At 34.4% G+C, this 144,179-nt stretch overlaps 4 protein-coding genes across 6 annotated transcripts; all 4 read right to left on the bottom strand.

The window, feature by feature from the left end:
• Positions 1 to 21,804: 21,804 nt before the first annotated feature.
• Positions 21,805 to 24,239, bottom strand: LOC148302100 (protein DENND6A-like). The gene has a single exon (XM_088272166.1). The coding sequence runs from the start codon at positions 24,054 to 24,056 to the stop codon at positions 22,371 to 22,373; it is 1,686 nt and encodes a 561-aa protein (XP_088128292.1). The 5' UTR covers positions 24,057 to 24,239; the 3' UTR covers positions 21,805 to 22,370.
• Positions 24,240 to 32,270: 8,031 nt separating this feature from the next.
• Positions 32,271 to 51,533, bottom strand: LOC148302099 (MTOR-associated protein MEAK7-like). Its single transcript, XM_088272161.1, has 11 exons — positions 51,327 to 51,533; positions 48,993 to 49,121; positions 41,575 to 41,707; positions 40,261 to 40,352; positions 39,889 to 40,079; positions 39,093 to 39,226; positions 37,826 to 37,972; positions 36,607 to 36,714; positions 35,272 to 35,390; positions 33,979 to 34,161; positions 32,271 to 32,963 (listed from the first exon to the last, which is right to left on the bottom strand). Exons 2-11 carry the CDS (start codon positions 49,119 to 49,121, stop codon positions 32,853 to 32,855), a joined length of 1,347 nt encoding a protein of 448 aa, XP_088128287.1. The 5' UTR covers positions 51,327 to 51,533; the 3' UTR covers positions 32,271 to 32,852.
• Positions 51,534 to 54,219: 2,686 nt separating this feature from the next.
• Positions 54,220 to 93,544, bottom strand: LOC148302098 (vitellogenin receptor Yl-like). Of its 2 annotated transcripts, XM_088272156.1 has the most exons (33): positions 93,394 to 93,544; positions 92,155 to 92,366; positions 91,529 to 91,651; positions 90,350 to 90,504; positions 86,983 to 87,085; positions 86,068 to 86,211; positions 85,281 to 85,514; positions 83,766 to 83,965; positions 82,248 to 82,435; positions 81,137 to 81,338; positions 80,509 to 80,659; positions 77,994 to 78,149; positions 76,585 to 76,728; positions 75,184 to 75,309; positions 74,349 to 74,493; positions 73,470 to 73,573; positions 70,982 to 71,074; positions 70,456 to 70,611; positions 68,300 to 68,662; positions 66,199 to 66,324; positions 65,007 to 65,157; positions 64,146 to 64,234; positions 63,347 to 63,492; positions 62,754 to 62,824; positions 61,950 to 62,170; positions 61,265 to 61,429; positions 59,678 to 59,894; positions 58,966 to 59,347; positions 58,144 to 58,719; positions 57,155 to 57,342; positions 56,929 to 57,018; positions 56,162 to 56,255; positions 54,220 to 54,572 (listed from the first exon to the last, which is right to left on the bottom strand). In XM_088272156.1, the coding sequence occupies exons 1-33, from the start codon at positions 93,399 to 93,401 to the stop codon at positions 54,456 to 54,458; spliced, it is 5,640 nt and encodes a 1,879-aa protein (XP_088128282.1). In that variant the 5' UTR covers positions 93,402 to 93,544; the 3' UTR covers positions 54,220 to 54,455. The 2 variants fall into 2 exon arrangements, 1 of the variants encoding a protein (XP_088128282.1); XR_015838705.1 differs by lacking the exon at positions 54,220 to 54,572 and having other exon boundaries at positions 57,189 to 57,342.
• Positions 93,545 to 99,506: 5,962 nt separating this feature from the next.
• LOC148302097 (uncharacterized) lies at positions 99,507 to 128,609 on the bottom strand. Of its 2 annotated transcripts, none has more exons than XM_088272157.1 (12): positions 126,668 to 128,609; positions 124,665 to 124,701; positions 119,844 to 119,966; positions 117,796 to 118,444; positions 116,977 to 117,099; positions 116,326 to 116,451; positions 114,800 to 114,937; positions 112,738 to 112,996; positions 111,765 to 111,907; positions 110,305 to 110,371; positions 109,901 to 110,073; positions 99,507 to 108,471 (listed from the first exon to the last, which is right to left on the bottom strand). In XM_088272157.1, exons 1-12 carry the CDS (start codon positions 127,892 to 127,894, stop codon positions 107,952 to 107,954), a joined length of 3,585 nt encoding a protein of 1,194 aa, XP_088128283.1. In that variant the 5' UTR covers positions 127,895 to 128,609; the 3' UTR covers positions 99,507 to 107,951. The 2 variants fall into 2 exon arrangements, with proteins under 2 accessions (XP_088128283.1, XP_088128284.1); XM_088272158.1 differs by having other exon boundaries at positions 99,507 to 108,468.
• Positions 128,610 to 144,179: the final 15,570 nt, after the last annotated feature.

Here is a 144,179-nt window from a genome sequence, read left to right as displayed (position 1 = left end):
CTCTCGAGAGTTAACAGCTGGTACTAGTTACTATTAGATTAATATCACCGGGTGTAATTATTTGTGATCATGAAGTATGTAATAATCGTTAGTATGATCATCGGGTTCGATTCCCAGGGGGGGTAAGAATAAATATGAGTGATTTTTCCACTGTAATATTTATTCAATATTACCCTGGACTGGTACTTGAAGCGGAGGGCTGATCACCTTTCCTTCATGTGTAAACGATCAAGATAACACTGCATCAAGAAACACGTGTCACAGTAGATTTTAAGAAATGGTGGTATTTACTAAGTAAAACGTTAATCAAAAATGGATAGATTTTACCACAGAGTGACTGCTGAATCCATTAATGAAATTAATTTCAACAGTATTATTGTCCGCCTCCGTAGTGTAATGGTCAGCACGCTCAGCTACCGTTCTGGAGGTCCCGGGTTCGATTCTCAAGGGGGGTAAAATAAATATAAGTGATTTTTCCACTGTAATATTTATTCAATATTACCCTGGACTGGTACTTGAAGCGGAGGGCTGGTCACCTTTCCTTCATGTGTAAACGATCAAGATAACACTGCGTTTATATGACGCAGTGCCCTATGCACCATTGGGGTGCGGATAATGGTTTTATTATTATTATTATTATGATGATCATTGTACAGTTGAACCTCGATAAATGGACTTAATGGGGGGTGGGTGTGCATTAAAGCTAATAGTCCGATATATAAAAATGAGTTAAAAATAAATCAATAACTTTTTTTAAATGTTTAGATATTAAAAGTTGTCCCACCGCATTCCCAGATCTGATACAGAAGCATCTAGGCTTCCTGACAGACCTTCTCTTGCTAAGCAATTTGTTTAAAAACTCTTTTGCGAAACTTGCTGAAAATAATAATAATAAGTAATAATAAAACTCTTATCCGCACCCCAATGGTGCATAGGGCACTGCGTCATATAAACGCAGTGTTATCTTGATCGTTTACACATGAAGGAAAGGTGATCAGCCCTCCGCTTCAGGTACCAGTCCGGGGTAATATTGAATAAATATGACAGTGAAAAAATCACTTATATTTATTTTACCCCCCTTAGAAATCGAACCCGGGACCTCCAGAACGGTAGCCGAGCGTGCTGACCATTACACTACGGAGGCGGACCATAATACTGTTGAAATTAATTTCATTAATGGATTCTGCAGTCACTTTGTGGTAAAATCTGTCCATTTTTTACTAACGTTTTACTTAGTAAATACCACTATTTCTTAAAATCTACTGTGACACGTGTTTCGATGCATTCCGCATCATTTTCAAACACCGTATGCGAAGCTAATTCTAAATTTTAGAGTTGGGTCCTTGTGACGTTGAAGGTTGAAGAGTATAGTGGATATAGTGTATAGTGGTTTAGTGTATAGAGTTTAGTGGTATTTACTAAGTAATACATTAATTAAGTAATAATAATTAAAAATTGTTGAAAATATTTAGATAAGTAAACAATACAAAACACAAACAAAATTGTATTTATTGTCTTCGGATACTCGTCTTGAAAAGGAATCAAGTTTGGTTGGCACTTTTAAATTTTGCTGTTTTTTTATTGTTGTTTTTTTGCTGTCAACTCTCTAAAATTACGTAAATGCGTATAATATAGTCAATATTTTTTTTACCGAATGTTTGTCCGTTATATTCGAAGTTCGTTAAATAGAGGTCTTAATAAAAGCTTATTTCATCTCACCATACATATCTCAAGTGAAAATCTAGCAATTCAAGCACTTTGTTTTGAATTTGAACACACAGAACTTGATACACAGAAGTTCCAAGAATTTCAGTAGTGTGGTCGTCTATCATGGATACAATTGGTGAATGTTACACGTGTGTAAAGTGATACACTTAAACCAGCCTATGACAGCCCCGTAAATGCCCAGACTTCCATATTCTTCTTCATCTTTGAGGTTTTACTTACTATTACGCATTGTTAAATGAATTACACCGTGTTTATTTGAAATCGCATAAAAGGGGCGTTAAGTGTACTTTAATGTAGTTAAGGACTTCGTCGCCACCGAAAATTGTGTCGTATATAAACCGGATAGTCTGTCATTCGTTCGCCCGGGTCAACTAGTAAAAATAATACATAAATACATAAATACGAATACATATTTTTTTACGATTTGAACTTATTTATTATTCATGAGTGTATAAATGTACCCAAAATAATAAGATACTTTTCACCTCCAAAGTTCAAACAAGAAGTATTCCGGGTCATTATTTTTATCTTAAGAAAATTCACTTGTCTTTTGACCGAGGTCAGATAATGTTATTCAATATTTTAAAAGTGATTTTATAAAATGAAACTGAATAACAGTCTACAGTGTATTCGAATTTCTGATACATTTCACCTGTCAAATTACTTCTTAAATTCCACGATTACATTTAAATTTCATCTTTGTTTATGAATCGTAAACTAGATAAACTATGCTAAACTAGATGAGTTATAAGTATATCATAAACTAGATGAAGTATACTGAACTAGATTGATTATAAATAATAAACTAGATTAACTATACTAAACTAGATTAATTATAAATCATAAACGAGATCAACCATACTAAACTAGATTAGTTATAAATAATAAACTAGATTAAGTATTCTAAACTTGATTGATTATTAAATCATAAACTAATTAAGTATACTAAACTAGATTGATTATAAATCATAAACTAGATTAAGTATACCAAACTAGATTAAAAATAAATCATAAACTAGATTAACTATACTAAGTTTAATTAATTATAAATCATAAACTAGATTAACTATACTTAACTAGATTAACTATAAATCATAAACTAGATTAACATAGTCCGCCTCCAATGGTTAGCGTGTTTAGTGTGGTTAGCTGGAGCTCCCGGGTTCGATTTCCGTGGGGAGGTTGAAAAAAAATTTTGGTGATTTTACAATCGAATATTTGTTTAACATTACCTTGGACTGGCCCCTGAAGCGTAGAAGTGATCACATTGCCTTTACGTAATAAATATCAAGATAACACTGCGTCAATACGATGCAGTTCCCTATGCACCATTGGGTGTGGTTAAGTATTAGAAGAAAATAATATTAGCATAGAAACTTTTTAAAAATATAACCTGCTGATTTTTTTCATATACAATAATAAGAACAACTTTTTAAAATAATAATAAATCACTCGTATAAAACCACTTTGGAGTTTATTGATGTAAACATTACTAGTTTCGGAAACTTCAGGTGTTTTCATCGACAGATGAAATTGCAATCTGATGATGATAACATCAGTAGTTCTCAAAACTTATCGTGTTTTCATTTGAGTGATCACTTAATACTTTTGTGCAACATTCACCATTCTACCAATGAATGACAACTACATAACTCAGTTTTCGAATAGTTGTATGTGTGTCGCATGTGACAACATACAACGTTTTATGCAGAATAAACTTCAAAGCCGACATCTGTGGTTGAATTTTTTTATTTTTTTTAATAAGTTAGCAAAGACCTTAATGGATGCATGTGAGATTTATTTCGAATTATTTCACATACTAGGAAACCCCTAAAATGGCCATGTCCATTTTATTGTACTTACTGTCCGCCACCATATTGTAGTGGTTAACACATTTGGCTACCATGCCGGTGGTCCTGAGTTCGATTCCCACGCGGGGGAAATAAGTACAAGTGTTTTTTTTATATATTATTTATTTAATATTACCCTGGACTGGTACCTGAGCACAAGTCTGATCACCTTGCTTTCATATAATAAATTATCAAATTCACATTTCTTGAATGCAGTGCCTTATGCACCATTGGGTACGGATAACAGTCAGTAGTATTATTTCCACCATTTACTTTTAGTTAGTCAGCAATTACAGGTTATTAGGTCGTCAATCATGAGGTGAATGTTACACAATGAATAAAGAATCACTTCAACCGGCCAATAACAGGTCGTTAACCTACGAATATCGAGATGTCCATATTTCCATCTCTATATGTTGATCCATCAATACAAATCCTGATATAAAAATTATTTAAAAATAAAACATTTAAAAATTTAACACACCCATATTGTCAAGAACATATGATTTATAAAATAAATTTCTTATGCAATAAAAAAAATCATACACGTTAAAGAACGTGCTCTAAAATTGACAATTTAATAAAATAAATTTCTTATGCAATAAAAACTCATACCTGTAAAAGATCGTGCTCTAAAATTGACAATTTAAATTTTGTAGGCGAAACTGGTCATTATCGATGTTACACACAAACCAGTTTTTTTAAATATAATCGATTAGAAACAGTAAGAGCTAAATTTGAATGCGGTACCTGTACAACTTTTACAGAATCATGCAGTTTTCACTTTCACTGTTATTTTGGCGGCAAACTCCGTTGGCGTGTTCACTTTTCAAATTCTAACTCCGAAATGAAGTGTTTTGACGTTTGTCTGATTTATCTATGGAACTTCGAATAGAGATGTCCCGTCACCGCAAGTGCTCCCAAAAAGTGACAGTTTAAACTAAATACGCTCGCTCTGGTGTCGTATTTCTCTCTCTCTCGACCAACATATGTTTTTACGCCATCTGAATTGAGATAACGTTGCATTTTTACTTTTTATCTTAAATAACAACTCGCATAATTACGACATGTAAATAATCTTTAAATTTAATGAGTCCGATATCTTATGTTTTATATTTCAATCTGAACTTTAGTGTCACTAAAATAAAATATAATAAATACAAACAATATTTCAGGGTTTCGATTTATTGCTGTTTGGATTTATCGATCATTTTATGGCGACCTTATTGCATTTCCATGACCTACTGCATTTTAAAAAAATAAATAATAAATACAATTTGACGATTTATAATTGTATAATTTATGCTTGTGTAATTAATCATTAAAAATATAATTTTCAAAATAAACCGTAAGAAAAACTTGAATTAAATTTTTTTTTAATGAAATCTACCTTTAAATTATTGAAATTATATACTTACCAAATCATAATTTTTTACCTCTTCTTTTCAAATCTAAAAACAAAGTTGTAGAAAATTAAATTAAATTTTAACTAACGCGTAGCTAATATGAGCGATTTACTTTAATATTTATTTAATATCATCTTGGAGCGTAGGACTGATCACCTTACTTTCATGTCATCAACGATCAAGATAACACTGCGTCGATTAGTTGACGTACCCTATGGACCACTGAGTGCGGATAAAGAATAGAAGATGATTCAATCAATGTACTTGTACCTACCCAGTGACTTTTCTTAGGAAATACGCTAACCGGTATAAAGAATAAATTTTACTTACAATATTTCCTAAACAGCAGCAGAGGAAGAGCGAGAAAAACTTGGCATGATCAAGTATTTCAAATACTTGAAATACTTGATCATGCCAAGAAAGTGGTAAGGTCAATGGTAAGGAAAGTGGTGAGGAGATGTATGAAAGAGGCAAGGATTGTTTACAAATACAGATTAGTATGGCGTTCTGTTCTCTCTGCTTACCTCTGTGGAGTAGCGGCGTGATGGTAAGTTAGTTTTTTTATATCACCGTAAAGTTTTCTTAAATACAGGTTGAAATATTTCAATAACTTATGAATTTTAAATATAACTCAGTTCTTTATTCAATTTTTAACTTTTATTTGCAACATGTTTTAAATTAAACATGATTAAGTTCGAAGAATTCTCGGAATAGTAACCGTACAATATAATTTAAAAGAACCTTTCATCTTTTATTGGATTTGGGTCTTGGGTAGCTACCCATTATGTGTAATTTTTTCCCCAACCTTTTGGAAGGAATCGCCTTCCTACCTTAAAAACAGGTAAGAATGTAAAATTAAAAATTTGCAAGTCGTCACGCATAAAGCAATAATGGCAACGTTGAATATTTTACAATATTCTTCATGAAATTGAATAAGGTAGGTACCTAGTAAATAATAAAATGTCTTTTTTCAACGTCACCTAAGCATAAAAATGATATTCTATAATTCTATAATGATATTATATAAAAGTATTGTAACATTTTGAGTGTGTCCAAATACTTGCTCAAAAAATCTGGATTATCTCCAATTACAGGAGTTATTTTCATATTATTTTTTAACATCTCATCAAAGATGAAAATGTCACCAATAGATGTCTCTAGTGAAGTTCTAGTAATTCAAGAACAAGGTTTCTAAATTAATTCATACATATAGAACTTCCAAAAATTTGAGTAGTGTGGTTGTCAATAATGGGTAGAATTGGTGAATGTTACACGTGTGTAAAGTGATCACTCAAACCAGCCTATGACGGTCGTCAGCCCCGTAAATGCCCAGACTTGCATATTCTTATTCATCTTTGATGAGATGTTAAAAAATAAAAGTATTGTAGTAACTTCACACATATTTGAAATTCTAATATATTCACTGTCTATTTTATAGCTTATTTGTTCCATATATTTTTTGTTCGTTTGTTTGAATATTTATAGTTAGAACTATAAAAAATACTCCTTGCCGATTATGTACGAGGATTTATAGAATGTTTAGTTTATATGTCTTAAAATTGTAGTGGACGTATGTTCACAATAAATTAATAAGGTTGATCCCTAAAAACAATACAATATATACAACAATACAAAAAACAATGGATTCAATCAACATCTTATATCAATCAAGATTTGTCACAAAGCTTATTTATTTGTCTTATTAGTCTCATCTTATTTTTTTAATAAGACACTACTATATCTTATAGATCGTTATCTTTAAAAAAAATTGACATCTCATCAAAGATGTGTGTAAAGTGATTTTGATGTTTGAGTTTAAACGAGCCTATGACGGTCGTCAGCCCCGTAAATGCCCAGACTTCCATACTCTTCTTCATCTTTGATGAGATGTCAAAAAATAATATGAATATAACTCCTGTAATTGGAGATAATCCAGATTTTGTGAACAAGCATTTGGACACACTCAAAATGTTGTAAAGATCATTATCTTATTTATTGTAACTGCAGACAGTTGGTAGAATTCCGTTTTGTATTGTTGGGTAATATAATAATATTAAATGATAATGTGTGATGCGTTTCGTGTTATTAATACATTATCAAACGGACTATCTGTATATATTTAAATAAAAGTAGAATTCAATCCAATAACCGTGTTTAATTTTTGGTATATTACCCAACAACACATCTTTATCTCCCAGTCTCATAATTTTTTTTTCAACTGAATACCCTCTTTTGCACATTCTGTTTCCAATTTAAATCACATTCACAAGTAGAATTTTGTCTAATTTTCAAACGGAAGATGTATTTTTAAATAAAATATGCTTCATAATTATAATTTTAAATGCATTTTAAAACTAAAATACGAACTATTAATAAAAGCCAAACAGATATTATTATCTCGGCTTGAGAGTAAATATTTTTTGCTTAAAAATGCGTTAAAAATAGCGAAAATCTCATTGCAAACGAATAACCTTGTTTTTCTTAATATTTAATTTATTATTCGATTTTCGACGCCTACCTGCACCCAATGATGCATAAGGCACCGCTTTGGGGTTTTTTTTCAGATGGGAGTTGCATTAATTATTTAGAGCTTACTATGCAGACGGTTTATAGTTTAAATAGTGAATTTTCGTTTATTCCCGGGTTTGATCCCCGCCAAGTGCAAAATAAATTCAAGCAAGATTTATTTTCAAGTGGTCTGGGTGTTAATGATGTATTTTTCACATTTACCATCTGAATCCTTACCATCCTACCTGCAGACAAGCCTCTAAATGTAAAGGCTTTGTGGGTTATTCATTAAAAAAAAATAGAAAGAAAAAAATAGATTGGTTGGTTATTACATTCAGACTTGGTAGAAACATCAACTCCAATATCGCTCACTCCTTTCAAGAACGTCATAAATCAAAAAACTTGATTTTTCAGGAGAACGTATTTAAATACGTTAAAAACTTTAAAGTTTAAAAATATAATACAATGTTTTAAAAATAAATATCAAGCTACTTACCGAACGTTTTACTGTCCAACAGACCTTTTTAGGTAAAACATAAATGTTTTTTCTCCATTTGAAAAATATTTAGTATATTTAAAAAAAATAATTAAACAATAACTTTTTTTCAAAATGCAAAAACAACACTTTCTGCCCAGTAGCGGGTAAATATTACGTTTAAATATGCTTTTGCTGGGATATAGTACATTTTCTGGGCATTCCGAAAACATGGACAACTGAAAATTGACGATTTTTGATATATGACGTTGTGGAAAGGAGTGAACGATATGGTACTCAGGTGTTTATTTGTATTGTTTATCAATATAACACATAACATTTACATTACACGATACCAACACACGTTGTACGTTTTACAATGGATCAATGGATCATTCTCATGATGTGTTATTATTGGCTAATAAATTAATATGAAAAATCACAAGACTTTCGGTAATATTCTTATTGAAATCTGTAGAGAAGTGAGATATTAAGGTTTAAACTTTAGATATTTGAATAAAACGAAAAACAAACACCGCTATACGTCATTAAATTTTACGTCATCGGGTGTGTTATATCCCTTTACGTATCTGCTTTATAGAGCTGTAATAGTAGTAGTGTGGATTCGTTTCTGTGACGTCATTCGTTACCAACTTACGAAAACAACGTTTTTACGACGGCGAATTTTGCTTAAGAAAATGGTGACTGAAAATATTGATTATATCGGCTTTATAAACACAAAACGAGTCTTACACAATCCTTTATAGGTTGAGTTTGATAAATTAGATATTCCTCCAGAGTGATAATACCCTATTCATATACATATACGTTTGTGTTTAAACTCTAATGGATACACCTGTACCTACTCACAGAATGAATCTTAAAAAAATGGCGAGATTGTGGCCTTTATTAGAGTGTATTTTAATAGATAATCAAATTGATTTGTTGACAATAAAGAATTGCTTTAATGATTCTTTTATAGATAAAAAAAATACCGCCGATTTCATGCAATTTGTTACGTAATAGCAAATGATATGTCCCTTTTTCTTAGGACATGTGTCCTCTTTTTATAGGCCTTGGAAATATGTCAAAATGACAGGTCGTAAGCCGAGTAATGACCCAGGCTTCCATATTCTTCGTATACTCTTATTTTGAGATATCCAGTAAAATTGAAAATTTGTTTTCATTTACAACATTTTGAGTGTGTCCAAATACTTGTTCACAATTCTGGATTATCTTCAATTGGGAGTTATTTTTTTACATTATTTTTGACTATCATCATAGATGAATAGGTATTTGGACACACTCAAAATATTATAAATAGACTGGTCAAAAAAATAAGCTTAAATAAAAAACGCCCTAAGGGCGCTTGTGCACTACCCGGAATTCCATGTAATTTTACCGTCCAGCACGTCAGTTAGCGTTTTAAAACGACGATTGGCTTGGATTGGCTTGTGCTTTTATCCATCTTTCTTCGGATCGGAGCTTTAGATCGGTGCGTGAACACGTTGCGCGTAAATTCGATCACGCTAAACTGTCTAGTCGCTTTCATTTTTCAAAACCGGACTGCCGGATGGTCAAATTCCGGGTAGTGGACAATCGCCCTAAGAGCGCTTGTGCACTACACGGAATTTTACTGTCCGGCATTCCGGTTAGCATGAAAAAACGGATGATGGGCTAATGCACTTGTCCATCTTTCTGCGGATCGGTGCGCTCGATCGGTGCGCGATCACAGTGCGCGATCACGGTGCGCGTGAGCTCGATCACGCTAAACTGTCGTAGTCGCTTTTATTACAAAAAACAGTAAAATTCCAAGTGAATGACCGCTTTTAAGGGGAGACCAATCTAGAATGATCGCTTGCCAGACTACGTGGTTATTCACACGGTTTCGGGTTATTATTGTTACCACTGACACCAACATACCTACATTCCTTACATAACACAACCAAGCGTCTTCAGCAAAATAATGGTGTGATCATTTATATTTAGAATAATCTATCCTTATTTTAACCCTTATCCGCACTCAATGGTGCATAGGGCACTGCATCGTATTGACACAGTGGTGTCTTGATCGTTACTTACATGAAGGCAAAGTGATCACTCTTGCTTTACTATTTAGCGGATAGGTGTCACTAATTATCGGTTCTTTTCTGTCATCATTCGTTCGATGCGATCTTATTATATTAATTCCCGCCAAAATTACGTATGTTTCTTTGGCAAACTTCACCCTAATTACAGTGTTAATTTGATCTCTGTTTTTAATGGATTTTCCTTAAACTGATCAAGCTCTTAATATGTTTACAGAATAAGCGCATATGTACGCATATTGTTTTAATTTGTTTTTAAGAAACAACGAGATAAACCTCAATTATTCCAAATAATCTGAGCCCCTGCCATCTTTGGTCGCTTTTGCGAACCTTTTATCGGTGACAGAACTAATCGAATGACTATATGATCGAAATAATGATCGAATAAAATTTATCTATGTGCACTATTACTTGAATAAATGTTTTTTTTTGTATTATTTGTGTCGGAAAATTTCATACATTTATTTATTTCAAAACAACGTTGAACACTGAACCTTAATTGGAAAAATAAAACATGATTTTTTCAAATTCAAGACAAAGGTATTTATTTATACATTGGTGCACAAAATGAACCATTAAAAACAAAGAACTTAACCATAATAACATGATTTTCACATAAAAATGAAAACAAAATAATGCACATTTCGAAATGACGACACATTAAGGTGGAGACTGACTGGAGCATTTCGTTGTAACGTAACACGTAACGATGTGAGCATTCAGGCAGTCAGTACAGCGAGCCGAGCGCTCCATAGTTTCGGATGCTCGGTGATGCTCGCCGCGAGTGATGTTACGACGTTATCTTATGACAAAATGCTCTGGTCAGTCTCCACCTTTGTGACAATAGATCTAGTACATTTGTTATGACTTATATGAAGTCCCATCACAGTAAAAAAAAAAGTACAACGTGGAATAGGTGCATTATTTTAGTATCTGAGCTCTTGTATTATTTTTATTGCTGGATTGATATATTCTTTTAAAATAATATACTAGATCTATAATATTATATTGGGAGGGTGAATGGATTGCATGGATTACGGTGCGCTCACAAACCTCCACATATTGCTCCTCAGAAGATGCGTTTATAAAGGGATGGTAATTAAATATGATAATCTTGATGCACATTTTTATTCGGCAATATTTAACAATGATTTAAAATACTTATTGCTACGTTATTTTAATATAAAAGAATAAGTCGGGTGTGTGTCTTAACCTCCACCGAACCCGGAAGACTGACTCACCGAACCCCTGGGGTTCGATCGAACCCAGGTTAATAACCACTGATCTAGAATCATCTTCTTAAAAAAATATATCAATGATATACGAGTTGTTTGTTTGTTTGTTATTTATCTCAATGCGTATGTGTGCGTAAGAAATCTTGCAGATTTTGCAAAAACTTGTCTGGCTCCCGGGTCAAATCTTACGAAGATAACTCGCAGACTTCTGAGTGTTAATATCTGCCAACTTGCAAATTTTATTACCGTTACGTAATAAATTTATTATAGTGTTGTTATGTGTTTGTTGAAGATGATAAACAGAGTTATAAAACAGTGAAGTGAACTTGACAATAACATCTTATCTTTATTATGTTTGAACTAATATTTACCACAAATTATCATTGTTAATTTACATTGTTTTTCTTTTCATAAACGGTTTCTTTTAATCTATATAAATACAAATGTTTCTAATTTTGTTTTCAATTCACTTTATTTTGAGTGTGTCAAAATTTTTGTTAACTAATTCTGGATTTTGTTTCTCTTAGGAGTTAATAACACATTGTTGTCGGGCGGTTTTGTTCATCAACCCGTACCCTAATTATACTCGGACAGTCTACCTCCCGACCCTCAGTTAACTAATCACAAGTAGCCGCAACACTCAATTCCATGGGAATGTTTTTTGGTGTCTCTCCCGCTCCACCAAAAGTAAGCAAATAGAAAGCTTACTAGCGTCTCCCGCTGTAAAAATTCTTTTAACCCATTGCAACACAAGGCAGGCAAATCGCCATCCAAGGTCAATTTGTCACTGACTCACAAAGCCAGCGATTTGCCAGCATTGTGTTGCAATGCGGGCAAAACGCTGGCTTTGTGAATCAGTGACAAATTGACCTTGGCTGGCGATTCACCTGCTTTGTGTTGCAATGGGTTAAAAGGGTCTTTTACATACTGTTGGTAGAGAGCTAGAGACGCTTATAAGCGTTCTATTTCCTTACTTTTAGTAAAGTGCGAGAGATGCCAAAAAACATTGTATAGATGGGAATTGGGTTTGCGGTTACTTGTAATTAGTATACTGAGGGTCGGGCGGCACACTGAGTATAATTAGGGTCAGGGTTGATGAAAACTTCCCGACAACAATAATACCAATATCTTCTCATTGATATCTCAACATAGATGATGAATTTGAGCATTTACAGTTACATGTGTAATGTTATCTTGATCGTTAACACATGAAGGAAAGGTGATTAGCCCTCCGCTACAGGTACCAGTCCAGGGTAATATTAAATAAATATTAAAGTGATAGAATCACTTGTATTTATTTGACCCCCCCTGGGAATCGAACCCGGGACCTACAGTACGGTAGCCAAGCGTGCTGACCATTACACTTTGGAGGCAGAGGAGGTGTATAAATTAATCACTTAAAACAACCCAAGACAAGGTCATTCGCCCTGTGAAATGCCTATATCCTTATTTATGTTGAGATAACAATAAGAAAATCCTTCATAAAAAGGTAAATATTAATTTCTTGAAAATCTTATACCTCGCAAGTTATTCACCGATTGGTTTGAAATTTTGATATGTCGGATTTGAATATACTCGTGTTCTTATCTATTTATAATATCAATAAATTTTTATTACTTAGTGTATATTTATTATTTATATTTATAAATGTTTGTTTATTCAAAATCTTAAGGTGGAGACTGACCGGAGCATTTTGTCGTAACGTAACACGTTACGATGCGAGCATTCAGGCAGTCAGTGCACCGAGCCGAGCGCTCCATCCATAGTTTCGGATGCTCGGTGATGCTCGCCACAAGCGATGTTACGACATTAAGTTACGACGAAATGCTCCGGTCAGTTTTAAATATCCTAATGTTGTCCACTTATTCCTTTGAATTTTCAACACAATGTTGAATTCAAATATGCACACGTTTTCAATATGTATAAGCAAAAGGATGTTTTAAAAAAAAAACAATGTTTTTGACCGCGAAGGCAGTGCCACCTCTTGAAGGTTACAGCAACACACGCAATACTAAACATTGCTTGCCCCGAAAAATGTGCTTCTTGATAGATGTTGTTAATTCTCTTCTTCTTCATCTTGTTGTAGGCCTTGTGGCCTGTTTTTAATAGGGATTAATCTCCTGCGATGTCGATTCCCAGCTATATCAACCCATGTTGTTAATTGCAATATTGTAAGTAACTTAGAAATTTGTGATTTCTCTTTGTTTTTTTATTAAAGGATAAGCCAATAAGCCAAGGAAAAGCGGGTGCAAAGCCTCTCTTTAAGAGGCTTGTCTGCAGGTAGGAGAGTTAGGAAAGGGAAGGTATATGTGAAAAATACATTACAAACACTTAGACCAATTGAAAATGAGTATTTCTTAAATTCATTTTGCAATCGAAGGGAATCGAACCCGCAATGCCAGTTTCGCAGTCGAACTGACTACCTGACTACGCCACGGCGCCTGTCAGTTCTTTTCCATTTAACCAAACGGAGTCGCAGCAACGCGTGGCCGGGTACAGCTAGTAAATAAATAAATAAAATAAAACATCCGTTGAAATAATTCATCTTTGTATATTTGAATTTCACAATCTTAAAAATAGAACATAACAATATAATATCAACAAAATCTTGATTTCCTTTTTCTCTTTTTCATAAAAAATACACGTCGTCGTATAAACCTTATTTGATGGATTCGTAAATCCACCGTAGTTGGCATCTTTTACAATTAATTTGGTGTGATGTATTATTAGCTATATCTATGTGGCAATGTGATAAAAATTATTATGCAAATCCTTACATTAAAGCGTTATAAAATAATAATAACAAAATTCTCTATAATTTGGCATGAATTAATTTTACAAATGGCTTTTAATACATGTGTGTGTGTGTGTTTTTTTAATTACCCGTTTATTTTATGCAATGGAATTATGTACATACCTACTTATTCTTAAAGTTTCTATTTCAATACACAATAGTTTATTTTGCAAGTACAGTGAAACCTCTATCATTTTTAAAGGGACCTATTGAAATAAACTATGAAAGCGGGATTAAGAAGTCAATACACAAGGATCGTAACACGATCGAGTAAAGACACCGTCCTCCCAATCTGCATAACCATTGGTATGTTAAAATTCTAAGAAGAGTACAAGGTTTAGATGTAAATAAATGTATTTATTAATTATAAATACATTAATTTACATCTAAAATTCATTCATTTGGCCATCCTCCAGCCCATGGGGATCAAGAGGAAGGCGTTTTAATTTGTCGGCTCATCTTTTCCCCGCTCCAGACTCGACGGCCCGAGACCGATTGACGACATTTTAATCTATTTTTTGTATATCATTATCATCATCATCCTATTATTATTATTATTATTATCCATGTCTTTATAAGCGCCCTTGAGGTAGTATTTTACGAAAATGGCGCTATACAAATTATTATTATTTTTATAGTTTCTATCCCACAAGTTGGAATATTGTCGTTGAATGTAACAAAATTTTAAAAAATCGAGAAGAATGTAAAAAGCACACAAAATATATCAAATAATTCTTAATTGAAACTATGAATGCGGTGATAGAAAAACGATTGATGCGATCTATTTTTGTATGAAATAAAGATTCGGGGTAAGAAAAAAAAACAACATATCCGGAAAAACGATTATTCATAGACCGATAGATAGAGGTTTCACTGTATATAAAAAATATATATACATTTTGAAAATGCGGCCAAAATCTTAGTCATAATTACCACAGTAAAAAAGTTTATTCAAAAGTAAAGTAATCAATTGAGTCTTATAAGACAAACCGCCCTTGATACGATATTGCAATTAACATCTCAAGGGCGATATGATAATTAAAAATAATGCTATACAAATATTATTATTATTAAAAGAGCATCAGTGACATATCGCTCACTCCTTTCAAGAATGTCATAAATAAAAAATTGTCAATTTTCAGTTTTGCATGTTTTCGGAATGCCCAGAAAATGTACTATATCCCTGCAAAAGTGGTATATTTTTAACTTAATATTTACCCGCTACAGGGCAGAAAGTGTTGTTTTTGCATTTTGAAGAAAAGGAATTGTTTAATTATATTTTGAAATATGCTAATTATTTTTCAAATGGAGAAAAAACCCTCAGGTTTTACCTAAACAGATATGTTGCACAGTAAAGATCTGTTGCAAAGTATTTAAACATTTAATTGAAGTTATATTAACACATTGTTGTCGGGCGGTTTTTCAATCAACCCCAACCCTTATTATACTCAGACAGTCTGCTGCCCGACCCCCAGTATACCAATCACAAGAAACCGCAAACCCAATTCCCATCTGTACAATATTTTTGGGCATCTCTCACGCTCTACCAAAAGTAAGCAAATAGAATGCTTATAAGCGTCACCCGCTCTGTACCAACAGTATGTAAAATACGCTTTTAACCACCCTACCTTCGGGTAATTTTCAGGCATATTTTTTATAAACAAACAAAAAAATCACAACATTTGTTGTCACAAAATATTGTCAGGTATGAAACCTGACAAAAATTTGTCAGTGTATCTAGTACGCATTAAATATTTTTGGAACAGGTATCTTTTCTCGTGCGCGTAGGTCATACGGGTTAGCGCAGAATGGTGACGAAAAACCGCGCGCAAAGTACATTCGTATGTGTAGGGCGGTTAAGCGATTCCCGCAAACAATGTGTTAAAATTACATAAAATGACTCTGTTAGTTTACAAAGTATGCTCATTTTACATCATGGAAAATTTTTTATTATTATTATGCACCCATTAAGACTTCTTATGATAATTCATAATATCCCATTGTTTTATGTATTAATTTTAAATCAAACACAGATTTTTTGAGTCTACTAAGTTGTATTTTATTAACAAAAACACATAAAAATTATATTGTGACAATTGTTTCGCCTTGTTAGGGCACTATCAAACGAATGTCATTCGTTTGATAGTGCCCTAACAAGGCGAAACAATTGTCACAATATAATTTTTATGTGTTTTTGTTAATAAAATACAACTAGACTCAAAAAATCTGTGTTTGATTTAAAATTAATACATAAATTAATATGGAGTTCTAAAAATTAAACGCCAAATCAATAAATATCCCATTGTACTCTGTGATAATTTTTTATAATATTCCACATGATAAACAGCATCTTTTTCCACAATCTCATCATTTGGAAGAATCAGTGCAGTTTTTATACACATTTAACAATTGAACTCGCAAAAACAGCAACTTATCTTAAAACAATATTATATATATATATATATTTTAGGCAACTACATTGGCAGAGTTGTTTTTCAACAATTATCATAGTCTATCACAAGAGTTTTAATTCAACTCGGGAAAGATTATGAAATAAACTAAGACTGGAATCCAAATCGGTCTAAATTTTGGGCCGGGTGGCTCAAAATTAATCACTCTATAGATAATAATATATATAATAAAAACCCTTATCCGCACCCCAATGGTGTTTAGGGCACTGCGTCAAATAAACACAGTGTTATCTTGATCGTTTACACATGAAGGAAAGGTGATCAACCCTCCGCTTTAGGTACCAGTCCAGGGTAATATTGAATAAATATTACAGTGAAAAAAATCACTTATATTTATTTGACCTCCCCTGGGAATCGAACCTGGGACCTCCAGAACGGTAGCCGAACGTGCTGACCATTACACTACGGAGGCGGACAAATTATAATGTTATAATTTTTACGAATGGCATACTACGTCAATAATATTTGACATTTGTGAACTAGACAGCTGGCGCAAAATTAATAATACAATTTCGTTTTTAAATAACTTTTTTACTACACTAAATTTATTTTTTTTGATTAGTGGAAATCTTTAATTGGACCTTTACAATTTTTCTGTCAAATGGAAAATATGATATCCGTCAAGTGGCTGCCGCCTGTGCTGATACACATTTGTGCCCGTTTTATCAATCTGTTTGTATGCTGCAGCTGTCTAGTTCACAAATGTCAAATATGAATGACTTACATCGCCATTTGCAAAAATTATAACATCTTCTTTTTTAAATTTTGCGCCACCCTGTATAAACCAACTCAATTTTAATTTGTTTAACAGAATATTTGCAATTAGATATTAAATTATATAATATTAAAGTAAAATATTTGTCTTTTGTAACATTAATTGCTTGTTTTAAAAATAATATTATACAAAATATACATTAATAAAATTTACTGTATGTGGCACGGAAAAGAAAATGTATTTATTGTAACTGCAGACAGTTGGTAGAATTCCATATTGAATTGTTGGATAATATGTCCAAAATTAAACACGGTTATTGGATTGAATTCTACTTTTATTTACTTATATATGATAATATGTGACGTGTTTCGTCTTATTAGGACATTATCTATATGTGTTTGATAATAAGACGAAATGCGTAACATATCATATATGTAAATAAAAGTAGAATTCAATCTTATAACCGTGTTTAATTTTGGATATATTACCCAACAAGAAAATGTATATTTAAAAAAAAAAGGTTAATTTTAGACAAATTAAAAATTATTATACATACATTCATTCATTTTGATGTTATGATAAATATTGATATGTGAAAATTGTAAAATTTTAGATATATCAATCTATGTTTTTTAAAAAAAGCATTTGAGGAATTGAAAAAAAACTTCTAACCCTTTTTAACGCAAAATGGTGCATAGATTATTGCTTTGCTTCATTGCAGTACTACATTGATCGTTAATTTCGTGAAGGTAGGATGATCAGTACTGAGTTCCTGGTAACAGTCCTGGATGATCAAATAAATATAAGAGTGAAAAAACACATTTATTTTGACTCCCTGGGAATCGAACCCGGGACCTCCAGCATTGCAGCCAAATACGCTAACGACCACACTAGAGACTATTTTGTAAATAGGCAATCGTTTAAAAAAATATTTAATCCTTTGACGTTGATATTAATCAATGTAATAATATAATATAAATTGCATCGCAATTAATAAAATTTTCAGAGGAAAGTGTGTTGTGACCAACACAGATAAATTTAATGAATACATATTTAATAATTTATCAACCTGCACTTATTTACAAATGGAAGATGAAATTTTATTTTTATAATTTTACTAATTTTAAGCCTATTAAATTATATTCGTAACTTATTTAAATATAAAATGTCATTTATTCAAGTGCAAAGGTGGAACGATAGGGAATTAATGCCTTTATTTGAGAATATTTTTTGTATTTCATAAAATATTGAGATGATAAAATCATATAAGATAATTTTGCAACTTTTTTGTCTAAAGTGTGCACAATTTTCCATATTTTGAATCCCGTAAAAGGTAACATCGGAATGAGATCAGATGTGACATTGTAATTGTAGCTTGCGATTTATACGGGTTAAACTATCTTATATTGTGTCATTTATTATCTGCGTTAATTAGTGTTGAGTGACTGAATCCGAAAACTGAATAAAAAGAGTCCTTCACTGAATCCCGATTAAATTTTTGGATTTCATCACTCAAAAGTGCTAAAATCTGGTTGGGTATTTCCATTTCCCAATATCAGATAATTTGATATCAAAAACTTAAGTTGGAAACTGATATATACTATAGCATTGATGGAGTCCAGTACTTAGAACAAAAATAAACTAGCTTTAGTGGCATTGATACCAACTTTCTGAAAATAAGAAATCATACTAAAATACTGATTTTCAATAGGCAAATTTTGCAAATGAAAGTTTGAATACAATTATTGACTTTTATAATAAATACAAGCAGAATTGTAGAAAATCATATTTTATATAAAATGATACTCTGTATGAATATCTCAAATTTGTTATTCTATACTACTTGGAAAAATTCGTACTATTGTATATTAGAGAAATGAGTTCATAAGATAACAAGTTTTACAACAAAAAATAAAATTAATTAACACGTTCTTTGCGTCAAACACAAACACAAACACGGGTCCCGTGTCCATACAAATATTGACAGGCGTTGTGTTGAATAAAGTCAAGGATTCGTAGCCGGTTTTATGCGTTTTGAAAACACAAAGAAACACTCTTATTTGTGGTGTTTAACCTTTCCCTCCCGGTGATATGTATTTACTACAACTCGACTTTAAAAATGACAATATCAATATAAAATACAATAGATACGGGCTCAGAATTTTAGTATTCCTGCGTAATATAATTACGTATTACATAAAAGTATTATAATATAAAGTTAGTAATTTGTAATAAAGTTAATCAGGGATAAAATCACCAATACACAAATATTTCTCAGTGTGTGCGTGCGTGTGTGCCGTGCTTTACGTACACGCGCACATCGTAGCATGTTTACTAATGCGCAGATTGTCCTATACGACGGTCGTGACGCTACGCTAGCTATTGTGGCTACTTGCGATGTATTTTTTTCTCGTTTTCAGATACTTACCAGAACTAACATCACAAAATTGTTACATTTAAACTTTAACTATGGTCAATACAAGCAACATTTATGAATATTCACATTTTCCCGTTTTTAAATAATATTTTTATATGGTGTACAAAATACATATAACCGTTGCACGTAGAAATTTTTTAGCACCGTAAGGGAAAGGTTAAATAGAAAGTAGAGTTTGATTTTGAACAAAGTAATGGGTTTTCAAAAATTTGTGAATTTTTACATTATTTCAAACGCATTGAATGTGTTAAGTAATTAAAATTAACTATAAAAATTATTTTCTAAATATTATTCGAAGAGCAGTAATCTTACACCACTTCATATCACTCATCAGAGAGTAGAAAAAGTCATAAAATATATTTTCTTTTGGTTTCAGTGAAGAATAATGAGAAAATTGTAAAATTATATATAGAACAACTCCAAAATCTTATATGTAAATTCATTCTACTAGAACTAAAATCTAATACAAAAAAAAAGAAATAATATAAAAATATATATATTTTAATAATATTTTAACATAAATATAAAAGAATAAAATGTCAAATAAAAATACACATTTGATGGGGTCTGGAAAAAACACTATTTTCCACCATTATCTATAAAATATTTATAAATTAATTTGATGTAAGAATAATATATATTCTTGTACTCAAAGTATATTAATAACTTAAAAGAAAAACATACAAACTATAAGTTTATTAATTTTCCTAAAATGGCAGTGCACAACGGAGTTCTGGTACCAACCCCTTAAACATGGGAGTAAAGCATGGAGTTGGCAAAAGAAAAAGTGAAACAAATATATGAAGCAAACGCAGTTTAAGTTAGAAGTAGAGGAAGATCGAAAGAAACTTAACATGGTCAAGTAATTCAAATACTTGAAAGTGGTCAGGTCAGGAGTCAGGCATGAGGAGATTCATGAATGTGGAAGAGGTGGAGAATGTTTGCTAAGACAGAGATATGGGGTTGTATTGTCTATACCTACTCTTGCGGTGAAGTGGTGTGATATTTTGTATATGAAAAGCATTGTTAACTTTGTGGTATGGTAATATAACAATCCTTATCATTCATCATTCACTTTGTGTAATACCACTTTAAAGTGGTATTACACAAAACGAATGATGAATGATAAGGAGATTTTAAGTGGTGTGATGGTTAGTTAGTTAGTAATTTAGTTGTGAATATATCTTAGGGTGAGAATTAATACTGCCGATATAACTTTTATGGGTTATTAAATGTATCACTCATTCTTCAAAACCTTATCAGCACCCCGATGGTGCATAGGGCACTGCATCATATAAACACAGTGTTATCTTGATCGTTAACACATGAAGGTAGGTGATCAGCCCTCTGCCTCAGGCACCAGTCCAGGGTAATATTGAATAAATATTAGAGTGAAAAAATCACTTTTATTTATTTGAGGCGGACAAAACTACTCTTATATTGTCTATCATTTATATAACACTTAATGCTGATCAAAATGTCAGCAAAAAGCGCACAAAAATCACATTATAATAATCCAGAAAATTTTTACCAGTATCTGAATGGCCGTGAAAAATCTAACTAATAATTTATGTTAATTTTCATTTCTTTAACATTAAATGATCCACTATGTATGACTTATACTATGAAAAAGTTCTCAATATTTTATTGTAATCATGCTAATATAGTGGACATAGCATTCAAACTGTCTGCTTTTGACAAAATAAGGCAAGAGACTGTACACGTATATTTACAGATAATAAAATAAAATAAAACATTTAGAGTATAAAACATAATTAACCTGTTAACCGGGCTGGACGTATAAATACGTCAAACGTAAACAATAATAGGTACAGATAGAACATATCGCTCACTCCTTTCAACAATGTCACATATCAAAAATTGTCAATTTTCAGTTGTGCATGTTTTCCGAATGCCCAGAAAATGTACTAAGTCCCAGTAAAAGTGGCATATTTTTAACTTAATATTTACCCGCTACAGGGCAAAAAGTTTTGTTATGCATTTTGAAGAAAAAGTATTGTTTAATTATTTTATTAAATATACTTAGTATTTTTCAATTGGAGAAAAAAAAAATAAAGGTTTTACCTAAAAAGATCTGTTGCTCAGTAAAAAGTTTAATAAGTGGTTTGATATTTATTTTTAATACATTTTATTATACTCTTGAACTTTAAAAACGATCTCCTGAAAAATCAAGTTTTTTTTATATATGACGTTGTTGAAAGGAGTGAGCGATATGAATACGTTCTTGAAATATATGTTGCACCTTGGAATGGACGTGACCTATATTTTCGAACAACAAATGTAATTATCCATACATATCTCGACATGAATTATTTTCTTTGTAATTCTGTATTTTCCTTAGTGATTTATATATAAATAAATGGTAATATACATATTTCATAATCTTTTCATTTATTTTAAGCATAAATAAAGTCCACCGGGCGTGATGTGTTGACACGTCCTAGTGAAAGAGTTGGCGCCCATTGTATGTTGCGGAATTAAAAAGTGTACTCCCCAGTTAACAGGTTAAAAACGTTTTATATAGTGAAAATTAAGTTAAAATATTCACATATTTTGATATTATTAACATCGGAGATTTGGAAATCATAGATATAATAGAATTGGCTTAATTTGGCTCCAATTAACGGAGCTTAAAATCAGACGTCACGTAGCGCTTTGCAATATAGACTTCAAATCGTCGGGAAGGACCCTAGTTATGTCTTCTAGCCGTTCGGCTAACAGCGTTCTCGTGTTGTCCTTCAGAGGCAAGTGAAGATCGGCCGAAATCCTCATCGTGTTTCTTAACTTGAGCACCATGTCTACCAACTCGACCTCTTGCCTGCCCGCCGCCCAGTTCGCGAGATCGCTGCAGGCCAGGGCTTCCAGCTGGAGGGCCTGCAGCGTGCGAGCCAATTCGCTGTACTTTCTCTGGAACCATCCGTTGAAGTTTGGCGTCTTGAAAAAGGCGCGGTATAGCCCGGCCCAGTCTCCCTTGACGCCGGTCGTCAGCTGCGGTCCCGTCTGCTGCAGCATGCTTATAAAATCGTCCGGGTTGAAAGGATTTGGCAAAGGTGCTGTTCTGAAGGCGGAAATGTTTTTTTGCAAGGGCATTAGGGATGCCATGTACCTCTCTAAAGGAATCATGAAATCGTGGGTCAGTTGGAACATGTGGCGGCGAACTAACGCCGTCTGAACTTCGGCGGGTCTTTCTGAACGATTACTAACGGCCAGTCTCTTCAAAATAGTCTTGTCCTTGATAAGATAAGGTTTGTATTGCGTATATACTCCAGGGGGCAGCTCTGAAGTTTTCACGCCGACTTTACGCAGCTTAGACTTCAAAGACGACCCTTCGTTCAGTCTCACCGTGTGCGGCCAGTGGTGCAGGGTCTTGGCGAAGAACGGATTGGTGACTCCGAGAATGACGTTGGGCGGATTGTACTGCTTTTTAGTGAACTCTTTGAACTCGCTGTCGTGGATGGTGAAGTAAGGCCGGTAGTCGGCGCAAAACTGGAGGGGCTGGATCAAGTCTACGAGGGCTTGTACCATGGAGGAGCAAGCTGTTGGAGAGGACCCCATCACGACGATGGGCTCCGCAGTCAGGACCAGCTCCCAGAGAAGGTGCAAGTGCGGGAGAACGCTAGATAAAGAGCGGTAGGAATGAACGTCGCGCGGAGAAGCCGGGAGCGTCCCTCGAGGATGCGCCGTTCCGTGCGTGACAGCATCAGGAGTCCCTTCAGCCGGCAGAAAGCAATGCAAGACCGTACCTAGTAGAGGAAGCATCACGCCGCCTCCCGCTGCTAAATGGTGCCAGCGGTCGATGTCGTGACACGCCGCCTCCAAATTCGGAATCCCGCCGTCGAAAAAACTCGGCGCGATGCACCCGCACACTTTGTACATTAAATTGACGAACGGAAGCCGCGTCAGGATGACGACGCTCTTCTGGAAGTAACCTCTGGGAAGAGACGGGTCTCTCACTTGGCGGAAGTAAACGAAGCCCCAAAAGTGAGTCGAATCGGCCTGAAGAGTCACGGGACACTTGTTGTTGTAATCCGCGTGGCTTTTAGAAAGAATCGCCCGAGAGCGAAGCCTCACGTGGAACTGCGTATCTCCCATACAGCCGGAATTAGAGTCCGGGAAGGCCAAGTAACAAATATTAGATTTCTCTTGATCCGTCAGTTTGACGTGCGGCGGATACACGTCCTCCAGGGCCTGTCCGAGCTCCAGATCGAAGGTGACGACGCACACGCAGTGTATCCACTCTGAAAAGCGCTCCCATTTCTTCAGCTCGAAAGGTTCCTTGTCGCTTAACCCAAATTCACTCTCGTCGAACTTCCGCGATTCCTCGGCCATGTTCCGATCACTTTCGCGGCCGTATCCGGGTTAAAAGATCGCGCTTAGCGGGCCGTCGGGCGAGATCGCGAAATGTTCCATCTATATGGCTTCGAAATAATTGACATTTGTATAATCCAGAATAAAAAATTAAATAACTGTCGGAAAATACACTGTATATTTATTTACACAGCTGCTACATGTCTATTAGCTAATTTATTTGTCTATGATTTATGCACAATGCTACCAACAAAAACAACAACAAAAAATGGTCATTAGTCTCATTCCAAGTAAGTACCGTTAGCAGTGTGAACGCAAAATTTATATTTTACAGGTAATTAGAAAAACGTGGTATGTTTCATAAAAAGCATCCGTCATTATTTATTAGCGTTTGAAATTAGTAATATAACCATTTTTAGAATAACTTATCAGTTTGAAAGTCACATTTATTTATATTTTTTTTATTTATTGGTTTCTTTTTTTTGTAACTTTTATAATTCATTTTGATGAACATAATAAGTACTTATATTATTTTATTTTGCGTACGACGATAAAGAATGAAAAGGGATTAAAAAGATAAAATACCTGTCATTGTTATTATTACATATTTACACAATAATATATTTTTTTGGATCAATCATTCCTTTATTAAACTTTTTTTCATTTTGTAAAATTCATTAAATAAATTTAGTAGTTTAAAAGCGATACAATTATCGATATAATTGTTGGTTTATTAGGTTTTTATAAATTCAAAGCGAATTCAAGGTACACTACATATCATAAAAGAGACAAAGCATCTTTTCATCCAAAGAAACGTCAATGTTCGGGTATCCATAAAAGATACGACTTGATATTGGCCAGCTTAGGTGCATACTTTATACTGCCTGTAACCATTCTGCCCATTATTAAATATCCACATTGCCTAAATTCATTGAAGTTGTATATAGGAGTATTCCAACAACGGCTGTTATGTCTCTTTGAATTTTCCTCATTTAAAAAGTTACTTTGTTTTTGTTGAGAATCTAATGTAGTTGGATGTATGCCTCTAGGGGCTATTTTCAAAACTTAAGTTTAATCTCCAATCAAATAAAATATTTTTAAAGGTTCATTAGCTGTACTATATGTATGCATTTAATCAATATCTGCTTCTTATGTAGAGCATATCGCTCACTCCTTTCAACAACGTCATATATCAAAAAACTTGATTTTTCAGGAGATCGTTTTTAAAGTTTAAGAATATAATAAAATATATAAAAAATATCAAGCCACTTATTGAACATTTTACTATGCCTAAACCTTAAGGTTTTTTCTCCATTTGAAAAATATTTGGTACATTTAAAAAAATATTTAAAAACAATACCTTTTCTTCAAAATGCAAAAACAACACTTTCTACCTAGTAGCGAGTAAATGTTAAGTTAAAAATATACCGCCTTTACTGAGATATAGTACATTTTCTGGACATTCCAAAAACATGCACAACTGAAAATTGACAATTTTTTATTTATGACATTGTTGAAAGGAGTGAGCAATATGTAGTGCACAAACTGCCTCCAAGCTCTCTGTCATCCACCAGCTCCTTTCAAGTCGAGTTTGTGTCGCAAAATTCAGACAAGAATTGCAGACAAATTATCAGCAGTATGTTAGGGCTCAGTATTTGTTAAGTCACGGTTTAAAAAATATATATATTTTTTTTTGTATGCATATTCTAAAAAAACAAAAAAATATCCAATATACATTCTTTAATAAAATAGGGCGTTAAAATATGTCATGACCTCTTTTTTTTTTTAATTACCTAACGTTCAAGTGAAATCTAGCTACGGCTTATGCAACACCGCTACTCAGGCTTCAACTTTTTAAGTTTCATAGCCTATGCCGTGAGTGGATTTACTCTTTATGTTTGAAGTTACTATAATGTCATGTAATTCATGAGTGAAAATTCTAGGCAAAAACGCTCGCTTGTTATGCCCTCTCCGGTGGTCGGTCCTTATTGAATTTTGTCTTTGCAAAAATCCCCTTAAATCTGATACTACTTTTGAGTATTAATACACTATTTTGAGTGATGATGAGGAACAAAAACACATAAGGTCAAATAAAAAACTATTTACACTATTAAAAAACTATTTACAAAATGTTGTAAATAAATTTTCTGATCAAATTATAAGCTTAATAATAAAAATGAAAATGGTATTTTCTGGCGTTTCTCATGTGTGTGAATATAATCCAGGATTCGGATCTCACATACTAATATAAGAGTTTCTGCTTAATAAAAAAGCTTCTTTACATCTCACCAATAGATGTCTCTAGTGAAGTTCTAGTGATTCAAGAACAAGGTTTCTAAATTGGTTCATATATATAGAACTTCCAAGAATTTGAGTAGTGTGGTTGTCAATAATGGGTAGAATTGGTGAATGTTACACGTGTGTAAAGTGATCACTTAAACCAGCCTATGACGGTCGTCAGCCCCGTAAATGCCCAGACTTCCATATTCTTCTTCATCTTTGATGATATGTCGAAAAATAATTAAAAAAAACTATTTTATAAATAAAGTGTATATTTTAATTACATTTGTTTAGCATTTAAATAGAAATATACATTTTGAACAGCTGCATAGTGTTAAATTCACAATAAAATGTGCAATGAATGCATGAACACATAAATATTTACAGAATATCAAGTTATAAATACGTATGATTAAACACAACATTAAGAGTTAAAAAACAATTTGGATAAATATGTTCAAATTTATATAATACATATATATATAATTAAAATGTAACTTTATCTTAAAATCACTATAAATATTTTATCATAACTTAATTATAATGTCTACCAGTTAGCTTCGAAACCGGTAGACATTATAATTAAGTTATAATAAAATATTTATAGCGATTTTAAAACAAAGTTATATTTTAATTATAAAATGGAAAATCACAAAGTTAATGCTTCAAATATAAATTATATTATATAATACAGTTTATTTGGTCACAATAATTTCAAAACATCGTAAGCGATATTTAATTCTAATCCTAATTGGTAATAGATAATATCATGACCATACTGCAAAAACCGATTTTTGAGTAATTTTATTATAGACATGACACTTAGTATAATTCTAAAGAAAGTAAGAATATCGTAATCAATTAGTAGAATAAAATAAAAACTATGTAGTTTTTTCCATATTAATTTTATTTGACCAGTAACCGGGTTTCGTCGTAACTGACATCATCATACTGGTGTGAGGCTAGACAAAAAATATTATTTACACAACAAGGCAGGGGTTGAAAAACATGATTTTATATATTTTTTTTCTGACAAAATGAATTTAAATTGAATGAGTTTAAGTATTGTATTATAATAATAATTGCATGTAAGTTATGGTAAAGGATTTTTAAGTATGATTTGAAATAATTTTATAAAAAATGAAATTATTCAGTTTTTGCAGTATGATCACAATAATATCATTATATTGTCGGGTAATAACTACATTTAAGTAACCATTAAATAAACTTTGTTGGAAAAATGAAATTTAAGAAAGTGAGCAGTTGACGAATTAGTTTTTATATTTTTATAATAAAAAAAACACTTCATCTCACCAATAGATATCCCTAGTGAATTTCTAGTGATTCAAGAATAATGTTTCAAAATTGGTTCATATCTATAGAACTTCCAAGAATTTGAGTAGTGTGGTTGTCAATCAAGGGTAGAATTAGTGAATGTTATACATACGTGTTACACATGTAAAGTGATCACTTAAATCAGACAGTCATCAGCCCCGTAAATGCCCAGACTTCCATATTCTTCTTCATCTTTGATGAAACGTCAAAAAATAATATAAAAATAACTCCTGTAATTGGAGATAATCCAGATATTGTGAACAAGTATTTGGGCACACTCAAAATGTAGTAAAAAAAACATTATGAAAATTCTTGATGGTTTTAATGCATTTTGATATATATAATATTTGACATAAATACAAAGTACTATATGTAATGGCTAACTCGAATAGGTTGATTTAAAGGTGATAAAAATAATATGAAAATAACTAGTAAAAAAAAAATTATGAAAATTCTTGATGATTTTAATGCATTTTGATATATATAATATTTGACATAAATACAAAGTACTATATGTAATGGCTAACTCGAATAGGTTGATTTAAAGGTGATATATATATATATATATATATATATATATATATATATATATATATATATATATATATATATATATATATATATATATATATATATATATATATATATATATATATATATATATATATATATATATATATATATATATATATATATATATATATATATATATATATATATATATATATATATATATATATATATATATATATATATATATATATATATATATATATATATATATATATATGTATATATATATGTATATATATATATATATGTATATATATATATATATATATATATATATATATATATATATATATATATATATATATATATATATATATATATATATATATGTATATATATATATATGTATATATATATATATATATGTATATATATATATATATATATATATATATATATATATATATGTATATATATATATATATATATATATATATATATATATATATATATATATATATATATATATATATATATATATAAATATGTAAATATATATATATAAATGTATGTATATAAAATTCATCTATGTACATAATATACTAAATTCATTAAAATCAACATTTTTAGATGTCGTAAAATCAAACTAACTTGGGAAAGGAACTAAATACAGACATTTTACCAAGAAATTCGTAAGCAAACATAACGAAATATTTTACTAAATGGTTTTAATATCCCTATGTCAACTTCTAATCCTGATGATAAAAATAAAAACAATTAACATTATCCTTGAACTTCTTAACTTTGAGTATAATTCTTTTTAGTAAATAGCTTGACATGAAGTGAGTTCCGGGACCTTTTTTGTTTTAAAAAAAAAACCCTGAAATAATCTATAAAAACCTCTATATTAATATAATAAGTCAGATACAATGAATGTTAAGATGTTGTTAATTGAATGCCTATAATAAATGTTCCATAGATTAAGTATGCCTACGAAAAAAACAAATAAATAAATAATATAATTAAAATATAACTTTGTTTTAAAATCACTATAAATATTTTATTATAACTTAATTATAATGTCTACCGGTTTAAAAGCTAACCGCTTCTTTATCAAGACTGATTAATCAGTATCAGTTGTAATAAAGAAGCGGTTAGCTTGGAAACCGGTAGACATAATAATTAAGTTAAAATAAAATGTTTAAAGTGATTTCAAAACAAAGTTACATTTTAATTATAAAATGGAAAATCACAAAGTTAGTGCTTCAAATATAAATTATAAATAAATAAATAAAAACTAAAATAAATAATGTTTAACATAAAATATTAAAATTAAGTAATGTACAGTAAATTTTCATTACATTCAAAAAATTTGGCATGTGCAATATTGCTACTAAGCCGACATGAATTTAAAATAAAATAAATAAAATGATTTACACTTTAAAAAAACTGAGACGGGGTTTTTGTGAAAAAAATACAATTTGATAATTTGTAAATTTAAAATAATAAATCTTCTTCTTCTTCTAACTCTTATACGCACCCAATGGTGCATAGGGCACTACATCATATCGACATAGTGTTATGCTGATTGTTAGTTGCACGAAGGCAAGGTGATCAACCCTTGGCTTCTGGTACCAGTCCAGGGTAATATCAAATAAATATGACAGTGAAAATTATCCATGTTTATTTTGACCTTCTGGGAATCGAACCCGGGACCTCCAGCACGGTAGCCAGATGCGCTAACCACTACTTACAGAGGCGGAAAAAATAATAAATAGTTTAAAATAAACTACATTGATATGATGGTTTGTTTAAAATTGATATTGACTCAACCAATTAACTTAAAGAATAAATACCTTGATACTTCCAGGGTCTTTATTATATATTATTTTGATAATTATACTAATTTCGTATTTTAAAAGCATTATTAAATTTTTGGTATGGTAATATAACACTGTCTTTATCATTCATCTTTTACCTTATGTAATACCACCTAAAAACTCTACTTCATTACTACCGGTTTCAGTATAATCACCCTTATCAGGTCAACTATAGGCTATAGACCTGGAGGAGTGTATAGTTGGCCTGATGAGGGAATGGTTATTCCAAAACCGGTAGACGTGAAGTAGTTTTTAACCTTTTAAACGCGTTAACTTTGTTCCTAAGAGACGCTCGTGCGCGGCTGTATTTCGCCGTTTTTTAAATGATTACTTTTATCATGTATTTAGTTATGAAACGATTTATTTTCCTAAACAAAAACGTTCAATGGGATTCATTGTGCCTTTTTGGTACTCTATAATACACGTGTGTAACATTATTCTTGAAATATATCGTAATATAAACAAATTAGATCGTAACATAAATAAATCAAAGCACGCATCGTGTGTCACTCTTACCCACTGGCGATGCGTAGCGTCGAGAGTGAGACAGATATAGGGCATGATTATGGCGCGGACTAATTACCGACCGCAAGAAAAATCAGGGATCTGTTGTTTTATTTATCCTTGTGATGTTACAAATTATTAGTCAGATATTTCAACAGATGTCATAAGGCCGAGGATTGACGTATTATTTTATCCCAAGTTCCACACCATGAAAAAATCCCTCCAAGTTGAACTGAGGTTCGAAACTTGGAGCAAAGTGAAAACACAAACGCTTATGTCAGCCGCGTATGGGGCATGTCTTGTAAAAACACATACGCTTATGCGAGCCGCGTGGATCCGGTTAAGTAGTATTACATAGTGAACAATTAATGAAAACGAGAGTGTTTGATTTATACTTGTGATAATACATAATTTTTGTTTTCCCCTTTTTTTACATAAAATATGTTTTAATTTGAACACATAAATTCATGTGTAAATTTTAATCATTATAAAAATTATAAATCAATTTTTATTAAAACAAAACATGACGTTAAATATTAAATAAATAAATATATTATAAAATTGGAAATGTTTGAAATGAAGGAATTATTTAGTATCTAAAATTAATATTAATAAAACTTTAATATTTTTTGCAATTATGTTACAGAAATTTGTGCATATTAAAAAAAAAACATGTGCGATTGTTATTTTTTAAACGTCCCAGTCAATTGATAGTATTCCAATCTCTATATGTCACATTTTTATACAACATGACCTTGGAGATTTATAACCTAAATGTCGAACTATGTATAGTCTGATAAAATCCATAGAAATTATAGTATTAATAGATACTTCAGTGTGTCAATATGCAAAAAATAACCCGGTTTTATGTGAAAGTGATGGCAACACTATTAGACTGCTGTATATAAAAAAAGCCCTTCCATTAATTGTAAACTGGTGTAGGTACTAGTATAATAATGTATTTGAATATACGCTGGCATTTCGTTTTAATAGCAACCACCATCTTGTATAAGATACAAAGTAAAAATGTTTTTTTTTTGCAGTAATTAATTATTTCATATTTTTGGAAGATTGAATGAATAATTATTACCTAAATGATTTATAACTTACTTACATATCTGTTATTGTAGTAAAAAATGATAATTTTATTCCTGCTTGATAAAGCTTGGTAGGTGATGAACTTATATTATTTATACTTATAGATCATATTTTGTTTACAACTATATAAAAGTATGATAAATTGATTCGGCACTCACTTTGGGGTAGTATCCATCCATTTTTAAATTAAGTTTTAATTTAAATACCACTATTATACTGGTACCAAGTAAAACTTAAATTATAAATATATAAAAGTAATTAAAAGACATCATAATTGCAATACATACATGGTGATAATGTCACAACATGGTGATTGGGATAGCAAAAACACACTATTGTTTTTCATATTAACATAACAAATATTTAAGTATCTTCTATATTGAAACAATTTCTATGGATTTTAGCATACATTGGAGTCCAAATTAGTGACTTTTATTTTATACAAAAATGTTCAAATAAGGATATTGGAAATGGCACAATGATTGACGATGCAGATCAAGATTTATCAGTTAAAATATAGATTGCATATTTACATATATATAAGAGCACTTTTATAAATTATTTTGAACAAACTTTTTACAACATCGAAAACACGAGATGTATTTTAACACAGATAAACTAAGCATTTTTTTTAAGAAACTGCAAAACAAGACACCTTTTACAAAAAATAATTTGAGATAATTAAGGTAGGATTTTTTAATATGGTTTGTTTAAATTTTACAATAATTTTATTTGATTTGTTATAAGTATTTTAAGCATATACGCATTTAAACAATTATTGTTGGACAAATTTGATATTCAATTAAAAAATTTATTTAAAAAGTTCTAAAATTCATAATTTGTATGTTAACACACTGTGGACAGGAAAGGTATTTCTTCCCGGCCGGTCGATTGATGCTGAAGGACGGGAAGGGTATATTTACCTTCTGCGCCGGCCTCATTTCAAAGTCAGAAAAGAAGGAATTAAATATTTAATGCTTTTATATCTATATTATGAACCAATCTCTTTGTTAAGGACTTAACTATATGTACAAAATTATCAAATCCCATCGCCGGCGGTCCACAGGCCTAAAAAACACCCGTCCGAAATGTGTTTGAACTCAGTTTATCACAATAACTGTTTCAAAATATAGATGTATTTTGTTTTTGTTGTCCCTGAACGCATTTATCTAGTGGTTTGATCCTAGTCTGTGTCATGAAGAGCGGCTTATAAAGGCGGTGCTTCCCGAAGACCCTCGCTGTGTTGTTCTTTCCCAGCCATTCGAAGCATGGCTTTAGATTCGTAATTTCCATCCAGAACGCTGGCATTTCTTTCTCCCTGTTGACAGAAAAAAATATATTATGTAAGGGATAAGAGAAATATGTGAGATCGAAGATGTCGTTAGGTGGGAAGGCAACGAAGGAGACAATGGTATGCACATGTGAGGAGAATGGAACTATCCAGACTCCCTCACATTCCACTGCACGGGTAACTTCAAGGTAGACGACTCTCGGGCAGACTACCAAAGAGATGGATTGGCAGCTGGGACTCGATACTCGACTCGGCTGATCCTTCTTAAAAACAGGCCACAAGGCCTACACCAAGAAGAAGACGTGTATACATAGGTTATTTGGATTGGATATTGTACTAATAATTTCTAAATGACTTTGTTTGATCAAAGGTCGTAAATCATATCAATGTACATATCGCTCCCTCCTTTCAAGAACGTCATAAATCAAAAAACTTGATTTTTCAGAACGTTTTTAATGTTTAAAAATGTAACATAATGTATTAAAAATAAATATCAAGCCACTTATTGAAATTTTTTCTGTGCAACAGATCTTTTTGGGTAAAACCTGAAGGTTTTTTCTCCATTTGAAAAATATTTAGTATATTTAAAAAAAACAATAAAACAATACCTTTTTTTCAAAATGCAAAAACAGCACTTTTTGCCATGTGGCGGGTAAATATTTAGTTAAAAATATGCCTCTTTAGCTGGGATATAGTACATTTTCTGGGCATTCCGAAAACATGCACAACTGAAAATTGACGTTTTTTGATTTATGACGTTCTTGAAAGGAGTGAGCGATATGTCATATTGGTATCAGTGTACGAATTCACTGATGCGGATCTTCTAAATGATTGGATCTTGTTCACCTCTAATACAAACAACTTTGTGGTCTAATCCAAAGATACTTTTAAAAAAAAACAAGTGCAAAATATCATGCATTTACATTTTTTTCATGTTTTCGAATGAACCAGGAAATCGATTATCCATGATTTTTTCCACCATCCATCTTGGAAAATCGGGAGCGTACTGTATCAGTATCAGAACTGACGAGGTTTCACTGACCTTTTCCTCTTCCGTTAGAGGTTTTTCTCCGACGCCCCAAACTTCCAGGTTCTTGATGTGGAAGTTCTTGTCCCTGGACAGCTGCGCGTAGCGCTTGTACGAGGTGCAGCTCTCTGAAGAATGGCCGAGTCCGTACTCAGAGTCCAGCCAGAGCCCGCAGTACCCAAACTGCCCCCCCATCATCTGAGACAAATGCATTTATTAACCACTTAACCTTTAAACCGCGTTAACTTTGTTCCTGAGAGACGCCCGTGCGCGGCGGTATTTTGCCGTTTTTTAAATGATTACTTTTATCATGTATTTAGTTAAGAAATGATTTATTTTTCTAAACAAAAACGTTCAATGGGATTCATTGTGCCTTTTTGGTACTCTATAATACACTTGTGTCACATTGTTCTTGAAATATATCGTAATATAAACAAATAAGATCGTAACATAAATAAATCAAAGCACGCATCATGTGTCACTCTTACCCACTGGCAATGCGTAGCGTCGAGAGTAAGACAGATATAAGGCATGATTATGGTGCGACTAATTATCGACCTCAAGAAAAATCAGGGATCTGTACTTTTATTTATCCTTGTGATGTTACAAATTATTAGTCAGATATTTCAACAGATGTCATAAGGCCAAGGATTGACGTATTATTTTATCCAAAAATGCACACCATGAAAAAATCCCTCCAATTTGAACTGAGGTTCGAAACTTGGAGCAAAGTAAAAACACATACGCTTATGTCAGCCGCGTATGGGGCATGTTTTGTTAAAACACATACGGTTATGCGAGCCGCGTGAATCCGGTTAACAGTCACTTAACCGCCTTCGTAGTGTAATGGTCAGCACGCTGGGCTACCGTACTGGAGGTCCCGGGTTCGATTCCCCGGGGGTTTCAAAACATTATAAGTGATTTTTTCACTATAATATTCGTTCAATATCACCCTGGACTGGTACCTGAAGCGGAGGGCTGATCACCTTTCCTTCATGTGTTAACGATCAAGATAACACTGCGTTTATGTGATGCAGTGCCCTATGCACCATTGGGTGCAGATAAGGGTTTGAAGAAGAAAATTCATCGGTGCAGAAAATCATCACCAAACAACTGGAAACAGGACTACCCTAACACTGCTCAGGTTAGTCAATAAAAACAAATAGGTACATAAATATATTTTGCTCGGGCAAATCAATACCACCAAGTTGGAATATAATTTGCCCGAGCAGCACTCGGACTCATCAATGCAACACAAACTCTTTGCCCGAGTCACGTGCAAATTGGTATAGAAAATGAAGTAACTACCAGTCCATTGGGCATAGTTTGCTGGTGAAGGTTGAGATATTGGTAGTGGTCATTGTATCCCGTCGCCGGGAATATCCTCATCTTGGGTGCGAGGGTGAACAGGAACGATGTGTCATCCCCTAAAACAAAGAGGTTTACTATATATCAACCCTTCCTTAACGGTGCTAAAAACTTCCGCATTGGTGATTTTTGTATGTATTTTGTATACCATATGAAAATCTGGTTTATAAAAGGGTATAATGTAAATGGCTTGGCTTGACTCTGGCCAATATCTGTACCCGACGGATTCTCCAGTTCTTTGGACACGTTGCGCGTGGCAACGAGGATAGCCTGGAACGACTAGTTGTGATCGGTAGCCTGGAGGGAAAGAGAGGGAGAGGAAGATCCCCACACGATGGACCGATCAAATTAAGGCAGCAGCAGGCACCTCAGTGGTTGGAGCGCTACGTGCAGCGCAGTCAAGGGATAACTGGAGAAGAGTCATTGCTTCTGCAAGGGTCACAACCCTCAGCAATGAGGAATAAGACGGAGAAGAAGAATAATGTAAATATTTCTAAATGTTGCTTTTATTGACCATAGTTGAAGCTGAAATATAACTACTACTACTACTACTACCATCACGCCGTTTCTCCGTAGGGGTAGGCAGAGAGGATGGAACGCCACACTCTTCTGTCCTGACATATACTCCTCGCCTCCTTGACATCCATACATCCAGTCATACATGCCCTCCGATTACGCAGACTTTTGACACCGCCAGATTTTAGGTTCTGATTGATCTGATCGTGCCAAGTCTTTTTCGGTCGTCCACGTTCTTGAAATGTAACATTTTTTAAAATATTTTGCTCTAGTAAGTACCGTAGAACAGGGCTACTTGAACTTTGATGTGTTACTTGAGCCCAGTACAAAAAAAAATTTAGATCTGTATTTGGTCTTCTTCTCCGTCTTATTCCTCATTGCTGAGGGTTGTGACCCTTGCAGAAGCAGTGACTCTTCTCCAGTTATCAACTTCTTTGGTCTACAATAATGAATATTTCGACATGATTCATTGTTTCCCTGACAGGCGACATTTATTGACTCAATACGTTCATTATTGTAGACCAAATACAGATTTAAATCTCTTTTTTGTACTGGGCTCAAGTAACACATCAAAGTTCAAGTAGCCTCGTTCTACGGTATCTAAAAAACGGGAAAAAAATACATCGCATGTACCGCAATAGCTAGCGTAGCGACACGACTGCCGCATCTCTACGCACTACTAACACTGTCAACACGTTACGACATGCGCGTATAGGTATACAAAGCACGCCACGCGCACTCAAACAAATAAGGACTCACCTGTGAAATTGGGGCTCAAAGCCCAACTGTGCGTAGCGAACCCACCAAATATGTGGCCATTTGAATCCTCCACTATAAGAACGGAAGGTCCTTGGTCCATAATTCTCCCTTGAAAAATAAAAAAACAATTCAATTTACACAGTAATAAACGGATCAATGAAAGAAGTATAAGAAAGTAAAAATTAATGCAGTATGGATGTATGTCCGCCTCCATAGTGTAATGGTCAGCACGCTCGACTATCATTCTGGAAGTCCCGGGTTCGATTCCCAGGGGGGGGTCAAATAAATATAAGTGATTTTTTTACTCTAATATTTATTCAATATCACCCTGAACTGGTATCTGAAGCGGAGGGCTGATCACCTTTCCTTCGTGTGTTAACGATCAAGATAACACTGCGTTTATATGCAGTGCCCTATGCACCATTGGGGTGCGGATAAGGGTTTGAAGAAGAAGATGGATGTTCAATAACAGGCAGAATGGCTAATGCTACACAAGTGTATAAATGCCAGGTCATAAGCCCTGGGTTGCATACTCACTCATGAATTACATGAAATTATAGTAACTTTAAACATAAAGAGTAAATCCACTCACGAGCAGGCATAGGCTATGAAACTTATAAAGTTGAAGCCTGAGTAGGGACATGATAAGCGGTGTTGCATAAGCCGAAGCTAGATTTCAGAGTCACTTGGACGTTAGGTAATTTTAAAAAAAAACTAGGTTGCGTAGCTTCCATTTTCTTTCATATAGAGAAAAAAGAAAATTTCAGTTACGAAAATAGTCTTTATTTTACATTTTTATTTAGTTATCGAATGAATAATAAAATAAATTAACTATTTTATTTAGCTTGAAAAATTCAGATATTTTTCTCATGAATCAGCAAACCTAACTGTTCAAGTGCTAAATCACGCATTCGTCTTAAAACCATCAATTCTTCAGTGTTCTGGACGACTTCTTCAGCCCCGTTCAGCTGTCCAAACTCAAAACACAGTAAGGGACATTTTTTTATAGTACGTTTTTTTTGCATTTTTGGACCAAGTAGATTCTACTTGATGGCTATGTAGAAAGCTTGCACGGCTTAAGAAGGTCGAATTTTTTAATTTGCCATCAGCTGAGCCGGATAATCGTTTGAATTACAGCGCATTTCGGATTACGGAGCATTCAGATTAGCGAGCTGGCAGTGAACATTGACCTTTTATTAAAATAGAATAAATCCCTTACCGAGTAATGTTGAGAAGGATTCTCCGTGGATGTTGCTGGAGAAGAGGAATCTCCACTCCTTCTGCATCTCTGTGGGCAGGTGGCCCGCGATGTAGGCCAGCTGGCTGAGGTCTATGATGGCTGGATAGTCCGGCATATATGTCAATCCTGGTTCAATCATTTTTATATAATTTCTATAAATCTATTAATTTCAACGTTCTCAGTTCAAATTTCAACTTGATTTATTCACTAATTAAAATATAACTTTGTTTTAAAATACAACATTTTGAGTGTGTTCAAATACTTGTTCACAAAATCTGGATTATCTTCAATTACAGGAGTTATTTTTATATATTTTTTTTTGACATCTCATCAAAGATGAAGAAGAATATGGGAGTCTGGGCATTTACAGGGCTGACGACCGTCATAGGCTGGTTTAGGTGATCACTTTACACACGTGTAACATTCACCAATTCTAACCATTATTGACAATCACACTACTCAAATTCTTGGAAGTTCTATATATATGAACCAATTTTCAAACATTGTTCTTGAATCACTAGAACTTCACTAGATTCATCTATTGGTGAGATGGTCGTCAGCCCCGTAAATGCCCAGACTTCCATATTCTTCTTCATTTTTGATGAGATGTCAAAAAAATAAAAATAAATTGATTTAAAATCACTATAAATATTTTATCGTAACCTAATTATAATGTATTAATCAGTCTTGAATAAGAAGCGGTAGCTTCGAAACCGGTAGAGATAGGTACATATAGTTCAGACCTTAACAAAGAGATTAGTACATAATATATATTCATATAAAAACATTAAATAATTCCTTCTTTTTTGACTTTGAGATTAGGTCAGCGTAGAAGGTAAAAATACCCTTCCTGTCCTTAAGCATCAATCGACCGAAAGGGTAGAAATACCTATTCCATCCTTAGTGTGTTAATGTAATCAATCATTAACACACTAAGGATGTTAATGTAATCACAACTAGTTTCGTGAAAAACATACTGATGAGAACATCTATAGTTCTTGAAACTAGTCGTGTTTACATTAATGAACTCAATAAGTGGTCTTTTATTTTTATATTTTCATACATTCACGTATATACATACATAAATACACATGAATATAAACGAAAAATAAAAACAGAAAGCAGCAATTTGAAATTTGAAATGAAAAAAATCAGCAAATCAGCTAAGAAATTGTTATTCCGCTGTAAAATATTTTTAACATACATTCCATCTCTGTCTGAAAGTAAAGTACAAAAAGGGACTTACCAACTGGCATGGGGATAAGACTGCATTGTATAGTATGATCTTCCTCGTGTGCCGGGCGGGTCACTTTTACCGGATGATAAAGGCTTTTGAATACATGCTCTATCAATCTCTTAAGGAGGACACTGTGTTGTAACCTTTAAGAAAATTAAACATTTTAATATTTTATGAGAATATTATCCTCAATCTGAAACTTTGGCAAATAATAGTTAGATGTTATGTTTGGTTAGTACTTCTTTGTGGAGTTGAATCGTGGACCCTCAAGATCAGTTCTATGAACTAATTAGAGGCATTTCAAATTTGGCTACATCGTAGAATGCTAAGCATTCCATGGACTGATGTAGTCAGCAATGTGAATGTACTCCAAAGAGCAAGAGCAGGGAGACAGTTGCTGACTGATATCAAGGTCCAGAAAGTGTCCTATCTGGGGCACGTGCTTAGAAGAGAGAAGTACGAGCTATTGCACCTAATCATAAAAGGCAAAATAGAAGATCAACGAGGCGTGGGCAGAAGACGGATCTATTGGTGAGATGAAAAGAAGCTTTTTATTGAGCAGAAACTCATATTATAAACATATATATCAAACACAAATTATATTAGTATGTGAGGTCCGATTCCTGGATTATAATCACACACATATAATACATATAAGAGTGTCTGCTTAGTAAAAAGCTTCTTTACATCTATCAATAGATGTCTCTAGTAACTGATAAATAATTTAATTTTGTTGTGTCCATCAATAGGTGGTGTTGGTAGTCCAAATCCTTGCCGAACGCTCAGTATAGAAGGTGACGCTCACCAGGTGACGATGAGCTTGTAGCCGACGTTGACGGTGGAAGGCTGAGCGCACAGCTCGGCCGACAGTCCCTCGGCCAGCGCCTGGACTTGCTCCTTCTGCACTGTGAACCCCTTGGCTGCCCACCCGGTGAACTGAGCGCACCCGCTCTGCTTCTGGATCTTCATGTACGTGGAGACGATGCTCTCGCAGAACTGGGTATGTAAAAAATCAATCATTTGGTTAGGTTAGGTAAAAGAATCAATCATTTGGTTAGGTTAGGTTAGGTAAAAAATCAATCATTTGGTTAGGTTAGGTTAGATAAAAAAATCAATCATTTGGTTAGGTTAAGTTTCTATTTGAGAGAAACAGGTTATGATGGTGATGGATCCTTACCTCTTTTATGAGTTGATAGGGAATTTCGGTGTTCTCGTCAGCATCGCTGCCTAGAGAATTGTAAAGAGCTGTTACTCTTTCATCAAGTGTCCCTTGAATCAATTACATAAAATATTAGTTATTGTATTTTTTTTTAATATTTGTTTTTATATTAAAAGATAATTATTTCTATTTTTATTATAACTAAAAAACTAACAATCACGCCGCTTCCGCACAGGTGAAGGCAAAGAGAATCGAACGCAACACCACTCTGTCTTTGCTATTCTTCGCCTCTTTTACATTCATGCATCTCCTCAAACATACCCGACGTTTATTACGACTCCTGAGTGAGTTTTTTTTTTGTAAGAAAAAAAGAGAAGTATTTGCGTTTTTATTATTTACAAAAATACTTCAATTTCATACTATTTCTGTGAGCCTAAGCGGATCATTATTAGAAATAGGTATCAAATTGTGGTAGAGTGGGTTCGAACAGAGAAACTCTGACTTAAGTGTCCGCGACACTAACCCTGGGACCACAACCCGACACATAATATTGTATATAATTAACATTTACTAACAAGTACTATTTATAAGTGGATAATGGAAGTGAGCAGATGTGAAATAGATCGCATCATTCAGCCACGTCGTATTTGATTGCTTAAAAAAATTTCCCACATTATAATTTTTTAATAAATTTTGTAAAATGTGCCCTTGGCACGGGAAAACACAGTGAGGGCATATTATCAAAAAAATTATATTTGTGTTTATAATAAAATAAATACATACAATAAAAAAATCTCCAACTAGTCTCCAAAGTTCAATAATGTATATATGTAGTAAAGCATATAATGTAATATGGTAAAGCACTTGAAAAAATATATAACAAAAATATATTTTAGTATTAAAGATCATTAAAAAGTTAGCCCCGCATGTCCGCCTCCGTAGTGTAATGGTCAGCACGCTCGGCTACCGTTCTGGAGGTCCTGGGTTCGATTCCCAGAGGGGGGTCTAATAAATATAAGTGATATTTTCACTATAATATTTATTCAATATCACCCTGGACTGGTACCTGAAGCGGAGGGCTGATCACCTTTCCTTCATGTGTTAACGATCAAGATAACACTGTGTATATATGATACAGTGCCTTATACACCATTGGGGTGCGGATAAGGGTTCGAATGAATGAAAAAAGTTTTAATTTACATAGGTATGTTGAGATGTCGAAAATGTAAATAAACTCCTAAGTAGAGAAACTCAGATTTGTGAACAAGTATTTGAACACACTCGAAATGTGGTGAGATGGAGATATATTTAATCTGATTGCCGTAAGCTTACCTCGGACGCAGAAGACGTAGAGTTCGGCAAATCTCTGAAATTCCACTATATTCTTCTTGCTGGCGCCGTAGCCAAACAAAAAGTTGGAGAGGAACTGAGCCAGCCGGGGATCCATGTGACTTCCCCATAGTTTCTGGAAAAAATACAGCCAGAATGAGCGACTACCATATTGCCAAACCAATCCACAAACCAATCAACTCTGTCTTACTTTACTGGAGATTATTAACCCTATATTACAGGACATTTGTCAAATTTATGATGGACTGCAGACAGTTGGTAGAATTCCATATTGAATTGTTGGGTAGTATATCCAAAATTAAATGTCTTAATAAGACGAAACGGGTCACATATTATCATATTATCATACATCATATTTTATATGTTAATAAAAGTAGAATTGAATCCATAACCGTGTTTAATTTTGGATATCGCTCACTCCTTTTAAGAACATCATAAATAAAAAAATCGTCAGTTTTCAGTTGTGCATGTTTTCGGAATGCCCAGAAAATGTACTATATCCCAGCAAAAGTGGCATATTTTTAACTTAATATTTACCCGCTACAGGGCAGAAAGTGCTGTTTTGGCATTTTGAAGAAAAAGTATTGTTTAATAATTTTTTTAAATATACTAAATATTTTTCGAATGGAGAAAAAACCTTCAGGTTTTACCTAAAAAGATCTGTTGCACAGTAAAAGGTTCAGTAAGTAGCTTGATATTTATTTCTAATACATTGTATTATATTTTTAAACTTTAAAAACGATCTCCTGAAAAATCAAGTTTTTTTTATTTATGACGTTCTTGAAAGGAGTGAGCGATATATTACCAACATATCTAGTAAAGGTAGGAATTAAAATATGTTAGAAATCCTCAAATAAATAATTTTGAAATTACTACAATAAAGAGATATTAAATAACCAAGTCACATACATCCATTCACCTTTACTATACCCATTAGAATACAAACAATAGATACTTAAATGTCATGTCGATAAGAAATAACTGCCAGAATTTTATATCTCAAAGAACACAGGACTTATTTATTTATTTTATTTATTTCATAGATACATATATATTTTTCTATATCGGTCACTCCTTTCAAGAATACGAAAACGATATGTTAGACATTAATTACGTTAGTTTGTTTCAATTTAAAATTTGCTTAAATTATTATTTATTAAAAAAAATTGACCAGTAAATTTATTTAACATTTTGAGTGTGTCCAAATACTTGTTGACAAATCTGGATTAAATCTGGATGGTTATTTTATACATTTTTGACATCTCAACAAAGATGAAGAATATCCAACATAGATGGCGGTGGTGAACTGTGTTTGATCAATATATCTAGGGGTTCCGAAAATTGAGTAGTCAATAGTAGTTACACATGTCGCTCACTCCTTTCAACAACGTCATTTATCAAAAATCGTCAATTTTCAGTTGTGCATGTTTTCGGAATGCCCAGAAAATGTACTATATCCCAGCAAAAGTGGCATATTTTTAACTCAATATTTACCCGCTACAGGGCAGAAAGTGTTATTTTTGCATTTTGAAGAAAAGGTATTGTATAATTTTTTTTTTAAATATACATAATATTTTTCAAATGGAGAAAAAACCTTCAGGTTTCACCTAAAAAGATCTGTTGCACAGTAAAAAGTTCAATACGTGGCTTGATATATATTTTTAATAAATTGTATTATATTTTTAAACTTTAAAAACGATCTCCTGGAAAACCAAGTTTTTTGATTGATGACGTTGTTGAAAGGAGTGAGCGATATGTATTACGACTTTTTAGGCATGGCCTGTGTTGAGCCGAAATACTTACATGTTAATATATATTTTTTTATTATATTTTAATTTTTATTATTAATTTATATACAATAGATAGATACGATAAAAATTTACAATATAAAGGTTTTACAATAAAATAATTACACCTGGACTTTAATTAATTCACTTTCTACCTTGTCCCTTCCAAAGAGAAGCAACCATCGACGGACACTGTTCTTAAAGACATGATCACTACTGGAATTCTTAATGGTTACTTATTACAGAAACGCTTCAAAACATCATTTTAGATTTTTATTTAAGCCTTTAATTTGCCAGTTAATTTATTCACAACAATTTGAGTGTATTCAAATACTTTATTTATTTTATTATTTATTTTTATTATTTAATATGGTTACAAAAGTTTTTTTAAATTTTAATTAATTTTCTCAACATTTCTACTTACAATCTCAAAATTAAAAACGCAGTTCTCTCGTGGAGAACAAATAGAGTAACATGTTCACAAATTTAGATTATCTCCATTTAGGGGTTATTTTTTACATAATTTTTGACTTCTCAACATAAACGAAGAAGAATGTAAAAGTCTGGGCATTTACAATAATATGTAAAAAATAACTCACTGGAGATAATCCAGATTTGTGAACAAGTATTTGGACACATTCAAAATGCTGTAAATACTTTATAATTTGGTATTTCAGATTCATTTATTTTTGTCCGCCTCCTTAGTGTAATGGTCAGCACGCTCGGCTACTGTTTTGGAGGTCCTGGGTTCGATTCCCAGGGGGGGTCAAATAAATATGAGTGATTTTTTCACTCTACTATTTATTCAATATTACCCTGGACTGGTATCTGAAGCGGAGGGCTGATCACCTTTCTTTCATGTGTTTACGATCAAGATAACACTGTGTTTATATGATGCAGTGCCCTATGCACCATTGGGATGCGGATAAGGGTTAAATTATTATTTAAACTTTATTTACACAATATCGTGTGAATGTATCTATATTGGTACATCAGGGCACAGAAATGCGTGTCCATAGTTCTAACAATGCATGGATAAAAAGCGTGTCAAATTTATAAATAGATCCAAGAATTTGGTTTGTTAATATTATCGGTGAACTGTTTATGAAAACAAATGGTTGAGTTTATGATCTGGGCGCCACAAGATATAGGCCAGACCCCCGCACACGATGTTATTGTTCACCACTTTCCACCCACAAAATAATTTTATTTCACGTAAACTGTTTACGCTGCGAATATTGCACACTACGCACTTCATAAATGCTAATGTGAACAAATATTTGACAGAGATTTCTATTTTGATCTCTCCAGTAGTGAGATAGTAATGAAATGGTTGTATTTTCATTAATTGATTGGGCAGTCGCTTTGTGGTAAAATCTATCCATTTTTAATTAAAATTTAACTTAGTAAATATCACTGTTTTTTACAATCTACTGTTACACGTGTTTCGATGCATTCCGCATCATACGGTGTTTGAAAATGATGCGGAATGCATCGAAACACGTGTCACAGTAGATTTTAAGAAAAAGTGGTATTTACTGAGTAAAACATCAATTAGAAATTTACATTTCAGAGAACTTCGGACTCCCCCCGGACAACCACAGCTTAGTGGAAGGAGCCGTCAACCAGCATTTCCTGATACCTCGTTACATAATTTAAATTCATTTACAAAAAATGCAAATCTATTATAACTTTATATAAAATCGTGCTTTCAATACAAAAAAACCTTTATAAAAAATATTTTAAATATCATACAATACTTAAATTCACTCAAATTAAATTAATTTCTCATAAAATTATATCAAATCATGGTTATCAACTCCTGCCTTCTTTTATATATAACATAACAATTTGTATAGCCTCTCACCAGTCTGATGATGTCGGTAACGACGAAACCCGGTCGCTGGTCAAATAAAAAAGTGGAAAAGCTAAAAATATTGGTTTTAATCTAATAATAAATTTAAAATGCAATTCCATCACGAAGTGTCAGTGGATAATATAAATCTATCAATTAGAAATGGTTGTACCCTACAGAGTGAGTTTTTAAAAATAAAAAAAAAGTTATTTGTGTTTTATTATTTACAAAAACAATTATTTCTGTGAGCCTTAGCAGCTCATTATTAGAAATAGGTATCAAATTGAACTAAAACTATGACTCAAGAGTCCGCAACACTAACCACAGGACCACAACCCGACACGTTAAATACCCCACTGAATAATTTTTTTGTTAGTATGAATTTATAATTCAAAAACTAAGTTTTTAATTTTATCAATAGATTCGGCAGCCACATTGTGGTAAAATCTATCCATTTTTAATTCAAGTTTTACTCAGTAAATACCGCTATTTCTTAAAATCTACTGTGACATGTGTTTCGATGGATTCCGTGAGAAGGATTTCTGGAGAGAACATGTAGGAAGAGCAAGTTCGGATTGAGTGGTGAGGATAGCAGCAGACAGCAGCATAAGAGGTAACAGGCCCCCGGGAAGACCACCTAAACCAGGCCTGGCCAACCCAAATTGCACGCTGGGCCACATCGATGACCTAAAATTTACCTAGGGGCCACATACAGAGAGTAATAATTAAAAGAATGTATTACAACAAATTTCATAAAAATAATAATAAAATCCTTATCCGCACCCCAATGGTGCATAGGGCACTGCGTCATATAAACGCAGTGTTATCTTGATCGTTTACACATGAAGGAAAGGTGATCAGCCCTCCGCTTCAGGTACCAGTCCAGGCTAATATTGAATAAATATGACAGTGAAAAAATCACTAATATTTATTTTACCCCCCTTGGGAATCGAACCCGGGACCTCCAGAACGGTAGCCGAGCGTGCTGACCATTACACCACGGAGGCGGACTGATTTTTTTGTAAGTATTATAAATAATTTGAATGCAGAAGTAATCAAAATACATGTGTAAAAAAACATTACTATAACCAGATGTGAGAAGAAAACACACATTAAAAATGTAGTAATACACATTTTTATCAATTTTAACAATCAAAATCAGGACACAAAAATCAAACAATATTATAAATTATATTTATTTAAACCATTTTATCAATATTCCATCATGACGTATGGAATCAAAAGTAGAGCGGACACTGTTGCCACAAAAAACGCGCTTAGACTGTCCGAAATGAAGACTCTAAGAAGCATATCAAGCAAGAGTCTTCGAGATAGAATAAGAAACGCCAGGATCAGGGAAATTTGCGAGATGGATGATGTCGTTGGGTGGGAAAGGCAGTGAAGAAGACAATGGTATGCGCATGTGAGGAGAATGGAACCATCCAGACTCCCCCACATCACACTTTACGGTGAACACCATGGTAGACGACTCCCGGACAGACCACCAAAGAGATGGATCGATAGCTGGGAATCGACATTGCAGGAGGCTAATCCCTAAAATAGGTCACAAGGCCTACAACAAGATGAATAAGAAGAAGAAGAAGAAGAATTTATCAATAGCTACTCAGTGCGAGATTTGAGTTTCCTTTCACCAGAATATATGAGTATCCACTGCATGTAAATACAGAATCCTGATTGGTTTTAATAACTTAAATATGAGTTTAAATATATTTTAAAATACAATTTTTTTTTCTAATTTTCATACATGACCGCGGGCCGCACGTAATAGCGCCGCGGGTTGGCCACCCATGACCTAAACCATGGGTCGGCAACCTGCGGCCCGCGTGAGACATTTTGGTGCGGCCCGCGAGATTCTCGCCGCAACGCACATGACGGACGATATTATACACAATCGAGTGAAAGGAAGCGAGAAAGGGAGCGAAGGGAATCTCATTGATTTTATTAAATACAATAAATGTCGTTAAAATATACACTTAGCGTTTTATTTTTAAAACTAAAATATTTGTACATAAATATTGTATGTAAACCTACTGCAAGTGCGGCCCGCACTGATCTCCATGAAAAATATTAGGCACTTTTACAACAAAAGGTTGCCGACCCATGACCTAAACGATGGAAAGATAGCTGGTCTTCCACCTCCCAGGAGCGGACTCCGAGATTAACAGGACACAGTCCTAACTAAAGAAGAAGTTTTATGTCTAAATAATATTTTTAATATCCATTAATGGATGCTGCAATAATTGATTTCTCCATATTGATTATGTGTTATCTTATCTCATATATTCTAATACACCTGTTTTTCCAATAAAGCTTTTAACCCAAGTGTTTATTTATGAAAATAGTAACCCTTAATATGGTAGTACAAGTACACAATTAGTTTTATCTGGTAGTAACTGTATTTATATTACACGTTGTGCAAACAATGATAAAATATTGATCATAATATCATGTTTTGGACAGTCACGATATGACTGTATATCACTCGAAAAAACACATATATATATATATATATATATATATATATATATATATATATATATATATATATATATATATATATATATATATATATATATATATATATATATATATATATATATATATATATATATATATGTATATATATATATATATATATATATATATATATATATATATATATATATATATGTAATAAAATACCTAGGTACCTACCTATACATTTTATTAAGTACTTACAAATAGTACCTACATAAAACAGTTCTACCACCACATGTCACATGCGTCGCACAGAATAAAACAAAAGACATCCGATAGAAAAAATATAATATTCTGAACTGTCAGAATCAGATAGATAGATAGAAAAATATTATAAAGATAAATTAAGAATAAACTTCAATTATAAACTTAAATTACAAAGCAACACATATACACCCACTTTACATATTATTTACACCCAATTTACAAAGAAAAATATTACCACGTTATATATATATATAACATAACTAACTTACCATCACGGCGCTATGCCGTCGGAGTGGGCAGAGAGAATAGAATGCCACACCAATCTGTGTTTACACACAATCTTCGCCTCTTCCACATTCAGGCATCTTCTTCAAACACTCATCCGCACCCGTGCATAGGACAATGCATATTATAAACGCAGTGTTATCTTGATAACAAACATACCCGCTGATTATTCCGACTCCTGACCTGAGCAATTTCGAGTATTTGACATACCTGATTATGCCAAGTCCTCCTCAGTCTTCTTCTGCTCCTATTACCAATCACATTCACATCATAAATTTATTTTACTATTCATTATTTACATGCCCAAACCATCTTAACACGCCTTTCATGAAATATTATTTCTTGGCTAAAAATTGCTTCCACCTCCGTAGCGCAGTGGTCAGCGCGTTTGGCTACCGTGCTGGAGGTCCCGGGTTCGATTCCCAGGAGGGTCAAAATAAATATGGCCGATTCTCACTCTCATAGTTATTTAATATCACCCTGGACTGGTACAAGAAGCGCAGGGCTGATCACCTTGCCTTCATGCAATTTACGATCAAGATAACACTGCATCCCTACGATGCAGTGCCCTATGCACCATCGGGTGCGGATAAGGGTAAGAAGAAGAAGAAGAAGAAAAATTGCTTAGGAACTAAAAATGTTGCTAGTACAATGAACGCCTTAGTGTTCAAAGGGTCGAGAATGAGCAGTGATTCAATGGGGGTTTTAACATAACGGATGTTACTTACAATGAGATCATCCTCCCGTATCCTGTCAGAATTTTTACTGGCGGTTTTGAAGGAATTCGCCACTATCGGCTGCTCATCTCTTGATAAAATTGTGCATTTTTCTGCCAATTTCTTGCTGGCATTTCCCATCTGAAATTATAAAAATAATCAATTAATAATATTAATATCAAAAATAGCATTAATCAGTCTTGATAAAGAAGCGGTTAGCATTATAATTATGTTATAATAAAATATTTATAGTTATTTTAAAACAAAGTTACATTTTAATTATAGTTTACTTTTTTATTTAAATAAAAGATAGATGAACTAATAAACATTCATAAATATAAATAAAATAAAATAAAATATTTTTTTGTTATACAGTCAAATAAAAAGTAACGAAGTAAATTTTCATTTTTTATTTGTTAAATTGTCCGCCTCCATAATGGTCAGCACGCTCAGCTACCATTCTGAGGATCAAATAAATATAAGTGATTTTTTCACTGTAATATTTATTCAATATTACCCTGGTCTGGTACCTGAAGCGGAGGGCTGATCACCTTTCTTTCATATGTAAACGATCAAGATAACACTGCGTTTATATGACGAAGTGCCCTATGCACCATTGGGGTGCGGATAAGGGTTTTCTCTTTCTCTCTAATATGCTTGTCAAAAGAAATAAGAAGCCATTGTGTCTACAATTCTGTTGTAAGTTTTGTACAGGCAATACAGTAAAACCACTATCTATCGTTCCTCGAATAATCGTTTTCCTGGATGTATCGTTTATTTCTTCTATCCCGAATTCATTTAATACAAAAATAGATCCCATTGATCGTTTCCCTATCACCATTTTAACATATTAATTGTTTGAATTATGCTGCATATACGTGAGATATTTTGACGGCTAGACAAAGGAGCTTGGGTAGATTTCAAGTGGCTTTATTTTTTTTTGTGTGGATTGGCAGTCACAGTCAAAAGGGATCAGAGATGATGAGTGATTGGAAACATATTTAATAACAGACTTTTAGAAAAATCATTTACTTGTGTATTTATTACTTGTAAATTATTATTAATTGCCATTTTAATTTCTAATATTTGTAAGTCTAATTTAAGTCCTCAATTGCATAAAATATTTTTAATTTTGTTAAGTAGATAGTTTTTATTGTAGTATCAATCAGTCTTGATAAAGAAGCGGTTAGCTTCAAAACCGGTAGACATTATAATTAAGTTATAATAAAATATTTATAGCGATTTTAAAACAAACTTACATTTTGATTATATATGTATGTTTATTATTATATATATAAATTTGAACATATTTATCCAAATTGTTTTTAAATGTTGTGTTTAAAATGAATCATACATATTTATACCTAAATATTTTTTAATATTCATTTGTTCATGCATTCATTGCACATTTTATTGTGAATTGAACACCATGCAGCTATTTAAAATGTATATTTCTATTTAAATACTACACAAATGAAATTAAAATAAACAAATTATGTATTAAATTGTCTTTTATTTGACCTAATGTTTTTTTGTTCCACATCGTCACTCAAAATAGTGTATTATAATACTCAAAAGTAGTATTAGATTGAAGGGGATATTTGCAAACACGAAATTCAATAACGACAGACCACCGGAGAGGGCATAACATTTTTATTTTGGTTGTGTACAGCTTTTTTTTATATCAATACATTTATTTACATCTAAAACCTGTATTCTTAGAATTTTACCTACCAATGGTTGGTTATACAGATTGGGAGGAGGGTATCTTTACTCGATAGTACCTTCTTGGGTATTTACTTCTTAATAGGTACCGTATTCATAGTTTATTTTAATAGGTCCCTTTAAAAACGATAGATAGAGGTTTCACCGTATATAGTGATAGTTTTGCTTATTCTGTAAAAGCCGATATTTAGGCTCAAGGGTTTTAAAGGGGTTAAAATAGTACCTTATATTTTATTAAATTCATTAAAATTTAAGAATATTCTTCCTTCTATATTGATTATTACCAAATAAGTTGAAATTTTGAAGTTCTGTGCTTTTTATTTAAGGCATTTCAAAATTCCAGATCCTACAGTGTTAAGTTTACTGTAGTAAATGAAAAAAAAAATTTGTAAAATGAACTTCAACTTCAAATTTAACTTTTTGCTTTACAATTTCACAACGATTTAAAACATAAATTATATTTTATAATTACAGTATACTCTAAGACCTGCGGCAATTATTATTTTAAAATTCAATACTCCAGGCGGTGATTGTCAATATGTTTTTTCTTATTCAATTTACATTTTGACATTGACAGTAAAATTAGGTTACGTTATTTACAAAAAAGGGTGAATTGCCTACCTTCAAAACGTCAGACGTTACTCCGTTTCGCTCGATGGTAATATTCAAAATGAAATCGACAGATTTTCACATGAGATTTGTTTAGAATACACGAAAAATGACTAGATAATCGCGACTAGAAATAACACGAGAAAATGTAAACATTATCGGAAAAACGAGTAAAGAAAATATCCGACCACCTATCAAGAACACATGATTACTCCCGCCATAGACTGTTGAATAGATCGCAAGCTTAGAACATTGTAATCTCATCAAAAGAGAAAGATAGCGCGCTACAAAAATTTCTCTACTTCTTTTTATCGTGATAACACACTTTTGTCGTTGTCTCTGTCTTTTGTCTTTAGTTTACACTTGAGAAATAAAGTCAGAAATATATTTATAGATTTTTTTAAATAAACTTGTAGTACTTGGATTCGCTTCGTTCGTTTTCGCTACCCTCCCTCATGATTGGTCAATAAATCTGTCACACTTGACATTAAATCGTTTATCTCGCTTTCGCAAGTGATTTGAGGATATGTCTGTTTCTCTATTGATAAGAGGGACATTGTGATCAGCAATACGAAGATAGCGATTTGAAAATTTGGCGGGAGGTTATATACAGCCACCACCCAAATCAGAAAAAAAATCTTTTAAAGTTTATATTTAATTTTTACTATTATATTCACATAAATATAAGGCTTTGAGGCTCACACATCGGCACTTATATTGTACAAATTAGAAGTGGACATGTTACATACGGGTTTGGGTATGCAATTTCGAGTGCCTTAGCCATTTCTAGTATTTTCCATTTTCCTACTTACTGGGTCTTCCTTACTTCCTTTGCCATAAAGCAGTAATGTCCTTCACCTTGAACTCCTTCACTCACGTCATCTGTGCCCTCCACTTCAAGAATCTGGAGCACAGAATTGACCATCGAGTTGATATTATTTGATCCAACGCGGTGCCTTGTGCCTTTGAGTGATATAGGTAAAAAAAAATTGATTGAACTTTATTTAAATCATATGTTTATTGAATTACATGCAGGAAAAACAAAAATATAAAATAAATTTGCATAAATTATTATAATAATGAAATTGAAATCATTTTCAGCACTATTTTATTTCATAAATAAATTATTATATCTTCATTTCAATAAATACGAATAAATTCAGTCTAAAATACACAAAAAATACAATAAATTTTATTCCATTATTAAAACTCATATTATCCAGTCCATGCGATTTTTTATTATCATTTCTTATAAGTATTAAATAAAACAACTATGTACATGTATAGTAAGGCTTGCCAGACGTCCCGGTTTACAGACAAATCCCGGTTTTCAGACAAATCCCCGGTATCCAGACCAATTTGCTGCACGCCCCAGTAAAAATTTAATTATATTATGGATGAAAAATAAAATTTAAAGTAAATAACTGTGAAAGATTATTCAGGATAATACCATTTATTTCACACAGTGGTGTTTTATTCACCCCAATATTTATTCAATATTACCCTGGACTGGTACCTCAAGCGGAGGGCTTATCACCCTTCCTTCGTGTGCTAACAATCAAGATAACACTGTGTTTATATTATGCAGTGCCCAATGCACCATCGGGTGCGGATAAGGGTTTAAAGAAGTAGAAAAAATACGGTAAGGGACATTCCAGTGTCCCGGTTGAACATTTCAGAAATCTGGCAAGCATATATATATATATATATATATATATATATATATATATATATATATATATATATATATATATATATATATATATATATATATATATATATATATATATATATATATATATATATATATACATATACATATACATATACATATACATATACATATATATATATGTATATGTATATGTATATGTATATGTACATATACATATACATATACATATACATGTATATATATATATATATATATATATATATATATATATATATATATATATATATATATATATATATATATATATATATATATATATATATATATATATATATATATATATATATATATATATATATATGTATATATATGTATGTATATATATATATATATATATATATATATATATGTATATATATGTATGTATATATATATATATATATATATATATATATATATATATATATATATGAACTTAATAAATGTCTTAATGTCTTGTAATTATTTATTTTAAAAGCAGTGTCTTCAAAATGAAATTGTTAATTTTTGTGAAGTGCTATAGATAAAATACGATATGTCACATTTTGGTTAGTGAGCATGCAAAGTCACAAGTAACTAAATCATTTTCTAAACTGCCGGTTATAATATTTATTTCAAATATACTGTAGTCAAATATACAGGAGATAGTGACCAAGTGCATTTTTTACAAAAACGTGATCATTGACTATTTGATATCTTACTAGCTTAATATCGCCCTGAAAAAATTGCCTAAGGATTTTAATCTTGGAAGTATAATATATTGACTTGTTAAAAATGACTAACTGCATTGATGTTTATTTTCTTGCCAAGCAAAAGTGACTTAAATGGCCCTCCTGAACATTTTACGTTTTGTTAGATGGTCACTTTCTCCTGTGCGACTATGATGTATTCATAAATAATCCATCAAATTATGAATTACCTTAAAAGATCAAAATTTATATTTGAAGCACTAACTTTGTAACTTTCTATTTTATAATTAAAATGTAACTTTGTTTTAAACTCACCATAAATATTTTATTATAACTTAATTATAATGTCTACCGGTTTCGAAGCTAACTGCTTCTTTATCAAGACTGATTAATACTTAATCAATTAATACTTAATATTAATACAATAAATTAATACTTAATAATTAATTAGTCTTGATAAAGAAGCGGTTAGCTTCGAAACCGGTAGACATTATAATTAAGTTATAATAAAATATTTATAATGATTTTAAAACAAAGTTACATATTAATTATACCTAATAATACTTTATATATTAATCACACATATGTATAAAGTAGAATAAATCATTCTACATTGTTCATAAGCACCAGAAAATATAAATAATGTAAAAATTCAATTATTATATTATTATAAATAATAAAGATGATTAAATGAATGTAACATGAAGAAATGTTTTTTCCACTTGATTTTTTAAAATATTATATTAAAAGCTTAGTTTCTTCTTTATAGTCCCCTTCGTGAATATCTCTGTCAGACTCAACATCGGAATCCGAGTCAATCAACAGATTGGGAACTTGGAGTTGTGCACCTGGAATCTAAGTATATATATTTTCATTAACTGCTTTGACAGTCAACAATTATAATATCATTTATATTATTTATTGATTTGGCATTAACTTTGTGGAATGACATGATTATTTTATTAAAATTAAACACTTGAATAATCCACTTTATCGAGTTTTATTTTTATTTACGACTAGTTTCGAAAAGTCTAAGAATTAGAATTAGAGAACATCGTCGTGGACTAAAAAGTAATTATTTTTCGGAATTTGCAAATCATATAATGGAAACTAACCACTCATTTGACTCTCATACACTTAAATTATTACACTCTGTTACAAATAAAGGTCAAGTCATGAATAATTTAGAAAATTTAGAAATACATAAAAATTTTAATTCAGATAAAACAATAATTAATAATATACTGTTTCAAAATACGTCACCATTATTATCAATGTTTCCTTTTACAAAAAACGTTGTTCCTTAACCCCCCTACCTATATTTATTAACCTATATCGCTCACTCCTTTCAAGAACGTCATAAATCAAAAAACTTGATTTTTCAGGAGAACGTTTTTAAAGTTTAAAAATGTAATACAATGTATTAAAAAAAATATCAAGCCACTTATTGAACTTTTTACTGAGGAACTGATCTTTTTAGGCAAAACCTGAAAGTTCTTTCTCCATTTGAAAAATATTAAGTATATTTAAAAAAATAATTAAACAATACTTTTTCTTCAAAATGCAAAAACAAATCTTTCTGCCCTGTAGCGGGTAAATATTAAGTTGAAAATATGCCTCTTTTGCTGGGATATAGTACATTTTCTGGGCATTCGGAAAACATGCACAACTAAAAATTGTCGATTTTTGATTTATGACGTTCTTGAAAGGAGTGAGCGATATATACACCTAAATATATTTTTATTCGTTAGTTTTAATTTGTATCAAAAGATGAAAACAATTGTCGTTTTCGAAACTAGTCGTAAATAAAAATAAAACTCGATAAAGTGGATTATTCAAGTGTTTAATTAATTTTACTTGTTAAATATCACTTTATATTAAACCTATTTAGATATGTTTCGATGCATTCTGCATCATTTTCAAACATAGTATGTGAAGCTTAGTATAAATTTTAGAGTGGTGCCCTTGGGATGTTGAAGCTGTTTCTTTTATCTTTTAAATGGTAACTCCCATGAGCACAACTCTAAAATATAAACTTAGCTTCACATGTCACAATGGATTTTAAGAAAAAGTAGTATTTACAAATCAAAAATTGAATTGAAAATATATTTTATTTCATAATCAACAAGGTATTGTCAGATTTATTATGAGCAAATAAAGTAATCTAAAATAATAACAAAATAATCAGTACTTTTCCTTATTTAATATGTAAATAAATAAGGAAGATGTCTCATGTAACTTTACTGGTTATGGTTAGTAGCTGATATGGTCACAGATCACTGAAAACATACTTTGTGACTATATAAGACACCAAAGTACCCAGAAATGTCACTTGGGATGAAGGATTACATTCTAAACATTGAAATTTCACGCAAGAATATTGCATTTGTGACAAAATTGGACCTGCACGTTAAAGCATATTTTTTTTGTAAACATGAACTTACTTTTTGTTTCATGTGGACAATTTTTGGATCCAAGTTGTTTGGCCAATCCCCGGGATTCATCGGATTTTCAAATTCACTCGGATTGGTGGCTGGTCTAAAATATTGAATACATAATTTACTACTACTATACTACTACCATCACACCGTTTCCCCGCAGGTGTAGGCAGAAAGGATGGACTTCCACACTCTTCTGTCCTGATATACACTCCTCGCCTCATTCACATCCATACATCTAGTCAAACATGCCCTCTGATTATGCAGACTTTTGACACCACCAGATTTTAGGTTCTGATTGATCTGATCGTACCAAGTCTTCTTCGGCCGTCCTCGTTCTCTTTTCCCACTCATATTCGCCACCTATATTTTCATAGTCATTCTCTCACTATCCATTAGCTCCACATGTCCATACCACCTTAAAGGACTCTTAAGAACACGTGTGACATTCACCAATTTTACCCATGAATTGGTGAATGTTACACGTGTATAAAGTGATCACTTAAACCAGCCAATAACAGTTGTAGGCCCCGTAAATGCCTACAAATTCATATTCTTCTTCATCTATAAAAATAACTCCTATAATTGGAGACAATCCAGATTTGTGAACAAGTATTTGGACACGCTCAAATGACATGTCAAAAAATAGTATTAACACAATTAATGAAATAAGTTACAAAAATCACTTAAACTGCGATACAACCTTTGCTGCGATCATCTCTAAAAACGTACTGATGCCAGGATTCAAACATTCTACCTTCTGCCATACATACCTTTTGATAATTGGCAGCTTAGTTACAATGTTCCCCAAGGTGGCAAATGGGGAACTCATCCCAGAGAATGTCGGATTTTGGAAATGCACCCTAGAAGAACAAGGATGAATTTTGATTTTTTTAAATATAATTTTACACTCCGGTGTTGCCTGATGTAGAATAAGCAGGCACCACAATATGGTATTATACTTTTATATTTAGGTAAAAAGCAGGGAAATTGACTCACTGGAAATTGGTGCCGGAAAATCCTTTTTTAATACCTTTTCTTTTCTTGATGAAAAAGAATGCACCCAGCATGATGAATGCGATGCTGAAAAGGACAATTACAAGAGCAGCGTTTCTTCCAGCGTTACTTTTTCCTGCAGAAGTGGTGGAATTGAGAATCTTTAAATTGGTGACTTCAGGCTTCTTACCCTGAAAAAAATAAGAAAATTGATTTTAAAGTAGTAAATCAAATTCCGTAATTCTTAAACATTTAGCTACATGAACACATTTTTAGTGGGATTTTTTTTCATCAAATGGTACATTTCTTTATGATTAACCTTTTCCGTACTGATCATCTAAAAATTACTTGATCCGAAGCGCAAATGACCCCAGTTTATATTTGTATGGAAATTATATTACGCAGCTCGCAGCAAGAACCAATTCGCCGCCAGCTGAGTTATAGATGAGCTGACCGCTCCAACTCACATTTAAGCGCCGACTGAGTGAGACCATACATCGTTTTGCAGCACTGAGAAATCACATTTCAAATGCATTCAGTCACCTTTTATCCTTCTTTTGCCAACTCCATGCATTAGGGTTGATATCAGGACTCTGTTGTGTACTGCCAGTTTAGATTTTACTGACAGGTTTTTATTCGCCATACTTAACTGATTTCAGGGCACAAATCACCCTGTTCCCAGTATTTACTATCCTTTCTATATATTTATAAATCTTCCCATCCCTAGAAAATATACTTCCCAAATATACGAAATTACTCACTTGATCCGTAATTTCCCCATTTACTATTATTTTACACCCAGATATACATTCATCTCTTTCAAAAACCATGACTTAGGATTTGCCGACAAATCCCTTTCCGTGCACACCTTTGTCACCAATGCATGGAGGTCTTCTTATTCAGTCTACTTTCATCATTATTTAGCTAACTCCATGCTTCACTTCTATATATAAATATTTCAATGCTGAAATTATTTTTGATAATTAACTCACTTGATTATTGCTGTCACAAGCAACATTTTTAGCTACAGTGTTTCCATTCGGGCATAAACATTTTGGACCCAATGGCGCCATCACACAAACATTGGTACAACCGTAATTCAAGCATTCATCGCTCCCATTTTTCTGCTTGTTGCTTTGGTCCAACTTGAACATCTGAGCCCCGTACGAATGCAAACTAAAGGGCAGACAACTCTTCTCAGGGAAAATTGTACACTTTGTCATCCGTTTATTGCCGTCAGACATGAAGTATATCATGTCCTCGAATATGTCCAGCTGCAGAGGCTTGACGATGTACGTGTTGTCCTTTAGGACCACTCGCCGGTGGGTCGCCTCGTAGTTTATGGTTTCTATCTTGTTGGCCTCCTTGTCCGAGAAGTAGAGGAGTTTCTTCTCGTAGTCTATGGCCAGGCCGGTGCAGTGAATGAGCTCCGTACCGACCATTTCAGTCACATGGGAACCGTCCAAAAAGGCTTTGTATATTGTAGACTTAGACTGGTCGAATGAACCCCATTTTGTCACAGTGAAGAACATCACTCGGTTAATTGGATCCACTTTTAGAGCTGTAATCTAGAAAAAGAAAAAACAATATCACTATAAGAAATTACAATACAAGTGTGTCCAACTCTTTGTATACAAATCTGGGTATGTCCACTTTGTAGTTATCCTTCTCAGTGCGACAAAATGATATATGATATAAGTGATGGTTAATTAGTTAGTTTTTTTAGTTAGGGCTTTATGGAATACGGACCACTGATTATAAGGTATTAGAACTGGTGAGAAATATTGAATGAAAGGCTATACACCATTACTTACAAAATCATTGTACGTCAGCAGAATGGAACATTTCATCTTGTCTATATGACAAACTACAATATTTTTAGCATCTGCATTGTCCACATAGTAGATGTTCTCGGTGATCCAGTCCAAAGAGATAAGAGTGGGTTTCCCAAGACCTCTGACGAGCACTTCAGTTTGTTTGGTCATGTCTACGTGATGGATTTGTCCCATTCCCTCCACGGAGTAATAGAGCGATCGCTTGACCGTGTGGAGATCCAATCCAGAAATCATCGGAGAGCTCTCTCGGTGCAGGGGGCGCATGGACATATTGTGCGTGTACATTCGCTTCAAGTCTCCTCCCGCTACAAACACAATGGACAAGGGCTCACCAATCGCCTTGCATGATTTCTTGTCTGCCCTGAAATTGCGAGAAATTAACATCAAAATTCTGGCTTGACATAAGATAAAATGACTAGGTTAGGTCAGGTTAGAAAATTAACATCAAAGTCCTGGGTTGAGTTAGGTCAGGAAAGGTTTCTTAAGATGTTACAAATGATGAAGTAAGCCAGTTGCCTGAGCATGTAGCCGGAGAAGCAGGAGCAGTGCTGGGAGATGCATTCCTTGCATGATTTCTTGTTCAACATATGGTGGTTTAACTTAAGATAGTAAAGCTTGATCAGGTTGGTTATGCAGGTTGAGTTAGGACAGGTCCAATGTAATGTTACAAATGATTAAGTAAGCCACTTGCCTGAGCATGTAGCCGGGGAAGCAGGAGCAGTGGTGCGAGCGGTGTGCGGAGTGGCAGAGCTGCGCGCAGGGGGCGGGGTCCCCCTGGCAGGGGGGCGGGGGCTCCGCGCAGGAGCGCCCGTCGGCCGCCAGCACGCGCCCGTCCTTGCAGCCGCAGATGGCCCCCCGGGGGCTGGGGATGCACAACTCGTCGCAGAAGGTCTGCTTGCAGGAGGTGTCTAGAATAAGTACAGTAAAACTTAATTGACCTCTCAGTGTGTACCGCCCCAAAAAATGACATAAAATACCAGGTCAGATAGCGTGGTGATTATTTAACGAATATTTCCATATTATGTCAGTATTTGGACTACCAACGCCATATCGCTCACTCCTTTCAAGAACGTCGTAAATCAAAAAATCGACAATTTTCAGCTGTCCATGTTTCCTGAATGCCCAGAAAATGTACTATATCCCAGCAAAACCGGCATATTTTTAACTTAATATTTACCCGCTACTCCTGAAAAATCTAGTTTTTTTTATTTATGGCGTTCTTGAAAAGAGTGAGCGATATGTATTCCTGATACAACACAATTAAATTATTTATCGGCCAGTTATATGTTTTACTGACTGAACAAACCATGTTTTAAAATGTCATTATAATCTTACTACTCTAGAATTTAAATGTGAGATATTAAAAAAAAAAGTTTATTGTATTAGATTTAAGTTTTCTACATCTGATATTTCTTGGTGGAACTGTATTTTATATAGAATAAAATAACAAATATGTAGTTTTTTCCATGTGAATTTTATTTAACCAGCAACTGGATTTCATCCTAACCGACATCATCAGACTAGTGTGAGGTTAGACAAAATTTAGACCATTACTTTTAACCTTTACCATAACGTCAGAAAAATTATACATCATGGTTTTTAATCCCTGCCTTGTTGTGTATATAACATAGAATTTTGTCCAGCCTCACATTAGTCTGATGATGTCGGTTACGACGAAACCTGGTTGCTAGTCAAATAATATTGATGTAGAAAAAACTACATAGTTGTTATTCTATTCTAGTTTATTGTATTTCGAGGAGCTGTTTTGGACTGTCAAAAATAGGGACACATTCTCACAAATGATACGTAAAGAAGAATAAATTAATTTAACACATTTTATACAAACTTTCATGTGTAATTGTCGTAACACTGTTGAGTTGTCGCGCTGACGTAAACAGTATGGAGGCGATACGAACTAAACCGAAGATTTCCGAGCGGACCCGACTCAGAAGCGAGAGAGCTGAAAGGCCGCGAGAACTGCTTGGGTCGTTGACGCGAACAGACGTTTTATTTAGATCTTAACTTTACTTCTTTAACTCCATATATTGTAAATTATTTGTCATTATTTGATTCCAGTATTAAGTATAAAATCGCATTTATTTCAATAAAGGAACCAACTGTAAACATCATTTTGTTTTCATTCTGTGCACTACTCCCTTACATTAACAAATACGATCACCAACACGTGATCACAAAATGCGGCAAAACGACGCCCCAAAAATAGCTGTTCCCGAAACCAATAGCTATAAAAGTTGACCAAACAGCTATATAATCTCACCGCATAGTCCGTGTTCATCAGTGCCATCGAAACAGTTGTGGTAGCCATCGCACACTTGTCTATACTCGATGCACTGTCCCGAGCCGCACATGTAGCTCCCTTCACACTTCTTCTTGTTGAGTTCCAGGAAAACGTGATCCAAAAAGGTCTGTTGATTTGGTTGTTCTGAAAGAAGATCATATATCGAGATGTTCACATGTTTTAATTAACACAATTTGTGCGGGAAGGGTATTACTACCCAAGCGCCCGGCTGGTATTTTAACTGTGGGACGGGTAGCTCTGACTTTTACGTCAGATGCACTTTAAACCCCGTAGTTTAGTGGTCAGCGTGTTTGGCTACCGTATTGGAGGCCTCGGGTTCGATTCCCACGGGGGTCAAAATAAATGTGTGATTTTGACTCACCTATTAATTTAATATCATCCTGGACTGTTACAAGAAGCGCAGGGCTGATCATCTTTCCTTCATGTGTAAACGATCAAGATAACACTGCGTTTATATGATGCAGTGCTCTATACACCATTGGGGTACAGATAAGGGTTTGAATGAAGGTAAAGCCAGTACGAAATGTGTTAACTTGCAATAAAAATTCTAAATCACTAAATACTCAACAGGTGGCAGTCTTTCAGTGTTGCCGTGTACTTTCAAACAAAAGTATAATTTATTTTGTTTTCATTTTTTAGGTACCTTTGATTTTTTCACACATGGCTTTGTCCTCGTCAGACCCGTCGGTGCAGTCCTTGGTGCCGTCACAGCGCCAGGCGTCCTGTATGCACAGGTAGTTCTTGTGGGGGTCTATGGGCCCCGTGTGCCCATCCAGGCCGGACCCGCACAGCCACTCGTAGGGGAGGCAGGGAGAGCACTGGGTCTCGTCCTCACCATTCGGGCAATCTCTTTCCCCATTGCATCTATAGACATTAATCTTTTTTTTAATTTGGTATCAACTAATCCAAAAAATATAGAAATACATTGTTTGCGGGAAATGCTTAAAAGCGTCTTATACATAATGTTGGTAGACAGCGGAAGACACTTAAAACCGTTCTATTTTTGTTGTTGTTGACATTTTAGCTAAAGAAGTAGATAACAAAGTAATGTATTAAAAAAATATTCTACAATTAAATATCATTAGATGGTCCAAAACGTTAAAAACAAGTGTTTACTTATTTCATTTTAAAATTGGTGAGAATTCTACATATATTTTACATAGAGAATTCTACTGGTTTTTTTCAAATTACCTTTAGTCCAGTAAAGAGATTCTAGCTACAGTTTATGGAACATCGCTTATCATGACCCTAAGACTTCAGTTTTGAAACCTTTTTCATGCATACTAATGAGTTTACTCTTTATGTTCAAGTCACTATAATTTCAATTCTTGAGTGTAAAATTCCAGGCAAAAACGAGATAAGTTCTTTGAAGTAGCTATTTTTATACTGGTCGAGTAGGTATCTACTTCATTTTGATGAAGTTTGAAAAATGGAATTGAGTACTTACTTGGCAGATAAAGGTAGACAGATACTGGGATCGGAATCACAAGCATATTCCATGTTATTGCACTCAGTAATCTGAAAATTTTTATAACAATATATAATCGGTCCCTAATATACAGTCTGTTTTGTCCACGTTACGAAGTTCAGACAAGAGCTACCGCCAAACTGTCAGCAGTGGTCGTCCTGGGCGGCGCAAACCTGATGCTTTGTAAAAAAAGCAAGCTTGATGGTGGCTCTCGGGAGGAATGCGCAGTACATGGCCAAGCCAACTGAATCGCCCTTTCGTGACAACAGTTGTGACCAAGATTTGCTGTTTTCTACGCCTTCTCTTCATTCCATACAAAGTCAAACTACCACATGCATAAAATTCTTCACAGACACCTATTCTCAAAGCTATGTACACGGCTGCTCTGGGCCATTTTTACTCAGGCTTCAACTTTTAAGTTTCATGGCCTATGCCTACTCGTGAGTGGATTTACTTTTTATGTTTAAAGTTACTATAATTTCATGTAATTCATGAGTGAAAATTCTAGGCAAAAACACTCGCGCAATTAATCCACTTTATGTAGATTTACTGTATGATATTTAGGTAGGTACCTCTTTTAATTTTTGTTCTGGAGTGATACAGTTAAGTTCGTCCGATCCGTCTCCACAGTCGTCGGCGTTATTGCACATGAGGCCGGAGTCAATGCACCCTCCGGATCTGCAGTGGAAGAGGCCCGGAGCGCACGCCTTGTTGTATTCTGAAACATTTGAATCCAAGTTCACTATAAATTCGCCTATAAAGATCTAACATATTATTTATCAATTTTGCATTAACTTTTTGGAATAACATGATGATTTCAATAACAAAATAAAACACTTGTATAAGACCACTTTTGAGTTTATTATCACATCAACTGCAATGGAAATTTTCGGAATTTCGGTCTACAAAATCAATTTCATTTAATCGTATTCAATAAAAATATTATTTTACTTCTTGATTTTTAATTTTTTTTAATAATTATATTTTCTAATTTATTATTAGATTAAAACCAATATTTTTAGCTTTTCCACTTTTTTTCCAAAAAAAAAAAAAAAAAAAAAAAAAAAAAAAAAAAAAAAAAAAAAAAAAAAGCGGAAAAGCTAAAAATATTGGTTTTAATCTAATAATAAATTAAAAATGCAATTCCATCACGAAGTGTCAGTGGATAATATAAATCTATTATATTTTCTGTTCATTTATTAATAAATTTTCTGTTCATGTAAACCAGCATCGATTTTTTCTTCTCTACCCAGAAGCCATATTAGCACTGATATTTGTACTAGGAATTTTATCATAGCTGCACGATATGGCAAGTAAACACAGTACAAAGAACGCAATCTACCAGTTAGTAAGCAAGCACAAGGTACAAACCACATTTGTTGGGTTCATCTGATCCATCGTGACAGTCCACTTGGCCGTCACACACCCACCACTGCGGCACACATTGAGATGACTTACATCTGGGGAAAAAGATGCTTTGAAATAGAAAATGTCACACAATGAGTATTGTCTAAAGGTACTAGTAATTTTGCACAGTAAATGATCTTATACGTAGACGTTATGGCAAAAGAAACATAGGTCCTTACTTATATAAAATTAGAATAAAATTATATACACTTGGGCCTCGTATAACACGGTTCTGTATAACACGGATGTATAAATTATGGCATAGTTTTTTAATACACATGTATTGTACACGCTTTTTATATATCCTCTGACATATCGCTCACTACTTTCAAGAACGTCATAAATAAAAAAACTTGATTTTTCAATGTTTTTAAAGTCTAATAATATAATACAATGTATTAAAAATAAATATCAAACCACTTATTGAAGTTTTTACTCTGCAACAGATATTTTTAGGTAAAACCTGAATGTTTTTTCTCCATTTAAAAAATATTTAGTACATTTAAAAAAATAATTAAACAATACCTTTTCATCATAATGTAAAAACAACACTTTGTGCCCTGTAGCGGGTATATATTAAGTTAAAAATATGCTTCTTTTGCTGGGATATAGTACATTTTCTAGGCATTTCGAAAACATGCACAACTGAAAATTGCCGATTTTTTATTTATGACATTCTTAAAAGGAGTGAGCGATATGTGCCACATGACCTGCCCAGTTCTACTTTTGTTGATTTTGATGAGCAATTCTTTGAGCCGCATCTGTTACCTTCATTTCTTGACTTCTACTGCTATAAATGAGAGTTATTATTTTATAATCACTTACTTAAACTCATGCGGTTGGCAAACATGCTCAGGACAGCCGGCTTCATCATCTCCATCAAAGCAGTCAGCCTCCCCATCGCATCTTGCAGATTCGTCCAAGCATATTCCAGATTTACATTCAAATTGGTTCCCTTCACACCATTGCTGAGGATCTATTAGCCATAAGAACAAATATCATTTTTACTATAACACAATTATGTTAAAATACGAATTTGAGATGTGGATTTTTTTAAAAAGGAATAACGCATGTGTTGAGATGGTTTGGACATGTAGAACGAATGAGCAGGGAAAGAACGGTAAAACAAATTTATGAGGCGAATGTAATTGGAAAAAGTAGCAGAGGAAGACCGAGAAAAACATGGCACGATCAGGTATGCCAAATACTTGAAAGTGGTCAGGTTAGGAGTCGTTATAATCGGCGAGTATGTATGAGGAGATGCATGAACGTGGAAGAGGCGAAGAATGTTTGCAAAGACAGAGTGGTGTGGCGTTCTATTCTCTCTGCCTACCCTTGCGGTGAAGCGGCGTGATGGTTAGTTAGTTAGTTAGTTAGCCTCTATTTTTAGAAGCTTGTCTGCAGGTAGGATAGTAAGGATAAGATAGGTAAATGTGAAAATACATCTCAAACACCCAGACCAATTGAAAATAAATTTTTCTTGAATTTATTTTGCAAATTGGCAGGAATTGAAACCGCAACGCCAGTTTTGCAGTCGAGCATCTACCCAACTAAGCTTCTGCGCCTGTCGCATTCAATGTGACAGGCCTGATGTATCGAAGAATGCTTTGGATACCCTAGAAGGACATGGTCAGCAATGCAAGAGTTCTCCAAAGACACAATGTGAATAAGGAACTTATATCAAAAATCAAAACCCGGAAAGTGACCTATTTGGGACATGTGCTCGGAGGAGAAAAGTACAAGCTACTGCAACTGATCATCAAGCGTAAGATCGAGGGTCGAAGAGGTGTCGGAAGAAAACGGATCTCCTGGCTTCATATTATATACAAGTAGACAGGAGTACAGAGTGTCTAGGAACTGTTTCGGACTGTCCAAAATAGGGACACATTCTCACAAGTGACAGTCAACGTTGAGGGGACCCAAAACAACACGTGATTTGGAATGAAGCTAGGAAGAAAAACAAGATATACATTTTTTAAATAAGTTGTAAGTAATGAAATTATTTAAAATAATTTACCATAGTCATCACATTCCTTCTCATCAGATTTGTCGGCGCAATCATTGTTTTTATCGCAGCGAAGGGATTTCAAAATGCACTCTCCGTTGTCGCATATAAATTCGTCATTGTTACACACAGTTTGAGCTGAAATTACAAAATAGAGTGGCATTGTAAATAAAGCTGTTATTCTGAACTATTCCTTTAGATTTAGATTAACCTACATGAGTCGTGTAGCTCATGACTTGTCTTGGTGGTAGGAGCTTCACCTTCTTGAAGTCCAGTAGTGGTTTTCCAAGGATGTGACTTCGTTTGCGAGCGAGTGCGTCACAATTATAGAGAATGTGGATTGGTGTTTCGTTATCCTCCATACAAAATCTGCACACAGGGAGTCATGTAGTCCAATTTTTGTCATGTGTTTCCTCAGTCTGCAGTGTCCTGGGGGAGGGTTGCTGAGCACCTCTCATCTCTCCGTGGGCTCCTGTTGCACTACTTTCTTCTGATTTTCCTCAGATGAAGGTTGTACCTGCTTCTGCCTAAGCAGGGTCGGCGTTCCTTTCTTGGGAGCCGCCGTCCCTACCGGCACAGGTTCTTCATGGGTTGGGGTGGCTGATGTAGCACCTTCGCTTGGGCCAGGCAGGGTCTCGGTTTCTACTGCTTGGGCGGGGCAGCTAGGTCCTCCCAGATCCTAAGGCTGCTCCGCAGCGGAGATTCTGATCCCACATCCTGGGGTTCTCTCTTTGCCAGTTTGTGCCTTAAGACGTATGTGTATGGCCCCAAACCCAAAGATGGGTCTAAACTGGATCTTTGCTAGTCCATCGAGGGCGGCTTTGTCAAAGGTGAATGTCACCATTTGACCCTTTCCCTCGTGGATACTCCTATAGAGAATTCTTCATCCTAGGCAGTTTAGGCCCATGTTCTGAACATCTAATCGGTTCAGCAGGATTCTTGTCTCTAAAAGAGAACCCAGAACCCACGCTGTTCCGATTAACGGTTTGAGCATGTCTCGCTCATCAATTGCTCGAAGGCATGCCCCCTCGTAAGATTTCAGACTCTCGACGCAGCTGACTAGCCATGATCTGCTGCGATCATCGCCACAGATCACGACCAGCTCCGCTGCCCGAAAGTGAGTCCCTAGAAGTCTTGGGCCCTTTCCACTGCCCGAGATTTCATCCACCTTTTTGAAGATTGAGTCTGCAATCAGCCTCATGTCTTCTTCATTCAGGTTCTTTTTGGAATCCTGAATGCCCACTTTTATTGAGCAGGCCATGTCTCTGAAGCTGGGACCTGGGTTATCGCCTTGCTTCATGACTTTGTTTGCCTTCGGAGACTCCTCCATAGAGCGGGGCCTTTTGCAAGCCCTCTTCTCCTTAGGAAGATTCTCCGAAGCGGACACAACAGGCTTTCTGCAGAGAGTCAGTGCCTCTTCTCGGCTCCAGTCCTGTCCTGCAAGAAGCCTGTTGAGTCGTCGTTTTGCTACTCCCGTTAGATAGGGCCTGGTGTGCCTCTTACCTTCCGGTTGTAGCGAGTGGACAGGTGACTGAAGGTCCCTTGTAACTACGGATGCGGAGGTACCAGGCGTATTCTCCGTGTTCATTTGTTTTGGTGCAGAGTTGCCATGTGCATCCTCTACATCTGTTTTCTTCTCTGTTTTCTTCTTTAGTTTTTTATATTGCCCTACCCATACAAACATACGTAATACGTCCAAATGCAACAAGCGTCCTGTACAAAAAAGTCCAGGTACAAAAAAGCATACCCGCAACCAGAGAAACGTTTGTGATACGTCAAATGGCTCTTACTCGCCTTACGCATACGAAAAAGCCATATGGCGTGTTGAGCATTTTGAGGTAAATATCACTGGCTACCTATTTTTGGAATGTTTGCAGAATATGTCGAGGTTATGTTGATTAATATATTACATTCAATACAAAATACATTTGTAAAAATATTCACTAGAATCTTATGTTGAGAACCTCTGACTTGCAATAGGCATATTGTTTAAAAAATTGCCTGGTACATTGTAAATAAGTATTGTTATTGAGAAATAAAAAAAACTCGATGATTTTTCACCTACTTTTTGGATAAAAACCCAAAGGTAGGGCGGTTAAAAATCATTTACAACCTTTGCAGGATTCTTCATCTTCGCCGTAAACGCAGTCCACCTTGCCGTCGCATCTCCGGTCTCTGTTGACGCAGAGATTGCTCTTCCCGCACGTGAACTGGTCCTCGCTGCACCTCACCACCTTCTCGCACGTGGCCATATCTCTCCCCAGGACCAGGGGGCCGGGGCACAGGCACGAGTGCGCCGGGGGGGGGCGGGTCAAGTCACCGGTGGAGGCCTTCCGCGTGAAATCGCTCTGCACGCAGATGTGGGAGCAGGGATTCTTGCCGACCGCGTTGACGGAGCACTCGTGCAGGGAGGTTATTCTGGGCGAGGTGGTGGGGATGGCTGTCATGTGCATCGTGATCACCTTGTAAGGCAAATCTGTAATCATGATTTATTGTAACTGCAGACAGTTGGTAGAATTCTATATTTAACTGTTGGGTAATATATCCAAAATAAAACAAGGTTTGTTGGATTGAATTCTACATTTATTTATGTATATGTTAATACATGACGCGTTTCGTCTTCTTAGGTGTTTGATAATGTCCTAAGAAGGCAAAGCGCGTCACGTATTAACATATCGCTCACTCCTTTCAAGAACGTCATTAATAAAAAATCATCAATTTTCAGTTGTGCATGTTTTCGAAATGCCCAGAAAATGTACTATATCCCAGCAAAAGCGGCATATTTTTAACTTAATATTTACCCGCTACAGGGCAGAAAATGTTGTTTTTGCATTTTGAAAAAAATGTATTGTTTAATTATTTTTTTAAATATACTAAATATTTTTCAAATGGAGAAAAAACCTTCAGGTTTCACCTAAAAAGATCTGTTGCATAGTAAAAAGTTCAGTAATTGGCTTGATATTATTTTTAATACATTGTATTATATTTTTAAACTTTAAAAACGTTTTCCTGAAAAATCAAGTTTTTTGATTTATGACGTTCTTGAAAGGAGTGATCGATATACATAACACTCGAGTGTTTGATAATGTCCTAGGAAGATGAAAATCGTCACGTATTAACATATACATAAATAAATGTAGAATTCAATCCAACAAACCTTGTTTTATTTTGGATATATTGCTCAACAATGTAATCACAATATTCAATTTATGAAGAAAAAAAAGTACTAATTTCAGTTATTCTGTTATTTTTTAGGTTATTCTGGACGAGGTAGTAGTGTGAATTGTGATCACCTTATAGGACAAATCTGTAATAATAATATTTAATCCAAAGAAATACATTACTTTATTTTTTTAGTTAAAAAGTGTTTAGCCGATAAAGCAGTGTGCGGCAGAGAAAAACCAAGATGGCAACAACGTTACATCAGTTTTGAGAATGTCTTAAAAAACTAAATAGTCATTACTTTGTTTTACAGATCAACATGAGTATTTTGAGTATAATATTATTTAATATTTTTAATTAATTTTTTTTAACATGTTACTTGAGAATAATGTAAAACTTCAATATTAACGAGTGACTAAATTTATGAACATGTGGTTTAGAAAAATAATTTATAATTAAGTCACTTAAAATAACAATTTATAAATAACTTATGACATAGTACTGAATCTATGTGAGTTTATAATGGAAGTATTTGTTTGTTTATTTTTATTGCAATACTTTACAAAACAGTAACAAACAAATATGTACCGTAGAACGGGGCTACTTGAAGTTTGATGTGTTACTTGAGCCCAGTACAAAAAAAATATTTAGATCTGTATTTGGTCTACAATAATGTATGTATAGACATGATTCATTGTTTCCCTGACAGGTGACACTTATTGTCACGATACGTTGATTATTGTAGACCAAATACAGATATAAATCTCTTTTTTGTACTGGGCTCAAGTAACACATCAAAGTTCAAGAAGCCCCATTCCACGGTATATGTTTTCATGTTTATATTTATAATTTTTTACCATTATCTTGTTTTTCCACTAATTTTACAGATAAGCTTAATACTAGACATGGACCGCCTTTGTAGCATAGTGATCAGCAAGTTTGGCTACTGCGCTGGTAGTACCAGGTTCAATTCCCAGAGGGGTCAAAGTAAATCATAAATGATTTTTCAGATGAACCAAGCACCAACAGGGCAGAGACGCCTTGTAGTGGCCATAATCTCCACTTAGGGAATGACATGGATGAAGATGTCAATATAGTATAGCTTACCAATATTGATTTTCCTGTTGACTTTTCTCTCCGTGTCACTAATTTGAGTCCAGTACAACTTGGTGGAGAAATAATTGCTCCAGAAGACAACATTACCGAGAACTGCCAGAGAAGACGGTTTGGTTTTGAGCTCTCTGAAGCCCCTCCTCCCAAGGCCTGAAAAAACAAATCCAGATATATCTATGGAAAGAGTCATCAAGAGTTTTACATTCTGAATTCAAATGATAATCTTTCTATGTCATATATTTAAAGAATTTGAATATTAATCATTATTGTGTGAGAGTCAAATATTCGACTTTGTAATCCTGTTTCAAAATCGCGGAGAGTCCAATTTTTGTCATTTTAAAGTTTTGAAAAAAAAACAACATTATTTTGAGATTGGCTTTGCTACATTGCATTTTTGTTCAGTACATTTAATATGCAATTCCGGGGACGAATTGCAGATTCATTATACTGGAAATTTCGTTAATTCGGTATTTGCTACAAAGAGATTTGACCTGTATGTAGTTACAATGACAAAGCGTACCATCAATGTGGACCATTTCAATTTTTTCAGTTCCATAATCAGATATGAAAATGTGCGAGGTGGTGTGGTCGTAACACAATTTTACACTAGGGCCTGAAAACAAAAACAAAAATATGTAAGCCTTATTTATTTCTTCTTCTTCTTCAAACCTTTATCTGCACCCCAATGGTGCATAGGGCACTGCATCATATAAACACAGTGTTATCTTGATCGTTAACACATGAAGGAAAGGTGATCAGCCCTCCGCTTCAGGAACCAGTCCAGGGTAATATTGAATAAGTGGAGCGAATAAATATTGAATATATATTGGAGCGAAAAAATTACTTATATTATTTGACCCTCCCAGGGAATCGAACCCGGGACCTCCAGTACGGTAGCAGGTATTACACTACGGAGGCGGACTAAATTCCTTATTTATTTATTCAATGTAAAGCCCTGGAATGCTTAAAATTTTATATTTTTTTCGTATAAAATAATATATATTTTATCGATTGAAACACCTATAATATAGGAGGCTTGTCTCCAAAGTAAGGTCTCCAAGGTGGTGCAGTTGCGAGGAACGATTTTACGAGCAATCTGGCAACACTGGTGTGTAGCCCGGTTAGCCCCTACTCCAAATTCCCACCGAGCTGCACTCTCTGTGACGCTTAATCTCGGTTAGGCTCCACTATATCACGACTTCTAGTTATAAGAAGTATGTGTAATGATATGTGTAGTTAACAATATAAGTGTTGGGTAAGATAGTTTATTAACAATATAAATATAATTTATTATATCAGCAGTGTCCGCCTCCGTAGTGTAATAGTCACCGCGCTCGGCTACCATTCTGGAGGTCCCGGGTTCGATTCCCAAGGGGGGTAAAATAAATATAAGTAATTTTTTTCACTGTAATATTTATTCAATACTACCCTGGACTGGTACCTGAAGCGGAGGACTGATCATCTTTCCTTCATGTGTAAACAATCAAGATAACACTGCGTTTATATGACGCAGTGCCCTATGCACCATTGGGGTGCGGATAAGGGTTTTATTATTATTATTATTATATCAGACACTGGATTATTCACCCTACTGATGAGATGTCAATTTTAAAAAGATGCCTCAACTTGATATGAAACATGTATCGTTCTTCTTTGGTGAACCTACACAAGTCGCTCACTCCTTTCAAGAACGTCATAAATCAAAAATTGACAATTTACAGTGGTGCATGTTTTCGGAATGCCCAGAAAATGTACTTTTTCCCAGCAAAAAAGGCATATTTTTAACTTAATATTTACCCGCTACAGGGCAGAAAGTGTTGTTTTTGCATTTTGAAGAAAAAGTATTCTTTTATTTTTTTTTAATATGCTAAATATTTTTCCCGGGACCTGCAGAACGGTAGCCAAGCGTGCTGACCATTACACTACGGAGGCGGACAGGGGTCGATTCCCAGGGGGGGGTCAAATAAATATAAGTGATTTTTTCACTGCAATATTTATTCAATGTTACCCCGGACTGGTACCTGAAGCGGAGGGCTGATCACCTTTCCTTCATGTGTAAACGATCAAGATAACACTGCGTTTCTATGAAGCAGTGCCCTATGCACCATTGGGGTGCGGATAAGGGTTTTATAATAATAAAATATTTTTCAAATGGAAAAAAACCTTTAGTTTTTACCTAAAAAGTTCAAAAAGTGGCTTGATATTTATTTTTAAACTTTTAAAACATTCTCTTGAAAAATCCAATTTTTTGATTTATGTCGTTCTTGTAAGGAGTGAGCGAAGTGTATAAAGTGATTAATTTAGCCAGGTCATAACCCCTGGGTTGCACAGACTTCCATCTTCTTTCATATAAAGAGGAACAATAAATGTAAAAACTAACTAACTAACTAACCATCACGCCGCTTCCCGCAGGGGTGGGCAGAGAGAATAGAGCACCACACCACTCTGTCCTTGCAAACATTCTTCGCCTCTTCCACGTTCATGCATCTCCTCATACATACCCGCCGATTGTTACGACTCCTAACCTGACCACTTTCAAGTATTTGGCATACCTGATCGTGCCATGTTTTTTTCGGTCTTCCTCTGCTTCTTTTCCCACTAACATTCGCCTCATAAATTTGTTTTACCGTTCTTTCCTCACTCATTCGTTCTACATGTCCAAACCATCTCAACACACCTTTCTTAATTTTATCGATAATGCTTATCTCAGCTTTGCATTCCTTCCTTATTTCACTATTCGCACATCTATCATACATCGTTTTGTCACACATTCTTCTGAGAGATCGGATTTAAATGTTAAACAATAAATATTTTATATCAAATTGAGACACCTATAAGATCTAGGTTATAAAACTTATAATGTTGGAGCCTAAGTAGGAGCATGATAAGCAGTGTTGCATAAGCTAGATTTCAGAGTCACTTGGGTATTCTAAAAAAATCTTGGTGTAGCAGCAATAGAGCTTCCACTCACTGCATTGGCCAGATGTGATTTTCGGGCAATTTCTCACCTTTGTATCCATGTTCAATAATGACAGAGCGATCTTTTCCGTCCATACCCATTCGGTCTATGTGAATTACGCCTTTGATGGTTCGAAATGCGACAAACATGAACCTGAAACGTAATATTTATTATTTTAAATAATCAAAAACAAACTCAACCCATTTTTTACAAATAAATGTAAACAAAAACACACACCATGAAAGCATATTGTTTAAAAGACACATCGGTGGAGAATACTTTGTTAATATGACTAAAGAAAAATAATGCATATAATTTATATTTGAAGCACTAACTTTGTGATTTTCCATTTCATAATTGTGTAACTTTGTTTTAAAATCACTATGAATATTTTATTATAACTTAATCATAATGTCTACCGGTTTCGAAGCTAACCGCTTTTTTATCAAGTATTAATCAGTCTTAATACTTGTTCATAAAAGCTTCTTTTCATCTCAGCAATAGATGTCTCTAATGAAGTTCTAGAGATTCAAGAACAATGTTTCAAAATTGGTTCATATATATAGAACTTTCAAGAATTTGAGTAGTGTGGTTGTCAATAATGGGCAGAATTGGTGAATGTTACACATGTGTAAAGTGATCACTTAAACCAGCCTATGACGGTCGTCAGCCCTGTAAATGCCCAGACTTCCATATTCTTCTTCATCTTTGATGAGATGTCAAAAAATAATATGATAATAAGACAATGAATGCAAGAACTGTTGCCAAGAAAGGTCGTCATCTAGTTAGCTTGGCCATGCCTCCCGAGGCATCTACTGCTAACAATCCGTCGACTGCTGATGACGCTAAGCAGCTAGCAGCTTACAAAAAACCCTGGCGATGGTTTGTGGATACTGGATATTACCGAAAAAAAAAGAATAATACTAACCCGTATTCTGGTACCAGCGCCAAGTCAATAGGAGCATCGCCATTCAGTTTGTCAAGAATGACAGCTCTTTCTCTAGTTGTCACTGAGTAAACTTCAATGGTATTTCGGAATACATCGCCCCAGTATAGAAGATTGGTTATGTAATCTATGAGGTAGAAAAATTCATATAGTAATTCAATATCAAATAATATAATTTTATTTTTATGTTAAAATCAAAAACTGATTTTTTGAGTCTACTAAGTTTTGTTTTATTGTTAAAAAAACACAATAAAAGTCAATTTCGTGACAATTTTTTCGTCTAGTTATTGTATTTTCAAACTACATAAGGACCATCAGTCCATTTAATCATCATATTCATCTAAAAATGCCATAACTGGGCGATTGATTTTAACATTTTATATATAAAATATGATGAAGTTGTACAAATTAAACGCCAAATCTGTAATGTAATGTAATGTTTATTATTGTTAATGTAACTCTTTTTTATATACTTTTTTAAATGTAAAGCTGTACAATTCCTGAACAAATAAAATAAATAAATCATTAATTAAAAATGAATGAAAAATATAATTTCATGTTATTTAATGTTTCGGCATTCACTTTGTAATAAAACACAATTAAATTATAAATAAAACACTACTGATTTGTATATAAACTTTAGTTAATATTCAAACCCGTAGATGGGAAACATCTGTAGCTTCAAGTTATAAAAAAACAACATTGACCTCATTGTCAGAGTATATTGACCGGTCAAGCTTTTGGCAAAGTTTACCAGAGTCGATATATTGATTCTCAGCAGTCAAACGGCTAATGAATAATCTGAAATTTTTCTTACCAAAATCCATCCCTTCTACGTGCATAATATCGGAATCAATCAAGTTGAGGGCTAGTTCATTATCCTGACCCAGATTTGCTACTGAGAATATCTTATTACTTCCTCCGTCGTATAAAATCACTCGATCTAAAAGCAGAAGTTACAAACCTTTTTTACTATTTTTATTTTGATGTAAACAACAGCCAACAACAAACAAAAAATACAATATTTCCATATAAAACAAAAATTATGGGATCATTATAGTTTTCTGGATATAACTAAGTGCAATGCCAAAAATATTTAATAACAGAAAATATATCGCTCACTCCTTTCAAGAACGTCATAAATCAAAAATCATCAATTTTCAGTTATGCATGTTTTCGGTATGCCCAAAAAATGTACTATATCCCAGCAAAAGAGGCATATTTTTAACTTAATATTTACCCGCTACAGGGCGGAAAATGTTGTTTTTGCATTTTGAAGAAAAGGTAATGTGTAATTATTTTTTGAAATATACTCAATATTTTTCAAATGGAGAAAAAACCTTCAGGTTTTACCTAAAAAGATCTGTTGTACAGTAAAAAGATCAATAAGTGGCTTGATACTTATTTTTAATATATTGTGTTATATTTTTAAACTTTAAAAACGTTCTCCTGAAAAATCAAGCTTTTTGATTTATGACGTTCTTGAAAGGAGTGAGCGATATGTAAAAACATGAAACAAAAACAAAAAATGTAAAGTTTGTTTCCATATAAAAAATAGCATACGTAAAGATTGTTAAATAAAAACTAGCAAATTAACCATCGCGCCGCTTCCAAGCATGGGTAGGCAGATAGAGAATAATACTACACCATTCTGTCTTTGCTAACATTCTTCGCCTCTTCCACATTCATGCATCTCCCCATAAATCTTCTTCTTTTCCATGTTCGCTCCCTAGGTGGAGCATGTGCCCAACAAGCCCAGTCACTCTGTCACGCGCCACCTTTTTCGCTTACTCCCAGGTCAGTCCGGCATCCTGAAGTTCCGCTGTTCCAATGAGTATCTTTTTCAAACCCTTATCCGCACCTGATGGTGCATAGGGCACTGGATAATATAAACGGAGTGTCAGCTTGATTGTTAACACATGGAGGAAAGGTGACCGCTTCAGGCACCAGTCCAGGGTCATTTTAAATAAATATTAGACTGAAAAATAACTAATATTTATTTTGACCCTCTTGAGAATGGAATCCGGAACCTTCAGTACTGTAGTCGAGCGTGCTGACCATTACACTACGGAGGCGGACATACATACCCACTGATTATTCCTACTCCCGGCCTGACCAATTTCAAGTATTTGAAATACTTGACCATGCCAGTTCCACCAAAAAATATCAGAAAATTGAAATCTGGCAAGGAGTTTTATGAGAAAATAAAATATGTTACCGTTATTTCTATCATAAGTGAGGCAATCAATGCTCATGAACTGACTCCTGTGCAGGACGATGTCGTGTTTGCCCAGAGACTGATGATGCACCGTGGCCAGGTTGGGTCCCATACTCACTATCAACTTCTGAGCTTGTTTTGCATCTGTAACACACATTAACCGCTTCATACTCTTGAAGGAGTCACGAGGAACATTCACTGTTATTTTTTCCACACAAAATGTCAAATCAATGTTACCATGTTATTTACAACATTTTGAGTGTGTCCAAATACTTGTTCACAAAATCTGGATTATCTCCAATTACAGGAGTTATTTTCATATTATTTTTGACATCTCATCAAAGATGAAGAAGAATATGGAAGTCTGGGCATTTACGGGGCTGACGACCGTCATAGGCTGGTTTAAGTGATCACTTTACACACGTGTAACATTCACCAATTCTACCCATTATTGACAACCACACTACTCAAATTCTTGGAAGTTCTGTATATATGAACCAATTTAGAAACCTTGTTCTTGAATCATAATAATAAAAATAAATAATCATATTTATAAAAAGCTTCTTTACATCTCACCAATAGATGTCTCTAGTGAAGTTGTAGTGATTCAAGAACAAGGTTTCTAAATTGGTTCATATATACAGAGCTTCCAAGAATTTGAGTAGTGTGGTTGTCAATAATGGGTAGAATTGGTGAATGTTACACGTGTGTAAAGTGATCACTTAAACCAGCCTATGACGGTCGTCAGCCCCGTAAATACCCAGACTTCCATATTCTTCTTCATCTTTGATGAGATGTCAAAAATAATATTACCATGTTATATTGTATAGACACATTAAGTCAGAAATTTGTATTAACACACTATCTGCGGGAAGGGTAATTTTACCGTTTCACTCGACTGGTGGTGTTGGGCGGGAAGGGTAATTTTACCTTTTCACTCGACTCATAGTAAATTGCGTGTAAGTTATTTTTACCCATGACTTTTGCGGCATCTTTTGATCTCATATCGATGTATAATATAATAATAATAATAAAACCCTAATCCGCACCCAATGGTGCATAGGGCACTGCGTCATATAAACGCAGTGTTATCTTGATCGTTTACACATGAAGGAAAGGTGATCAGCCCTCCGCTTCAGGTACCAGTCCAGGGTAATATTGAATAAATATTACAGTGAAAAAAATCACTTGTATTTATTTTACCCCCTTGGGAATCGAACCTGGGACCTCCAGAACGGTAGACGAGCGTGCTGACCATTACACTACGGAGGCGGACAATCGATGTATACAGTAGGTTAAACGTTATCACTTCTTTTTCAGAGATGTTTATCTCTATTATGAGCGTGAATCCTTACCAATAACTTCCAATTAATATGAATACATTTTTAGTATGAGAGAAGTTAACTCACCTATACAGGACACTCTGTCCTGAGACAACAGCTTGTCCTCGGGACAGGCACAGCTGTGTGAGCTATTCCCGCTCAATAAACATATGTGACTGCACATACTGTGTTCACAGGCGTGACGTTTCATCGGCTTGAGTGATTGATGATAGATATTTATACCTTTAAAATTAAATGTGTCAATTAAACCTAGACCACGGGACTTGTTTCAATGAACTTCAATACAAAATTTTTAACAATATTTTAGACTGTCCCTTGTTATTGCAAATGATAAATATTTACGCCCCAACCAGAAATACTAGAAACCATCAAATATTTTATTGTAATAACAGCCGGACAGTGTCTGGATTCAATACTCCTATACACTGAATGCAAAACCTCGGCAATGATTTCGCGGACCATATTGATATGTATCTGGAATATGTCACTTCCTAACTATACAGCAAAAATAATTACAATATTTCAGGCTAATATGTACATAATTCCTTGTTTTATATGTTCATCTTTGTTTGGATAAGTACTTTTTGAACCAATAATATACTTAAAAAGAGAAAACATTATTTTATCATATTATTTTATACAACATGAAATATGTATAAATGTACAAATTTGGCGACGGCCGGTAATAAAGGTAAAAATAATATACTGTGGAACCTCTATCTATCGTTCTCGAATAATCGTTTTCCCGGATGTGTCGTTTATTTCTTCTATCCCGACTTAATTTCATACTAAACTAAACCGCATCGATTGTTTCTCTATCACCATTTACCGCATTTATCGTTCGAATTAAGCTGCATATTTGATACATTTTGTCTGTTTTTTGACATTATTTCCAATTTTCTTACATTCAACGGCAAAGTATGGGATAGAAACTATCGAAAGCTTGTATAACCGATAGCAGGAGAGGTCGATATTGATGAAAAGGAGCCGCTGCCTGTACCTGCATTTCCAGAAGCGCGCACAGTCTTTGAAAGAAAACTTTCTACAACGCACATTCAATAACCGATGCTGAAAAAAATACTATTTGCAAAGCCGAAAATATACTATTGACTTACGAAAATAAAACAGTTAAAAACCGAAGTATTTTTTAAATTCTATTCAGGTTTGTATTTTTTTAAATAAATACATTTGCATCTGAAACATGTATTCTTCTTAAAATTTTAGCCTACGAATGTATATGCAGATTGGGAGGACTGTATCTTTACTCGGTCGTATATATTTGCGTATTGACCTCTTAACCCCGCATTCATAGTTTTCCCGCATTCATAGTTTATTTTAATAGGTCCCTTTAAAAATGATAGATAGAGGTTTCACTGTAATTTCCTTTAAAAGTTGGGGTACATCAAGGATGGGTGCTCAGCCCGCTACTGTTCATCTTGGCCATAGACTATTTAACAAACCAAGAAATGAGCAATCCTCTAAAGGTGTTATTATTCACAGACAATATTGTACTAATAAGTGAAAAACACGTAGACTTACAAAATGGTCTGGAAAGATGGACTGAGAAAAAATAACACCGAATATCTGTACCTACCATTCGAAAATACAAATGCTGCCATCCCCCCAGTTGAAAGGAGAAGCAATACCAAATTGCGACTCCTTTAAATACCTAGGATCCGTTATACATAGGGATGGAGGTAGCGCAGCAGATGTATCACACAGAATAAATCAGATTGTATCACACAGAACAGCAGATGTATTACACTGAATAAATGTGGGGTGGATGAAATTCCGATCTGTGATGGGATTCCTTTGCGATCCAAATTAAAGGGAAAAGTCTACCTTTCAATTGTCAGACCCGCACTCCTATACGGCTCCGAATGCTGGACGATGTACAGCACTTTCTCTAGGCAACTAGAGTCCGCTGAAATGCGAATGCTCAGATGGTCAGCGGGAGTGTCCCTTAGAGACAAAATAAAGATTTCACGTATTCGTGGAAGCCTGGGTGTAACAGACATCAAAAGGAAGGTGGAGTAAAGACAATTGAGATGGTATGGGCATATAGGACGCAGAGAACCCGAACATGTAGTCAACCAGGTAATAGAAATGGATCTTCCTCGAAAGTTATCTAGAGAAAGACCAAGGAATTCATGGGTGCTGCAGAAAGATAACATGATTCGAAGGCATGGCCTAGGTGACGTTATCCAGGACAGAAGGACATATAACCTGAGGATGAGGAGAGCTGACCCCAGCAGTCTACAAGGATAATAAGCTGGGATGTAGCCAGGAAGAAGAGATAATAAAGGTATAAATATATATACTAATTTTGGTGATAGATCTTTTGCCGTTGCTGGTCTATGTAGAATTCAGACAAATTTCCAACTAAATTCTAGTCCCACCTTTTCCGGATCTCTTATCCATAGAAATTAATGTAAATTTTAAATCACCCTTAAGGTGATATCTCACAAAAACTATGCTTTATAAATTAAAAATATTTATTTTAATTATTAACTTCAAATTGAAACACTATAATTGTTCATTGGTAATGTTTTCATATGAATTTTAGGGCAATATTACATACCGTATATCTTTCTAGCTGTAACCAAGGTCTTTTGATTCTTTCCGGTGAACTTGTTGGCTGTTTGTATGGAGTTAGTTACCCAGTCACTCCAATACAAGTTGTCTTCCAACACCGCGATCCAATATGGTCTTTTAATATTCTCTAGAATCACCTAAAAATAAAATATAAATTCCTTTAGAGTTATTACATTCTTAAAATCCACCATCCCCACAAATAGATAGGATAGTAGAATTCGGGTACTGCGCATTTCATAAACTTTTCCTGTATTGATAATAATAATTCTTATTTATTGTAACTGCAGACAGTAGGTAGAATTCCATTTTAAATTATGCGTAAGATGGATATCCAAAATTAAAGAAGGTTGTTGGATTGAATTCTACTTTTATTTACATATATATGATAATATGTGACGCGTTTCGTCTTATTAAGACATTATCAAACACTCCACGTGTTTGATAATGTCTTAATAAGACGAAACGCATCACATATTATCATATATATGTAAATAAGATTAGAATTCAATCCAATAACCTTGTTTAATTTTGGATATTTTATCCAAAAAAATAATAATTCTCTATGCTTTGATCCACCATTTGGCCATATTGCTTTGATGCTGTTCAATACATACCTTTCTGTCAGACCCATCAAGGTTGGAGCTCTCAAGTTTGGAGTGATGTCCGTCCACCCAGTACAGGCGACTAGATGGAAAGTCGATGGTCAGTCCATTTGGGCACACCAGATCATTGCTCACTATCACGCGGTCCGAGGATCCATCCATGTTGGCCTTAGCTATCAGAGGTCTTTTGCCCCAGTCTGTCCAATACATTTCTCTAAAAACATGCACAAAATTCTCTTTATAAATTAGAGATGTGACTAATGAGTAACTGTTACTTCTTTGGGATGATTTTGTTTGTTCTCGTGATAAGAAAACCACAGTACACTCCTAGAGAGAGGTCAGACTCTCAATGGTCTTCAATATACCTTGCCGTATGTTTATACATCTTTGGTTTGACCGGTTTTGTTTTTTTTTCTAAAAAGAAATATTTTGTGTTTTACTTACACAAACATTTCAATTTCATACTTTTTCTGTAAGCCTAAGCGGCTCATTATTAGAAATAGGTATCAACTTGTGGTAGAGTGGGTTCGAACTGAGAAAAGAGTCCCGCAACACTAACCACGGGATCACAACCCGACACGAGATTCATGCTTCAAGCATATTTAAACAATTTAAAATATGACACATGCTGTACGTACTTAACACCACACAGAGTACGTATTAGGTAAGTCTTCATAATATCTTTTCAATTTATAAATATTTTTAAAAAATCTCACGTTTACTTAAAATATTACGGCTTACCAGGAACTTCTTCTTCTAACCCTTATCCGCACCCCAAAGGTGCATAGGGCACTGCATCGTATAGAAGCAGTGTTACCTTGATCGTTAAATACACGAAGGAAAGGTGATCAGCCTTTCGCTTCAGGTACCAGTCCAGGGTCATATTAAATATATATTTGACTGAAAAATCAATAATATTTATTTCGACCCTCTTGGGCATCGAACCCGGGACCTCCAGCATGGTAGCCTAGCGCGCTAACCACTACACTATGGAGGCGGACAGTCTTACTTATCTCCTAGCACTTAAAGGGTTTATTTACCAATTGCCTTTGTTATAATATTAATTAATATTGCCACCCTTTGGGATGGATAATTCTTTAGGCCATAGAATATTAGAACGTACCCAATCAATGGATGTAGCGTAATGGCCCTTGGCTTGTCCACAGCTTTTGCAAATAATATGGAACAGTGGAGTCCATCGTTGGAACACACTCCGATGTGCTGCAACTCTTCGTCCGTGAAATACAAATTTCCCGTGAGCCAGTCAACGACAATATCCTGGGGTAAACTGATGCCATTTTTCACAAGAGTCTGGAAATGAGACAAAAGTGTTTCATTTTTATTATAAAATGCATATGTATTTCTCGGTCTTCCTCTGCTTCTTTTCCCGCTAACATTCGCCTCATGAATTTGTTTTATCGTTCTTTCCCCACTCATTCGTTCTACATTTCCAAAGCATCTCAACACACCTTTCTTAATTTTATCGATAATGCTTTGAGGAAGACCGAGAAAAACATGGCACGATCAGGTATGCCAAATACTTGAAAGTGGTCAGGTTAGGAGTCGTAACAATCGGCGGGTATGTATGAGGAGATGCATGAACGTGGAAGAGGCGAAGAATGTTTGCAAGGACAGAGTGGTGTGGAGCTCTATTCTCTCTGCCTACCCCTGCGGAGAAGCGGCGTGATGGTTAGTTAGTTAGTTAGTTTTTCATATGTATTTACATATACCAGGTGTGTGCATAGGTCTTTTCATTATTTATATTTTAAAATAAATGCAATTTGAGAAGAAAAAAAAACAGAAACAAATCCATTTACAAAAATGTGTCAAGGTGGTGTGAAATTAGCTCACATTGGACATATCAGAAATGTACGGCTGACAGCAAACACTATAGACAATATCAAAAGGTGGTGTGGGTTTTAATTAAAAACCTACTTAAATTAACAGAAGGGAAGCGAGATGAAAGCGGATTAATTTTAACACAGATTTATTCAGTTATAGCAAATGACAGTCAAGAAATATTTAAGAATAATCGCGTGATTCTAATGCACGCGCAGTTGGAGAAGGGCGTGTCGATCACTGGACGAGCGGTAGCGGAATGTGACGCCCTGGTTTTTGTTCGGCCCGAGCTCGGCTTCGTTTTGCATTTCTTGTTTGCGTGTTCGATTATGCTCGTTCGTTCGATTATGTTGTGGGTTGCCACAGTGGACACAAAAACTTAAAAAGAAAAAGTATTCGGTGCCATATGTATTTGTGAAGATATTTACTAGTGTGTAGTACCAATACTACTACTACTAGTACAATACAATTTACTAGTGTGTATGTGTCCGCCTCGATGGTTAGCACGCTCGGCTATCGTTCTGGAGGTCCCGGGTTCGATTCCCAGGGGGGTTCAAATAAATATAAGTGATTTTTTCACTCTAATATTTATTCAATATTACCCTGGACTGGTACTTGAAGCGGAGGGCTGATCACCTTTCCTTCTTGTGTTTAAGATCAAGATAACAATGCGTTTATATAATGCAGTGCCTTATGCACCATTAGGTGCAGATAAAGGGTTTGAATAGAATTTAATTGAGTACCAATAACGATAATTAAAGCGATTTCCACTAACTAAAAGTACAAATTGCAAAAGAGATACCTCTTTTTCAGTTCCATCCAGCAATGATCTAACTATTCCTTCATATCCTATCGCAATCTCAGTCCAATACACGTACTTTCCGTCGTAATCCACTCCCAGAGGTTGGTTGGCTTTCTTGGACACTGAATAATACTTCTCGGATTCCAGATGGAATGCTCTGACCTGTGTATCTGTACTGAACACCAAAACAGCTTCCCCATCTGTAAATAATCAACAGTTATTTAAAAAAAAAACAAACTAGAGAGAAAAAAAGCTTCTTATCATCTCACCAATAGATGTCTTTAGTGAAATTCTAGTGATTCAAGAACAGTGGTTCGAAATTGGATCATATATATAGAACATCCGAGAACTTGAGTAGTGTGATAAAATCATACACCTAAGTAACTTCACTGCTAACTTAGAATCAATAAAATGTATAAAATCATGCCTCTAGCGAGATAGCAAGTCTTTTTGCCTAGAATTTTCACTCATGAATTACATGAAATTATAGTAACTTTAAACATAAAGAGAAAATCCACTCGCGAGTAGGCATAGGCTATGAAACTTAAAAAGTTGAAGCCTGAGTATGGTCATTATAAGCGGTGTTGCATAAGCCGTAGCTAGATTTCAGAGTCACTTGGACGTTAGGTAATTCAAAAAAAAATTGAGTAATGTGGTTGTCAATTATGGGTAGAATTGGTGAATTTTACATGTGTCACGGTCGTAAGACCCGTAAATGCCACACTTCCATATTATTTGTCATCTTTGTTAAATAGTCAAAAAAAAAGTTTGGAAGTCATTCGAAGGGGGCTACATCCAGCAGCGGAGAGACGGCTTCAAAACAGCTTCAACAATTATTAAAAAACAAGAAAGAAAAGAAAAAAAACCCAAACTCAAGAAGTTTAGAAGTCACAAGAAGAGACCTATATCTAGCAGTGGAAAGATTGCTGATAAGGAAGAAGAAGAAGAATGGTATTTGCAGGTGCTAGAAGAGGACGCAAACAGCGAAACCTATTGAGTACCTAAAAAATATTGAGACTACTGTTTTATAGAGAGGAGTCACTCTTTTACAAACACAAATTTTCAATTCCAAATTAAAAAAAATATGCATTACTAACATAAATTTAGGGCAATCGTATGATTATAATTTAAAAGTGAATATGTTGACTTATTTCAGAAAAATGTGGTTTGATTCCCCTTCTTGATTTTCCCATAGAAAAAAGAAGATTGTTTGAAACGGTATATGTTCATCCAATTGATATTTTACAAGGGAATTTTTTTATTTTAATTTGATTGGAACAATGTAAGTAAATTGTTTTCGAAATATCTGTCTTGATTCCCATTTGTTTTCTGTCATAATCTATATGAAGTATGTTGAAGAGAAATGTAGATAAACCCTAGAATTTTCTGCTTACCCCTCAGGGTATGCATACCATGAGAGTAGCACAAGAGTAGCGCGAGAGTAGCATGAGAATAGCATGAGAGTAGCATTAGAGTAGCGCGGGAGTAGCATGAACAACTGAGACAAGAACTGACTTGCGACTTTGCACGTCCTGTTGTCAACATGCAATTTGTAGCCGGAATCGCATGTGCAGTGATATGCTCCCGGGAGGTTGACACACTTGTGGGAACACTGGTGAGGAAGGGAACATTCGTCGATATCTTCACATTCTTCAGGAGTGACATGGTTATATCCTGGAGGACAAATGCACATGGGACCTTGCGGCGTGTTGGCGCAAGAATTACTGCATTTGATTTTGGTGCATTCACCTGAAAAAAAAACTTGTGAATTATTATTATTATTGCACTACTTAAAGCTGGAGGTTGGTAATTTTTAATGTGTCTGCAGCCACTCTAAGCAGCAACTTTGTGCTACATTATCTCAAATTATAAGCTGATATGACTTCAATATATGACTTCTTCCTATACTGTATAATAATATATACCTTTGACTTTGTAAGAAATATCACATTTCTAAGCAGCGAGAGAAATGAATCGATGATCAAACATTATTACCAGAAGGACATTGGTACCATACACCAAGGTAGGACACTATATGTCGAACGCTATTCTGGTGGAACGGTAGGACAATTAACAGTCAACAGTCCGCCTTCCCCTGAGGAGTTTTACGTAGTTTCCTTCCAGCGATGAGCAAATGCTGACAAGTTCCTGATTGGGCCACATAAGATTATCCCTCCTGTTCCCAACTCAGATTGAAATAAAACATCTTTTTGAAATATAAAATCTACTCAATGATCTATAAACCTTGTACATAATAAGTAAGGTAAATGATAAATGCAATTCCCATCTAAAAAAATCTTACGTTCGTGACATTTTCCTCCTTCATCCGACCCATCCTTGCAGTGAGGAGTGTCGTCACACACTTGGTCCACGTGAATGCAGCTTGAGTTGTCAGCACACTTAAACCGGTCGTGTTTCAAGTCACACGGCTGATCAGCATCATAATCTGGAAAGTGAAATGCAGAACAATGGCCATAAACTATTCGTCTTCTTCATGAGCCCTCTGTCCTCCACTGCAAGACATAGGCGTCTTTCTTGTCCTTACATTTCCTTTGGTTGGTTGCTGTTTGCAGCTACCCCTTTCTACTCCTTTCTACCCCTACAGAGACTATATCGTCGGACCATCTCTTTTGGGACTTCTGACTCCTCTTTTATTCTCCCAAGGTCTCCATCTTAATATTTATGGGGTCCATCTTGTGATGTCCTGTCTAGCAATAGACTAAATTGCATAAACTATTTACCTCTTCGTGCCATAAAATACCAGGTTAAACAGCGTATGGCTCGGCGTTTGGGGCATAATGATTATTTCCAATCGATAAAATTTATTGATTATAAGCGTGGTATATGCTTAAAATGTTGATATTCAATCTTAAAATATAACATTTAAATAAAAAATAAAACTCACTCTGTAGGGTACAACCTTTTCATTAATATCTTACTACTCGAGAGGTTAATAATAATCTCTATTATATGGGAAGACGGAATAAGAATTGAGGAAATTAGGAGCAGGACCAGAATTGCATATATCGTGGACATATGCTTTATAAACCATGGCTCTTACAAAAATAAATCTTGAAAAGCTCAAATGCACAGACTTCCATATTCTTCTTCATCTATGTTGAGATGCCAAAAATTAATAAATACAACAGATTAAAGTTTTATATTCAAATTTTGCTTAACTCCATTGTTTAAAGATATGAATGTATATATGGCTTACTGCAATGCTGTTCATCACTGTTATCTCCACAGTCATCCGACATGTCGCATCTCCATTCACTTATTATACAGACGCCGTTAGAACACAGAAATCCAGAGCAATTCTGGAACAAAAATGTGTAATTTTAGACATATTATACAAAATTATTGATTTCCTTCTTCTTTTGTACCTAAAAACTAACTTACTAACCATCACCCTGCTTTCCAGCAGGGAGAGAGAATAGAACGCCACACCAACTTGTCTTATGCAAACAATCTCCGCCTCTTCCACACATACAATTCTAGGTACTTAGGTACATAATAGTTTTAACATGTGTAGTAATATTTACGGGAGACAAGAATAGTTAATGGGGCATGTAGATACATATTTTTTTTATAGGTTTAGACAAATGTTGATAATATTATAATAGGTTGGTGTTATTTGACTACAATATATGACATAAGTATCGAGTGTTTAATGGGTAATGGAACATGCATAGGTATAATATATAGGTATTACTTATAACCCTTATTCACACCCAATGGTGCATAGGGCACTGCATCGAATTGACACAGTGTTATCTTGATCATTACTTACATGAAGGCAAGGTGATCACTCTTGCGCATCAGGAACCAGTCCAGAGAAATATTAAATAAATATTACGATGTAAAATCACTAATATTTATTTTCACCCCCTCTGGGAATCGAACCCGGGACCTCCAGCACGGCAGCTAAACACGATGACCATTACACCACGGAGGCAGACATAGGCGGAGGAGGATACATAGGTATATTTAATTTTATTCATTTTCTGGAGAAGGAAGAATCTATTGACTTGGCAATTGCAAGACAATTTCGTTTTTGTAGCTAAAGAAAAATGTTGCAATATAAATTGTCCCAAAAATAAAAAAAAAATTGTAAATAAATATTTGTCTGCCTCCATAGTGTAATGGTCATCATGCTCGGCTACCATAATGGAGGTCCCGGGTTCGATTCGCAGGGGGAGGGTCAAATAAATATAATTTATTTTTTCACTCTAATATTTATGCAATATTACGCTGGACTGGTACCTAAAGCGGAGGGCTGATCACCTCTCCTTTATGTGTTAATGATCAAGATAACACTGCGTTTATTTGATGCAGTGCCCTATGCACCATTAAGGTGCGGATAAGGATTTAATGATGTTATTTGACTCCAATACATAACTTAAGTATCACATAAGTGTGCAATGGGTAATGGGAAATGTAGCTAAGTATACTTCTATTCATTTTCGGGGAAAGGAAGAATCTATTTACATGGCAATTGTGAGACAATCAATGTTTTTATAGCTAAAGACAATTGTTTTATTGCTAAAGGTAAATGTTGCTATTTAAATTGTCCAATAAATAAATAAGACAGGCGCTGTGGCTGCGAAACTGGCGTCACGGGTTCAATTCCCGCCAATTGCAAAATGAATTTGAGAAAAGTTTATATTCAATCATTTTTATTTTATTTTATTTTTTTAACTTAATTTGTATACATTTATTTAAATCACAGTTTTAAACATATTTAAAACAATTTTTTGCAGAGACCCACCCACCAAGCCACCTTGTGTGTCTTGTCGGTGGAGTTATTTTTTAATTAATTTTTTATTGTTTTTAACGATTTTAACCTAATATACACACAAAAAAGAGAGAAAAGTTTATAATAAAAACATTTTATAATTTTCATAAAATAAACTCTTGATCATTTACCCATGCCTTTGTTCCATATTTTATGTATTTTGACCTCTTACATCCGTCGGCAACAAATTGAAAATGTTCGGAACGATATATTGCAGTGTTCGACTCCTATATTTACTGTTAATTCTTGGGACTATCAAACCTTCGTTGTGTGTAAATCGTGTATCATGGTTGTGTGCTAAAAGATTTTGATACTTTTGTCTAGTTTGTTGCTCAACGATGATACTCATCCACAATATTCCACGTACCGGCAGTAATTTTAAATGTTTTTATATCAAGATTGGATTGTCAATTGAAATTGTTCGGAACGAATTGGTCTGGGTGTTTGTAATGTATCTTTCACATTTACCTTTCCTATCCTCACCATCCTACCTGCAGACAAGCTTCTAAAATAGAAGCTTTGCGGGTTATTCCTTTAAAAAAAATAATAATAATAAAAAAAAAGTAAAAATAAGTGACATTTTGTCATTTACAACATTTTGAGTGTGTCGTAATACTTGTTCACAAAATCTGGATTATCTCCATTTACAGGAGTTATTTTCATATAATTTTTTGACATCTCATCAAAGATGAAAAAGAAAATGGAAGTCTGGGCATTTACGGGGCTGACGACCGTCATAGGCTAGTTTAAGTGATCACTTTACACACGTGTAACATTCGCCAATTCTACCCATTATTGACAACCACACTACTCAAATTCTTGGAAGTTCTATATATATGAACCAATTTAGAAACCTTGTTCTTGAATCACTAGAACTTCACTAGAATATTAAATTATAAGCTTAATAATAAAAATGAAAATGGTATTTTCTGGCGTTTCTCATGTGTGTGTTTATAATCCAGGATTCGGATCTCACATACTAATATAAGAGTTTCTGCTTAATAAAAAGCTTCTTTACATCTCACCAATAGATGTCTCTAGTAAATGCCCCGTAAATGCCCAGACTTCCATATTCTTCTTCATCTTTGATGAGATGTCAAAAAATTACATTTTGTCATATGTAAGTGCCCTAAGTAAAGCGCTCCAACTACATTTTAATCAATTTTGAGATAATTGGTGTATGTTATCAACTGACCGTTATCTATAAATATAAACAAAAAAAATATATATATAAAATAAATTACGCCTAGTTTTCAGGCGTATAAGACGATATCTACAATTTTTTAAATGAACTGAACTCCTAAAACGCTAACTTCTTAATTTTGACAAAGCATAAAGTTTCAAAATGATGTAATACATTATTATATCGTGTTATTGAATGTATAATACTAGTTTAGAATTTGTCCGCCTCCGAAGTGTAATAGTCAGCACGCTCGGCTACTTTCTGGAGGTCCCGGGTTCGATTCCCAAGGGGGGTAAAATAAATGTAAGTGATTTTTTCACTGTCATATTTATTCAATATTACCCTGGACGGGTACCTGAAGCGGAGGGCTGATCACCTTTCTTTCATGTGGAAACGATCAAGATAACACTGCGTTTATATGACGCAGTGCCCTATGCACCATTGGGGTGCGGATAAGGGTTTTATTATTTTTTATTAGTTTAGAATTTCAGATAAAACCGTTGATCAAAAAAAAATATGTTGAAAAAATCTTCTAAACTCTCCTCCTGTAAAGTAACAGATTTGCAGATAGAGCATTTTACATAGGGGCCGTTGATATATTACCTTCTCGCTTAAATTGCACTTGACTTCATCGCCGTGGTCGAAACAGTCGGGAATGCCGTTGCATACCCACTCCAGCGGAATGCAAAGGTCATCATTGCATTTGTGTTGGTTTTCATCGCATTTCTTAAATATGGGAGGATCTTGTATGTAGTTTACTGCAGAAAAAAAAGTTTAAGACTTTATTAAATGGAAATGCCAATTGGAAAAGCCAAATGCGGTATCCCTGCTCAACCATATCTCCTTGCATATTGGCATTTTTAATTTTTCGAAGGTGTCCTCGCCGAAATGAAAAATGAGATAGGAAATTCAAGAGGAAAACATTACTGTATTTCTTGGTTATATCCATTTGCTATTTTCTATCTGTCTATTAGTGTCGAGTTGTGGTCCCGTGGTTAGTGTCGCGGACTCTTAAGTCAGAGTTTCTCGGTTCGAACTCACTCTACCACAATTTGATACCTATTTCTAATAATGAGCTATTTTATTATTTACACAAATATTTAAATGAAATTGAAATATTGTGTAAATAATAAAAACACACATACTTCTCTTTTAAAAAAAAATTATATAAAATATTATTATATATACCTGTTCATACACAGGCATGTATGAATTGTATATGTTTGTGTGTATGTATATGTTTGTGTGTGTCTGTGTAGTTAATTACTTATAATATATATGTTTTATGAAATATATGATGTAAATTGTTATGTACATAAAAGAAAAAATAAATTAATAAATGAGAAACAAATTAAATTAAAAAATATATTTTTTTGTATTAACATGTAAGTATTTTGGCACAACACAGACTATGCCTAAAGAGCGTACATATAATTAAAAAAATGTATCTCTGTTCTAAAACAAAAAAATTAAAAATTGTTGTCGGGTGGTTTTTTCAACAACTGCGACCCTAATTACACTCAGACAGTCTGCTGCCCGACCCTCAGTATACCAATCACAAACAACCATAAACCCAATTCCCATCTGTACAGAGTTTTATGGTGTCTCTCGCGTTCTACCAAAATGAAGCAAATAGAACGCTTATAAGCGTCTTCTGCTCTCACTTTTTTGTACCTGAACTTACGGGATATGGCTTGTTCCGTTCGGGTGATAATGTATAGCGCATGTATCACGTATGGTCATATGAGTAGGGCGGTTAGTAAAAAAATTATATATGCATACCAGAGCAGCCTTTCTCATCCGAGTCATCCGAACAATCGAAATCATTGTTGCATCGAAATATGGAATGTATGCAAATTCCATCATTGCAGCGCCACCACATCGGCCCCACGCAGTCACCATTTCCTAAAACGCATATACGTTAGTCTTTTATTTATTGTTTCCCCATTCACTTTGTGGTGAGATATGATAAAATTATAAAAAGAAAACACTTGTGTTTTACCACTTGAGTTTATTTTATTATAACGACTAGTTTCGGAAGCTATGCTTCTATCCTCAAGTCTAAATATAAACTCCTATAAATATAAACAGTTCACATTTAGACCTGAAGATTGTTTTCGAAACTCTCTCTTTCTCTCTCTCTCTAACCTTTATCCGCACCCCAATCCATTGGGCATATAAAATATGATCGTTAACATATGAAGGAAAGGTGATCAGCCTTCCGCTTCAGGAACCAGTCCAGAGTAATATTGAATAAATAGTAGAGTGAAAAAATCACTTATATTTATTTGACCCCCCCCTGGGAATCGAACCCGGGACCTCCAGAACGGTAGCCGAGCGTGCTGACTATTACACTACAGGGGTGGACAGTAAATAATTAGTAAAAATATTAATTTAAAAAATGTTACCACAGTTATTTTCATCTGAGCCGTCGGTGCAATCAGTTTTATTATTACATTGCAAAGTTTTTTTAATGCACTCTCCATTTGCGCATTTAAAGTTGACCGGGAGAGAACATTCTGTACCGGAGTACTCAAACGGCAGACTTTTGATTAGTATTGGCAGTTCTGCCAAACCCAGTACCAAGAGAAGGCACACGTCTGCCAACATCCTTCTGTTTCTGTAATGAAATTAATGGAAAAAATGTAGCTACAGTGAAACCCGGATTCTACATCCCCAGATTTAACATTTTCCCTCTAATTGCGTATAATTATTTCAGTTGTGATACAAGCAGTCCACGTGCAACACCAAAAAAATCGATGTCGAATGATATTCGTCATTGGACCAGTAAGGGTTAATGACATCTCTAAAAGGAATGAAGAGTTTTTTCTGTATTTAATGTTAATAAAAATAGTATTTTAATAGGAAAATTTAGGTATTGAGATCTTGTTCACATATGGAATCGTGAGTGTCAATAACAAAGTGGTGTCATGAATACCCAGTTCACTCTTTGCAGATTATAATTGTTACAATTTTCATGGTATCCTGTGATAATAAACTTTATGTAATCCTGAATAACATGCTATAAGAAAAAATATATATTACAATCTGAATTAATACTAGATTGATTTTCTTCTTCTTCTAACCTTTATCCGTACCAAGTGGTGCATAGGGCACTGTGCCATATTGACACATTAAAGCATCGCATTAAAGCATGATCAGCCATGCGCTTTAGGTACATTAGGTATTATCATTACAAGGCGATATGAAATACCAATATTTCAATCACCAATATTTATATTGGCTTCCCTGGGAATTGAACCCGGGATATTCAGCATGGTAGCTTAATGCGGTAGCCAATATAAGCTTATTTTAGTATGTTCTTTATTATATTTAAGTTTTGTACTGACATTTCTTGGTGGAACTCCATTTATATAATAAAATTACATAATTGTTATTTTATTATAGTATGTTCCTTAATTATTTAAAATTTTACAATTTCTGTAAAAATGTTGATGTTATGTTTTATTTTAAATTAAAATCATTTAATAAAACAATAAAGCATGAAGTAATTAAAAAGAAACGGTAAAAATATAAAATTACAAATGTTTAAAATAAAATGTGCTGTGGAATGAATAGTAATAAAAGAATGCAAACAATTTTAAATTTACTAAATACATTGGGAGTTATGAAGTTATTTGACTCACATGTTCATTTTTACATCAGGAAAACTGTATGAAATATTAAAAAACACATAAACAATAGACTGGATAAATAAAATAATTAATAAAATTGTACTCTTTCTTCTTCGGTTGTCCAGAAGAAAGTGACTGAATTAGGATTGCGACAATAATTTGTTGCTACAATTTGGTAAGATATTTGTAGCAAATGCTTCATATTTTATAGTAGGTAGATAGAAATAGAGAACATATCATAGTCATACAGGAGAAAGTGACCAAGTGCATTATTTACAAAAACGTGATTATTGACTGTTTGATATCTTTCTAGCTTAATATTGCTTGAAAAAAATTCCAAAGCGATTTTAAACTTGGAAGTATAATATATTGACTTGTTAAAAATGTCTAACTGCATTGATGTTTATTTTCTTGCCAAGGAAAGGTGACTTGAATGGCCCTCCTGAACATTTTACGTTTTGTTAGTTGGTCACTTTCTCCTGTACGACTACGATATTTATGAAGGATTATACCATGTTTATTTTAAATTGAGTAAGTACAAAAGACAAGTTGTGATGACGTCAAAAGTTACGCACCACCAGTTAGGTACCACAAGTCTACGTGCCTTCCAAGCTCTTTGCGTATCACCAGAGATGTCACTTATTTTGAATGAATTATAGGTCAGTTGATTGGAGATGGAATTGCACTGAGCTTCTGGAATAAACGAGTTACTGTTGACCGTTACTTTTTCGTTTAACTATTTGTTGCTTTTTTTTGTTTTATTTTTAAATATTTGTCAGTTGCCTTAGAAAATTTTTCTTGCCTAACATGTACAAGGATTAATAGCATATTGAGTTTATATTTATCAATCAAGATCTGTCACATAATTCAGGGGTTCCCAATCTTTTTCAGCCCGCGGTACACTTACAAGTTTAATATTTTGTCATGGCGCCCTACTTTGGTAAGCTATTTGGAATAGATAATGTGACTATATACTTCATTCGAACCCTCATCCGCACCCCAATGGTGCATAGGGCACTGCATCATATAAACGCAGTGTTATCTTGATCGTTAAAACACGAAGGAAAGGTGATCAGCCCTCCGCCTCAGGTACCAATCCAGGGTAATATTGAATAAATATTAGAGTGAAAAAATCACTTATATTTATTAGACCACCCCTGGGAATCGAACCCGGGACCTCCAGAACGGTAGCCGAGCGTGCTGACCATTACACTACGGAGGCGGACTATATACACATGTATATATTTTATAGTCGAACGAAAAAGGTACCTACAATAATAACAGTTGGGTAGAAAGATGCTAGCTCTCAAAATATAAATAGTTGCTTTATAGGTACCCGAGAATATTTGTGGTTTCGGATAATGATAGAGGATCGTTTCACGGCGGACTTTCTACGGCGCACCAGGGCGCCACGGCGCACACTTTGGGAACCCCTGACATAACTCATTTATTTATCTAATTCGTTTGTCACATTTTTCAAATAAGACACTACCAAATCCAATAGATCCTTATGTCCCATTGTCTCATCAATTTTAGTCAACTGAATAACGTCTTTTGCATATTTTTTCCAGCTTAAATTTTTGATATCGAATTCATAATCGAAAATAATTCATGGATGCTGCAGAAAGATAACATGATTCGAAGGCATGGCCTAGGTGACGCTACCCAAGACAGAAGGACTTACAACCTGAGGGCGAGGAGAGCTGACCCCAACAGTCAACAAAGACGATAAGTCGGGATATAGCCAGGAAAAAGGAGAAATACCAGTGAGTTAAAGTAAAAAATAAAACAAAATTTCCAGCATTAAACGATTTATATTTTGTACATCATATTTGACATAAATTTTATAGATATTCTCATATATTTTCTTTTACATTAATGAACATTTTGTCACAATTACAGACTATGAATCACTTATAGTAATTATAATACTATTTGATATAATATTTCTCAAATTCACAACTTTTTCAAATTTATAAACATCGTAGAGTTCATTTAACAAGATACAATTTCAAATAAAATATTTTAAGTGAAGAAAGAAGTGTAAATAAATATATGAGGCGGATGTAATTGGAAGTAAAGGTAAATGAAGACCAAGGAAATTGGAATTATCAGCAGGTATGTATGAGGTAATGCATGAATATAGAAGAGGCAAAGAATGTTTGCAAAGACAGAGTGGTGTGGTGTTCTATCCTTGCTACCTATCTCTGCAGGAAAGGGCCGTGAAGTTTAGTTAGATGGTTAGTCCATCTACAAAATGTAATTCTTTTTGACAAAATTAATATGCTTCAATTAAAATGAAACGATGAATAAAAAATTAACTCAATTTTTGATAATTTAATTTAATTTTCATGTTAAATTTGTGCTTTTACACTATACTACATACTCACATTCAGATAAACTTTGAACCTGTAAAATCACCTCGTTTTTTTTATTATTTTGAAATTACACTATTTGGCAATAAGTTATTTAGTCAAACATGAAAAGAGATTAAATAAAAATATGTATAAAAATTGTCTTGAATTTTATACAGGTATTTTGTCCGCCTGCAAAGTGTAGTGGTTAGCCATTAAGGTACCATGCCAGAAGTCCGGGATTCAATTCCTTAGGGGTGATAAAATAAATACACAGTGGAACCTCAGATATCCAAACTAATTGGGTCTATGGTCTGTTTGGATTTGAAAAAATTCGGATGAGCCGAAAAATTTGTAACACATTACCTACATAGTATGTACTTAACACTACAGTAGTTACATTGTACGCTCCGTCCTTTGCGGCCTAGTATTCAACATACACTCTGCGTACGAATCTATGTGAAGTCATTAAGGACTTTCAAGAATTATTTGAGTGCTACTCAATACAGGTACAGTACTGTATACTTTATTAACTTTTCAAAGTGTCTGTATTTCATCTGGACAGTGTCTGGATTCAATACACCGAATGCAAAACCGCAGAAATGATTTCGCAGACCATATTGATATCTGGTATATGTCACTTCCAAACTATAAAGCAATACTAATTACAATATTTCAGGCTAATGCATAATTCCTTGTTTTTTATACGTTCATCCTTGTTTAGATAAGTACCTACTTTTCGAACCAAATAATATACTTAAACAGAGAAACATATTATTTTATATAACATGTAATATATTATGCACAAATTGGCGACAGCCGTTAATATAGAAAAAAAGGTTATATATAATAATTTTATGTAATAATAAATGTGTTTTTCGGTCTTTGCATGTTTTTGAAATGTTTTTCTACAATTGTTTTTATTCATAATCTTGTTCGGATTTCTGGGATTCTACTCTAAGTAAATTTTCACTGTGATATTTATTTAATACCCACCCTGGTCTAGTACTTGTGCTATGTGCTGATTACCTTTGTGTCTAAAGGATTAGAAGAATAGTTACATTTGTATATACTGAGAGTTAAAAATACAATTTCATTCTTAAAAATTAATTTTCCATAAATATACATTCACGTTGATAAACAAAACTATTCATTTCATAACTATTTTTGTACGTACTAACAACGGTAGTATCATTGTATGTTATTGTCTAAATATTCAAACTTTTTTTACTATCGACAAAATACAGGGGGTTTTTGACATTTTATATATATTTTACTACTTGGCACTTCTGAAGAATGTTATTGGTAGGTGGAGATGCTTTGTAGTGAAGGGAGTGGCCAGTTGCGGCTGAAATCGAAGGCATGCAGATGAGCCAAATATATAAAGTAGATTATGTCAGACTTCACAGTAAAAAATGTCTTTTTATATATAAATGATGTTATCAGTTTTTAGTCCATTACATATCTCTCCTTTCAAGAACGTCATAAATCAAAAAGCTTGATTTTTCAGGAGAACGTTTTTAAAGTTTAAAAATATAATACAATGTTTTAAAAATAAATATCAAGCTACTTAGTAAACTTTTTACTGTGCAACAGATCTTTTTAGGTAAAACCTGAAGGTTTTTTCTCCATTTAAAAATATTTAGTATATTTAAAAAATAATTTCTTCAAAATGCAAAAACAACACTTTCTCCCCTGTAGCGGGTAAATATTAAGTTAAAAATATGCCTTTTTTGCTGGGTTATAGTACATTTTCTGGGCATTCCGAAAACATAGCACAACTGAAAATTGACGATTTTTGATTTATGACGTTCTTGAAAGGAGTGAGCGATATGGCATTAACACAAAATATAATAATAAAATAACAGCTTATTTGATGGCTCATCAACAGCTCACGTAAAACAATTATTTTTATAAAGTTTATTGTGATTTAGGAAAACATGTTTACATGTGATTATAAAAGAAATACATATCAATAGTTGATCACAATACTATCAATATTATATTTGCCCTGATGGTAAATATAATTTATTTGTGCCGTGAATTTTTTGTTATTTTTTTATAATCCTCGTCCCACAAAATTAGCGGATAGATTCATGGTTCGACATGTAACGATAAGTGATACTAAATCTGTCCAGGGGTGTGGCCGTAAATGATCATCCAAACAAAACTTTCCTCATGGCAGTATGATAACTAAAACCTGGTGGCATTTATTTCTAAAATGGCACTTGTACTGCCATCTGTGGTTATATTTAAACATTAAAACCCCACTTCAGATTAATTCTCTGTTTAACCCACGACATTTTACTTAAAACAAACTTTGTTTGAGGTCACCGTAATGATAGTTTAAAAGAAAACCCATGAAATGAAACATCGATAATTTTGATATTAACACATTGACAGCCAACTACGAGGTAACTTGTAGATTGCGTTCTTTGCTAGGACGCTGACTAGGAGTCATCTCGTACTGTGTTTACGTTCAAATTCCTAGTATATCAGTGCTGATATGGATAGATGGCGCTTGGGAAGAGAACAAAAAATCTATGCTGACTTACATGAACAGAAAATTTATTAATAAATGAACAGAAAATATAATTATGTATTATAATTAGAGTTTTTATAATAGAATATGATTAACCCTTTCCGGTCCCTCAAAATTAAAAAAAAATCTAGGTAGACAGTTACATTCCAATTAGAAAAATGTTTTTCCTCTGCTCCACATACTGTTGTGATAGATACGAGTGACAAAAATGTAAGCTTGGAATTTTAAATAAATAATACTTATGATGAAAAAAAATGTCGAATAACATCCGACATGGGACCTAAGAGGAAAAAATCAATGTCGAATGAGATTCGACATTGGACCAGTAAGGGTTAAATGAAATTGGCATTTTAGACCGGAATTCTGAAAATGCATTTTAGATCGGAATTCTGAAAATTGCCGTGGCAGTCAACGTGTTAAACATGTTTACTGCTAAAAAAAACTTTTATTCAAGAAAATGTTGCTTATAGCATTGACCGTGATAAAAAATTGATTAAATAAAAAATAAAAAAACTCATTACCCAGATACAGTTTTGTTCGCAGAAACTCACTCACTCAGACAGGTTAACAGGTATCCCAAATTCTACAAATTTGCATAAACCGAATTTCATCGATTCCCGCTTTTCAACTATGATTTGTGTGCAACGTATTTAGACGACTCTCAACAACAAATTGTTAAAATAATTAAAAGACAGTAAATGTTAAAAAATAAATAAAACATAAAATATATTTTTTTATATTTTAATAGTTAAAAAATAGTTGCCAAAACAAATTTCAAACAAAAAACTTATAATACCAAACACGCAATAAATATTCAAGAAACATAACACATTCATAGTAAGGTTAAAATTTAGAAAACATCAATTTTTAGTATCCATAAAACAATAGTTGACATTAGAATATAATATGATCTCCTTGAGAAATAAAACACAAGATAAAATTTTAATAATTTCTACACTTTCATAAAGTGCTGTATGAATAATTTAAATAATTAGGTGACAAGTGGACAAAAATGACTGCAATAATATTTTGTTTATACTTAAAATTAAACAGATTCAAGTAAAAAAATAATGGTAATTGAGTAATTGATTGATAAAAGTTTTGAAGACAATTTTCAATTTTTATAAACGAAAAAAAAAACTCCAAATTGTCTTCTCAACCCCTCTGGTTTTCGGCCATTTTTGTTTTAGCAATAATTATGTATTTGAATACATATCTTGAGATACAAGTTTTTATTTTTTTACTTTATTAAATATACATCAAAAAGTTTGGCAAGATAAATTATTACAGATATCTAGAAAAAATTACCAGTCTTCATTACCACTACTTTGTTCTGAATAAATAACGAAAATACATTGGGATTTCTGATTTTTTTTAACTGGCAACAAAATGCTTTGAAAATGCAATTTAAGGTTAGGTATCTGTCAGTTAGCAATGTTATTTAGTTGAATAAAATGCGATTCTTCCTTCTTTTTTTGCACCAAATCCCTTACAATGTCGGCACTCACTGTTTGTCACGATTATGAATTGTTTTCAGCATTACTGTGATGATAAATGAAAACAAATTAATGACATACTAAAAAAAATTAACAGTGGACATTAAATGGTTTGGTATTGGTCTTATTTTATTTTTGGTAATAATACATTGATAATGCTCAATTTCACCACTAAATTTTGAGTAGGTACATGTAATGAGAGAATTATAACTTACTCGTGAATTACTCATGTAACAGTAAATAAATATAATAATAAAACTTATTTCTGTATTTGTTTAAATAAGTAAAGACACAGTCAAAATATTACAAACTTAATATGGGCAAATATTATCGCCCAAATAAAATTAGTCTTAAGGAAGAGTATTCGAGATATTGTATTTGCGCTTAAAATTTAAGCGCTACCAATTTTATTTCTAATGAATATATTGTATGTGAATTAAAGTGACATCTGTGGACTTCTTCGCATAGTTTCTCAAAGTTTTAGTACAATTAGAGCGCTTGTGCATTACACGGAATTTTACCGTCCGGCAGTCCGGTATTTAAAAATAAATGCGACTATGACAGTTGAGCGTTATCGAATTTACGCACACCGTGATGATCACCATGATCATGCACCGATCAAGAGCACCGATCCGAAGAAAGATGGACAAAAGCACAAGCCAATCCAAGCCAATCATCCGTTTTATCACGCTAACTGAAGTGCCGGACGGTAAAATTCCATGTAGTGCACAAACGCCCTTAGGGCGATTGTCCACTACCCGGAATTTGACTGTCCGGCAGTCCAATTTTGAAAAATGAAAGCAACTACAACAGTTTAGCGTGATCAAATTTACGCGCAACGTATTCACGCACCGATCAAGAGCACTGTAAAATTCCATGTAGTGCACAAACGCCCTTAGGGCGATTGTCCACTACCCGGAATTTGACTGTCCGGCAGTCCGGTTTTGAAAAATGAAAGCGACTACGACAGTTTAGCGTGATCGAATTTACGCGCAACATATTCACGCACCGATCAAGAACACCGATCCGAAAAAATATGGACAAAAGCACAAGCCAATTCAAGCTAATCGTCGTTTTAAAACGCTAACTGACGTGCCGGACGGTAACATTCCGTGTAATTCTGTATAGTGGACAAATGCCCTTACTGTAATACTGATTTGACAATAGATATTTTAATAAAATACCTACTTATTTTGACAAAACCGATAGTTGAAGACGGCTACGAATTTTATGACATATATGATTACATTTTCATTCGCAAAATTAGTTGATTTAAGAAAAATATATGACATTGTAAAAAAGGAAAAAATAAATAAATAAAAAAAAACTCATTGCTTCTTGGATACAGTTTCATTTCTGAGGTTAAAACTCATCAAGAAGTGTTTTAGTCTTATAAAAGAGATATTAAAAATGTTGCTCAAAGTATTGAGAGCGCACACATCTTCGAAGATTATCAATACATATTATAATGAGATTATTATAAATTAATAACTAAATAAAATAAAATAATACTGTTAAGAAATAATTCTTTTAGTTTTTTTTTTTGTAACACCTAATCCACCTCTGTAGTGTAAATATAGCTACCGTGATGAGGTCCTGGTTTTGATTCCCAGTAAAGTTAACATATATGGTAAACAAGTGTTTACTACTAAAATATCAATAGTTACCCTGAAGGGTGAGACATTAACCTTTCCCTCCCAGTGATTTGTATTTACTACAACTCGACTTTAAAAATGAGAACATCAATTTAAAATATAATAGATACGGGCTCACAATTTTTGTATACCACCGCAATATATTTACATATTACATAAAAGTATTATAATATAAAGTTATCCATTTACAGCAACAGAAAAAAAAGGGGTTAAAATTATTAATACACCAATGTTTCTTTGTGTGTGCGTGTGTGCTCTGCTTTGAGTATACACGCATGTCGTAGTGAGTTTAGTAGTGCGCAGATCGTCGTACACGGTGGTCGTCTCGCTACGCTAGCTATTGCGACTATTTACGATGTCTTTTTCTTGTTTTCAGATAATTATCAGAGTTAATATTATAAAATTGTTACATTTCAACTTAAACTAAGGTCAATAAAAGCAACATTTAGGAATATTAATATTTTTCCCGTTTTTAAAACACATTTTCATATGGTGTACAAAATACATATCACCATTGCACGCGGAAGTTTTTATCAATGTAAGGGAAAGGTTAAAGACTTTAAGTCATTAAAAGTCAAGATGATATTGACTGTTGCCAGCCAAAAGATCGTGGGTGACAAACGGCCAATTTTCACGGGACGCATTTGAAGCGATAACTTTGCTGGGTAGTCATGTCGCTAAACTACTTTATAATAACTAGATGTAATGAAGGTAAATATACTCGACTACCTGACAAAGTTATAGCGCGTCAAATGGGTCTCTTGAAAAGTTTCCATGTAGAGTGCCCGATGCACTAAAATGCGTTAAGATAAGTCAAGGTTAATTAGATTAATTTAGATCAGAATACAACATGTGTACAGAATAATTCTGCTTATAATATCCCCAATTCTCCAATAGGCAGTTCTCGATTTTCGAATGTTCTCTGTTAAGATCCTTAGAAGAAAATTGTACAAAAAAATCTGTATATTTTGTTTTCACTTTTTTTACGTTTGTAGCAAACCATGTGTCCTACCAAAACCAAAGGACAATTTTATTTGATATTTAATACATTATGTGTAAAAAGTCCAAAGTTTCATAGTGGAAGGAATGACAAAAACAAACAGTAAATGACAGCTAGGAAAAGAACTTGTACGTAAATCGAGACGTGCTTACAATGTTATTTTTAATACATGAGTAAATATCGAATAAAGCAATATTAAATTCCTTAAACCCCACTCCATAAAGCGTTATTTTTTCGTATCACTAGAATTACAATTATTTTAATTAGACATATGTTTAAATATGCTATAAACTGTTTTAAATTTTAAAGTAACCATATTTTAATTCCTAATCAGATTCTAATACAACATTCTAATAAAAATATATATCAGACAAAAAGGCATATCAATGTAACCGCAAGAAATTAGATTTTTTTTTAATAAATTATATTTGTGTTTTATTATTTACACAAATATTTCAATTTCATACTATTTCTGAGCCTAAGCGGCTCATTATTAGAAATAGGTATCAAATTGTGGTAGAGTGGGTTCGAACCGAGAAACTCTGACTTAAGAGTCCGCGACACTAACCACTGGACCACAACCCGACACTTGTCAACATTTTGAGTTATACTCACATTTTCCAAATCTATGCATTTAAAGTGTTATTTAAATAATATTTTTAATGCTATCACACAAACATCATGTATGGTATGTCGTATCTTAGTATGTTTAGTCAATAGGGGTATAAAGATGGAGTTTTTTTAATGTAAATCCTGACCGTTTTTAAAAACTGATCAAATATGTTAGAACAAATCCCTATATACATTACATTTTGGCATAGTATAATTTACAAACTCCGATGAATTCAACTGGGTTTGAAGAGAGAACATTAAACAATTGTGTTTTTAATAACCAAATTAATTATTACCAATTTTAAAACATCACAAACAATTTATTGTTATTTTTTAAAAACATATTGGCGGTCACATAAAATTGCCTTTTTGTCTATGATATACTTAACACAGAAGAGTTGAAACAGTTCACATCACTTTGAGGCAGTGAAATTTCATTTAAAAATAGAATGCAATTTGAAATTGCATCGTGAATGTTGCCAGACACAAAAAATACGCATATTTAATTTTGTGCGAATCGAGTTTAGGTACTGGTGAAAAGAAAGATTGGTAAGATTCCATATTGAATAGAGTGGAATCAATATAAATTGTTTCAAGAATAAAAAGGTATATATTTTTTAAAAATAACACAAGCTGACAAATTTCAAGTATATGAATGTATTTTTAAATTTGATTCCTATTCTTATATAAGGCGATCTATAGGACTATGAATGATGTGTATATGTACAGTCCCCAAGTTCAAATAAGTACACTGAACCCTTATCCGCACCCCAATGGTGCATAGGGCACTGTGTCATATAAACGCAGTGTTATCTTGATCGTTTACTCATGAAGGAAAGGTGATCAGCCCTCCGCTTCAGGTACCAGTCCATGGTAATATTGAATAAATATTACAGTGAAAAAAATCACTTATATTTATTTTACCCCCCTTGGGAATCGAACCCGGGACCTCCAGAACGGTAGCCGAGCGTGCTGACCATTACACTACGGAGGCGGACAGGACAAGTACACTGAGTATTACAAAATTTCTGTCTCAAGTCCGTTGCAATTACTTTACAAGAATAAGCAGTATATGTATTTTTAATATACAATATGGGGAAAACTAACTCCAGATAAATTGATTAATGCCAATAAATTAGATAAGATTATTTATTGATTTGGTATTGACTGTGTGGGATGACATGATGATAATAGAAAAATAAAACACTTAAAGAAGACCACTTTTTACATAATTTTTTTTACATCTTAATATAGATGAAGAAATCTCAACATAGAATATGGAAGTCTGGGCATTTACAGGGCCAACGACCGTCATAGGCTGGTTTAAGTATCACTACACACGTGTAACATTCACCAATTCTACCCATGATTGACAACCACACTACCAAATTCTTGGAACTTCTAGATATATTGATCAGACTTGATACACAGTTCTTGAACTCGATAGACTATACGAGAGACATCTATGGTGGTATGATGCAAGTTTTTTATTGGACACACTCAAAATGTTGTAAAGACCGCTATTAAAGCCATGGCGTAGTTGGGTAAGACGCTCGACTGTGAAACTGGCGTCGCGGGTTCGATTCCCGCCAATTGCAAAATGAATTCAAGAAAGATTTATTTTCAATTGGTCTGGGTGTTTGTCATGTATTTTTACATAAACCTTCCCTATCCTTACTATCCTGTCAGCAGACAACCATCTTAAATAGACGCTTTGCAGATTCCTTTTAAAAAATTAATCACTTAGTTTGTTAATGTAAACATACCTAGTTTTTAAAACTACAGATGTTTTCATCAATATTATAACCTGTTGATGAGAACATCTGTAGTTCTCGAAACTAGTCGTCTTTACACAAATAAACTCAAAAAACTGGTCTTATACAAGTGTATTTTTATTTTTATAGTAAGATAAGAACAGCTATCAAATGTAAAAATACGAAAATCATATAAAGTCAGCCTGTGTAAATGTATTTATAATAATTTGGGCAATTCTGTGTTACATTATTTATATTAAGAGTAACAATTTTTAAATCTCTTCAGATGTAATTTTATAATTTCTGAGAACCGTAAAATATATTATCTTATCAGTATAATCTAACACACAAATATATATAATTTATTTCTTAGTCACTAATCAATACTGAACATTCTATTTTTTCATATAATTAAACTCACTAGAATTATTTTAGTTTAGACATATCGCTCACTCCTTTCAACAACATCATATATCAAAAAAATTGATTTTTAAGAGATCATTTTTAAAGTTTAAAAATATAATACAATGTATTAAAAATAAATATCAGGCCACTTCTTGAACTTTTTACTGTGGAACAGATCTTTTTAGGTAAAACCTGAAGGTTTTTTCTCCATTTCAAAAATATTAAGTACATAAATTAAAAAAAATAATTGAACAATACCTTTTCTTCAAAATGCAAAAACGAAACTTTCTGCCCTGGAGCGGGTAAATATTAAGTTTAAAATATGCCGCTTTTGCTGGGATATAGTACATTTTCTGGGCATTCTGAAAACATGCACAACTGAAAATTGACAATTTTTGATATATGACGTTGTTGAAAGGAGTGAGCGATATAAGAGACCCAAGTGGAGATTTTTTAGTTGAAGAATTCGGTGACGGATAGTGCCAACCCTCATACAGTGGAACCTCTCATAACGAGTATCATTCATTCTAGAATCATACTCGTTAAGCGAAACATGTTTTGTTTTGCGCGAAAGTCCCGGCTAACATGTGAATGTCGTGAAAAAAGGACTTACCCTTTCTCTGTAACTCGTAATGCGAAATGTCGGTTGTAAACCAGTAGCCAGTTCATCCCTCATGTGACTCGGGCAAAGAGTTTAAGTTGCATTGATTAGTCCGAGTGCTGCTCGGGCAAATCGTATTCCAACTTGATGGTATTGATTTGCTTCAGCCAAATATATTTCTGTACATATTTGTTTTTAGCCCTGTTTGGAGTTGTTTGGTGATGATTTCCTGCACCGACAAATTTTTTCGCCAAGATTCGACTGTTAAGTGGTTAAGGGAGCAGTTTTTTCACATTTTTTTCGTTATGCAAATTACTTGTTATAAGAGGTTCCACTGTATTGGCAAAACCTGTCACCAGTATAAAATATAAGAGATCTGAATCCTCTGTGTTAGTGGATTTGTTTTGCATATTTGCAAATGATATCAAGTGTGATAATCAGGGTTTTGTTTGTATGATTTATACAAAAATAAAATGTAACTGCAAAAAAAACCTTAAATTGAGGTTTACATTTATCAGAGCAATGTTTAAATTATGGTAATTTATAATTGTATAATTACATTGCGTCATACATTTTTGACTTGGCTGCTTTTAAATATTCCCCGATTTTACACCTTATTTCGTCAGCCCTTAAAAAATGCGCGAACAAGGTTTTATTGCAAGTATACATGAGCCCTTTTCTTACTTAAAAGTATAACTGTAAATTACAATGCTTCGTAAATTATTTTTACAATTTATCTAATTTTATAATTATCACAGATACAATGTGATAAAAAAGTGAAATGGGTTTATTTTACTATCATATTCTCTTACACGGCTGTGAAACGTGGCACCTTACAAGGGCCCAGAGCAGCCGTGTACTAAGCTTAGAGAATAGATGCCTGAGACTGTTTGACTTTGTGAGGAATGAAGAGATAAGGCGTGGAATGGTCCAGCAACCCATGGTCATAACTGTAGGCAAGAAAAGGTGATTCAGTTGGTTAGACCGTGTATTTGGCATGCCTCCCGAGAGCTGCCATCAAGCTTGCCTGTTTTAAAAGGCACCATGTTTCGATGCTGACAATTCATTGTCAGTTTTCTTGATCTGACTTTGAAGGATACAAATGAGCTGGAAACCGACAGAGCTTATAGGTAGTTTGTGGACTCATATGCTCTATATTTGGAGCGGATATAGATTAACTGTTTTACTGAGTCGTTTTTCACATATAATGCCAAAATTGCGGAAGAGTATTAGAGGAAAAATAATATTTCAACTAAGTATGCACAAAATTGTGTACATTTTAATCAAATATAGAGGGATTTTCGTGATTCTTTCGGGCGTGTGTAGGGAAACATTTCAAACTACTCAAATAAAAGATGGAAAATATGGAAAAATTTAAGTCGGAAGGAAAGTATCGGTACCAAACCGTCTAAAGAAATAGAATCATCTTGGGAAGCTTCACTTTCACTACAAATACGCATTCTTGGATTTGTAAACATTCTGATTTCATCCTCACTGTCACTAAAAGAAACATTTTCGATATATCGATAGTCCGCAGTAAAACCATTAATGAGTTTATTTTCATATAATATTTTACAGAAAAGGGCTCAACAGATGATTGTTTACTTATTTTTTTATATATTTTAATAGAAACGGCGGTTTTTCAAACCTAAAAAATAAACAATTCTTCAGCATTCATCTTCAACACATACGCATAGATTTTTTTAAAAACTTAATTGAATTATCTCATTGCGAATGTGTCAAACACTTTTCAAGTAACTTTCACCACACCGTTAAATAAACTAAGTTTAATCACTACACGGAACTACGCTTCACATTACTTACGTTAATCAATTCAACATATCGCCTAAATAAGTCATTAGGTATATTTATTAACAATGGCAGTAATCGGTGTTAAATTATAAATTATTATAACAAGCGATGTTACTTTTTCACTCATGGAAGACACTCGAAGGAATGAGATTCAAAAATATCCGTTTTCTGCCACTTTTAAATAACCGCAGCTAAATTGCGATTTGATATACAGCTATCCTGTTTTCGAAACAGTTTATCAACGTACGTAATTAGTTTAATTATCACTTTTTGAATTTTAATTCAACTAGAATCCGAGTTCTTACTTATTGTTTCATTATGCTTTTTTTAAGATCGCTTTTATACGGCTTGTAACTTACGACAGTTGCAGAGCCATTTTATGATTCTCGCGTTCCTTTCTACGATGCTCGGAGGTTCGCACGATCTGTAAAGCCTCGGGTCCTTGGGTCCCATGCCTTGGACCGTGTAATCTCCATTATTCGCGATCAGGTTAGAGTCTGCGATGCTTATTTCCGAGAACACCGGGCTGTCGCTGGACTCCGCGACGTCGTCCGCCAAGTACACTTTGGGGCTGCCATTTGCGTTCAAGTTCGCAACCTGCAAGTCGTGATTGGGCGACGACTTCTTGACGTTGTTCTGCTGGTCCATCTTGGGTTTGCTCCTCGGCGGCTTCTTGAGGGAGTTGAGAATGATCTGCTGGTAGGACTCGTCGTTGAGACCGAACTGGTCGAAGAACTTGTCCAGTTGCGACCGAGTTATTCGGTCGGGGGACTCGTTGTCTGTGCTCGAAGGGGGAGTGGTGGAGAGCGGCTTGTCCATTATGGGGAGGGTGGTCTTACCCTCGCCGCGATAATACCTGCTAACAATACACACAAAAAAAATCATGAATTTATTGGACTGGCCCAGAATTCACATTGACATATCGCTCACTCCTTTCAACAACGTCATAAATAAAAAAACTTGATTTTTCAGGAGATCGTTTTTAACTCTTACCACTCTGTAGGACAGACATTCTGGCCCGTATGATTCTAGTAGGCAGCTCCGTGGGCCACAATGTCTGGTCTGACGCAGGTATAACTTTAATCACTGATTTCTCTATCACCCAAGTATATTCTACCAAAAAATATTTCAGATAAATACAGTTAATCTTAATTAAAATGGTCATACGAATTGCCAGACAGTGTCCCAAAATTAGGGAACCAATATATTTATTTTAATGGTAGAAAAACGTCGCAAATTTTGGATCAGAGCAGCTGATCAGTTATGAGAAAAAATGGTCAGAGTGGAAAGGGTTAAAAAATATAAAATGTATTAAAAATAAATATCAAGCCACTTATTGAACTTTTTACTGTGCAACAGATCTTTTTAGGTAAAACCTGAATGTTTTTTCTCCATTTATAAAATATTTAGTATATTTAAAAAAATAATTAAACAATACCTTTTCAAAATGCAAAAACAACACTTTCTGCCCTGTAGCGGGTAAATATTAAGTTTAAAATATGCCACTTTTGCTGGGATATAGTACATTTTCTGGGCATTCCGAAAACATGCACAACTGAAAATTGTCAATTTTTTATTTATGACGTTCTTGAAAGCAGTGAGCGATATGAAATAAACAAAAATAAAATAGTACCGTGTACAAACAAACAAAAAAAAACCTTACATTGAGCAAAACTTAAAATTCAAATCATCAAAGTGTCGGGTTGTGGTCCCGTGGTTAGTGTCGCGGACTCTTAAGTCAGAGTTTTTCGGTTCGAACCCACTCTACCACAATTTGATACCTATTACTAATAATGAGCCGCTTCGGCTCACAGAAATACATAGTATGAAATTGAAATATTTGTGTAAATAATAAACATACAAATATTTCTCTTTTCTTCATAAAAAAACTCTCATCTGCACCCAATGGTGCAAAGGGCACTGCATCATATAAAAGCAGTGTTATCTTGATCATTAACATACGAAGGAAAGGTGATCAGCCCTACGCTTCAGGTACCAGTCCAGGGCATGCGCCTCCAACACCACATTTCAAATGCATCAATTTTTCTCCTTTCTGCTGTTTTATGGTCCACGTTTCAGCAGCATAGAGAAAAATGGAGTAGACCAAGCTCCTGACAAGTTTCACCTTGGTGTTGTTACTCACACCCCGGTCTTTCCAAATTTTGTCTAGCTTAGACAAGGCACTTTTGGCGATAGCGATACGACGTCTGATCTCTCCTTCACGCAGGGGGAAATAAATATATCTAAATGGAACAAGTAAATTGATGTTTTTATCGGGAGCGCAGTACCTGTCGGAGATGTCAGACTTGGAGCGGATGACGGGGCGGCGCTGCTTGTAGCGCAGGCAGCGCTGGCGCCTGAAGTTGCCCAGCCCGGGGGGGCTCGCGCCCGGGTCCTCCGCGGGGGGCGCCCCGGGGGCGGGCTCCTCCGCCGCGCGGCTGTAGCGGGCCGGCACCATCTGCTGTAGAAAAAAGATAAAAAAAATTACATTTATTTGTTAAGGCTGAGATCTCCAGTTTGTCTCGAGCGTTCAAATCAGAATCCGTTCATCATCGCCCGATTTATTTATAAATAATTCATATTGGATTGCATATTTTTTATGACAGATTCAAAAGTTAGAGTAAGATGTAATGTCAGTGACCATGGAACACAAAGTTGATGAAAAAGAAGTGCTTAGTTTTTATTTGTTTACCTGATTATAGGCTGAAGTGGAGCGATGCGGCATCATGTGCCGACTTTCTCTCGATCCGGAATCTCTTCTAAAAGAAAAAAACAAAAATATTTATTTATAAAATAACCACCCTCCTTTTGGGTTATTTTTCAAAAACTGGGTAAAATACCGTGGTTTTTTTTTTCAAATGATTTCTTAATAACAATACTCATTTACAATGTACCAGATAATTAATTTAAGCAATAGAACCATTTATGAATATTTTTATATCTTTTCGTTCCCAACATGTCGGCAGATATTTTTTTATAACAATTCTATACAATATTTTTACAAATATATTTTGTGTTGAATGTAATATACTTTTTTTTTTCTTTAAACCCTTATCCGCACCCCAATGGTGCATAGAGCACTGCATCATATAAACGCAGTGTTATTTTAACTAACCAGTCCAAGGTAATATTGAATGAATAATATTTATATATTTATTTGATCCCTCCTTTGGGAATCGAACCCGGGACTTTCAGAACGGTAATCGAGCATGCTGACCATTACACTACGGAGGCGGACAATTTGTGTTGAATGTTATATACAAATCAACATTATCTTGGCATGTTCTGAAAATGAGGTAGCCAGCTACATATATTGAATTCGAGTAGGAACAGTTTGACGCATCACCGACTTTTACAAAAAATAACATACAAATTAGAAATAAAGATAGATTACATAGAAAACAATAATAAATGATATAAAATAAAAATAAAAATAATTAAAAAAGAAAAAATAAGTACAAGTAATAAAAAAATACAAAACTTGGTGTAATATTTTTTTTTAAAGTTCTGGGTATACTTGCGTTCGGGCATTAATATAGCGATAATTTATAATTATATCACACTTATTTATTTTTTTACAAAAATTTTAATAATATTATTATATATATATATAACCACTCACCGAGATTTTTGTGTCTACCGGTTTCGAGACGTACCCATCTCTTCGTCAGGACAATCACTACCACAGCATGCAAACAATACCACCCTTCCCCACCATAGCACCATTTACACATGTAAAACTACATAAGTGAGTTGTTATATACTAATATTATGTCCACCTCCGTAGCGCAGTGGTCAGCGCGTTTGGATACCGTGCTGGAGGTCCCGGGTTCGATTCCCAGGGGGGTCAAAATAAATATGGCCGATTTTCACTCTCATATTTATTTAATATCACCCTGGACTGGTACAAGAAGCGCAGGGCTGATCACCTTGCCTTCATGCAATTAACGATCAAGATAACACTGCGTCGCTACGATGCAGTGCCCTATGCACCATCGGGTGCAGATAAAGGTTAGAAGAAGAAAAAAAAAAATAAGTGAAAATGACTAACCACAAAGTAAATGCTTTAAATATTACATTTTAATTAGTGTATTTACCGAAATGTTTCTGTAAAATTAAAATAAACGAGTGACTAGAAGCAGCAATGCTCACCCGTAGAAGCCCTCCGAGCCGTAGGACCCGTACCCTTGGGGCTGTCCATCCTGGAACTGGAGCGGAGGGATGCTGGCCTGGAAGTGTATCCCCACCAGGGTCTGGCTGCGGCCTTCCTCCATTCCGGCAGCAACTCTCGTCACCTGGAACATCCCCGACGTCACATAAAGGTGTTTGAAAACCATGCTCGAAAAACTGTACATATAATTTGTGTCGGGTTGTGGTCCCGTGGTTAGTGTAGCGGACTCTTAAAATCACTCTTAAAATCGCTCTCGCGGATACTGAAAATTGTATAAACATTTTACAATTTTCATAAAATGAACTCTTGATCATTTACCCATTCCTTTATTTTGCCTTTGTTCCATATTTTATTATGACCTCTAACCTTCGTCGGCAACAAATTAAAAATGTTCGGAACGATCTATTGCATTGTCCGACTCCCATATTTATTGTTGATTCTTGGGACTATCAAACTTTCGTTGTGTGCAAATCGTGTATCATGGTTGTGTACTAAAGGATTTCGATATTTTTGTCTAGTTTGTTGTTCAACGATGATACTCATCCACAATATTCCACGTACCGGCAGTAATTTTAAATGTTTATATATCAAGATTGGATTGTCCCTTTGATTATTTATATGACTGGGCACAATTTTTTTGATCATGGAATATTGCAGATTTTGAACCATTTTTAAATTTGTTTTTGTCGAATGTCCCCAAGACTTAATTCCATATCTTAATATGGATTCTATTACAGAACAGTAAATAATCTTTACGGTCTGTTTAGGCAGGATAAGGTACAAATCTTAAGTCAGAGTTTCTCGGTTCGAACCCACTCTACCACAATTTGATACCTATTTCTAATAATGAGCTGCTTAGGGTCACAAAAATAGTATGAAATTGGAGTATTTTTGTAAATAATAAAAACACAAATATTGCATTTTTCTTAATAAATAAAAAATAATAAATTTTACCGTGGTTCCCTGCATGCCCCTGGCGCCGCCGAAGTTGGCGCAGATCTGCACGGTGGCATTGAGGTTCAGCTGTGGATGTTGCGCGGGGGCCGGCCCGCCAGCCTGGTACAGCAGCGGCGGGGCCAGCTCGCCCTGGCACTGCGACCTGACGGAGCCCTGGTGCGGCGTGGTCGCCCCGTCTTGGAACTGCGGCGGCGCGCTCACGCGGCACTCCAAGTGCGACGCGTCCAACTCGTACCCGTCGTAGTAAGAAGAATATCTGAAACGGCAGTCAATTACAATTCATTCAATTAAAATGTAACTTTGTTTTAAAATCACTAAAAATATTTCGTCCGCCTCCGTAGCGTAATGGTCAGCGCGCTCAGCTACCGTTCTGGAGGTCCCGGGTTCGATTCCCAGAGGGAGGTGTAATAAATATAAGTGATTTTTTCACTCTCATATTTATTCAATATTACCCTGGACTGGTACCTGAAGCGGAGGGCTAATCACCTTTCCTTTGTTTGTTAACGATCAAGATAACACTGCGTTTATATGATGCAGTGCCCTATGCACCATTGGGGTCTATTTTTAAACTGTACATTTATTACTAGGTGATGTTGCCCATCAACTCACCAAAGGTCAGATCCAAGAAACTAGCAAGTTTGTGCCTGAGGCGAATTCTTCTAACCCTTATCCGTACTCCAATGGTGCATAGGGCACTGCAGCATACAAACACAGTGTTATCTTGATCGTTTAGACACGAAGGAAAGGTGATCAGCCCTCCGCTTCAGTCCAGGGTAATTAATATTGAATAAACATTAGAGTGAAAAAATCACTTATATTTATTTGACCCCCCCCTGGGATTCAAGCACGGGACCTCCAGTACGGTAGCCAAGCTTGCTGACTATTGTACTACGGAGTAAACTGTACCTTTATTATTACTAGGTAATTTTGACCAAGATAGAAGGACCTACAACCTGAGGACGAGGAGAGCTGAACCCAACAGTCAACATAGATAATAATTTCATTAATTGATTCAGCAGTCACTTTGTGGTAAAATCTATCCATTTTTAATTAATGTTTTACTTAGTAAATACCACTATTTCTTAAAATCTACTGTGACACGTGTTTCGATGCGGTGTTTGAAAATGATGCAGCATGCATCGAAACACGTGTCACAGTAGATTTTAAGAAATAGTGGTATTTACTAAGTAAAACATTAATTAAAAATTAATAGAGTTTACCACAAAGTGACTGCCGAATCAATTAATAAAAACACTATCCCCATTAACACTATTGGGTAACCGAAAAAATAACGGTTACAGGCACATCTCTAATACTCATCCACATTTAACCAAGAATTAACAATAAATATGGGAGTCGAACACTGGAATATATCGTTCCGAACATTTTTAATTTGTTGCCGACGGATGTTAGAGGTCAAAATAAAATGAAAATGATGCGGAATGCATTGAAACACGTGTCACATTAGATTTTAAGAAATAGTGGTATTTACTAAGTAAAACATCAATTAAAAATAGATAATAAGTTGGGATGGAGCCAGAAAACAGGCTTTCCGTTCCACTAGAAGAGGGTTCGGCATTTTGTGTCCTGGCTTGGTTTATGATACCAATGTCCTTCACTCTTTTTATCATGTATGATAACGACCTCTCGAGAGAGTTCCATATGACCCAGACTTCAATATTCTCCTTCATGTACGTTGAGATGTCAAAAATATAAATTGGACATGCTTCTTCTAATATGTCTCTTAGAAGTGGGGTTTTAGGTCTGTCAAAAGAAAGAGGTTTGTCCGCCTCCGTAGTGTAATGGTCAGCACGCTCGGCTACCGTTCCGGAGGTCCCGGGTTCGATTCCCAAGGGGGGTAAAATAAAATATAAGTGATTTTTTCACTGTAATATTTATTCAATATTACCATGGACTGGTACCTGAAGCGGAGGGCTGATCACCTTTCCTTCATGTGTAAACGATCAAGATAACACTGCGTTTATATGACACAGTGCCCTATGCACCATTGGGGTGCGGATAAGGGTTTTATTATTATTATTAAAAGAAGAGATCGTACCGGTGTGAGCGAGAATGTTGCGTGGAGGAGCCGCTGTCTCTCCTCTGCTGTTGAACAGGAGGCATCCTGAGGGACGGGGGCCCGCCCGAACAGTGTCCACTGGAGCCCCCAGAATCCCGGGCGTAGCTGGACCCAGACCTGTCAAATAATCATGTGTACTGTTATGTATGTGTACTGTCGTGTATTAAAATTATATAATGTGTTTTGGACTCCATTGTGTACTGATAGTTCAGTTTACGCTGATAGGGTTTTATTTGCTATAACTAGATTTAGTGCACCATTCACTCTGTACCCAGCATTCACTGTCCTTTCTATATTTTTATCAAACTTTCCGTCCCTAGAAATCATCTTTGAATCTACGAATCTATATAAAGTCATTAGAGACTTTCAAGTTACCGGCCCTTCGTACTTGAGTAGCAATATAGGTACAGCACTGTAGACATACTTCACTAACTTTTCAATAAATTTTTAACAAAATTGGCAGACTAGCTGGTAATCGACTTCACAAGAGGCTAATCCCTCTTAAAAACAGGCCACAAGGCCTACACCAAGAAGAAGGAAGATAATAATTTTATATAATAATAATGTGTTCTTCAGTATTTGCATGCATTTTAAATGCTTTCCTACAAATGTTTTTCTTCAAATCTTGTTCCGGATTTCCCATGATTTCCGAGGTTCCACTGTATTATTTTTTATTTGTATTATTTCACTGTATTACTTATTATTACGTGCATAATCAAATGAGATTATGTATACAGTGAACCTAATGAGATATTTTTCATTCAATCCCTTAACCGCACCCCAATGGTGCATAGGGCACTGCATCATATATACGTAGCGTTATCTTGATCGTTAACACATGACGGAAAGGTGACCAGTCCAAGGTAATATTGAATAAATATAAGAGTGAAAAAATCACTTAAATTTATTTGACCCCCCCCTGGGAATCGAACCCGGGACCTCCAGTACGGTAGCCGAGTGTGCTGACCATTACGCTACGGAGGCGGACAAATGAGATATTTACACTACAGATATATGAGATTCTACTGTTTATACAGCTGTTCGAATACTAAGTCTCTGATGAGGTATCAAGAATGTATTTTGATAGCAATTCCTCCGAACAAAATCATATGTACCTATAGATAGTATGCTTACATTTTTTTTATTATACATTTATAAAACATAGTGGAATGACATGATTATTTTATTAAAATTAAACACTTGAATATACCACTTTAATGAGTTTTATTTTTATTTACGACTAGTTTCGAAAACGACAGATGTTTTCATCTTCTGGTACAAATTAAAACTAACAAACAAAAATATATTTAGGTGTATATATAGGTTAATAAATATAGGGAGGGGGGTTAAGGAACAAAATCTTTTGTAAAAGGAAACATTGATAATAATGGTGACGTATTTTGAAACTAGTCGTAAATAAAATAAAACTCATTAAAGTTGTATATTCAAGTGTTTAATTTTAATAAAATTACCATACAATAATTATTACTAACAAATAGTCTAACCTGTTGTAGTAATATGTATCATCCAACGTGAGTGCGCTGGGATCACTGTTGTGGCAAGATATGGAGCGCCTGGAATGAGCGTCACTGGCTTTGCTGGAGAATACTGAAGATCTGTTGGATCGTCCGCTGAAAAATTTACTTTCTTTTATTAAAAAAATAACCTCGACTAGAAAGTAATTTCATATTTATATAACAGAACAAACAAAGGGTGACAGCATAAATATAATTCCTCTTACATGATTTCTGATGATGTTACTTTACAAAAACATCCTCGTTTTTATGAAGGATTACTATCAAGATTAATAGCTAAATTGGTAGCTACATTAGAAATTCCCTTTGGCAACCTTTCACATGAATTTTTTTATTTTATTAAATTGATGTATTATGAAGATAGAACTTATGTTAAAATAATTTAATAAAAAAACACCCATTTGACATATTTTTCAATTATGACAAAATTACACACAAATATCCACAGATGTCATTGCTATACAAGTTACATCATACTAACTGACAGATAGACTTCGACGTTCATTAGTGTCCATACTCCTTTGAGGAAAATTCGCACTGACGTTCATTTACGTCCATACTCCCGGACAGGTTAATTTACATACATAGATTATAAGAGGTTTTTTTCTGGTGTAATTTTACCTGGTAGCTTTGGAGTAGGAACTGAGAGCCTCGCTGGAGCGCATGGCGGGATCGAGGCGTGGGATGGTAGCGTCGCACACAACACCGAGATAGTTAGTACCACCCGATGCGCCCGACAGTCTCCTAAAAAAAAAAACAGTCATTACGCAAATCAAACTAATATTTCTAAAGAGAACACTGTACTGTTGTTTAACCTTTCCCTTCCTATGATAAAATAAAACGCGCGTCCCGGTGTTGGATAGTCACTACATAATAAAAATAAGCAGTTTTAAATTGGAAAAGTACGGACATTCATAGCTAATTCCCTTAATTAATTATAAATGAAGTCAAAAATTATAATAATTTAGATTTATTTGCTGAAAACATTAAAAACCCATCTGACAACGCTCACGAAACAAGCATAGGTCCGCTGAGTTAAGTAAAAAGAAATATTGATAAAACTAAGAATAATTTCAGTAAAATTAGTTGTGGGATGAAAAAATTAAGAGTAAGGGCGTTTGTCCGTCACGTCAGTTAGCGTTTTAAAACGACGATTGGCTTGGATTGGCATGTGCTTTTGTCCATATTTTTTCAGATCGGTGCTCTTGATCGGTGCGCGAACACATTGCGTGTAAATTCGATCACGCTTAACTGTCGTAATCGCTCAAAACCAGACTGCCAGACAGTCAAATTCCGGGTAGTGGACAATCGGCCTAACTTTGACTGCAAATTACTTGGGATGAAAAAAACAAAGAATAGAAATGATAAGAGAAAAACATCTCATGGATAGTAAGCAGAGGATGTGAAAAAACTAGTCACACTTGAAGCGTTGCAACTGACCTTTCTTCTTCAGTATAGTGCTCCGCCTGCTTGTGAAGATCCGGTAACGACTTATGACTGTTGATATTAATGGCGTAGCTATTATCGGGAGCCGCCTTCATCGTGTGTGAATGTGAATTGGAGCGGACATATCGGTAGTTGGATCTCTCCGTGATGGCGTATTCCGCGGGCGGGCTAATTGTGCTGAAATCCTCAATCAAGTCCGTATCGTCGTAATACTCCGATTTCGGATCCAAAACGCCGTAGTCAGAACCATCGTAGGCATCGACAACTGACAAGATTTGCCGTGCGTCAATTTTCTCAGGACTTGAGAACGGGCTGCCGATTGAGAAACTGTTTGAGAACACGTTTGCCGGATCGGAACGCGACGGTTTCGGGACGACGAATGAATCCGGGAAGAATATCCTGTTGTCTCCGGAGCTCGAGGGTCTGTTGAGGCTCTTGGAAGGGAAGGTCACCGAGTTTGACGTTCTCGAGTGTTCCGGGTCCGATTTGACCTGGCCCTTGGAGCCAGAAGTTCCCGACGAGGAGTTGCCGGAGAAGGTGCCCGAGTTGTAGTGCGATCTTGTGGCCGAGGACGGGTGCGATGGTATCTCCCACTCGCAGCAGTCCCTCGGAGCTCGCTTCTCCGTGTAGTAAGAGCCTGGAGCTGAAACAAAACACTTACTCCATAAGACATAACCTACATCGATGAAGAAGAAGCCGGAGGCACACAAAAAGTATAGTAGTAAAAAAAGGCAGTTAAACATTCAGAAAGTGTGAGTTCAATGTACCATCCCAACAAAATGAATGATAAAGAAGTGTGGATGAGTATTAGAGATGTGTCTGTAACTGTTATTTTTTCCGTTACCCAATTGGGATAGTCTTTGTTATTTTTTCTCAGTATATATATTTTAACCTGTTAGAAATTTTAATGCTAAATTATCAAATATAAATATGAGAAGGTAAAAATACCAATATGCAACCAAATGTGTGTACTGAATGGCGTAATTAGCTTTCAGTGATCGAATCCAAAAACCAAATTAATTAACAACATATTTTAAAGAAGTGTCGGGTTGTGGTCCCGTGGTTAGTGTCGCGGACTCTTAAGTCAGAGTTTCTCGGTTCGAACCCACTCTACCACAATTTGAAACCTATTTCTATTAAAGAGCCGCTTAGGCTTACAGAAATACATAGTATGAAATTGAAATATTTGTGTAAATAATAAAAACACAAATATTTGTCTTTTTTTTAAAATTCTTTTTATTTTTAGGACTAAGTCCTGTCATTCTCCGGTCCGCTCCTGGGAGGTGGAAGACCAGCTATCCCTCCATCGTTTAGGTGGTCTTCCTGGGGGTCTGATCCCGCTTATGCTGCTGTCCGCTGCTATCCTCACCACCCGATCCGAACTCGCTCTTCCCACATGATTTCTCTAGAAACGTCTTCTTTCTCTTCCCCATTTCACAACATCTTCAACATCGCAGATTTTTCTTATTTCAGAGTTTCTAACTCTGTCGCGAAGTGCTAGGCCTATTCTTATGTTATTTAATTCAGCTTTTTAATTTGATCACCTATCAGTAATTTTGTCCGCCTCCGTAGTGTAATGGTCAGCACGCTCGGCTACCGTTCTGGAGGTCCCGGGTTCGATTCCCAAGGGGGGTAAAATAAATATAAGTGATTTTTTCACTGTAATATTTATTCAATATTACCATGGACTGGTACCTGAAGCGGAGGGCTGATCACCTTTCCTTCGTGTGTAAACGATCAAGATAACACTGTGTTCATATGAAGCAGTGCCCTATGCACCATTGGGGTGCGGATAAGGGTTTTATTATTATTATTTATTATCAATAGTAATTAAAGTGTAAGAATTTATATCAGTAAACAAACTGTAAGTAAGCATTTCTTTTAAATATCCTGCTCTGGCTTCCCGCACAATAACACACGCACAAGGTGGCTAAAAGATATCAAAAAATAATATGAAAGTAACTCCTGTAATGGGTGATAATTGAGATTTTGTGAACAAGTATTTGGACACACTCAAAATGTTATAAGATAATAAAATTTACCATTTCTAGATTCGTGCATAGAATCGTTGGGTGATTGCATACTAGTTGAACCGAGTAATCGACGCAGTTGATTCTGTAGTGGCTCTCCTCCTCCTCTTCTATGACGTCCTGATAATGTTGCATCTAAAGAGAAAATTAAAAAAACTATATTATCTACAATAATTATTTCCTAAAAATTTTAATAGATCTCGCTAGAGAATGAATAGTGTATTAGAAATCAATTTTTGCATATCCAAACTCGCATAGACACTCATTTTTCATAGCTCCAAAACTGTTTAATTAATTCCACAAAGACTATATGTCAAAATCCGCCAGATCCATGTAAGTCATTTTACAAAAAATGCAAAATTCTCTGTGTAACGTTTATTTTTAAAAGATTTGTCTGTCTTTAGATAAAATATTATTATGAAATAGAGAATTTTACCATTTTTTTTAGAAAATTTTGCAGTATTTAAAAAAAAACACGAGACACAAACCGATAATGATGTCATCTTAATTTTTTTACTATTCCTGCTCTCTGATAGGCCGATATGGGTAAGAAGGCAAGTTCCATGAATATAAAGTAAATTTGAAAATACAACGCTGTTTTTAAGTCATTTTTAGCAGGGTTTTCAAGTTTATAAATATTTTAAACAATAAAACCCACAATTGGCATTCCGAGTATTTATTTTTAAATCTTTTGAAATTGGATCTGGCGGATTTTGAAAGTAGGAGACACATATCGCTCACTCCTTTCAAGAACATCATAAATCAAAATTCATTAATTATCATTTGTGCATGTTTTCAGAATGCCCAGAAAATGTTCTATATCCCAGCAAAAGCAGCATATTTTTAACTTAATATTTGCCCTCTACAGGGCAGAAAGTGTTGTTTTTGCATTTTGAAGAAAAGGTATTGTTTCATTCTTTTTTTAAATATATTAAATATATTTCAAATGGAGAAAAAAACCTTCAGGTTTTACCTAAAAAGATCTGTTGCACAGTAAAAAGTTCAATAAGTGGCTTGATATTTATTTTTAATACATTGTATTATATTTTTAAACTTTAAAAACATTCTCCTGAAAATCAAGAAAACTCCGTTCTTGAAAGGAGTGAGCGATATGTATTTACTACAACTCGACTTTAAAAATGAGAATATCAATATAAAATATAATAGATACGGGCTCACAATTTTTGTATTCCTCCGTAATATAATTACGAGTTACATAAAAGTGTCATAATATAAAGTTATTCATTTGCAGCGACGGAAATAAATAAATTGTAAATAAAATCGGGGATAGAATCACCAATACATAAACGTTTCTCAGAGTATGCGTGTGTGCCGCTATTCGAAAATATTATAAGTAGCTTAGTTACCCTCATAACTAACTAACTAACTAACCATCACGCCGCTTCCCCGCAGGGGTAGGCAGAGAGAATAGAGCGCCACACCACTCTGTCCTTGCAAACATTCTTCGCCTCTTCCACGTTCATGCATCTCCTCATACATACCCGCCGATTGTTACGTCTCCTAACCTGACCACTTTCAAGTATTTGGCATACCTGATCGTGCCATGTTTTTCTCGGTCTTCCTCTGCTTCTTTTTCCGCTAACATTCGCCTCATAAATTTGTTTTACCGTTCTTTCCTCACTCATTCGTTCTACATGTCCAAACCATCTCAGCACACCTTTCTTAATTTTATCGATAATGCTTATCTCAGCTTTGCATTCTTTCCTTATTTCACTATTCGCACATCTATCATACATCGTTTTGTCGCACATTCTTCTGAGAGATCACATTTCGACTGCATTCAGTCTACTTTCATCCTTCGTTTGCCAACTCCATGTTTCACTTACATACATTAGAGCTGGAACCAGGACTCCGTTGTGCACTGCCAGTTTAGCTTCCGCTGATAGGTTTTTATTTGCTATAACTGATTTCAGTGCACCATTCACTTTGTTCCCAGCATTACCCTCATACTGATAAATAATAACATAATAATTTTGTAAAATAATGTTTTATTGTAATAAATTCTGTATAATATATAGCCCTAGTTTAGTAAAATACTATGAGAGGAACGCTTTGGAAAAGACATGAGAAAGATAAGAAATAGAGTCTATAAAATGATCTGATAATTTGCAAAGTTCAAAATTAATACTTGTATTGTATACACATAGAAGTTACAAGAAACATTAATTATTCAGACAGTATTGTTAAAAGAATACATAGTTTTTGTGCTGAAATAACCAAGAGATAATTAATATTCAAATTTCAATGCTTCAAAGTGAGACAGAAAGTCTTTTGAATGCTATTGTTAAATTTAATGCACTGCACACTGAGACAGTAAAAAAGAAATGTAAGTTAATTAGCATTTTCACATTGTTTTTAATGTGTTGACTTTCTAGTAATAATTTCTAGTAATTTCAATTTATTTCAATTTCAATTTCAATTTATTCAATAAAAAAAATAATATATACATAACAAACAATATTCAAGGCGTATATATTAAAAGTAAGCAAGAAGACTTAAAGGTGTAGAAGAATCCCGCTTCGGAAAACTCCTTCGGACACATGGAACAGATCAATATCCAATGTGATATTGTTCAACATAGCGGTAGCTCTTCCTACAGGCATAACCATCGGCAGGTTGGTCCTGTGTATAGGAATGTGAAACAATCTATGCCGACGCTGTCTTAGGTAACTATCGGGAACATACAGACCAATGCTCCGGATAATTTCAGGATTATCGATCATACCGCGCAACAATCGATAAAAATGCGTAATCAAATACACATTCCTTCTAGTCTCTAAACTATTGTAGCCAAGCATACCCTGGAGAAACTGGGTTGGGTAGAGCCAAGGATAATAGCCGTACTCTCTCATGTAGAGATACCTCAAAAACTTCTTTTGGACTTTCTCCACCATAAGAGAGTACTTAAGCTCGTGTGGCCCCGAAATCATCGAGCCACTCTCGAGTCTACTTCGCACCAAGGAGTTCTAAAGAGTTCTCAGCACGCGGGTATTTTCCAAAACCCTGGCAGTACGCAGAACTAATCCTAGCATTCTCAATGCATTACCACTGACCGCCTCTATGTGATCGTGAAATGTCAGGGCGCTCACAAATCTAACGCCCAGATCCCTAACATTCGAGTACTATGAAAGTACTACATAATGGAGTACTATGAAAGGCATTTATGTTTTTTTAAATAAAAATATAATTCGGTAGCAAGTTTCATATTGACATATTTGCAACGATAACTCTTAACACTTTATTGACCAATGAATTTTTTAAAGATTTATTTAAAAACCAAGCATATTTATGCTAATAGCAAAAAATGCACGCAATCAACAATTATAGTCTTAATTTCGTTACTAATTGTATGATTATTATGATTTTTTGCTGCCAACCTTAAATGAACAAACACCGATCAGTCGGTTATTCTACCCTACGTACTGGAAATAATTCTCACAATTTTGCATATCGCTATTTTGGTTTCGAATTTGAACTATTCATTTAAAAAGGATATTTACTAGGAACTAAAATAATTCCGCCTCCATAGTGTAACGGTCAGCATGCTCGGCTACCGTACTGGAGGTCCCGGGTTCGATTCCCAGGAGGGTCAAATAAATAGAAGTGATTTTTTCACTATAATATTTATTCAATATCACCCTGGACTGGTACCTGAAACGGAGGGCTGATCTCCTTGCCTTCATGTAATTATCGATTAAGTTAACACTGCGTCGCTACGATGCAGTGCCCTATGCCCCATTGGGTGCGAATAAAGGTTAAAAATAAATTATATTAAAAATTTTAATTAAATATGCACTATTATTTGTCAAAATTTTACACATTAAAGACAATATTTTTTATAAATACAAAATGTATCTAGAATGAATCACATTGGATGTCATTTTTTTTCTCATAATTTCAACTGCAAAAATATTGTCTTCAGCATGTAAATTTTGAAAAATAAAAAATAAAAAATAAAACTAACTAACCATCACGCCGCTTCACCGCAGGGGTAGGCAGAGAGAATAGAACGCCACACTACTCTGTCTTTGCAAACATTCTTCGCCTCTTCCACGTTCATGCATCTCCTCATACATACCCACCGATTGTTACGACTCCTAACCTGACCACTTTCAAGTATATGGCATACCTGATTGTGCCATGTTTTTCTCGGTCTTTCTCTGCTCCTTTTTCCAATTACATTCGCCTCATAAATTTGTTTTACTGTTTTTTCCTCACTCAAAAATATATTTTTTTTTAATTTAAAAATATGTTTTTTAATTTCATACTATTTCTGTGAGCCTAAGCGGCTCATTATTAGAAATAGGTATCAAATTGTGGTAGAGTGGGTTCGAACCGAGAAACTCTGACTTAAGAGTCCGCGACACTAACCACACGACCACAACTAGTAACTTTTCTAGTTTTTGTTAGTAGATATCCTTTTTTAATTAAAAGTTCAAATTTGAAATCGATGTAGTGATATACATATTTGTGAGAATTATTTAAGAAAACTGACTAATCAGTATTTGGTCGTTTACGGTTGCCAGTGAAAAGCCGACTAGTCGGATTTTGGTAGTCAATGCGCTAAGTAATAAAAAACACGCTAAGAGTGCCAGAAATGAAGACTCCAAGGAGAATATCTGGCAAGAGTCTACGAGAATAAGGAACACCGGGATAAGAGAAATATGTGAGATTGAAGATGTTGTTATAAGAGTTTTTTTTAAATGACCAACTAAATATTACTGGATAGGAATAGAAGACCATTAATCACATAAACCCCTTTAGTTTTCACCATTACCTGTAGCAATAAAAAACAGAAAGAGTTATACTTACAGTGAGCTCCTGTGGAACTATTCATAGCGGAAGTGACCTGAAAATAAGATATGTTTTTTTTAAATATTAGAGAAGAAGAAGCTATAAAAAAAATAGTTCTATTACTGACAAAACCTTTTAAGTTTATTGACTATAGATTTTAAATAATAACAATGACCAAAAGTAAATTATTCTTTTAGGTTTTATTAGAGGAGGTCCCGGGTTCGATTCCCAGGGGGGTCAAATAAATATAAGTGATTTTTTCACTGTAATATTTATTCAATATTACCCTGGGCTGGTACCTGAAGCGGAGGGCTGATCACCTTTCCTTCGTGTGTAAACGATCAAGATAACACTGTGTTCGTATGAAGCAGTGCCCTATGCACCATTGGGGTGCGGATAAGGGTTTTATTATTATTATTAGGTTTTATTATGAAAAAATTGACGGCCACTGAAATCAGCCATACTAATACAGTGAAACCTAACACCTTACCATTCATCGTTCACTTTGTGTACAAAATGAATGATGAATGATACAGAGAGTGTTATATTACCATACCACAAAGATAACAATGCTATTAATATAGGAAATACAGTAAAATCTGTCTAAACCGGACTCTCTATATACCGGAAACATGGACAAATGGAAAACAAATTTTCAACTAGTTATTTTCAACCCATACTTAACACGTTGTCGTCGGGACACGGCATTTGCCGTTTTTCGCGGACTGTCGGTCAACTGCGGGAAACGGCAAATGCCGTTTTTGTCGACTGTCGGTTATCGGCGGGAAACGGCAATATACGGGTTTGTTATCAGCGTGAAATAAAACGCGTTGAAGGGTAATCTGCTACCTGGGTGCTAGGCGATAGTCTGTTGACGTTATTTGAGATGTCTTGTCCAGATTGGCTAGTGTGTTGCTTGTAAAGGCATCCCCAGAAATCTAGAGTTTTTATGCGATCTCAATCTCAAGTTTAGTTTGAGCCATTTCACGTATTGGACTATTTTTCATACCGCTCGCACTGTTTTGTTTACTGTTTGGTGTGTTATTATTTGAATATATTAGCATTGTATAGGGAATGATACCTCGGAGGGGAAGACTATTTTTTATAGTTTACAATGCTTCTAAAATTGTGAAATACGGAATACTTAATTAAAAATTATGATTATAATTTATTTTTGATGATCAAATGTCATATATGATTTCTTTGAAAATTTCAATCGAAAATATTATTTGGTTTAGAAATTGTGTCAATTTTAAGAAAGCGATATATTTTTGCGCCAATCGCGAAAAACACCCGCTATAGGCTAGAGTCTATTGTTCGAAGCGCCCGACTACAATGTGTTAAGGTTTTTTAACAGTTATAACACAATTTAAACAACAGCAAATGAGCTGCCTTAAATGGACGGTTATTAAAAGTTTGTTTTGAAATAATATGGTACACCTCCGCAATATATAAATATAAACCCACGACAACACAATGGGCTTGTTAATGATTTCATCATTATATTTTATTTTCGTGCAATAAGTAATGATTGCTGTTGTATTGGTACATTTTGACTGCAATGACGCGATAATTTGTTTTGTATTTTATTACAATATTATTTCAATCTTGAGTACACTGAACTCCCTTTTTACAATATTTCAAAATAACAATAAGGTCAACAAAACAATTCAACATTCTTTCTGAGATTTTTTTGTCTACCGGTTTTGAGACATATCCGTCTCTTCGTCAGGACAATCACTACACCAGCATGCAAATAATACTACACGTCAATACCAAAGCACTATAAGAGTGGTATTTATCAAGCAAAGCTTGAATTAAAAATGGATAGGTATTACCACAAAGTGATTGCCGAATTTATTTGTGATATGATTTTATTTTAAATAAATAAAAAATTGTTACATACTTTTGATTATTATTTTGTTTGTAAAAAAAAATAAGACTTGACACTGGCGGAAACATTCTTTCACTGGGTGATTGCTAAATAAAAAAAAAGGAAGAAGAAAAAGTAGGTCTCTTACCCTAAGAGGCAATTCCTGCTTCCTGTCCAAAACAGTCTCCGACTTGACATAGAAGGCCTTGGATTCCGCCAGCAGCTCCACGGCGGACTTCCTCTTGCTGTTGGCGTTGGCAGAGAGAGCTGCCGCTCCGTAGCTCCTGGCCAGGGAGCCGTCTCTCCCCAGCGAGCCGATCATCTGCTGCTGGCCCGCCATCTGCTGCGGCCCTGCGAACTGCTGGGGCCCTGCGAACTGCCGGTCCGCCAACTGCAGCGGCCCTGCCGCCTGCCGGCCTGCCACCTGCTGCGGCCCTGCCGCCTGCCAGCCCGCCACCTGCTGCGGCCCCGCAACCTGCCGCGGCCCCGCAACCTGCCGGCCCGCCAGCCCCGAGCCGGCCCTGCGCGGCAGCTTCAGGCTCGAGAAGATGGAGCTCCTCAGTCGGCGCACCGACGAGGCGACGGGCGAACGGTCATCGGCGCTTGAGAAAGGAGGCGAGTCGGGAGAGTCGTAGTCGCTCTTGCTCAGATAGGCTCCGATATCTTCTATGAAGTCAATCGACTCGGGTTGCCTTCTTTCTTCAAAGCTGCGTCGGAATTTGGGCAGAAGCTTGTCGATCACCGCATCCTCCGCAGACACACGACTCAGTAGCTCTACCTTCTCGCGAGAGACTCTTCTAGCTGCACTTTCCCCGGACTGTTTGACCTGAGAATCCGCGCGAAGCTCAAACTTTTTCCTGGCCTCTTCGCATCTGTTCTTCAACTTGGACCTCAGGGCGCTCGAAATCCACCCTTCGCACGCGCTGACATCCTCTTTCCCGACGTTTTTCGGCGGCAAATTGGTGCACGTGGTCTGAAACTCGAAACGCTTCGAGTGATTATCTCCCGGATTCGCAAGACCGGGTTTGTCTGGTATGATTTTGAACTTGAGCGACCTCTTGGTCGACTGTTGTTCCTCGCTTTGGCTGTCTAGGTTTTTGGGTAATTTTACTGTCGGAATATCAAGCTTGGCTCTCGGGAGCGAAACGCATCGATCGACATTCTGGTACGGAAGACTCACGGCCTTCCTCTCTTCGTAGCTCGTCTTCCTTTCTTCATAGTCTAGCTTGTCCCGGGCGGGCTGTCTGGGATGATCCCGGGAGCGGAAGACGGGTAGCTCTGAGTAGGAGTAACTGAAGTCCTCTTCGAACCTTTCCGCCTGCTGCAGGTTAGTCCTGAAGATCGGCGGGATGAAGGAGGAGAGCGTGGCCGCCATGTTGGTTCAATATCGCGCGGTTCGGGAGAATCATCTGGCCAATTTGGAGACAGATCGACGGACTGGAAGTAGCTGTCTGAGATAGCCCGCGATCGCCTGAGATTTCAAGGTTAGGTCGTCTGTTGAACGGGTTCACCATATCGCCCGATTGTCCCGTGACAATGTCTATTACAAACGCATCTCACCCAGCCTCTCGTCGGACGAAACTGAAACAAATTCTGAAACAAAAACCGGGTTAGTTCGTTTTGTCTCGGGCAAAAACTCGCCTACAAAGAAAATGAATTAAAGGCGACGGCAGGTCTCGCTGTTGTGATGCGGCCGATCCATTGTGTCTTTGAGGAGTTGCGCTGAAGAGAGGCACAAACAAAGGACAATCGCGACGTGATTAACAAAAGGCGTATGGAGGTATTAAAATGACGATAATAACAAGATGTTTATCAAACAAAACGTTACAATGAGTTTTTGTTTAGCAGTAGACGAGATAATGGTGAAACGGAGGAGAAATTGCTACTTTGCACAAAAAACATCGCGCTTTGATGTTTTCACTCATGACAGGTTAAAATCCCCATAAATACCAATACCTCCATATTCTTCTTCATCTATTTTGAGATGTCGAAGTGGAGAAACCCAGGTTTTGGACACACGGTTTAACACAGAAAAACTGTTTTTATATGTTAGACTTAGATGCATTTAATAAAAATCTAATGAAGGCAGTAAAAAAGGTTTAATTATACAACCCACATATGTAAATAATCGAATTTTATATTATTTTAACTCCCGTTGGCTTACCTTACAAAGATGTCGTATGGGCGAGTTGTTTTATATGTACAGTAGAAGCTGGTTATAACGCTCATTTATATATATACTGCGAGTTATTTTTGTTTGTTATAACCTCTAAGGCTATATTTTTTCAAAACCACATATTTATTTCGAAGAAAAACTTAATTTTTCAACACAAAAACGGTTTTAAAAAAACAATTACGTCAAATGTTACCTGGGTTTAAAGAAAAATTAGTTGCTATTTAACAAAAACTAGTCCTTAATTCTTATTTAAGAAAGAAGGGTGGATGACCAAATATTTCCAACATGCGTTGTAGCGGGTACGCCGAGTTGAAGAGACGAGCGGAGGATACAGACGGGTGGAGACTGACCATGAAAGAAGCGAACCAATCATCACAAAGATGAAGAAGATAATTGAAAGTGAATAATAGAAAAATGGCGCAAGGACTTGAACGCATTCAAGGATATATATTTTATTTATTTATTGACTTGGCGTTTAATTTGTAGAACTCCATTTTAATTTATGTATTAATTTTAAATCAAACACAGATTTTTTGAGTCTACTAAGTTGTATTTTATTAACAAAAAACACATAAAAAATTATATTGTGACAATTGTTTCGCCTTGTTAGGGCATTATCAAACGAATGTGAAGATCAAATGGACTACGGTCCTTATGTAGCTATACAATTCTAAGTGACAGTTTTAACACGTGCAGCAATAATTTATGGGAGATAACAGTAGCTAATGGGGGATGTAGGTATGTACCCTTATATTTATTTTCTGGGAAAGGAAGAATTTATTGACATGGCCATATTTTAGAGAATTAATATTTTAAAGCTTAATACAATTGTTGGTAATATTATTTTTAAGAATTTTTATATGTAGATGTAATTATTAGTTTATCAATAACGCATCATGCAAGCGTTTACATAGAGAGAGATGATGTACAGTAATAGTCTATTTAAATATATTTAGCAGAAGTGAAGACCTAAGGTTAGTTTGTTCATTAAGTAGTGGGGGATGTAGGTATGTACCCTTATATTTATTTTCCCCTATTTATTATAAAAAATAAAAAAAATGTGTTTGATTTAAAATTAATACATGCATTCAAGGATTTTTGTACAGAATTATGAGTTCGTATCTGAGAGGATACGGTAATCGTGCGTAACTAGTATAAAGTGGAAGTAATTGATATAGCTGCTATCTGACTAGGTTAATTTGCTTCTAGGATATGTTGTAATCTGAGGTCAAAAAATACATTCCAGCCAATCAAACGCTCGCTAAAAATATTTATCTCGAAAAAAATCGGCGTACGTCATTATAACCCGATCAAGGAATAACCTACTTATAACTAACTTTTTTTAACATCTCATCAAAGATGAAGAAGAATATGGAAGTCTGACGACCGTCATTTTTACTTAATTTTTTTGTTACAAGATTTCAAATCAAGACTAAAAAAAATGTTGACCTAAAATATTTTTTTAAATTCAGTTAATTGATTCGGCAATCACTTTGTGGTGATATCTATCAATTTTTAATTTAAGTTTTACTTGCTAAATAACAGTTCTCTGTTTGCCTCAGAAAATATCACATTACACAATTCGCTCACTCCTTTCAAGAACGTCATTAATCAAAAACCTTGATTTTTCAGGAGAACTTTTTTAGTTTAAAAATAAAACACAATTTATTAAAAATAAATATCAAGCCACTTATTGAACTTTTTACTGTGTAACAGATCTTTTTAGGTAAAACCTGAGGGATTTTTCTCCACTTGAAAAATATTTCGTACATTTAAAAAAAATATTAAACAACGCCTTTTCTTCAAAATGCAAAAACAACATTTTCTGCCCTATAGCGGGTAAATATTAAGTTAAAAATATGCCACTTTTTCTGGGATATAGTACATTTTCCTGGCATTCCGAAAACATATACAACTGAAAATTGACGATTTTTGATTTATGACGTTCTTGAAAGGAGTGAGCGAATTGTAATGTGTTTTTGTGTACTACAAATGCACGCATGGTGTTGTGTGGAGGACTACAATTTTTATTGTATAATTCCCATCGCTACAATGGTGCCAGATAGAGAAATTTTTCCCGCAGTATCGAGTATATAGCCATTTTAAAGACTTATTTTTTGACATCTTATCAAAGATGAAGAAGAATATGGAAGTCTGGACATTTACGGGGCTGACGACCGTCATAGGCTGGTTTAAGTGATCACTTTACACACGTGTAACATTCACCAATTCTACCCATTATTGACAACCACACAACTCAAATTCTTGGAAGTTCTATGTATATATATGAACCAATTTAGAAACCTTGTTCTTGAATCACTAGAACTTCACTAGAGACAACTATTGGTGAGATGTAAAGAAGATTTTTTTCTATTTATAACTAACTAACTAACTAAGCATCACGCCCATCAATGCTCCATCAATGGTAGGTTCATTGAAAGGAGCTATGACCCTTGATTTGTGTGAACCTTGACTCAGCAATTTGGATGAAGAAATGAGAGTAGCTATTTCAAATTTTAGACCTACTGGCGCTGAAATTTATAAAAGCCGACAAGCTCAGGAGTCACATTAAATAAAAGCGAGTGTTTTTGCCTAGAATTTTCACTCATGAATTACATGAAATTATAGTAACTTTAAACATAAAGAGTAAATCCACTCACGAGTAGGCATAGGCTATGGAACTTATAAAGTTGAAGCCTGAGTAGGGACATGATAAACGGTGTTGCATAAGTCGTAGCTAGATTTTAGAGTCACTTGGACGTTAGGTAATTTAAATAAAATAATGTCACATTAAATAATTTTCACCGAAAAAAAAGTTTCATTAGAGTATTTATGTATTTTTTTTTTAAATTACCTAATGTAATTTTTGACTTGTCTGTAATAGAATAATAAGTTTTATTTTAAATGAAAGTTATCTGGATCTTTGGTTTTGGTATACCGCGAATTTTCCTTATGATCAAAAGTGCACCCCGACTCCAAAAAGGTTCAGAGCCACTCGGCTGTCCAAATTTAAAACACAGTAAGGGACATTTTTTTTGTAGTAGGTTTTTTTTTGCATTTATGGTCTAAGTAGATTCTACTTAGTCCAAAAATGCAAAAAAAACGTAGTACAAAAAAATGTCCCTTACTGTGTTTTAAATTTGGACAGCCGCACTGTCTTAGTGCATGACTGACATTCAAAATTGACGATTAAGATAACACTGCTGAGATACGATAAGTGCCCTATGCACCATTGGATGAGAAAAGAGTTAAGAGAAAGATTCTTGGTGATTGGCCACAGCCGATTAATCCCTACCTATCCTGAGCACCGCAGAAATTAAATCTATATGGAAAATAATAAATAGGTTTACCAATATCGCTCACTCCTTTCCAGAACGTCATAAATCAAAAATCGACAATTTTCAGCTGTGCATGTTTTCGGAATGCCAAGAAAATATACTATATCCCAGCAAAAGCGGCATATTTTTAACTTAATATTTACCCGCTACAGGGCAGAAAGTGTTGTTTTTGCATTTTGAAGAAAAGGTATTGTTTAATTATTTTTATAAATAAACTAAATATTTTTCAAATGGAGAAAAAAACCTTCAGGTTTTACCTAAAAAGATCTGTTGCACAGTAAAAAGTTCAATGAGTGGCGTGATATTTATTTGTAATACATTGTATTATATTTTTAGACTTTAAAAACGTTCTCCTGAATAATCAAGTTTTTTTTATTTATGACGTTCTTGAAAGGAGTGAGCGATATGTGCGACGTTGGTAAACTTTCAGAGCGTGGCTTGTATGTAATATAGAAGGCACTGGGTCTCCCGAAATGGGTAAGATGCCGAATTCACCGATCCGCTAAGCCTTGTAATTTCAGATGATAATAATGTACAAACAATTGCTGTATTCCACGGTCAGCAGTCACAGCTACATAAAACATCAAATCTTGTAGTTTTAACAATATATTACAATATTTTAATAACTCTACAACTGTATAAAAGTATCAGATACTTTACTGTCCAAAATGTATCTGATACTTTTATAAATCATGACGTCGGATTCGGTATTTTTCGCTGGAGTACCAAAAGCCGATATATCGGATTTTGGTACCGTAGAACGAGGCTTCTTGAACTTTGATGTGTTACTTGAGCCCAGTACAAAGAAGAGATTTAAATCTGTGTTTGGTCTACAATAATGAACGCATCGTGACAATAAGTGTCACCTGTCAGGGAAACAACGAACCATGTCGATACGTTCATTATTGTAGACCAAATACAGATGAATTTTTTTTTGTACTGGGCTCAAGTAACATATCAAAGTTCAAGTAGCCCTACGGTAGAAGTTCTACGGTAACCAAGTGGTTAAAATTTTGAAACAGCGTTGCATTTATATACGTGCGTGTTTTTATATGTCTGTGACATTGCTGATTGATTTTTTAAAGTCACATTGTAACGTACTACATCAACCGTAACACGCCGGTGCAATTTTTATGAGTGAAGCATAAAAAATGTCTAATTTAAAAGGTTTTCCGTTTTAAAAGGCCGCGTTTAGCGGCCATTTTCGTACGTGCACATTTTCGCTGACTATTAGAAACTTCATTTTGAACGGTTTAAAGGCCCAATATAAATAGACCATAGACATTAACAAATAGAGCCACCAATAATTTAGCAGACACCAACATTAAAATAACTCCATCGTTTCTGTGACGTCATTCATTGCCAACTTACGAAAATAATGTTTTTTCGAAGGCGAATTTTCCAAAAGAAAATGATGAATGAAAATATTAATTATATCGGCTATTGTAAACACTTCACGAGTCTAATACAATCCTTTATAGGTTGAGTATGTTAAATTAGATATTCATCCCGTCTGACAAAGATCCATTTGGCCTTTGTGTGGTACTAGGTGTAATAAAATCATTTTAGTTTATGAGAGTGGAATGAGTGATTTGAATCTATAATGTGATTTGCAAATTCCGAAAAATAATTACTTACAAGACCGCTACGATGTTCTTTAATTCTAATCTTTAAATTTCTCGCGGTTTGGCCTATATATTTTCTATCGCAATCTCCACGCGATATTTCATGAATACGACTTTTTTGTAATAAGTATATCTATTTTTGATTTCGATTTTGATTGTCCGCCTCCGTAGTGTAATGGTCAGCACGCTCGGCTACCGTTCTGGAGGTCCCGGGTTCGATTCCCAAGGGGGGTAAAAATAAATATAAGTGATTTTTTCACTATAATATTTATTCAATATTACCATGGACTGGTACCTGAAGCGGAGGGCTGATCACCTTTCCTTCATAAGTAAAACGATCATAATAACACTGCGTTTATAAGACACAGTGCCCTATGCACCATTGGGGTGCGGATAAGGGTTTTATTATTATTTTTGATTTTGAGTTATCGAGGATTTTATGTAAATTATTATTTGTATAATATGCAGGATATAGGAGGGTAAGATTTTCGAAATATTTTTAGTTATTGAACCCGTGTATAAATTTTTTCGCCAAGATTTATTTATTTTGAAATAATTGGTTGAATTTTTTAAAGATGGCGGCTGTTATGTCTGCCAAGCGATGCGTTGTGAATTCATAACAGCATTGCGCAATGACAATAACGGGTGATTTACAGTACCGCCGTTAATTAACTGACCATAACAATGGAGAAAATTAATTTATTAACATAACTTCTATAAAATAAAGACGGTAACGGGATAATGAAATGGATTAGTGCATGTTATAAAGGCTTGGAACCACCATTTTCTTCAGACTTTAATGGCCCTGCCATTTCTCATTCGCACTTTTATTGTCCTTTTTAGAAAGTCGAGGGACTCTTCATTTCGCTCACTCCTTTCAAGAACGTCATAAATCAAAAATCGTCAATTTTCAGTTATGCATGTTTTCGGAATGCCCAGAAAATATACTATATACCAAAAAAGAGGCATATTTTTAACTTAATATTTACCCGCTACAGGGCAGAAAATGTTGTTTTTGCATTTTGAAGAAAATGTATTGTTTAATTATTTTTTAAGTATAATAAATATTTTTTAAATGGAGAAAAAACCTTCAGGTTTTACCTAAAAAGATCTGTTGCACAGTAATAAGTTCAATAAGTGGCTTGATATTTATTTTTAATACATTGTATTATATTTTTAAACTTTAAAAACGTTCTCCTGAAAAATCAAGGATTTTGATTTATGACGTTCTTGAAAGGAATGAGCGATTTGCTTGCAATATGTTGTCCAGCCTTGGTTCGAGATGCCTTCCCATGGCCATAAATCGGTACAGCATTTTATGATTCTCTACCCTAAAGCAAGAGGGTTTTTAACATAGTCTAATTTGGTATTTCGTGAGAGTCGGGTGTAGCATAACTTAACAGAGCTGTTTGGAAGCTCATGAGTATTGACTGCCGTATTGTTGTTTTTAAATAAACAAATATATAAATAGTCAATACCGTGTTATTATTTAATACTCGCTTCAGTCCAACCTGCCTCCTGACAAAAAGGGGACTAAAGTGTCCTGTTTAATAGGGACGTCAACAAGTGCGCGCGACGCGTCCGTCATACTATTACAAGACATGATTTTTTTTTCTCGCAATTAAGGTACAATAAAATGTATATTATTTCAAAAAAATATCCCACAAGGGTTTATTTTAGGTTATAATAAATTACATTTTATTTTAGGTTATAATAAAGGGCACATGGAAAGAATACAATAAAAATCAGAAACTCTTATAAAAATAATAAAAAATTGCATAATAAAAAGCTTCTTTACATCTCACCAATAGATGTCTCTAGTGAAGTTCTAGTGATTCAAGAACAAGGTTTCTAAATTGGTTCATATATATTGAGCTTCCGAGAATTTGAGTAGTGTGGTTGTCCATAATGGGTAGAATTGGTGAATGTTACACGTGTGTAAAGTGATCACTTAAACCAGCCTATGACGGTTGTCAGCCCCGTAAATGCCCAGACTTCCATATTCTTCTTCATCTTTGATATGTCAAAAAATAATATGAAATTATTATTTTTCACAACATTTTGAGTGTGTCTAAATACTAATTCACAATTCTGGGTTTTCTCCACAGTTTGTAATTTGTTTTGTAAAAGGTACAATTTGGTTTGTAAGACGTCCAATTTGGTTTGTAAAACGTTTAATTTGAAGTGAAAAACTTGTATGAAGAGCGAGACAGCAATATGATTAGTACGTCGTATACCTGAATACAGAATCCGGCGCGGCCGCGGAGGCGTCCGCATGATCGCGGCCCAGTTGTTCTACGCGCCCGAGCATTCTGGTATTTTGATTGGGACGATTGATAAAATACATCGCGGGAGATTTAAAAGGAAAGTAGCCAATAAATCAATTGAAAAATATTTGATACTCATTGACGTTTATTACTCATTGCATTACGGGCATGCTATCGTGTGTAGTGACCTCGATGGCGTGCACATGTCGCTCACTCCTTTCAAGAACGTCATAAATCAAAAACTTGATTTTTCAGGAGAACGTTTTTTAAGTTTAAAAATATAACACAATGTATTAAAAATAAATATCAAGCCACTTATTGAACTTTTTACTGTGCAACAGTTCTTTTGAGGTAAAACCTGAAGGTTTTTTCTCTATTTGAAAAATATTTAGTACATTTAAAAAAAATAATTGAACCATACCTTTTCTTCAAAATGCAAAAACAAAATTTTCTGCCTTGTAGTGGGTAAATATTAAGTTAAAGATTTGTCTCTTCCTGGGATATAGTACATTTTCTGGGCATTCCGAAAACATGCACAACTGAAAAATGACGATTTTTTTTATGACGTTCTTGAAAGGAGTGAGCGATGTCTTGATCTTTTCCGCAGAGAACTATAATTGTTCTGCGTTGCTGGGTTGATAATAATAATAAATATGGCCAATTTATACAGCGCCATTTTCGTGAAAAATCACCTCAAGGACGTATTTTTTATAAAATGGAAAAGAGAAATATTTGTGTTTTTATTACATTTTTACAAAAATACTTTAATTTATTTCTATTTCCGTGAGCCTAAGCGGCTCATTATTAGAAATAGGCATCAAATTATGGTAGAGTGGGTTCGAACCGAGAAACTCTGACTCAAGAGTCCGCGACACTAACCACGAGACCACAACCCGACACTTTACAACTTATAATTTACGTATTTGATGTTTTTACATTTTTCTCTAAATCCAGGTGACATTTTACGTAATTAATTTTGTTTTTAAAACACTACTTTTGCATTGATAAATAATTTCTTCGAAATAATTAAAATAAATAATTATAAAAAATAATTTCTTCGGAATAATTATATGGTTTTGAAAAGAGTTATTGAAATGTAAATGTGTCCAAAAATATATTTATTCTAAAAAACAAAAATTATCCCATATACATTCCTCTATAAAAAATCGGGCGTGAACAGACATGTGGCTCTCCGGTGGTCTCCGGTGGAATGAATTTTGTGTTTGCGAATATCCCCTTAAGTCAAAATACAAGAATGGGTAAGAAATCAAGAGTTAATATCGTAAAATAGTTTTTATTTGGAATTTGTTGTGGGTGTATATATTATATTATGTTTTAAAAAATATGTAGAAAAAAAACTCTTTTTACATACTTTTAAACTAACTAATATTTTTCGTAATAAAAAGTAAGAAGAATATTAACTTCATTAACGGATTCAGCAGTCGCTTTGTGGTAATATATATCCATTTTTAATTTAAAGTTTTACTTAATAAATACCACTATTTCTTAAATTCCTTTGTATTTGTATTTCTTAAAATCTCACGGTGTTTGAAAATGATGCGGAATGCATCGAAACACGTGTCACAATAGATTTTACGAAACAGTGGTATTTACCAAGTAAAACTTATATTAAAAATAGAAGATAAGTTTGTTAGTTTTATTTTTAGATACCTCATAAGTATACCCTTTCGAAGTGTAATTTCGGTTTCGAAATACCGGTGGGAGTGTGTGTATGTGTGTGTGTGTGTAATCTTAGAGCAGTGGTTGTCAAACTTTTTAACCAAAGAGCCAAATAAACACATTACAACGATCAAATTATTACTGAGAATCAAATCTGTTAGCATTTCTTCTTCAAACCCTTATCTGCACTCCAATGGTGCATAGGCCACTGCGTCATATAAATGCAGTGTTATCTTGATCGTTTAAGCGAGTGTTTTTGCCTAGAATTTTCACTCTTGAATTACATGAAATTATAGTAACTCTAAACATAAAGAGTAAATCCACTCACGAGTAGGCATAGGCTATGAAACTTAAAATGTTGAAGCCTGAGTAGAGTCACATTAAGCGGTGTTGCATAAGCCGTAGCTAGATTTCAGAGTCACTTGGACGTTAGGTAGTTTAAAAAAATGATCATTTACACATGAAGGAAAGGTGAGCAACCCTCCCCTCCTCTTACCAGTCCAGGGTTATATTGAATAAATATTAGATAAAAAATCACTTATATTTATTTCAACCCCCCCTCCCGGGAATCGAACCCGGGATCCAGAACGGTAGCTGAGCGTGCTGACCATTACACTACGGAGGCGGACAAATTACACACAAATATCCCCAGATGTCATTGCTATACAAGTTACAAGTTTCTAGTACACCTTAATTATTATTCAAGACCTTTTTTTTGACATCTCAAAATGGATGAAGAATATGGATGTCTGGGCATTTACAGGGCTTACGACCGTCATAGCCTTGGTTTAGTGATCACTTTACACACGTGTAACATTCACCAATTCTAGACAACCACACTACTCAAGTTTTTGGAATTCAAAACATATGTACATGGTTCCATGATCGAGTTCACAACAGCCATCTATGATTGGATCTACAAATTAGTAAAGAAAAAATAATCTCTGATAAAAAAAAATATATCTTGTGCCAAGAAAATACTTAATATAAAATACTAGGCTCTTTTAAGCATTCAATTAAATTATTGTTTATTAAAAATTAGCTCCTAAAATAATTCCAAACCGTTTTGCTACTCAATTTTGGCTCTTTTGGTCCAAGAGGTTGCTTACCCCTGGCCTAGAGTAATGTGTGAGATGTCGGGTACTTACCATGTTGGACTTTAGAGATCCCGGAAGAGCTGCGAGTGCCAGATATATCACACGCTCAAGACTGACTCCAAATAGTTACAAAGTAAAATTTCTAACATAGGGCGTTTGTCCACTATACGGAATCACGAAATTTCAACAGCCTCCCTTTAGAAATTAAAAATATAAAGGACACAACACTCTAAAAATAAAAACGAACGCTACAAACATATACAGACTATACAATAGAAAACTAAACAAGATAACTCCCTCGTACCGCATGAATATATATGTTCCCCAATAATATTTTTTCAGTGTATAACAAAGCCCCTCTCCAAGCACAAGAGCTCAGTCTATTTTTTGGAGATGCTCAGCGCAACTAATTTTACTAGCAACATTTTGAGTGTGTCCAAATACTTGTTCACAAAATCCGGATTATCTCAAATTACAGGAGTTATTTTCATATTTTTTTTGACATCTCATCAAAGATGAAGAAGAATATGGAAGTCATAGATCGCCAATATTTTCATCTCACCAATAGATGTCTCTAGTGAATTTCTAGTGATTCAAGAACAATGTTTCAAAATTGGTTCATATATATATAGAGCTTCCAAGAATTTGAGTAGTGTGGTTGTCAATAATAGGTAGAATTAGTGAATGTTACACGTGTGTAAAGTGATCACTTAAACCAGTCTATGACGGTCGTCAGCCCCGTAAATGCCCAGACCATATTCTTCTTCATCTTTGATGAGATGTCAAAAAAAAAAATTATAAGATTGTATTAAGTAGGAATGTATAGAAATTGTATTAAATTGCATTTCAAAAAATAAATGTATAGTATGTTGAATTCGATATCGAAATCGCGTATTAGTAATTAATAAAGGCATTGTTTACTGAGTTCCACATAATTTAGTATGAAACAGCTGCTAAACATGTAAACGCTCAGATCATCTGGGTGAGAAAAAACACACATCATATAGATCATGAGAACAGGGGCAATTCTCTTTCAAAAACTACAGGCTGTTCGCAAATAATATATTAAATTCCTTCTTCTTTTTTGCTTCTTATAGACAGGAGGATCTGTCTGTTTCGTTATCCATCTCTCGCAATGTAGCTAATATTAAACACATGACCAGTCCTGGGTAATATTAAACCAATATTTATTTTCACCCCCCTGCGAATCGAGCCCGGGACATCCAGCACGGTAGCTAAACACGCCAGCCATTACACCACGGAGGCAGACGGAAGAGAAGAAGTCTAATTTATTTATCATATGTACATGTGTTTTATCACTCAAATATTTATTCAATATTACCCTAGACTTGTACCTGAAGTGGAGGGCTGATCACCTTCCTTTTATTTGTTAACGATCAAGATAACACTGCGTTTATATGATGCAGTGCCCTATGCACCATTGGGGTGCGGGTAAGGGTTTGATTTTGATTTTGATTGTACATAAAGAATGTCGGGTTGTGTCAGGTTGTGGTCCCGTAGTTAGTGTCGCGGACTCTTGAGTCAGAGTTTATCAGTTCGAACCCACGCTTCCACAATTTGATACCTATTTCTAATAATGAGCCGCTTAGGCTCACAGAAATAGTATGAAATTTAAATATTTTTGTAAATTATAAAAACACAAAAATTTCTCTTTATCATTTAAAAAAATTATAAAATAACAACTTTGTAATTTTTTCCACATGAATTTTATTTGACCAGCAACCGGGTTTCGTCATAACCGACATCATCAGACTATGTAAATTTATTTACAATTTCAAATTTACAATGCCTTTTTCCCGTGCCGAGGGCACAAGAATATAAATATAATCAGTGATACTCAGTTGTTTTTATCAGAATATTTTAAGTGTGTCAAATACTTGTTCACAAATCAGGATTATCTCCAATAAGAAGTTATTTTTCATATTATTTTTGTTGTTTTTTTATTATTAAATATGCATTGTATTTTCTGGTAACCCTATGCAATTATTCATATTATTTCTCACAATTTCACTAGAGAGTTGATATTCCTACCGTCTTATTAAACATTAATTACGCTTTTTCAATACACTGCCGCTAACAATGGGTGTAGTCTTGGGAGATCGTTTATTCGGTCTTATTAGGTCTCCGGGGCGACCGTTAGCGACCTTAAACCTGATATAAATCATTTTAATGCACTTAGAGCGTAATATCCTATTACCGGCCTATATAGGCCAGATTAAGGGTCGTCTACCCTACCACACATATAGGACGATCGTGGCAAAAACATATCGAATTGATATACGATATCGATTTCACAAATATTAAAGGACTGAATGCAGTCGAAGTGCGAATGTATGAGGAGATGCATGAATGTGGAAGAGGCGAATAATGTTTGCAAAAACTGTGCAGTATGGCGTTCTATTCCCTCTGTCTACCCCTGCGGGGAAGCGGCGTGATAATTAGTTAGTTAGTATAAAGTATATAAAAAAAATTTATACAGATACCTCAACAGATCTAACAAGGTTTTTTTAGTAAGAAAATATGTAAGACTAGACAGTTTTATAGGATTTATGGCCTATCATTCCACGATTTACGCGATTACAAAGAAGTACTTCTCCAAGCACAAGAGTTTAGTCACTTTTTGGAGAGCCTCAGCGCAACTAAAATTATAAGATTGTATTATGTAGAAATGTTTAGAAATTGTAAAAAAAAATACCTAAGTACTTATTTAGAAATTTAAAAAATAAATAAACAAAAATTCATGGTGGTATATCATCCGTTTGATGAATAGTCCAGTGTCTGATAACCGATGGAATGAATGATTAAACCGATAAAAATAAACAAATACTCATTAGTCACAACTCTACAATAATTGAGTAAACATACGAGAAGCATCTAATAACAGTCGATACACAGAACTCCCTTTTTTACAAACCACTTGAGATCTACCCAAGCTCCTTTGCCTAACCGTCAAAATAATTTGAATTTTGTTTCAGTAGATAGTGTTTTAGTATTAATCACTCTTGATAAAGAAGCGGTTAGCTTCGAAACCGGTAGACATTATATTAAGTTATAATAAAAAAGGTATATTTAAATTATAAAATGGAAAATAACAAAGTTAGTGCTTCAAATATAAATTAGATTTTAAAATGTCTTTTTATTTATTGTTTTGGCATTGACTTTGTGGTAAGACATGTTACAATGATTAAAGAAAACACTTGTTTTTTACCACTTGAGTTTTATTATAGACTACATGTTTCAGAAGTTAAACTTCCATCATTCAGGTCTGTATAATAACTAAAATATAAAATTGTTCTATTATTATACAGACCTGAATGATGGAAGTTTAACTTCTGAAACATGTAGTCTATAATAAAACTCAAGTGGTAAAAAACAAGTGTTTTCTTTAATCATTAAAATATCTTACAGATTTTAAAATATTTTTAAAATTGCAGTGTCGGGTTGTGGTCCCGTGGTTAGTGTCGCGGACTCTTGAGTCAGAGATTCTCGGTTCGAACCCACTCTACCACAATTTGATACCTATTTCTAATAATGAGCCGCTTAGGCTAACAGGAATAGCATGAAATTGAAGTATTTTTGTAAATAATAAATACAAAAAATATTTCTCTTAAAAAAAAGCTAGATCCAAAAAAAGATAAAAATATGGAACATTCATTTAACGATGCTTAATTATAAATTTTAATTTGTTACATCCCTCGTATGTATTTTCTGCTCAGTACTGTGCGCAGAGAGGTATGTGAAAGGAGGCTAGCTGAATCATTTTTATTACCTTTAATTTAAAAAAAAAAAAAAATAACTAACTAACCATCACGCCGCTTCCCCGCAGGGGTAAGCAGAGAGAATCGAACGCCACATCACTCTGTCTTTGCAAACATTCTTTGTCTCTTCTACATTCATGCATCTCTTTATACATACCCGACGATTATTACGACTCCTGACCCGGCCGCTTTCAAGTATTTGACATACCTGATTGTGCCAAGTTTTCCTCGGTCGTCCTCTGCTTCTTTTTCCAACTACATTCGCCTCATAAATTTGTTTAACCGTTCTTTCTTCACTCATACGCTCCACATGTCCAAACCATCTGAACACACCTTTCTTAATTTTATCGATAATGCTTATCTCAGCCTTACATTCTTTCCTTATTTCATCATTCGAACATCTATCAAACATCGTTTTGCCACACATTCGTCTGAGGGATCGCATTTCGACTGCATTCAGTCTGCTTTCATCCTTCTTTTGCCAACTCCATGCTTCGCTTCCATACATAAGGGTTGGAACCAGAACTCCATTGTGTACTGCCAGTTTAGCTTCCGCTGATAGATTTTTATTTGCTAAAACTGATTTTAGTGCACCATTCACTCTGTTCCCAGCATTCACTTTTAGCATTTTTTTTAAGTATTTCAAAAATAAAATTAAGAATGCCGAGTTGGGAGAGAAACACCAGTTTACGGAAACGATTAGGATCTCCTGCAGTATTCTGGCATACCATATAGTATTACACATAGTAAACACCGCGCACGCTTCCACGTTATATATAGACAATTGGTCAATTAAGAGCGCCGGCTACAGAGTTCGCTGGCGTGACAATGTCGGGCCTAGAGTGGCATCCATCACTGTCCGTCGGGGACAAATCTCGCGCACCAATTATGATTTAAGGGTAAATCAATCTATATTAATACTTATCTTTATTTCGTCATACACATAATTACAGTCAAACCTCGATATAACGGACTAATGGATCAATTTCATGATGTGTTATTACTGGCCAAACTGGCAGTGCACAACGGAGTCCTGGTTCCAACTCTAATGTATGGAAGTGAAACATGGAGTTGGCAAAAGAAGGATGAAAGTAGACTGAATGCAGTCGAAATGCGATCTCTCAGAAGAATGTGCGACAAAACGATGTATGATAGATGTAAGAATAGTGATATAAGGAAGGAATGCAAAGCTGAGATAAGCATTATCGATAAAATTAAGAAAGGTGTGTTGAGATGGTTTGGACATGTAGAACGAATGAGTGAGGAAAAAACGGTAAAACAAATTTATGAGGCGAATGTTAGCGGGAAAAGAAGCAGAGGAAGACCGAGAAAAACATGGCACGATCAGGTATGCCAAATACTTGAAAGTGGTCAGGTTAGGAGTCGTAACAATCGGCGGGTATGTATGAGGAGATGCATGAACGTGGAAGAGGCGAAGAATGTTTGCAAGGACAGAGTGGTGTGGCGCTCTATTCTCTCTGCCTACCCCTGCGGTGAAGCGGCGTGATGGTTAGTTAGTTAGTTAGTTATTACTGGCTTATAAATTAATATGAAAACTCACAAAACTATCGGTAACATTCTTATTGAAATCTGTAGAGAACTAAAGGAGATATGAAGGTTTGAACTTTAGATATTTTAATAAAACGAAAAACGGACACCGCTTTACGTCATTAAATTTTACGTCATCGGGTGTGTTAT

This window comes from Brachycentrus maculatus, unplaced genomic scaffold, assembly GCF_059751285.1.
Source record: "Brachycentrus maculatus isolate JH-2025_06_01 unplaced genomic scaffold, ASM5975128v1 h1tg000478l, whole genome shotgun sequence".
NCBI lineage: Eukaryota > Metazoa > Arthropoda > Insecta > Trichoptera > Brachycentridae > Brachycentrus > Brachycentrus maculatus.
Note: the sequence above shows the minus strand (reverse complement) of the source record. Positions and strands in the feature narration are given on the sequence as shown.

Bases quoted from the DNA above. Each gene is read 5' to 3' on its own strand.
- LOC148302099 (XM_088272161.1), bottom strand. From the start codon at position 49,121: ATGGGAAATGCCAGCAAGAAATTGGCAGAAAAATGCACAATTTTATCA. The intron at 41,708-48,992 runs GTAAGTAACATC...TATTTTTTCCAG, and splicing joins TACGGGAGGATGATCTCATT to AAACTATGGGGAAGTCACAT. The intron at 32,964-33,978 runs GTCAGTGAAACC...TTCTGTCAACAG, and splicing joins CTCTAACGGAAGAGGAAAAG to GGAGAAAGAAATGCCAGCGT.
- LOC148302097 (XM_088272157.1), bottom strand. From the start codon at position 127,894: ATGGCGGCCACGCTCTCCTCCTTCATCCCGCCGATCTTCAGGACTAAC. The intron at 124,702-126,667 runs GTAAGAGACCTA...TCTTATTTTCAG, and splicing joins AGCAGGAATTGCCTCTTAGG to GTCACTTCCGCTATGAATAG. The intron at 108,472-109,900 runs GTACTGCGCTCC...GTGTATTGTTAG, and splicing joins AAGTCTGACATCTCCGACAG to CAGGTATTATCGCGGCGAGG.
- LOC148302100 (XM_088272166.1), bottom strand. From the start codon at position 24,056: ATGGCCGAGGAATCGCGGAAGTTCGACGAGAGTGAATTTGGGTTAAGC.
- LOC148302098 (XM_088272156.1), bottom strand. The intron at 81,339-82,247 runs GTACGTTCTAAT...GCATGTTTTTAG, and splicing joins ACGCTACATCCATTGATTGG to AGAAATGTATTGGACAGACT. The intron at 76,729-77,993 runs GTGAGTTAACTT...TGTGTGTTACAG, and splicing joins GGACAGAGTGTCCTGTATAG to ATGCAAAACAAGCTCAGAAG.